Below are 137,174 nucleotides of genomic sequence, written 5' to 3' on the forward strand. Positions count from 1 at the left end.
CTGTCGGGTAGCAGTGCCCTGAGCCCGGAGCCTGGGTCCTGGCTGAGCCGCTGGGCCAGGTGGAGGAGCTGGAGGAGACGCGCCGAGAGCCAGGACCGAGCTGAGGAGCCAGTCCCTCTACACACGGAGCTGCAGGGCAGGCATCTGGAGGGCACCGCCCCCTACACGCCTCCTGTCAGTCACTCAGCTGTCCTGTGCTAGGAGTTGGAAGTGGGGCCCTAGCCGGTATGACACAGTGGATAGAGCATCGGCCTGAGGACTGAAAGGCCCCAGGTTCGATTCCGGTCAAAGGCATGTACCTTGGTTGCAGGCACATCCCCAGCAGGGGGTGTGCAGGAGGCAGCTGATAGATGTTTCTCTCTCATCGATGTTACTAGCTCTCTACCCCTTCTAGCTTCAGTGTGTCATGGGTATTACATCCTTCCCTAATAGAATGTGAGCTTCTCAAGGGCAGGAACCAACTTTTCACTCAATCGTTCATTCATTCAATGGCTCATTCATTCATTCAGCCATCATCACGGAGCTACCGTGGAGGAGCTAGCCCTGAGTCAGAAGCCGGTTCCATAGCAGGCCCAGGAGCCCCTCACCTCCCGGCTGCTCTTCCTCGCCCGTGCACCTCCGCACCTGCCCCAGGCAGGGGAGCCACGGCCGGTCTGCAAAGTTCAAGTGCAAGTTGCCTGACCCCAGAACTCCTGGTCCGAGAGCAGAGAGCAGAGCCACATCCTACCCCCCACCCCTCCCCCCTCCCCCCTCCTGCCGACTCTTTTTCTGATGGGAAAGACACATGGACCGCCGGTCTTAGAATTCCCTGTCTGGTGGGGACACACGTGGCCCAGCCTGCCGCTGAGACTGTCCCTGTCAGGGGAGGGCACCTCCTCTGGCGGGCGAGGCAGTCTGTGCCTGCAGATAGCTCCAGAGTCAGATAGAACAGCGCGGACGGAAACAGAGATCAGTCCCGAGTCCCTTTGAAAGCCTCGCTGACTGCGCAGTGTCTCCGTCTGCAGACGCCGAAGCGATATCCCTGGCTCTGCAGGTCACCGCGGGGCTGGACACCAACGACACAGCCTCCTCGCCTGGCCGGCCTCCAGCCCAGCCCCCTCCCCAAAGGACCCCAGCCAGCGCTGGCCCGAGGCCCCGTCCCTGGCGGCTCCTGCCAGCCTTGCCAGGGGAGGCTTTCTCACGATCGGGGACATCTGGGCTGGCGGGGATCCCGGAGGCCACCGGCATGGGACGCGAGGGGCCGGGCGGAAGCACCATCTGCACGGCAGAGAGCGGCGGGGCGGGCCCCGGGGCGGCCTGCAGCTGGGGCCCGGCTGCCGGGGACACCAGGGGGCCGGGATGGGGCCGGAGGGAAGGCGGCCGCCAGGGGAGAGCCAGGCTGGAGTGGTTCCCACTGACACTCCCGTCGCAGGTGCCTGGGTGGCGTGAGCAGTCTACAGTCGTGCTGATGGGCTCTGATTCGAGAGAGGCGCTGCCCGGGTTCAAGTCCCGGGGCCCCTCCTTCGCCGAGTGGGTGGGCTTCGCTGAGCCTGTGGTCAGAGCTGCGCGTTGGAGACGGGAAGAAACATCCCGTACCATGGGGTGGCTGTGAGAAGTAAAGGAAGAAGTGATACCCATTAATACACTTAACATTTTGGGCCCTGGCCGGTTTGGCTCAGTGGATAGAGCATTGGCCTTCGGACTGAAGATCCCAGATTCAATTCCAGTCAAGGGCATGTACCTTGGTTGAGGGCACATCCCCAGTAGGAGGAGAGCAAGAAGCAGCTGATCGATGTTTCTAACTCTCTCTCTCTGCCTCTCAGTAAAATATCAATAAAAGATTTTTTAAAAGATTTTTGCACTTGCTCCATACTTTGATGCAATTTCATTATAAAAGGGGCGTGAGCATCCCTCTCCTGATTTAAAGAGGCCCGGGCACTGTTGGCTCTAATCTTCATTGGTATCTCCGCTCCTAGGCACTCTCCAGTGGGCAGAGCTATTGGGGATGTGTCATTGGCCATCCTCTGCTAGGCCCCGCCCCCAGCACCAAGGCCACTGGTGCTGATTGGACAAGGCGTAGGCCATGGCCAAAGCAAGCTCAGGTATTGGCGGTTGAGCAGACTATGGATTGTGGATTGATTGATGATCACATGGAGCCATGTATTAATAGAAGCAAAGAAAGGGGGAGAAGGAAAAAGAGACAGGCAGAGAGGAAAAAGACACAGGGTTCCCAAAACAGACAGAGAGAGAGAGAGAGAGAGAGAGAGAGAGACCTCCGATCCCAGGTTTTCTCTTTCCCAGTAGACGAGCCTGAACGGTATCTCCTGACCTTGGAGCCATGAGGTGAGTCCTGCCGAGAAGCAGGACACGCATGTACATGTGCACACGTTCCACACATGTACATCACACGCACCCCACCAACATCCACGCACTCGTCCCTTTTTACTTTCTCTTTACAATTCCTCTCCCACATCGGCACCCCCTCCAGAGTGGGGGATCCCCGGGGAGACTCATCTTCTTGAGCGGGGGCAGCAACAAGAGGAACAGAACCGAATAGGACACGGGGCTGTTAAGAGAGAAGAAGGGGACACTGGCAGTGGGAGGCAGGTGCACAGAGCTCTCACGGGGAGGCCATGGGGTCTGAGCTGTGGCGTGTGGTCCTCCATGCACTGCATCAACATCGCGTCACCTGCCATCTCTCACCCGGCTCCTCATGTTGGCCACCTCCTTGGGGAGTTTGCCCCAGGCGGCTGCCAAGACAGCTGGCTGCGCATCCATCCAGGAACCAAGATTTTTACGGTTGGAATCCCTCAGTTACCAGTGGGTTTTGCTGGATCTGGCAGCCAGTACAGGGCTCCATAAATACTGTACAATGAAGACAGAGGAAAGGGAAAGAGAAGTAGGAGGGAAGGAGGAAGGTGATGAAAAGAAAAGGCAAAGGAAGAAAGAGGGGAGGGAGGGAGGAAAGAGAAAGGGGGAGAAAAGGGAGAGAGGAAAGAGAAAAGAGAAAGGAGGTGAGAGAGAAGGGAGGGAAAATATGCAGCGAGGAAAAGAAACAGAAACAGATGTGGAGGGAGGAGAGAAACAGACAAGAGGGGGACCTAGAACCTGGAGAGGTGGAGAGACACAGGGAGGGGAGGAAGAGGGCGGAGCCAAAGAGAGAGGCGGGAGAGTGACAGAAGAAAAAGACCATTCAGAGCAGTGGCCCCGCCCAGGCCCCGCCCCCAGCTCGGACTCCTCCCCCGGGGGCCCGCAGGCTGCAGCGCCCCCTCCCGCCGCCAGGGGCCGCCACGCGCCGCCGCCGGCTCCCCGCGCGCGCCGCGGGCCCTCTCTCCCGCCTCCGCGCCCGCCGCTCGCCGACCCGCCGCTGCCGCTCTCGCGCCGCCGCGGCCGCGTCTCGTCTCGTTCGCCGCGTCCCCGCGAGGGCCTCGCGCCGCGCCCGCCGCCCGCCGCCCCCCTGCCTCGCGGCGCCGCGCCTCGCGGGCCCCGCTCCCGCCCTCCGCCCGCCCGGCCCGGACCGGAAGCGGCGGCGCACGGCCTGGGCCTGGCGCGGGGGGCGGGCTCCGGGGCCCGGGCGGAGATGGGCAAGAAGCACAAGAAGCACAAGGCGGACAAACACCTCTACGAGGGTGAGGAGGGCCGCGGGCCGGGCGGGCGCTCCGGGCTTCTCGAGCTTTCCACACCCTCACCCCCAACCCCCCTCGAGCGCCCGCGGCGGCCGGGCCGGACCCCGGGGCGCGGCAGAGCCGGGGCGGGCGGGACCCGAGACCCCCGGCCCCGCGGGAGACGGTCCCGAGGGGCCGGGCGGCGTTCGGGGCGCCCCCTCGGCGGGTGCCCGTCACTCAGCAGGTGCTCCGGGGGCCCCCGCCTCCCGCCCCGGGGACCGGCCCGCCGGGCCCCCCGTCCCCCGCCCCGGGGTCCGGCCCGCCGGGCCCCCTGTACCGGCCGCTCTGCACCGGCCCCGGCCCGGCCCGGCGGGGCCCCCACAAACCGGCCCCTCTTCCCCCAGACTATGTGGAGAAGCCGCTGAAGCTGGTCCTCAAGGTGGGCGGCAGCGAGGTGACCGAGCTCTCCACCGGCAGCTCCGGCCACGACTCCAGCCTCTTCGAGGACAAGAGCGAGCACGACAAGCACCGCGACCGCAAGCGCAAGAAGCGCAAGAAGGGCGAGAGGCAGGCGCCCGGCGAGGAGAAGGGCCGCAAGCGCCGGCGCCTAAAGGTGAGGGCCCGCCCAGGGCCGCCTCCGCCCGCGCCGCCCGCCTCCCTGGCCCGGCGCCTCCGGGCCTGCGAGCCCAGCCCGCAGCCCGGCCCCGCCGCCTTTTAAAGGCGCCTGTGCGAGAGGAGCCGGCTGAGTGGGAACACCGGCCCGGAGCCTCTCCGAGCCATTCCCCTCCGGGTGTGCGCACCTCGGGGAGGGAGCCCGGCCCACGTGGGCTCGATCCGGGACCCAGCAGGTGCACTAAGTACTCCGGATGCCACTTACTGAACGGGCAGCTTCCACCCTTTACTTTTTTAAAAAATACATTTCTTTATTTTCATAGAGAAAGGGAGGAGGAGAGAGAGAGAGATGAGAATCATTGATCTGCTGCCTCCTGCATGCCCCCCAAAGGGTATCAAGCCTGCAACCTAGGCATGTGCCCTTGACTGGAATTGAACCCTGGACCCCTCAGTCCTCAGGCTGTCGCTCTATCCACTGAGCCAAGCCGGCCAGGGCAAGCTTCGATTCCGGTCAAGGGCATGTACCTTGGTTGCGGGCACATCCCCGGTGGGGGTTGTGCAGGAGGCAGCTGATCGATGTTTCTCTCTCATCGATGTTTCTAAATCTCTCCCTCTCCCTTCTGCTCTGTAAAAAAAATCAATTAAATATATGTATATTTTTTAAATATATATTTTATTGATATTTTACAGAGAAGAAGAGAGATGGATAGAGAGTCAGAAACATCGATGGGAGAGAATCATCGATCAGCTGCCTCCTGCACACCCCCTACCGGGGATGTGCCCGCAACCAATGTACATGTCCTTGACCGGAATCAAACTCGGGACCTTTCAGTCCACAGGCCGACACACTATCCACTGAGCCAAACCGTTTTTGGCAATAAAATATATTTTTGAAAAATGAAACCGCGTCTTCGTCTGTCGAAGAGAAAATTGGATCGGGATCTTCACGGGATAGGACATGAGTAAAAACAAGCGTTTTCTTGACCATTGGTAGCGAATAGATGAAAAATAGGTCACAGCCACCTTGAAGCAAGCTGAGCAAAACCGTAGTAACTTCGCTCCCGTGGCCGCTCACCTCCGAGTCCCTGCAGCCTGTTCACGCCACCTGCTCTGTCCTCGGAAATAAGCCACACGCAGGATCCATCTCCCCAGAATAGGCATGGGGCTGTTTCTGATTTTTTTAAGTGTTTCGGCCAGGGCTGCAGTAAACACTTTTGTAGACAGCTGGCCCTTGAACAACACGCCCCTCCTGCAGTCAAAAACCTGCCTGCAACTTGGCTTCCCAGAAACTTAAGTTGTCCCCTGGTATCCGGGGGGACTGGTTCCAGGACCCCCCCCAGGATACCAACTTCCAGAGGTGCTCAGATCCCCTGGTAAAGACTCAGGTCATTGCCTACCTGCAGCCCGCCCCGTTCCGGACTCTCAACAGGAGGTGGAAAAGAGTAAGGCGTTTACTGGAGGAAATCTGATAGAAGTGCACCCACTTCCGTGCTGCCAGGGTGGAGGGTATGTTGTGAAAAGACGTTTCCCCGGGGATGTGCCAGGAGGAGGAGGGCTGCGGTGTCCGGGGAAGTTCTTAGCCTTCCTAGGTGCTGTTCCTTGTTCTGCCGATGGCTGTGTCCTGTACTCCCATCTGCAAGGCATTTCTCTCCATTGTCATCAGAACGTGCCTTTACAGACATCTTAGTTTTTGCTAATCAGAGACGTGAAATGCATTCTAGTTTTTACATTTATAGTTCCTGGAGGTCTAGGCAGCTTGAGCTAATTTCCTGCCATTTCAGGGGTTTTCTGGGGATTACCTGTGATACTCCCGTTTTCCATCAGGTTATTTGCCTTTTGGAGATGTTCCTTATGAAAGCTAGAACTTCTAGTTGTTTGTGTTGCAAATACTTTGTCGATAGCTAGCCTTTAGCTTTGTTTATGGGGAAGAAAAATTTTTTCTACTCTTGAGTCATGAAGTTTCTTTTATCGGAAGTTGTAAAGATTTGCTTTGTACATTTCGGTCTACTGTACCTGGGATTGGCTTTTGTGTACGGTGTGAGATAGAACCTGTATTCATTTTTCCTTTTCCTGCAGACAGCTAGTTGTCCCCGCACTGACTCCCCTGTGTCTTTAGTCACACGATGCCACCTCTGTGCTATGCCCAAACTTGCTGTATGTGTGCGTCTGTTTCTGGGCTCCACAGTCTGTACTCTTGGACTGTTGTCCCTATGTCAGACAGACATTGTCTTAATTACTGTTACTTTATACAGATGTGTGTACCTGATATGACTCTCTCATTGTCACTTTTTTCAAAACTGTCCTGACTGTTCTTGATTTTGACCTACAAGATAAGCTTGTCAAATTCCATGAAAAATTCCATCCTACAATTTTGATTGGCATTGCATCTTATTTACAGAAAACTGGAGAGAACTGGCTGTCTTTCAGGTCATGAACATGGTATATTTCCTGTATTCGGGGCTTCCACAGTGTGCTTTCAGTAACATTTCATAATTTTTCCCAAAATGTTTTAGGCATTTTTATTAGGTTTATTCCTAGGTATGTTATCTTGCTTTTAGGAATAGTGTTATCTTCCAAGTGGTTATTTCCTGCCTATACTGTCAAATCACTTTTCCTTCCCTTTGTGAACATGTGATTTTTCTCCTTTTCCAGTAGATGGCAGTAAAATACATGAAGATTTTTTAAAAGAATTTTCAGTGGCTCCTTATTTTTTTCCACTGAGATTAAGATGATTTAGTTTAAAGGTATTCTGAAGTTTTTCTAAATGACCTCCCTTTGTTCCATTTAGGAGGATAGGAAGAAGCGCGATCGGGACCGTGGGGACAATGAGGCAGGAAAGGACCTCCAGTGCCCGGCGCCTGTGCGATTGGACTTGCCTCCTGAGAAGCCGCTCTCCAGCGCTGTAGCCAAGCAGGAAGGTCAGCATAGCGGGGAGCTGTCCTGCATGGGCGGCTGGCACAGCCAGGGGCAGGCATGGGTTTCCAGCTTTCAAGTTAAGTTCAAGTTTAAACGCTTTTTAATGGAATTTTCAAGTTTTCTTATTTCTCTGTTGCAAAAGAGCTTTAAACCAGCTTCAGTTTTGAAGTCATACTTATTTATAAGGCAAATGGAATTTCTGTGTGAGGTGTTGAATGATGGATGTGAATAAGTCGTATAGAAAGGAAAGAAGCTAAGCAGGACTTTAAACCTTCCTTTTTAAAGTGCTCTTTTCCTTCTCTGCTTTAGAAGTAGAACAGACGCCCCTTCAAGAAGCTTTGAACCAACTGATGAGACAACTGCAGAGGTAAATGGGTTTTCCAGTCCTTTTGTAACATGGAAATTGAAAGGAGAAAGATAGTCTCCAAAACACTTTGCTGTTTTGATTACTTAAAGCCACATTTTGTGGCTCATGTCCAAACGTACTTGATTTTAAAGTGGATGATAAATATTTTGCCTGGCAATAGAAGCCCTCCGAGAGGCTGGCTCTTAGATGTTCTCATTTGGTTTGTTTTGACTGGCAACTTGGAGAGTGTTACGTAATATTCTTAATGGCAGATTTCTTTTCATCTGAAGTCACTTCTGATGTTCCAGCCTTAAACCGGGAATAAACAATACAGATATTTCCACTTGGTTAGTAGATAAAAATGCCTTCTGTGTGTTTGTGCAGCGCTTATCATACTGTGAAAGTTCAGCAATTACTAAGTCTGGGGCAGGAGGCAGAATACTATAAATAGGATTTGGACACTTTTAAATGCAGGAATTTGTTCTAAAAAATTCAGTATCTAGCTCAAACCAGTGTTAAGTTTGTAAAAGGGAAAAGAATAGTCAGTCTTTACTAAAATATCTGATACCTGCCTTTACTCAGAATTCCAGCTGTTAGCTGGAAGACATGTCGCTGGCAGAGGGTTCCCAGGAACAGGGCGGGCATCTTAAGAATGCAGGTGATCAGTTTAGGAATGCCACCTGGGTCATTAGGAATGCCACCACGGGGGCACTCCATTAAATAATGACTGATCTTCGGAGGCATAGATGCTTTCCTCTGAAGAGGCCCTCCCACACGGCTGTGCCGCTGTTGACAGTAACTGCTGTGGGCAGCCCCGTCGGCACATGTGAGGCCCGGGCAGATGTTAATCTCGTGTTTCAGTCTCTGCTTGGGCATCGTGCTCGGAAGAATAAAGGCAGATTCTCACAGGCCTGCTTCCGATTTTAACTCTCCTGTCAGACTGTGACCTAGAACAAATGATCCAAGCCCCGGGTCTCAGTGAGCTCATCTCCAAGAGGGTGCCACCTCCTGGGTGGCTTTGTGAGGATTCGGTATGAAATACATCAAGTCCCGGGCCTGGTACGTGGTGAATACATTTTGATAGTCACTGCCATTGTTGGTTTCTAAGCCATTTTTTATTGTTACGATGATTTAGAATCAGAAAATTTTAGTATGCCAAATTTCCAGACGAAAAAAAGTCACTCTGGTGAGCTAATTATATAAAACAATGGTTCTCAGCCCGGTCAGTCCTGGAAATACCAGTGCCAAACACTCCAGTGCCAGCACCAGTACTCACCCCAGAAATACCAGTGCCTGGACCCACCCTCCTTCCTCAGGCGATTCTGATGCCGCGGGTCTGGGGTCAGCCTTCCCTGGCCCACTGGCATTTTTATAAAGTTCCTCCAGTAAGAACTGAGAGCCGTGATAGAAAACACTGTCTCAAGTTTAGAGTATTATGAGGGCTTTTTAATGTCATTTTTTTACACACCTCTACCTACCCACACCCACACACACACACTCACACTCACACGATAGCAGTCAAAATACACACGTTCACAGGAATGTGATAATTGTGTGGCCCACCGTGCGTCCAAGCCAATAGTTGGAAACCATATGGAAGAGTGCACAGGTGTGCATTCACAGTTACTGTTTTGGCCTTTTCCCTGTGGTTGATAAAAATACATAGTACTAATCTTCCAAAGACCACGGCACTGCTCAGTTAAGCTGGCTCTTTATTTTGTTTCGTTTTTCCCTGTGTGTGATGTGCTGCTAATTAACTTAACCTGCATATTTTAAAAGACTCTGAACAAGAGTTCAGTTATTACGCAAAACATCTTCACCTTGTTATTAAATAGCTATTAGTCTTTACAGTTATCTCTGTAGTTTTCAGCAGGAAACATGTTAGCATATTACAGACTCTTTCTAAGTCTGAATGGTTTCCCCTGGCTTCTGCTCTTAGACCAGTAGATGTGTTTGTAGAGAAAGTAAAATTGCCTTTTTTATATCTTCCCAGAAAAGACCCGAGTGCTTTCTTTTCGTTTCCTGTGACTGATTTCATTGCTCCTGGCTACTCCATGATCATTAAGCACCCAATGGATTTCAGCACCATGAAAGAGAAGATCAAGAACAATGACTACCAGTCCATAGAGGAACTGAAGGTGACTAGAGCTGTTTGTGTTGTGATTGGACAAATAACAGCAATGCCACAGAGTAACTTCTCTTTATTTGCTTGGGAGTCGAGCTCTTGGGTCCTGTATATATATAAAATATTGGCAGAAACCTTCATGTCTGGTATTTAGAGTCTTTCTAATTGAACTTTTGTTTTGCAAAGAATTAAGTTTATTTTAAAATCCAAAAATCTTTGTATATTTTTGACTTTGAAAACGTTTTTGAGCTTGGAGGTTCAAACCCAGATGAAATAAGCCATCTGCTATCTTTTATCGTTTGGGGGATTTTCACAAAATTTTTGAATTTCATATATTCTCCAGTGTATTTTCTCAACCGTTAACATGAAGAGATACTTGATTTTCAATTTCAGATCGATGCAGGCAACATTGATATTTTAATGGACATCTCAGGTGTGCCTGTCTTCTCAGAGAGAGAGTACATGGGCTGGCTCAGAAATGCTACTCCAGTGAAGTCACTTGCTCTCTGAGACACTCTGGCACTATTTGTTGAGCATATTTCCTTCAACTGTAGAAGGAAGGAAATTAATAACTTGCAGGTAAAGGACCCACAAGCCACCCACGTGACGTCTGTGCCTGGTGTCACAGTTGAAGTCTTCCCTGTCTTTACAGTCTTGGGATCTGTGGGCTGAGAGGGGATACTTCTCTTTTTCATCTTCCTCGGAAAAGGAACCACGTGTTTTAAATTCGCTTTGTGCCAAACCACCACGGACCAAACCAGTTTGGATGTCTGTTTTGCCTGTATTTTTTCTGCATAAGCATCGCAGTGTGCTTCTAACCTAATCAGCTGTAAAAGGGAAATCCGACAATAAACTGTATCTTTACTTGCTCTTTTTTTCATCCACATGACAGTCAGCTGAGTTGTGAGTAACACCCGCATTGCATTCTATCTTCCTGTCCGTTTTGAACGCGTAGATCATATCCCACCACTCTGAAAACCTGGGGTTGCATTCTTGTGTCTTTAGGGAAATGGAAACTTTTCATCTGGTGAAAATTAGGCTGGAACAGTTTATTTCAGCATATTTCCAACTTGATTGTTGCTCAATGGAAAAAATCTCAACAGTTTTGTTTTTTCTCTTAGTGAACAGTTTTCCTCTCATCTTTGTCTTGTGATGACAGGAGAGAAGACGAGTGCCCCTGAGTGTTTTTGAGCAAAAGCCTTAGGCTTATCGTAATTAAAATGCACAAGTATTTTTAACTCTTTAGAGTTTTCTCTATTCCTACGTGTTTGTTTTTTCAGCAACCCAAAGTAATACTTATTAGCTTATCCGCCTCATTAGGCTGTTCAGGTTTTTTAATTACATGAAAAGTGCGAGGGAGGGCCGTTCCGCTTTTCAGACCACCCAGTGCCATTGCATGGAAGCCCAGGAAAGCCCACCGCACATGACCGTCCTGAAGGCCCTGGCGCCACAGGGCGCTGTGCTCGGGATTCCCGGGCTCATTTAGCATGAATAACGGCCATGCATTTCTCCCCTCCCGCCCCTTCTTCCCCCAGTAAATATTTAATCGTTCTTAATGGGATGGAAGCTTCCCAGAATATCTGTGCCAAGGGTGCTTGGCTTGGGGTCCTCTGGGTAGCCTTGGGGGTCCGGGAACCCGCTAACATTACATGGGAAGGTCCGCTCCAGCGTGTGCATGCACACGTGCGCACAGGCTGGAAGGACAAGTGGGCGGTGGCTGTCATCACATTCTCGGAGGCGCAAGTCCAGTAAATGCCTCGTGGTAAGCGACTGGGCCAGGGGCCGTGGCCCACAGGAGCTTCGTCCACTTTGAATTTAATGCCAATTTATTAGGACCCTTCACTCAGTCTTCTCATATGGTAAAAAGTGCTCAGTACCTCTCTTCATTTCATGTGACTGTTCTTGGCTGTCACCACTTTATTAAATAGTGGGGTTCGAGCGTTTTGATTTGGAGGAATTTGTCAGGAGCAGCAGATCCTTTTTTGTTTGATTTTGATCACTTTAGTAAGGGCTGGACATAATCGCTCACATTTATGTAATGTAAAAATTACCCATGAGCCAAAACCAGTTTGGCTCAGTGGTAGCCGGTCTGCGGACTGAAAGATCCCGGGTTCGATTCCGGTCAAGGGCATGGACCTTGGTTGCGGGCACATCCTCGGTAGGGTTTGTGCAAGAGGCAACTGGTTGATGTTTCTCATCGATGTTTCTAGCTCTCTATCTCTCTCCTTTCCTCTCTGTAAAAAAACAAAAATATATTTTTTTAAAAAATTACCCATGAAAAAGTGCTATGGAATTGCTTCTCCAGCATATCTGTGTACTTTGAAATTTAAACGAGAAGTGTAATTTGGGGTCATTTGGCTCCTCCATTTACATGTTTCAGCTTTTTGAGGTTGTATGGTTTATTTCACATTGGCATGATTTTGCAACATTCTAGGAATTATGTTTAGCTTGTAATAGCATTCAAATAAGTAAGCGAAAATGTGTGAGCATTGTAACATCTTTGCTCAGTTGATTTGGATTTAGTAGGAAATAATGTGATAATTCAGCCCTGTTCCCTGTTCTCAGTCAAGATCTGAAATAAAATATAATTCATAAATCTATAGTAATTTCAGATTACTATAAAAAACCCCACTACTTAACGAAAATTTAAGATTTTTTTAAACTAAGAATAGCATTTCTAATTAAATTAACTACTTAAAATTATTCTAGTAAATATATATTAGAAGTATTTTCTGTTTCTTTTTTGTTCAGTAAGATTAAAATTTTCATCTTGATGCATAAAATTTATATAGTTATGAAATGTTTCAAGTATCTGGAAAAGAATGTAGGATATTTAAATTAATTTAGCAGTATTTGTGAGTTTTAAAACTTTAATAAATTGCTATTAATGTTCTTCAGTGAACATAAAAGGAGAGGGCAGGATGTTTATTTTAATTTTTCAAAGGCCTGTATGACTTCAAATCAAGAAAGAAGGGTACTTCGTTTTGTTTAAATGCATTTTCCCCCTTAATATTCTCTCTGCAGGATAACTTCAAGCTTATGTGTACTAATGCTATGATTTACAACAAACCAGAGACCATTTATTATAAAGCTGCAAAGAAGCTATTACATTCAGGAATGAAAATCCTTAGCCAGGTAAGGAAAATTCTTTGTCACAAATACTAATTATTGTGAAAGTGGTATTTCTTTGTTTTTTGTCATTATAATACCAGTCCAATTCAGTATTGGTTTTATTGTTTAGGCAGATCGTGTTTAAGTTGAAATATTCAATGAAAAAGTCTGACTAATGGAGAAGAAAATGAGAGCAGGAAGGCTCTCGCTGGGATGGATACGGATAAACATCGGTGCTCACTAGGGTTTACTTGCACGAGGCTCTTGGATGGGTGCTCACCAGGGAGCCTGCACTGCTGTTTAAGAACCCCCGGCCTGCAGTCCAGGAGGAGGCGGTGTGAGTGGGAGGCGGCAGGAGGAAGTGCTCCTCCCTGTAGGGCTGGGAGCTGACGTGGGCAGCACAGGACCCTGGGAGGAGAAAGACAAAGGAGCGCTGACTGGGAGCTGCCCCTCCCGCGAGGGACAGGCTCCGAGGGGGGGAAATACTCCCGAGAGGTGCTGCCCACCGCGGCAGGAAATGGTGTGGTGTCATCTGGGACGAGGGCTGAGGACAGCTGGAGGGTAAACCTAGGTGATGGCTGTGGGAGAGACAGGAGCTCCCATCTCAGAGGATACGTCCCATCTCGGAGGCTTGGCTCCCAGCTCTGAGTGGGATGGGAAGTCGCCCACAGCAGGAGTGGAGATGGGGCCTGTGTGAGCTCTGCCCACTAACTCCTGGGCCTCGGGCAGGACATGAGCCGGGTCCTCATCCTCAGAGCAGGTGTGACCTGTGCCCTCCAAGGTCATCGCCGCCAGGAGTGCCGCCGCGAGGGGAGGCCTGGCGAGGTGGGGAGACTGACGAGGAGAGCAGGAGAGGAGGGGTTTGTGCAAAGAAGAAACATGCGGGTATAAGGCAGCAGGAGGAGGATAGCCGGAGCTTAGAGCTGAGCTCGGACCAGAGGATCGGACGGCAGGAGGGAGGCATGGCCACACGTGTCTCTCAGCTGTGAGGGCGCGTCTGTGGGTTCCATGTAGCAGACCGCTGTGTGTGCACATGTCTGTGTCTGCTGGGCTCTGAAAGGCTCTTGGATCCACTTCACAGGGAGAGAAACATTTGGGTTGACAATTAATTCTCGCACTCCTAATATTTAGACAGCAGTTCCCGTCCTCGCCTAAAGACTTAGGAAACTGTGATGGAAGCCAGTTGCCCATCTTGGGCAACATTTGCCGAGGAAAGAGAATGTAAAGTGTTTATCCCGGTCTTGGCAGAAGGACTCGGAGGACAGAAACGAGCCGTGTCCCCGGTTTGCAAACCCACGATGCTCGTCGTCAGCCATTGGGAGGAGAGTGCTGCTGTCGGTGGGCCTCTCCCCGCACTGGGCCCGTGAACCTCGGGAGACAGTGTGCCGCACAGGCTGGCACAGCCACAGCTCATCGGTGTGGTTCGCCCATCGCCGTCACCGTCTGTCTGTCTGTCTGTGAGCACGCAGTTACTGTGACGGGCGAAGCTTCCAGCACCCCTGGCGCTTACGGGCGAGGTGGATGGAGGCCCAGAAAGTAGTTTCTTCTCCCTTTCCCTTTTCTCTGTTATCTTCCTTCCTCTCAGACCCCTTCCTGTTGAGCCCTACCCATCCTGTGTGATAGCTTCCTGTTGCCGTCTCTCCACCCCAGATGGGAGGGATCCTTACCACAGTGATTTACGTGATTCAGTTTAGACCGGAGCGCACTCCTCCCAGGCGGTGCTCCCGGGAGAGCCAGCACGCCTTCCGGAGGGGCCTTTTAAGACAGTGGCTTCGGCGTTCGTGTAGAGCAGCCTTTCGTTGTTTTTCAGTTACAGACACTGAGGGTGAGGAGATGTCATTTTTATAAAGAATGGGCATATGTAGAATAACTTGATCACCTAAATAAATTTGAGAGGCTGCCTCCGGTACAAACAGTACTACTGGCAGCACAGTAGATCAGACTAATGAGGATCCGTCCTGACTCCGTCACTGCAGGGCTACGTGGCCTGTTCCTCTCGATCAGTGGTTGGCAAACTCCTCAGTCCACAGAGCCAAACATCAACAGGACGACAATTGAAATTTCTTTGGAGAGCCAAATTTTTTAAACTTAAACTGCTAACGCCACTTCTTCAAAATAGACTCGCCCAGGCCGTGGTATTTTGTGGAAGAGCCACACTCAAGGAGCCAAAGATCTGCTTGTGGCTCATGAGCTGCAGTTTGCCGACCATGGCTCTAGATTAGGGGTGTCGAACTCAATCAGAGAAGGGGCCAAAATCTAAAATCCAGCCTAAATCGCGGGCCGAATAGTTTACTGAACAGTCATAAACTGTCATTGTGATGGAAACGCAGCGGAGTGCAGTGATGACATCGCGGTGCGGGCCACATTGCAAGGCCTGGCGGGACGGATTTGGCCCGCGGGCCTTGTGTTTGACACATGTGCTCTAGATAATACATTAATGAGGCTTTTATTTTCTCCTCTATGCGTATCTGTGTCTGCAGTACAGTACATTAGGTGAGGAGTTTAGGATAACTTTAAAATAAGTAAATACAGCGGGTCCGCTTCCCTGAGGCTTCCAGGCTGCACCTCTGGTACAGGCATGGCATCAGGAGGCCCAGCCCGGTTTCTCACCGGCTCTGTGACCCTCGATGAGTCACTCATGTTACTGGACTTCATTGTTCTTATTTGCATGACCTCTGGTCCTTCCTAGTTCCTATTATTCTGTGAAGCCTTCCCTGCCGTTGCCATGCGTCCCCACGGAGACCGCCCTCCATATTTCACCCGGTGACAAGGCTCAGAGTTCACAGCAAAGGCAGCATGAGGAGGAGATCTTCCAGAACCTCCGGCCCCTAACCGCAGCAGAAACTTCCAGCTTCTCAGTGCGGGGGAGGTTAGGCATGGTGGACGCAGCAGAAGCGAGGTTTCCGTGGTGGGCGGGACGCTCTGCGCTCCCGGAAGCAGCTGCGTGGTCCCTCGTTCCCAGGAGGCTGTTTGCCAGGGTCCCAGGGACTGTCCCGAGGGCCAGTCCTCAGAGCCGGCCTGTGTTTGCGGGCTGGAGGTCTTAGTACTGCTCATTCTTAAGCTTCAGTGCTAAGCCATTCTGTTCAGTATAGACCGTGAAACCCAGTCCTGCTTTTTAAATTCGGTGCTGCAGAGAAGTTTTTCTCCATATGTCCTCCGTGAGCTATTCGATGGCGGGAAAGTTACAAGCGTTCTCTTAGGTTGGAAGTGAAGTCGGCTGAATGGAAGGCTAGGCTGTTGTCCGGATCCTGAGTCTCATACTCTGGGTGCGGTCACATTGAGTGCGCTTCTCCCGGGTTAATGACCAGATAAATGCCAGCTCTGTGAGGAACAGAGTGCCTTCCGATCAAAGTCACTGACAGACATGCCTAAGCGTGCTCTGGCCGTCCTCAGGAGCGGATCCAGAGCCTGAAGCAGAGCATCGACTTCATGGCCGACTTGCAGAAGAGCCGGAAGCAGAAGGACAGGGCAGACGCCTCGCAGAGCGGGGAGGACAGCGGCCGCTGGCCAGCAGAGAGTGAGGACGCAGGCGAGACCGACGCACAAGCCTTCAAGAGTCCCCACAAGGAGAACAGGAAGTAAGGAGCCTTTGCAGGGTCAGGGTCACAGTTCAGTGGTCTGTCCAAGCTGGTGTGGGGGGGAGCCAGCCCCCTCTGCCTGGGGCGGCGGGCTTGGGCATGAGAGTCCATTGGAGGTGGATGCCTTTGTCCCTGCCAGGCGCATGTGCAATCCCCTCACAGTCAGAACACAGCCCTGAGGGCGCCTTCTTAGAGCCTGGCTTTAAGGCAGCATGTCCTCCTGAGGGACCTGCTGTCAGTGTGTTTATCGAAGTCGGGCTGTTTATATTCAGTGCTGTGTTCCGTAAAGGAGCGGAGACAATGGGTAAGCCTCAGCACAGCTTAGCTGAAGCTGCTTCTGGAAGGGGCGGCTGTCGCGTGGACGTGAACATGTTCACCAGACGTCAGCCAAGGAGCAGGGACTCCCCGCCCCCCCTTCCTGCAGCGGCAGCAGCCTGCCCCCCCAGCCCCTCCCTGTCCGCCCGGAAGAGGGTATTAGCAGTTTGGGGTTTCTGCTGTCACAATGCAAAGAAAGTAAACTGACAAGTTTTCGTTCTGTTTCTGATTTATAACTTTAAATGTTATGAAAAGTGAAACTAAAAAAAAAAATCTCTCCCTTCAAAATACACTTTTGGTAGATTGTTTTTTTTGTGAGTGTGCTGGGAAACGCGTTTAAGGCAAATGACACTGGGCCCCCGGGGAGGAGCTGGCCCAGGTCTGGGGCTACTCGCACAGGCCTCCGGGCGCTCACTGGGAACAGCACGTCTTCCCGTCCCCATGTTTCCACCTTACCTTCCTCCTCACCTACCGCCGTGTGCTTCCAGGAAGGACAAGGATGCGCTGGACGAGAAGGTGAAGAGCCACCTCCTGGAGAGGGAGCAGGAGCAGATCGACCGCCTGGTGCGCGAGTCCGGGGGCAAGCTGACCCGGCGGCTGGTGAACAGTCAGGTGACCGCTGACCCGGGGTCTGAGCGTGTGTTTAAGGCCCTTTACTTCCAGTCACTCTGCCTCAGGCCCCAGCACACACTCAGTTACCTGGTTACCCTTACCCTCTCCTGCTGGGTTTCACCGTGTCTGAAATCAGAAATGAGCCAGTGCTCTCATGTTTACGAAAACATACTGTGGTCTTTGGGAATCGTATTGTGAGGGCATTGGTTTCACACCGGCTGGATTCATACATGACTTAGGGAGGTCACCCCCGCTTCCTAGTCTTCAGTTCCTCCCGTTTAAGCAGAGGAGGCAGGACCAGGTGGCCTTGCCCAGCCTGCCACTTCTGGAACCATCCTTAGTTTAGCCGCCAGCACCTGTGCACAGGAGGCGGGTGTGAGGCGGGGTCTGCGTGTCCTGTGCTGGCTACCGGTAACGGGGCCACAGGAAGGCTGCCTGTCATGTGGGATGCGGATGTGACACACACACACACACATACACAGCTGCTTATGCGTGTGCATCTCTGGTCGTTACAGTGTGAATTTGAAAGGAGAAAGCCGGACGGGACGACGACGCTGGGACTGCTGCACCCAGTGGACCCCGTAGTCGGAGGTGGGTTCACAGGCTCAGACCGGAGCTGCTGTGGGCAGAGCGGGACCTGTGAAATTCCGCACCAGCCTGAGTGGTGACCCGTCTCCTGTGTCGTTGTCTGATGAACCGGCTAGACAGCGTGTGTCTCCTGTGGACAGCTGGCCGCCCCCTTTCTCCTCCTAACATGGTACAGAGGTCACGTTTCTCCACCCCGCAAGGCGGAGGCCATCAGAACACCTTTAGCAGTCAGAACACGAGGCTGTCACTTCTAGCCCTGCTTTGTAGCGAGGCCTGGAGCGCAGTGATTTCCCCTGGCTTCTCAGAACCCTCCGATTCCGACATCATAGCTCCTCGTTTCCGTGAAGGAGGGGTGCGGGCCGCGCTGCTGCTGCTGCCCTGTGGGCACTAGCGCAGGCCGCCGGCGGCTGTGCCAGGGCCCGGGAGAGGTTTGTAAAGGCCGAGAGCCCGTTTTATAACTTCGGTCTTATCTTCTTTTTTTCTTTTATTTATATATATATATATATATATATATATATATATATATATATATATAAATCTGATTTTTTTACAGAGAGGAAGGTAGAGGGAAAGTCAGAAACATCGATTGGAGAGAAACGTCAATCAGCTGCCTCGCGCGCACACCCCACTGGGGATGTGCCTGCAACCAGGGCACATACCCTTGACCGGAATCGAACCTGGGACCCCTCAGTCCGCAGGCAGATGCTCTATCCACTGAGCCAAACCAGTTTCGGCAGTCTTATTTTCTTAGATGATATTTTACTGGAAATCTTATAGGAAATTTGATATAAAAATATTGATCTTGTCATTGATCTGAGGGGAAATAGGTACTCTAATAAGCAATTGTGAGAATGTTGGTTTATTTTGTAAATACCAATTTTCTTTCTTCTTTTTTTTTTTTTAAGATAAATTGTTCTCTTTTTTTTTCTTAGTATAGTTTATTGATTTTTTACAGAGAGGAAAGGAGAGGGATAGAGTGTTAGAAACATCGATGAGAGAGAAACATCAATCAGCTGCTTCCTGCACACCCCCTACTGGGGATGTCCCGCAACCAAGGTACATGCCCTTGACCAAAATCGAACCAGGGACCCTTGAGTCTGCAGGCCGACGCTCTATCCACTGAGCCAAACCGGTTAGGGCTGTAAATGCCCATTTTCATACTGCCATTATGAGAGAGGTCATTGGGGATCCTAAAATGAAGACAGCAGAATTCCTGTATTTCAGGAGATGTCGCTATTGCTTGTTTCCCACTGTGGGCAGCTGGGGTGGCCGGTGAGGAGTGGGGAACAGGAGAGACCAGGCTCTTCCCTCTGCCTGTGAGGCGGCAGGCAGGCGCCCACAGTTCACACGTGGAGGTGGCGCTCGTCCCTCCGCTGTGCGGCTCTGCCTCCGGCCTCGGGGCGTGTGTAGGCTGGTCCCGGGAAGGGGAGGGAGGGAGCACGGGGGAGACCCGGAGCAGGGAGGAGCGGAGGGTCGCATGCTTTCTGCCTGGAGGCCTCCAGGCCCCACCCCTCGGGAGAGGCTGGTGCTGCGTGCTGGAAGCAGAACCCTCTCCTTCCGGCCCGCCCTTTGTGGTCGGAGTGTATCGATACGTGGTCTTGGTCCAAAGCCGCTGCTCCCGGTGGAGACCGTTGCTCTGAGTCCAGCTGTGGTGAAGCTGCCCGAGGAGATGAGTTAACGATGTGGCCACAGTGAGATCTGCCCTTCTTTCTCTGTAGCCGGGGGTCTGGGCTCCCCGTCCGGTCCGGGCCCCCGGGTTCCAGCCCCTGTGGTCAGCCGCAAAGTGGCCAGAGCTGGCGGCTCCTCGAGCTCACTCCCGGGTGTGGATAGAAGATGCCCCTTTGCTTCTCTCCCCTCTTCCTGTGGGGACGCCGGTACCCAGCAGGGTGCCAGCGCAGCTGCCTCCTGAGAAGAGGTGTGCTGTGGATGGGGTTTCTCAGCGTCTTACCTGTCACTGGTGGCTGCGCAGGACCGGCTGCTGCAGGGCCGTCCGGTACAAAATCCAGGCGAGGCTCTGGTCCAGGAGGGAGCACCGGTCCCTGGGTGTGGCCTTCCCAGCACCGCCTGCTCAGCCCTCTGCGCAGTTCAGTCCAGTGCCCTGGGCTTTGCTGCTGGCTCACAGCAGGCTGGTCCCCGCTGCTGTTCCTTCTGGCTGTCTTGCTTCCATCATAACCTAACAGGCCCAACTCCTCCGTCTTTCTTTAAAGCAACACGCCGGTATTGAACTCCAGGAAGCTGCCGGGCGTGCTGAGGACCAGGTCTGGGTCCTGGCCACTCCAGCCTTTCTGAGCTCAGGTTCATGTTACAATCGGAGATTGTGGGGCTCCCCCATCTCTCTCGGTCATGGAGATGGCATGAAGCTGTGCCCGTGCCGCAGAGTGCCACTCGGCTCGCCGCCTCAGCACCCGCCTCCCTGTGCCATCTTCCGTTTCAGAGCCCGGCTACTGCCCCGTGCGGCTGGGCATGACCACGGGGCGGCTGCAGTCCGGCGTGAACACGCTGCAGGGCTTCAAGGAGGACAAAAGGAACCGAGTGGCCCCGGGTGAGCGCCCGCCCAGTCAGTCACCAGTTATGGCTCTGTTCACGCCTTGGCTGGTATTCTGCAACTTCAATTCGTTCCTGGCTTCAGAGAGACTGAAGCATTGTGTATTGTATTCAAAAGTTTTATTTACTTGCTCTCCCCTTGGTGGGGAGAGTTCACTGGAGTTGCTACTTCACAAGCATCTGTGTGAGGGTGTCTGCCAGGGTCTGTGCACCAGCCGGGGAGGCAGTGAGGGCGGAGGGAGGGTGCTCACTAACGCAGGCCCGGCCGCCGGCCTGTCCCCGGCGCTGACGGCTCCTCTCCCGCAGTGCTCTACCTCAACTACGGGCCCTACAGCTCCTACGCACCGCACTACGACTCCACATTCGCCAACATCAGCAAGGACGACTCCGACTTGATCTACTCCACCTACGGGGAGGACAGCTGTGACACCGCCAGCGACTTCAGGCGAGTCCCGGCTCCGTGTCCTGAGCGCCACGGTTTTCCAAGCACTGGTCTCAGCGGCGAGGGTCTGAGGGCGGGGTCCGGGCTTGAGGTTGACGGGGGCTCATAGTGTGGCAGTCATGAGGGAGGCGTTCACCCCGGAGATTAGGGGAGGGCCCCGGAGCGCGCCACCGAGCCGTGGCTTCCATCACCGAGCGGGGTTCCTGCCAGTCTCCCCGGCGTTTCATTTCACTGTGTTAGCGGAGTTTCCTCCTGTCACCACGGCAGGTGATCGCTGGTGAGCATGTAGACAGCGTGGACTGGGGTGAGTTGGCACCGCGGTGTGAGTGAAGGGCACTGGAAGCAGCTGGCTGTGGCAGGAAGACCGAGCCAGCGGGGACGGTTCTATGGCAGTGACTGTCCCCGCTGCTCTCTTTCAGCATCCACGAGTTCCTGGCCACGTGCCAAGATTACCCGTACGTCATGGCGGACAGCTTACTGGACGTCCTGACCAAAGGCGGCCACTCCAGAACCCTGCAGGAGTCGGAGACGGTAAGAAGCATCCGGAGAAGCAGGTGGTGTGTCATTGGTCCGCATTAGTCACGCGGTTATGAAACCGTGGGCTTAGCCAGTGACAGTGAGCTCCATTCCCTGAGAAGGCGGCCGGCCGGGTGGGACCATGAGCGGAAGCGGTAATGCAGACACCCAGCCCAAGGACAGGCCTGTCGCCTGGCCCTGCACCTGCAGGGTGAGCAATGGGCTCACAGCCGAGCGGGCGCCAGTGCCGAGCACCTGACAGGGAAACCTGCTCGCTGGCTGGGAACCGAGGGCTGAAATGAGAGACAGAGAGAGAGAGAGCCCTCCTCCTCCTCAGTGAGCGAGTGGTGAGCCTCCAGCAGCACAGGAGGCCGCCCTGGTTTCCATCTCCTTTCAGCACTGGAAACCGTCTCCAGGGCCGCGGACAGGGTCATGAGCTGGGGCAGCTCAGCACCCGCTCAGACCAGAGCCAGCAGCGCTCCTGGGGCCGAGCTGAGCGGTCTCCGGGCCCTTCCTGGCGGGGATCAGCCTGAGCTAACATCACATGGCCTCCCCTGGCCGATGTGGCAGAGTTTCTGTTTGCAGTTTCTCAGCTCTTCGATGCAACAGTTACTATTCTCAGGATTGATTCTGGAAAATAAGGAAGAAGCTTTCTATAAGGACGCATTGTCCATAATTTTTTTTAAACACTGGGGATTGGTTAAGTCACCACCTTTCAGGAAGTGCCCTCGTTCCTGGCTGGAGCCTGATGCGCCGTCTGTCTGCGTCTCTCCGAGGCCGGCTGTGTTCACGGCGGCTTCTGTCTGAGACGCGCCTGCCCCATGGCACAGCCCTGGCGCCTGGTTCCCACTACGGACTGGCTGCGGGGAACTCCACTTAGACGCCTGTGCTGCTCCCCACACGCCCTGGGCTCACGCGTAGCTTTTGGGTCCGGCACAGAATCGCCCGTCGCTAAGTCACTAGGGGTGCTCTTGACTCACAAGATATTCCAAACACCAGAAATTCTCTCATTCATTTTACTTCCCGAGCCCAGCCCCTCCGTTTCTGTGTGACTTGCCTTTGCCTGTGCTGGGAATAGACGTGTCTGTCTCTCCTGCAGTCGTCCCCTGAAGAGGAAGGCCAGAGCAGGACCCTCGGCGCAGCCAAGGACACAGAGGTGATTCTGTTCTTATAAAAACGTTCAATGGAGATGAGCTGGAGGGCCTCCGTGATCGAGCCCTTCAGCTGCGGACGGGAGGGCGAGCAGGCCGGATGCCGGTGCGGGTGGTGTGTCTGTGTCCCCCCCACGGCGGAGCCCAGCAGAGCCGCATGTGAGAGAGAAGTGTCCGGACTGGGAGAGCAGTGGAGACGGGGCTGTGAGGGCCACACTGGAGCTGACCGCTCTCCCCGCACCCTTCGCCTGGGGGGGGGTGGGATCAGGTGCTGGGGGTTTGAGCTCGGAGTGCAACGCCACAGTCTAACTAAACCATCCGCCTTGGCCACGTGTTCCTCAATGGCAGCATTGAGGTTGTAGACACTGAGGCTCGCGATTCCAGAATTAAACGCCACCCTGTTTTGGGTGTGTTTCTCCATGCATTGCTGGCCCCGCTGTGGGCCTGGGGGAGCCCGGAAGTGCCTTATGTACGAGAGCTCCTGGGGGCGCAGGGCCAGACGGGCTGGCGTGGCTCTTCATCTTCACCACGTGGCAGTCCCGGGCAGTTGGCACTCATACTCTGAGTGGCTGGCACTCGAGACAGTGGTGCAGACTGTGCCAGACACTCCGCACCTCATCGCGCAGCGTGGTGCGGGCACTTCTGTGGGCGTCAGACCACAGCTGCCACGTGAGCAGGTGGAGTAACGGGCTGCACACGGCCATCTTCCTGGTTTCTGTCAGCCAGCTCGAACGCTTCCCCTCTCTCCGCAGCAGGTCACCGAGGAGCCCGCGGGGCGGGGCGGCTCCGGCAGCCAGGACAGGCTCGCCGCCCTGGAGGCGGTGGCAAACTTGGGCGCTCCGGTCGAAGTGTTCGACTCTGAAGGTGAGTGTCTCGGGTTGGTGGGAGCGCTCCTGGTGCAGCAGTGAGGTGCTCGGGTTGTTTGAGATCAGTCAGTACCCCCATACCGCTCAGCGTGGCGCCCAGGGCGGCCTCTGCATTGTGCTGTCCCCACAGAGGCCGAGGTGTTCCAGAGGAAGCTGGACGAGACCACGCGGCTGCTGCGGGAGCTGCAGGAAGCCCAGAACGAGCGTCTGAGCGCCAGGCCCCCGCCCAACACCATCTGCCTCCTGGGCCCCTCGTTCCGGGAGCTGCACCTCGGTAGGTCCCGGGGAGGGGCTCGGACACGTGGTCTGTGTGTGTGTACTTGTTCCTCACGGAAGCCCCATGTCACTGCCTCCAACTGCTCTGTTTGTTCCATTTTTCCCAGCTGAACAGGTGACCACTAACCTTAAAGAACTGGCACAGCAAGTAACGCCCGGCGACGTCGTCAGCACGTACGGGGTTCGGAAAGCCATGGGCATCTCCATGTCCCGCCCCGGCGCCGGGAGCGGCCCGGTGGACCTGACAGGTGCGTGCCCGGCAGGAGGGCGGGGCTCCCCAGCTGCTCCCTCGGCGAGGTGCCCGTGTGCGAGGTCCTCCCACTTCTCTCCACTCGGCGAGCTGAAGGCTCCACACCTGCAGGAGGAGCTAGTGATGGCCTGACGCAGGCTCCCCGGTGCCCGGGAGGGGGGGTGCCAGCACCGCGGGCACTACTTCCCACCCCGTTCCTCTTTGCACCAGAAAGGGGAAATACGGCAGTTGGTTTTTTCTTCCAGATTCTGAAGAAGCTAAGAAGGCGGATGTTGCCGAGTGTGGCCCCAGTGCGAGTGGAAGCTGACCGGGACTTGATTATATATTATGTACATATTTTTTGATTCTTAATTTGGAAATGCTTTTCAGAGATATTAAATATTTGTAAATTGTGTTTTTAATTAAACTTTGGGACAATTAATTTAATGTTCCAGAGACTGGCCTCTGTTGGGTAACAGCTGACCCTGGGACTCTGAACTGGACGGTGCATGTCAGCTCAGTGACCCCTGACCTTTCTGATAACGTGACGGAGAAAACAGCTTTTCCTGGCCGGGCAGTGTTTCCCACACTTTTGACGTATGTGTACCCCTTCTATCATTTCCGTAACGCTGAGTACCCCTCGTGCTCATGAGAACGTAGAATTAGGCGCAGCTAAGCACAGTGCAGTGCAAATCCCCACCAAACTCCGGTGCAACGCGCACCCCCACCAGACTCTTCCCGCACCCCTGGGGGGACGCGGACCACACTTTGGGAAACACTGCAAGTTCGAGGAAACGTGTCCTCCAAACACTCCGCCCCTCAGCCCCACCGTCCGTTAGAGAGACTAGAACCAGACCGCTCCTCCCTCAGGCTGCACCTGAGGCGTGAGGCCGGTGAGGAAGCGTGCGGCGCTGGCTGCTGCACCGGAGCTGTGGGGACGGTGGAGCCGGCGGGCAGAGTCCTCGGGACGGAGCCCTGCCTTAGCGAGGATCCTCCTGAGGCCAAGAAAGCGTCTGCGCCAGGGCAGGCAGCTTCCGAGAGCGCTGCCCGCCTGACACGCGGAAGGCTGGGCACACAGTAACGCCGTCCTCATAAACAGCACATAACGTCCTGGCGCGAACACTGAGCTCTGTAAACGCTCCGCGCTCGGCACGCCCCTTGGTGCCGTTCCTGCACGCGGACCGTCACACCGCGCGGTGGGGGAGGTCTTCCTCCCACGGGGAGCCTCGGGGCGGGCTCCCTCGTCAGTGTTAGGAAAGAGACTTGTCCTGTCAAACAACGTGACACGTGAAGGAGTGACGTAATTAGAAAACATTTATAAAACAACGGTCAGTTACACACTCCGATCCGAACATGGAAGCTCACCTCACCCTGGCACCGTGCTTTAGTTGTAAACACACGTACATTCGTGGTAACCGGGATTTTTTTAAGCTCCTGTGGTCTAATGTTGGTGCTAAGAGGAGCGGCTACAGCACAGGACTTACCTCAGAACCACTGTGTGAAAGGCCCTCCCAGCATCGCTGCCACACGATTCCTGTCCTTTCCTCAGGCCATCCCCCTACATGGCACTCATCCGGCGCCCACCATCAGCACCCTGTGCGAGGCCCTGCCTGCACCCTTTATCCTCTTCCGAAAGTCTCAGTGCAGTTCTCTAGTCCCAGGGGCTCCGGGGGTGACCGAGAGCCCTGTGGTGAATCTCCTCCATTAGATCCGGGGTCCCTGCGCCAGTGACGTCACCGCATTGGATCCGGGGTCCCTGCGCCAGTGACGTCACCGCATTAGATCCGTGGTCCCTGCGCCAGTGACGTCACCGCATTAGATCCGGGGTCCCTGCGCCAGTGACGTCACCGCATTAGATCCGGGGTCCCTGCGCCAGTGACGTCATCTGCATGTGGCAGTGCAGGACGGGGAGCGGCAGGCTGGCTCTCGCCTGTGGAGCCTGGCTCGACTCGGGGTTCTGCGAGTAGAAGCTCACAGATGCTTTTGCACTTGCCCTGGTTCACTCGGTCAGAACATCTCCACAACCAGGCAGGGGCCCCTCCACCTGCCCTGGCTGGATAGAAGCGCCTTAGTCAGTGGGGACAGGACAGGAGCGGGTCCCAGAGGTGCTGGGGTCCCCGGCACCACCTCTTCCTGCCGAAGCTCACAGAGGCTGGGCCTAGGGGCACCAGCAGGTGGGCTGAGGTGGCTGGGCCCAGCTTTCCAGGCTTCTTGCTGACAACCTCACCTCAAAAGGCTGGAGTCAGAGTAGGGCCGCCATCTTCAGAGCTGTCCCCACAGCCGGGCAGCTCCAGAGCTGACCTGGACAGTGGTCCTGCCTGCATGCTTCCAGGCAGAGAATGCACTGGAGGGAAGAGGCTTGTCTAGGCCGGAGAAGTCATTAAAAGATAAAACCTTCACTGATAATGCATCCACTTAAAGAAGCACGTGCCACAGGCGGCCAGCAGCCCGGGTCCACGGGTTTTCTCCCCCGTTTGAAACCTTCCGGATGTTTGAAACGCCCTTCCACAGAGAAGGCAAAGGCATCCAGCCCATCCCCGCCACGTGTCTCCGTCCTCCTGCCCGGAAAAGTGGCCGTGCCGCTCCCTGCCACAGGGCCTTCGGTCCTGCCACAGGCCAGCAGCAGCCGGGCCTGAGCGCGGAGCTGGAAGGCGGGATCCTTTTCCTGGGCTGGGGCCACGTTCCCCCCAGCACACGGGGTTCCAGCTGCCCTGGAAGTCCTCTCCCGCAGGCTCGGAGACCCTGCAGCATCTGTGGGGAGGCGATGGCAGCCAGCCCTCCGACGGCCATGGCGACTGGCGGCTGCATCTTCCACGGGTTTGGCTTGTTCAGGGGCGGAGGGGCGGCCCCCCCAGCAGCCCTCAGTTCAGCCCGGGCCCCTGGCACTTGGCAGCGTCTGTGCACACAAAGTAGGTCCTCAGCTCCCCTTTGCCCTTGACGTTGATCAGGCCGCGGCACTCGCAGGAGTAGCCGAGGTCCTGGAGGATGCTGCACGTCTCCTCGGTCACCTGGGGAGGAAAGGAGCGAGTCTGCGGGAGCGGGAGGGACCCGGGGGGCGGGCAGACGGCCAGCAGCAATGTGCCCGGGGCCCCTCTGGGCACGAGAACCAGGCACGCAGTGTGCGGTGGCCCCTCGCCCAGAGCGCCCCTCCTCGGTCCCGGAGTCTGACCTGGATCTTGCCCAGCTCTCCGGTGCTCTCCATCCTGCTGGCCACGTTGACCGTGTTCCCCCAGATGTCGTACTGGGGCTTCCGCGCCCCGATCACGCCGGCGATCACCGGCCCATGGTTGATGCCTGGCGGACGTGCGCAGCTGCAGGTCACTGAGGCTGCAGAGCCCCCACAACCACAGAGCCCCCGGGACAGTGGACGAGGCCCGAACCCGAGGCCCGGACGGTGCTTCCCAGGCACCCGCAGCACCGAGTGGGCGCTCCTCCTGGCACTGCCAACCTCTCCGCCGGCCGCGGCTCTGGCACCGCCTGCGGCTCAGTGACCGGCCGGCCAGGAACTGGTTCGCAGCGGACATTACAGCTGTTTACAGCTGCTGACTCTCCACTGCCCATAGGGATGTCTCATGTCCGTGGTGTGCAAGGAAAGCAACGGCCCAGCTGCCGGGCTGGGGAAGGCAGGGCCCTGGACCCTTCCCGGGAGGCGGGCGAGGCGGGCGGGGCTCACCGACACGCAGGCGGAAGGCGTTGAAGGAGTGCCTGTTGATGCCGTCCAGCTTGCTCATCAGCGCCATGCTGAACTCCACCATGATGCCGATGTGGGCGTGCTGGCGCTCCAGGTCCTGGGGACAGCGCCGTCAGGCCTGGCCGCACCCCGTGTTCCCGCACCAGCCCCCTGATCTGCATCGTGTGGGCACGGGGCCCACGGGGGGGGGGGGGGGGGGTGTCGTCGCGCAGAGGCCCGGACTGGCCCCTCACCACCCTCCCTCCGGGTCGGTGTGGACAGGCCCGTTAGGTGGCAGGTCTGGGACGGAATTCCACCTCAGTGACCGGCCGGAGGTCGCCGCGCTGCATACCTGGTTCTCGTGCCCAGAGGGCGCGCTGAGCCCCGCGGCCGCCATGTAGGTGCTGCCGATGGTCTTGATCTTCTCCACGCTGCTGAACTTGGGCTTCAGCAGCAGCTGGAGGGCAGAGGCAGGGCCGGGCAGCTGAGCGGCCTGCCCCAGGCCTCGGGCGGCTCCTGCCAGCCCCGGCCCTCCTGACAAAGCCGTTTCTCCCCCTGGGCTCGCCCGCCCGCCCGCCCGCCCGCCCGCCCGCTCCTATGGACAAGTGTGTGCTTTCCCCGCTCCTGTCTGTCTGCCCTGACGCCGCCTGTCCCGTCCCTCCAGGGCCTGCCTGGCCTCTGGTCTGGCTCAGGAGCACGCGGCCCGCTCTGTAACGGCCCCCCGGGGAGGCCGGGTCTGTCTCCGGCTCCCGGGCGGGCCCCCCGACCCAGGCCAACACGGGGGCAGGCGGGGATCCCCCGCAGGAATCGCGGCCAGAGGACCCGACACTGAGTGCGGGGAGGAGGGCTGTGACGGAGGGTGCCCTCCCGCTGAGCGGGCTCGCTGTCCCCTGCCGACTGCCCACCGCCCGGCGCCCACCTCGTCGAAGTCGGCGATGATCTCGTTGAGCAGCCGCAGGCACTCCAGCCCCTCCTTGTTGACGTCGCACTCGGTGTAGAAGACCTTGAACTCGGGCACCGAGGCGAACATGACGCAGACGCAGTCGTAGGACTGATGGTACCAGTCCTGCGGGAGAGCGGCCTGTAGCACCCGGCCCGTAGCCGGGAGCGGGGTTCCCTGTTCCCCTCCCCCTCTCCCTTCCCCTCCCCCTCTCCCTCTCCCCCCCCCTAAAACCAGTGAACGCGTTTTAAAATAAAAACAAAAGCGGGAGTTCCCGTCAGGAGGTCGGGAAGAGCCGGGCTCCGGCTGATTTCTGTTCTTAAACGCGCTGGGTCTGCGGAGCTGGTCAGAGCCCCGAGGAGAGGTCGGACACGGCGACACGGAGCTGGTGACCCCGGTTCACCACTGCCGGGTACACCCCACACCCTGCCTGGCAGGCTCCGGGGGCACCGCCGGGAGGGAGGCGCCCAGCCCGCACCCACGCCCGTGTCCCTGCGCCAGCAGCTCACCCGTCCTGGGCCCCTCAGTGCGGCCAGGACCCCAGGAAACACTGGGCGGCCGTCAGCCCTCCCCCAAGGCGGGGAGCAGGCCCGGGGCCCCTCCCGCAGCGCCGGCCGCACGCCCGGCCTCGGCCCGCCCACCCGCCCGCACCTCGTTCAGCTTGTCCCCGATGAAGTGGGCGGCCACATGGGCGGGCAGCACGTTCTCCAGCAGCAGGCGGTTCACGCTCTCCATGGTCTCGAACTCCTCCTGCTCCTTCTGGAACTTCTTCTTCCACAGGCAGTCCAGGCGGCAGTAGTAGTCGATCTGCAGCGGGCGGGGTCCTCCCGTGAGCGGGCACTGCTCCCCGCAGCACGGCCCGCCCGGGAGCCTGACACCCCCCTCCTGGGAGCCAGGGGGGCACTCGAGTCCCCGACCAGGGCTTCCCCCAGGACCAGCTGCCCCAGGACCAGCTGCCCCAGGTCGGAGGCGGCCCAGCCCCCGGCCCTCCCCGTGGAGGGCAGGTGGGCGCTGAACTCACCTGCCGGGAGAGCGCGACGAGGGTGGCGTAGAACAGAACCAGGTAGAAGCTGACCATGATCTTCAGGTCGGACCAGGAGCAGGCGGGGGAGCTGCGGGAGGGAAGGGAGAAGCAGGCCCTTTCAGCTCTCACCCCCAAACACGGGTGTGGGGCCCAGACTCCTCCAGTGCCCCCCGGGAAGAGCCACCCAGACCGGCGTCTGGTGCAGTGACCGAGACAAAGGAGAAAAGGGGTGTGGGTCAGAGGTCGGCCTCCCTGAAGTGACGTCTGAGCTGAGGCCCCGATGACAAGGAACAGCCACACCCGGTCTGGACGGGAAGCCCAGCCTGCGAGGGGGCAGGAGGCGCTGGCTCTGATGGTCGGACGTGTGCCCTGGCAGGTGTGCGGGTTCCAACCAACCCGCAGGGCAGCCTGTCCTGCTCCCTGGCCCAGCCTCTAGTCCCTCTTCTCAACCCAATTAGGCCCAGAGCCCCAGGACCACGCGCACACGTGCCCCTGGCAATGTCAGACCTGTCAGGACACGCACACACCTGCCCCCTGGGCCACAGTCATCACCTGCCTGTCTGGCTAAAGCCTCGTCCCCACCCCAAACTGGCCTCCAGACCGGACCTCCCAGGGGCCGTGAGACCAGGGACGCTCCCCGAGAACCGGCAGCCATCCCTCCCCGGAGCACAGACCTGGCGCCATCCCTGCCCTCCTGTGCCCCCCGCCGCCCCCGCAGCGCCCCCCGCCGGGCTCGGTCTGAAACGCCGGGGAACGGACACAGGCCCCACCCCCACGCGGCTGCCCACCTGAGCGTGGCGTTGGTGCCGGTGCTGTTGGCCGGGCCGGGGCCGCAGCAGGCCCCCTGCGCGCACAGGGACAGGTGGAAGAGCGCCAGGTAGGCCACCAGGGCTGCCGTCAGCAGCGCCACCTTCAGCTCCAGGCTCATCCTCAGGAAGACGGAGCAGGCGACGAAGGCCAGGATGCAGCTGCAGGTGTGATACTGGGGGGCGGGGGGCAGTCACCCACCGGCTCCCGGCTCCGAGAAACCCCTGGACCAGCCGTCACCCAAAGGCCTCAGGGGGCGCACTCACCGGGAGGAGCTCGCAAGGGGTCCGCTCCCAGCTGCTCCCGGCCCGCAGGCCGGTCTGGTTCCCAGCGGGCAGCGCCAGGGCTGGGGCGGGCAGCAAGGGCTGCAGGAGAGAGACGACGACCCATGACGTGTGGTTGGGGCACGTCCCGCCGGGCCCAGCTCTGTGTCAGTCCACAGGGCCAGGCCACGGAGGTGGGGCCAGGGCCACGGAGGTGGGGCCAGGGGACAGTGGGGAAGACCCTGGCTAGGGGTGGGGCCTGGAACGATGTAGGACATAGACATGGACATGGACCCGGAGCATTGCCCCAGAGGCAGGGCCCCGGACAGGGAACTGGTGGGAGGGCTCTCACTGCCACGGAACCACCAGCCCGGCCACACGGCTGTGCAGAGGCTCTGCCACGGGCAGCCTTTAGGCCACGGGACTCCAGGAGCCCAACCTGGGAGGGCCCAGGCTCAGGCCTGTCCTGCCAGCAGGAGGCGGGCACAGGGTCCTCCAGGGCCCCTCCCGGCAGGGGGACCCACCATGTTGACGATGGCGATGGTGAGCAGGCTGCCCACGGCGAGCACGGCCAGGGCCACGCGCAGCAGCGGGTGCGTCTCCACCCTCTCGGCGACGGCCCGGAGCGCCGTCCAGGCCGGGCAGCACCGCTGGGGACACAGGCCCAGGTCACCGCCGCCCCCGGACCGCGGGGACCCGGCCTGAGGCTCTGGGGGGCGGGGGCTCTGGGGGAGGAGGGCAGACCAAGGGCCCCCCTCAGACGTGAGATCCCGAGATCTCGCTCAGCGGGGGAGCGTCGGCGGGTGCTGTGCCCAGAGGGACGTGCCCACCTCCGGGTGTGGACAGCTACAGCTGCGCGGGGACCTCAGGGGGAAAGCATGGCGGGGGGGGGGCTCGGTGACCGCCCTTGAGGCAGGAGGGCCAGGGGGGCAGAGGTTCGGACACCCATGAGCCCCCACAGGGCTGGGCCCGGGGCTCCCCACTCACCAGCAGCTCGTCAGCGAAGCACAGGCCCAGCACCAGCCCCAGCACGCAGGCCACCAGCCCAAAGGACACCCCCAGAGCCACTGTCCTGCAGAGGGGGACACGCCTAAGTCCTGGGGGAGTGTCTGCTCAGGGCCAAGCCTCCGACACGCTCCCCCATCCACCAGCACCTGGTCCTCAGGCGCACGGCCGCCTCCTGCCTGCCCCCACCCCCAAGCTGCTCTTCCAAACTCAGCCCCGTGCCCTCTGACCCCGGTGCCCTCTGACCCCGGTGCCCTCTGACCCCGTGTCCAGCTGCCACGCTAACAGCACCAGGGCCTGGCCAGACCGGAGCCCGACATAAACCTCAGGTCCCCATCTGCACCAGGTACACAGAGAGAGAAGGGGGAGAGGGAGAGAGGGAGGGAGGGAGGGAGGAGGGAGGGGGGAGAGAAGGAGGGAGGAGGGAGGGAAGAAGGAGGGGGAGAGGGAGAGAAGGAGGGAGGGAGGGGGGGGGGGGAGGGAGGGAGGGAGGGGAGGGAGGGAGGGAAGGAGGAGGGAGGGGGGAGAAAGGAGGGAGGGGGAAGGAGGGGGAGAGGGAGAGAAGGAGGGAGGGAGGGAGGGGGGAGAGGGAGGGAGGGAGGGAGGGAGGGAGGGAGCTCAGGTGTGACTCCGTGGCTGAGAATCGGCCTGTGGGCCAGGAGGACACAGCTGGATTCCCAGTCAGGGCCCAGGCCCGGGGTGTGGGTTTGATCCCCAATGTGGGGCATGCAGGAGGCAGCTGATCGATTATTTGCTCTCTCACCATTGATGTTTCTCTCTCTCTCCCTCTCCCATCCTCTCTGAGATCATCAATATATTTTTTATCTTTATCAATATATTTTAAAAACCAGTGACTTCACAGCAGGAGCCCGGGCCTGGTGCGGAAGCTCCACGCAGACGCGCTTCCTGTGTGTCAGCGAGCGCGCCCTGGACCCGATGCCCTGCACCGCGGCCTGACCCCTCCCACCCTGTGACCTCACCCCACCCTAACCGCCCCCTGCCCAGAGGGCCGGGAGGCAGAGGCCTCCTCTCGGTGCTGTGCACCTGGCTGAAGCGTGGCCCGGGCCTCTGAGCTCCGTGTCCCGCAGCCACGAGGGGGCGGCGGCCGGCACCGGCAGGAGGCCCGCGGAGATGCCCGGCCGTGTGGGCAGCGGGCTGCGGGGGGAGAGGTGGCTGCGGGGGGAGAGGCGGCTGCGGGGGGAGAGGCGGCTGCGGGGGGAGAGGCGGCTGCGGGGGGAGAGGCGGCTGCGGGGGGAGAGGCGGCTGCGGGGGGAGAGGCGGCTGCGGGGGGAGAGGTGGCTGTGGGGGAGAGGTGGCTGCGGCGGGAGAGGCGCCTGGGGGCTGGGGGGCTGGGGCTCAGGCCCCGGGGAGCAGCCGCTCAGTGAAAGCAAAAACCAGGGGCTGGAGCTCCGGGTGCGGGGACGCCAGGGAGGCCACCTGGGCTCCTAACAGCCGCCTCTGACCCCCAACCGGGGGCCACGCCCCTGCCGGCCGCCGACCCCGCCTGACCCCGCCTGACCCCGGCCTGCGGCTGACCGTGTGCCCACCCGGCTGACCTGGGCATGAGCAGGACGTGGACCAGCAGGATGCAGAGGAAGACGAGGCTGGCGCAGGCGAAGTAGTGGCGGACGTGGGGGATGGGCGCCAGGCGGTACTGCGGGCACAGAGCGGCTGGGGGCGGCCGGCAGCGAGGCCCGCGGCTCTGCCGGCCCCTCGGCCGCCTCCACTCCCCCTCCCTGACGGCCGCTCTCATCAGTCTCCATGGGGGGGACCCTCCCCACCCCCCGCTCCCCAGTCCGCCCCCACGCCCCTGACCAGCCAGGGCCCGAGGCCTCCGGGCGGCCCCGCTCACCTCTCGCTCGAAGCCCTTCTCCAGGAAGAGGGACCCGAAGGCAGAGAAGTCGTCCGACTTGGAGCAGCAGGGCCTGGCGGGGGAGGGCAGGGAGATGGGGGAGGGTGCCCCGGGGAGGGGGTGGCAGGGGCAGGGCCACCCTCAGGGGCAGTACCAGGAGGGGGGCCTGGGCACGGGGGGCCTGGGCACGGGGGGGGGGCTTGGGCACAGGGGGTCTGGGCACAGGGGGCCTGGGCACGGGGGGGTCTGGGCACGGGGGGGGCTTGGGCATGGGGGGGTCCTGGGCACAGGGGGCTTGGGCACAGGGGGGGGGCCTGGGCACAGGGGCCTGGGCACGGGGGGGGCTTGGGCACAGGGGGGTCCTGGGCACAGGGGGCTTGGGCACAGGGGGGGGGGCCTGGGCACAGGGGGCCTGGGCACAGGGGGGGCCTGGGCACAGGGGGCCTGGGCACGGGGGGCCTGGGCACGGGGGGCCTGGGCACAGGGGGGGCCTGGGCACAGGGGGCCTGGGCACGGGGGGGCCTGGGCACGGGGGGCCTGGGCACGGGGGGGGCCTGGGCATGGGGGGGCCCATTCGAGGGGGGCCTGGGCACGGGGGGGGCCTGGTCACAGGGGGCCTGGTCACAGGGGGGGCCTGGGCACGGGGGGGCCTGGGCACAGGGGGGGGCCTGGGCATGGGGGGGCCCATTCGAGGGGGGCCTGGGCACGGGGGGGGCCTGGTCACAGGGGGCCTGGTCACAGGGGGGGCCTGGGCACGGGGGGGGGGCCTGGGCACGGGGGGCCCATTCGCGGGGCAGGGCACACAGAGATCCAGGCCCCTCACCTGGTGGAGCTGAGCCCCTCGATGGCTGACAGCATCTCGTCATCGTAGGAGTCGTCCTCCGACCGCCCCTTGGGGGACGCACTTCTGGAATCAGACACCCCGGGCGTCACCGGGCCGAGGAGGCTGGCGGCCTGCCTGGCGGGGGTGCCGGGCGGGGGTGCCGGGCGGGGGTGCCGGGCAGGGGTGCCGGGCGGGGGTGCCGGGCGGGGGTGCCGGGCGGGGGTGCCTGGAGGGGGTGCCTGGAGGGGGTGCCTGGAGGGGGTGCCGGGCGGGGGTGCCGGGCGGGGGTGCCGGGCGGGGGTGCCTGGAGGGGGTGCGTGGGGGGGGTGCCTGGAGGGGGTGCCGGGCGGGGTGCCGGGCGGGGTGCCGAGCGGGGTGCCGGGCGGGGAGGACGGCACACCTACCTGTCCGGGGTGCGGTGACGCCGCAGAGGGATGGCCTGGAAGGGGGGTTGGGGGAGGGGACACGGTCAGTCTCCATGCCGGGCCTCCATCCCTGGGCCAATCCGGGAGGGAGCCGGCGGCCTCCGCGCCCATTTCACAGGTGGAGAGAGTGAGGCCCTGCCGCCTGCGAGGGGCACGGGGTCCGGCTGGGAGGACGGTCCCACCTTGGGCCGCCGGCCGCTGGGCACGGGGGTCTCGCCGCTGCTCACACTCTCCCGCTGGTTGAGGTGGGCGAAGGGCCGCTGGGCGCCCCAGGACTCCAGGTAGCGGGTCATGCGCAGGGAGGCCCGCATCTTCAGCGCCGCGTCCCCCTTGGGCTTGGGGAGGTGCTGGCTGGGCGGGGGCGGCTGCTGGCTCTGCGGGCACAGAGCTGCTGTCCGCCCTCGCTCCGGCCCGCGGCTCTCGCCGAGCACTGGGCCCCGCACACAGCCGCTGCGCCCGGGGGCGGGGGGGGGGGGGGGCAGGGCCAGAGCGGCTCTGGGCAGGCGGGCGGGCCAGCCTGAGGACGGCCGAGGCCAGTGAGGGAGCCGGAAGCCTGCGTGGCGGACATTCTTGAGCGCGCCCCAAGGATGATTCACCAGCAGCCAGGGGCTCAGCGGCCTCTTGGGGCGCAGGAACGGCGTGGGGCAGGCTGGGAGCAGCCCGGGGACCCTCCACGGGGTCCATGGGAAAGCGGGGTCATCTCAGCCCCTGACCCTGCAGACCCCAGCCCCCCGGCCCCCCGCCATCCCCTGCTTTCCCGAGTCTCATCCAAAGCGCGGCTTTCAAATGTGTCCTTTGGAAATCCCGGGCTAGTGCCGGCCGCATGGAAAACCAACTCCCAGTGACTATTCACCCGTCTGTCCGGGGGGGGGGGGGGGGGGGGAGGCTTGGGGCTTGTTATCCCACTTCATGGAGAAGAATGCTGAGGCCCAGGGCGGCGATCCTTGGGGCCCAGCCCCCACCCAGTGACGGGAGCTCACTCCCACCCGCAGGCGCCCCCTTCCAGGGCACCTTCCCGGGGCGCCCCCTTCCCCCCGCCTCAGCGCGTACCCGGGGGTCGATGACCAGGTAGGTCTGGATGTTCATCTCCTTCAGGTAGGGGTCCCGCAGCTGCCCGTGCCCCTCCTCCACCTCGTACGCCTGGTCCAGGTGGCTCAGCGTGGCCTCGGTGATGTGCACCCGGCTGGGGGGACCGAGTCAGGGGCGCGGCCGGGCCCAGAGAGGGCGCCCCCGCTCCTCTCCTCCGCACTAAGGATGCACACAGCCAGAGCCAGCACCCTCCCCCCGGCTCCCCGTCCCTCTCCGCCGCCGACAGCCCCAGGCCCCGTGCGGGGATCAGAGCCGCGGGCCTCACCCGGGCACGCCGGCCGCCTCCATCCGGTTGGCGAGGGACACGTCGTGGGACCACACGTCGTACTGCCACTTGCGCAGCCCGATGACCCCGCACAGCACGTTCCCCGAGTGGATGCCCACCCGCATGCTGATGTCCACGCCCGTGGCCTCCCGCACCTGCCTGGGCAGACGGGGGTCCCTCACTCACCGAGGCCCGGCTGGGGTCCCCTGGGGGGCGTGGCCTGGGGGGGCGGGCTGGGGAGGCGCAGTCCCCGGAGAAGGTCCTGGGCCTGACGGGGCTGTGAGCGCCTCCCGCTGCCCGGCCGCCCACCCTCAGCCCCAGCTCCGAGCTCCTGGCGCTCAGGCCCAGCGAGGGGACCCCAGCCGGCGGCTGCGTGACCCAGGCTCGCTGCTACGCCGAGCCTCAGCTTCCCCATCTGAAGAACGAGGACAATGCCTTCTCCCCCCCCCCACCGCCCCCGCCGTGCCCTGGGGGGCAGGAGGAGGCCCGGGGCCCGGACCCACCCGGCACCTACTTGATGGCCTCGCAGATGTCCAGCCCCATCTGGACGCAGTTGCGGGCGTGGGTGGGCAGGGACACGGGCAGCCCGGACACGCAGTAGTAGCAGTCCCCCAGGATCTTGATGCGCATGCACTCGTTGGCCTGCGGGGAGGGGCGAGGGGGCGGGTCAGCGGGGCCGGGACGCACAGGCTGTCACCCCCCCTCACACACACCCTGACCCCGGGCTGACCTTGGCGATCTGGTCAAACTTCCCAAACAGCTCATTCAGCATCACCACCAGCTCTTTGGGGGAGCAGTCGCTGGCCAGCCGTGTGAAGCCCACGATGTCGGCGTAGAGGATGCTGGGGGGCAGGCGGGGGGTTAGGGGCAGCCGTGCGGACAGGCTGCAGGGACCCGGGTCCCGCCACCCCTGTGCCTGCCCATAGCCCAAACCCCACAGTGCGGGGCCTCCCGACCCCCCGCCCAGCCCCGCCTCGCTGCTGAGTGCCCGGTGAGGCTGAGTGCCCGGTGAGGGTGAGGGACCTGCTCACAGCCAGTCCTGCCCTGCCCCTGGCTTCCCACCTCCGCAGACCTCAGAGCCAAGGCCTGTCAGCTCCGCCCCCGCCCCCCACGCCGCCCCCTACCCGCCGGAAGGGCTCCCATTCTCCGGATGAGCAACCGAGGCTCAGGGAGACGAGACAGCCTGGCAGCCAAAGCCGCAGTGTGCACCCCTCCCAGCTGCCCAGTCCGAGGCCCAGGCGGGAGGGGGCAGGGGGGAGGCGGAGGCCGGAGGGGGGAGGAGGGAGGCAGGAAGTGGGGAAGGGGCCTCCCACCTGCCCCTTCCCACCTGACGTTCTGGTGCCGCTTCACGTAGAGGCTGTGGAAGTTGTTGTCGGGCAGGTAGCGCCGGTCCCCGCACTCCTTGAGCCGCTCGATGATGGTCAGCTTCATGCCCATGGAGATGTGGGCCGGGAGCACCGACAGCAGCAGGTTCTCCTGGGCACAGGAGGGGGGCGGGGGGGAGCAGGGGGGCGGAGGGGGATGGAGGGGGACAGGTGGGGTGATGTCAGGCCCAGGCTTCCCTGCACGTCTCCCCTTTCTGCTCCGCCATCCCCCTCCCCCTCTGCTGGCCTGCCAGCCCAATGGGCACACACACATCCTCCCGTGTCCCAGCAGCCCCCGGGGTCAGCCTGCAGGCTGTCCGGCCGCGTGGCCCCCGCCCAGCGGCTCTAGGGGCCCCGCTGCCCGCAGGGGAGGGGGGCGCCCACCTGCTGGCGCTTCTCGACGCGCAGCTTGCGGCGGATCTGGATGCACTTGACCGTGTAGGTGAAGAGCTCGCGGGCAGCGCCCTGCATCTGCCGCTTGTGGAAGGCGCCCGCCAGGTTCCCGCCCAGGAACACCACCGCGTTGGCCAGCAGCTGCGGGGACACGGTCAGGGCGGCCCGGCCCCGGCCCGGCCCGGCTGCCCAGAGTGCCCGCCTCTGCCCCCGGAGCAGGCACCAGACCCGCCAGGAGGAAACCACACTGAGACAGGCCGCTCACTCGGCACGGACACAGGACAGGACGCCCAGCCTGCAGGTGGCACCCCAGGACCAGGCCTCGCCCCAGGACAGTGCCTGCACCCAGAATGGGGCTTCCAGAGCCCACCCTGAGGCCATTGGGCTGCAAACAGGGCTTCCGGCTCTGGACCAACTCATCTCACAGGCCTGGCTGCTCTCAGCCCAAACCATAGCCCCTACCGACTCCCGAGCCTCGCCTGCACCCACCCTGACCCCTGACCCCGGAGCCTCACCTGCACCCACCCTGACCCCTGACCCCTGACCCTCACCTGCACCCACCCTGACCCCTGACCCCTGACCCGGGAGCCTCATCTGCACCCACCCTGACCCCTGACCCCTGACCCCGGAGCCTCACCTGCAGCCACAGCCGGACGCCGGGCGGCGGGGAGACGCCCATCAGCGTGCTGAGCACCAGCAGGTGGGACGCGCTGGAGACGACGCCGGCCGCCAGGGCGCCCCGCATGGTGAAGGGCAGCAGCGTGTACGCCACGAACACGACGAACAGGAAGAAGGGCACCTGCACGGGCACCCACGATGCGGCCGGCCGCGCCACCAGCACCCACCCGGCCCTCTCTGCCCGGCCTGGGCACGGCTGTCCGGCCTGGGCATGGCTGCCCGGGTGAGGGCACGGAGGAAGCCGAGCCCAGAGGAGTGGGCGTGGCCCTGAGGGGGCCTCGGGACAACCCCTCAGCCTTCCCTGGCACACGAGCCGTCAGCGCCTTCTGCTTCTCTGAGCTGGACACGTGCGGGCCCACCCAGAGGCCCAGACAGACCGACGGCCCACCCGGCAGAGCCCCCACCTGCAGCCACCCCGTCGGGCAGAGGACTGGCACAGCCACAGCCCGGGGAGCGGCAGGGCTGGCCCATCGGCCTCCGGGGGACCCGATGCCCACGACGGTGCCGCGGTGAGCAGCACCCCGCCCGGGGCCGCCGGTACCTGCTCCCAGGCGCAGGCCGCCCTCCTCCGCGCGTCGAACACCAGCACGTAGCCCAGCGCCAGCAGGCAGCCCCAGATGAGCAGCGCCGAGGCCCGCAGCCAGCGCCGCGCCAGGCGCTCCACGAACACCAGCACGTACAGCCCCGCGAACACGGCGAGCGCCAGGAACGCCGTCGCCAGCACGGCCTGCTGCCCGGAGGGCTCCTGGCGGCACACAGGCGGGGACGTGTCACGGCGGCCCCGGGCGCCCCGCCTCCGGGAAGCCCGCCCGCCCGCCCGCCCGCCCGCCGGCCTGCTCACCCCGCGGCCGAAGGCGATGCCCACGAGGGCGGCGCAGGCCGCGATGGCCACCAGCAGCAGCGTCAGCAGCAGGGGCCCGTGCTGGCTGGTGAGGCGGTACTTCTCGTACAGGGCGTCCCGGTCCGGGCCCTCCTCGCCCTCGTTGAGGAAGTAGCGCCCCTTGGCCGGCATGCTCCGGCCGGGGCGCCGCCGCCCGGGAAGCCCGCTCAGGAGGGCCCACGGCCGGGAGGGCATCTGTGCCGGCACCCTCCCCGGGGCCTAGGCCTCAGGCCTCCGCGGGCCCGGCGGGCGGGGCGGGGGCGGGGGCCCCGCGGCCTGCGAGCCCATGGGCACCGCGGCGCCCGCCTCTCCTCACCAGGCCTCGGTCACGGTGCGTCTGGCATCTTCCTGGGCATCGGGGTCAGGCTGACCGGACTCGGGGCGCCTCGGCTCTGCAGACACACAAAGTGGCCGGGGTGACCCAGGAGGCCACGCCAGGAAGGGCGGGCAGCAGGGGCCACGGGCCAGGCCTCGGCCCGGGTCTGGTTTACCAGCTTAGCCTGGACCTGACTCCAGGTCCTGCTTAAGCCCTGCCCACTGAGGCGGTAAAGCGTGTCCCCTGGCCTCCCTACAGCCGCCTGTGGGGGCAGCGGTCACCGGCCACACGCGGCTCTGCCCTGTGGGGGCCCAGGCCGAGGCCAGGCGGCCTCCTCAGCCAGCTCGACCCAAGGCGGCCTCCCCCTCCAGGAAGCCCTCCGAGCTACGCCACACACCGCGGCCTCCCGTCCCACAGAGACAGGCCGCTGGGCTCTCCTGGCCAGGTGCTGCCCAGAGGGGTCCGGGTTCCACAGCTGCTGAAATTTGGGGGCCCGGACCTCCAATGACCCCCCGGGATTGGGCCTTCAGGGACTCGGGAAATCCGGCAGCCACCAGCCTACCACGCCCTGGGGACTCGGAGCCCACCCCCCGCTTTCAGACGCGAGGGCCCCCCACTTCCTCCCCTGGCCGCGCTGGCAGGAACCCCGGCCTCAGGGCTGGCTGGCGGCTCAGAAAGAGGAAGTGGGGGCGGCAGCCTGAGGAGAGGAGGCCGCTCGGTCCCCTCGCCCGAACCCCAAAACCCACAGTGCAGGCTCGGCCCCCCGGCCGGTGGAGAGCTCGAGGGCTGGGCCCCAGTGGAGGTGGGGGACCCCAGGCCCTGAGGGGGCTGTGGGGAGGCCAGTGGCTGCTCTGCCCAGCACAGGCCTGGCACGTAGGGGAACCTCACGGAACCGAGGGATGCCAGCTGCTCTGGCACACAGCGCACCCACACCCCGGCCTCTGCTCATCGGCAAACCCCCAAGTCGGACGGGGAAGTGGGGCGCCGGCCACGATGGCCGACAGGCAGGCTCCAGGACAACAGGCCCCTGGGCCCGAGAGAAGGCCCAGTCCCGGAGCCGGGGGCCCATCCGGGGCAGAGGCACAGAGACGGGGTGCCCAGGCCCGCCCTCCGGGGGACAGGCCGCAGAGCCAGCAGGCAGGGGGAAAGCGGGAGCCCCCCAGGGACATGGCAGCCCCCCAAACTCCTCAGCTGACGGCCCCGGCCCCGGGGACCACAGGCTGCCATTCCGCTTGGGGACCAGAGGCCGCGCTCCACCTCCAGCCCGCTCCCCGGCCCCGGGCAGGTCTGTGCCCGACCTGGTCCGGGTGGGGGCGGCCCCGCTGCAAAGACGTGACGTCACACCTCAGGCCCAGCTGCGGCTGCGGGGGGAGGACTGAGCAGCGGCAGGAGCGCGCAGGAGGCTGGCTCTGGAGGGGGCGGGCGCACAGGGGAGTGTTCTTTGTACCCCAAACCCTCACGTCTGCTTTTCCTCTGTCCTCTCTAAAATGCAAGCACCCCACATATCCCTCACCCCCCCCCCGCCTGCCAGGCACCTGCTGCCAGGGACCGTCCCTCCGGCCCGCACCCTCCTGTGCCAGTTCCAATGACAGTTCATCCATTCATTCCCCTTGAGAAGAAGCAACCATTCATTCACTCATTCATTCATTCATACACAGATACTGGGGCCCTAGAACCTTCCGCGCGCCAGGCCCCAGGGCAGGTGCCAGGAGGCGGGCGCTCCGGGCACACACTCCCAGAAGGCAGACACCTCATGCCCAGCCCCCCGGGTGTCTGCAAGGGCGCTGCACACAGTAGGTGCACAGGCAGCCACGCCTATGGGAAGGCCAGTGCCCACACACACCTCCTGCCTGAAATGTCACCGTCAGTGACTCATCCTTTAAGCACGGCCTCGCTCGGCCCGCCTTTTAGGGGGGACACTCCCATCCCTCCCCCTCGAGAAGGGAAAAGGCAGAAAGGGGAGCCCAGCTGGCCTTGGGGAGCCTCACGCTGTGCTAGTCCCGCCCGGGGCCACCGGACAGCAAGGCGCAGGGGGGCGGGAGGTGGGAGAGAAGACGCATCCAGACCCCCAGAGGGACGGACCAGGGGATCCCTGAACTGGGGGAGGTGTGGGGGGGCGGGGACGGAGACGGGAAGGGTGTGAGTTTGAGTCTGAACCCGGCACTGCCCGCCCTGGCAGGTGTGGGGCGGTGCTGACCAAAAGGCAGGTCAGCCCTCTCTACCGCAGTCGCTGGGCACAGACCTTTGACCCGCACATGTGCCTCAAGGAGCTCTCCTGCTCACGCCTCCGGGTGTGTGAAGTGACGTGTGCGGCAGCCAAAGACGGGACACGGCGTGCCCACGGCCACGGGCTGGTGAGGCACAGCGGGGCCAGCCTGACCACGGAACGCCGTGCGGCTGTCAGAGGGGGGCAGCGGCCGAAACAGCGCCGTCCCCGGCATCTGCAGCGAACCCACGGCGACAGCGGGGCCGGAGCGGGTGGGACCGGGACCGGGAAACGGCACCGCCGGCCGGAGCGGTCAGCCATCCCTGCCGGCTCTCAGCTCCTGTTTCTCCTGTTGTCATGTAGCTCCTGCCATTTTTAAAAGGGTTTTCACCGGAAAACCAGGACCTACTGTGTGCGCCCTGTCCCCCAGTTAACGGCACCGCACTGCGGACGCTTCCGCGCTTTTCTCAGAGGGCGGACTGTGTTGCCGGGAAAATAACCACAGCTGGAGGAAAAGGAACTTTGGAGGTGATGATGGATGATGGCCTAAACGTTGGTGATAGTTTCAGAGGTGTACGTATACTTATCTCCCAACTTATGAAGCCGTCTACCTTAAAAATGGGCAGCCCAGCCAGGGTGGATGAGTGGCTGGTTGATCGTCAACCCATGCACCAAGAGGTCAGGGGACCGATACCCCGTCAGGGCAATGTAAAGAAAAAGTACAGCTTTGGGTATGTCAATCGTATCTCAATAAAGTGGGTTTTTTAAATAAATAAAGTGAGTAACGACACCAGTAGCAAAATTCAAAGGACAATATAAGGCGGTTGGTGACTAACGTGGCTGTATGGTTAGCATGCTGACATGGGAAGATGTGTGCCTAGCATGTTCGTTGATGCAAGGGGGGCACATGTATGCATCTATGTGTGGAAATATAAAAATGCATTAAATTGTTTGAGAAAGAAAACAAGTCTTAGGCGCCCAGTATCTAAGCTGCACGACCTCCGTGCCTCAGTTTCCCATCCTGACCACGCAGGGCTTTGAGCGGGCCCGATGGGGTGGTGTGGGCAGAGCGCCGGGGCTGCACGGACACCCGGGACCCTGGTCAGAGGACAGGATCATCAGGCTGGCAGTGTGCCCGGGACCTGCGCCTCCTGCCCCGCCTGAGCCCAGGCCCCGCTCTGCCTGAGACCGATCTGGCCTCTGGGCGGAGACACGTGGTCAGCACCTCGGGGTGCTGCCCAGGGCCACGGGGAGCAGCACGGCTGACAGCCCACGTGGTGCCCGGTTAGGCCTCCAGGGAGCGCTACCCACTGGGGTCAGGGGTGTGTGGGGGTGTCGGTCCGAGGCAGCGAGAACTCCCGGGGGCGCTGGCCCCCACCCTAAGCCCCCAGGTCTGCTGACAGGAGAGAGAGCGTAACCCCCAGCCCCCCAGACAACAGGGCAGCCTCTGGGCCCAACCGGAGGCAAAGGCAGACATCCAGGCAGGCTGGGGACCCGCCAGCCCTGCAGCACCCCCAGCCGAGAGGGCAGGGCTGGGACCGGCCTGCACGTGGGGCTGCCACCCTGACCCCCGCCCGGGGAGCCCTCTGGGACCCTAACCCGCTCGGCCAGAGTCCCCGCCGGGCACAGGCTGGGCTGAGCCTCCAACCCAGGCTGCCCACCCCCGGCCAGGCTCCCCCGCCCTGCGCTCCCCGAGGGTGCTCTGCCGGGCCGGCACCGCGAGCCGGCACACGTGGCCACCTCGCCCGTGTCCGCCACGGGCAGGCCACGTTAACCCTCTCCTCCTCCATCAAGGTCCCCTGAGCACGTCGCAAGGCAAAGCTCTGACCAGTCCTCTGGGAATGGCCAGGGCCAGGGGAAGCACGTGGGGAGGAGCAGCCGCCCTCCCGGGCCTCCGCTCGAGGGCTCCGTCTGCAGGGAGTCCCCGGAGCCGGGAAGAGCTGACTCCGGAGCCGGAGGGCAGCTCCGAGCTGCTCCCTCGGACTTCCTGGGCCACCGCGGCCAGACAGGCCGAGGTCCTCCCGCCCCTTCCCTGGGCCGGAGCCCCGCTCCCCACCCCCGCCAGGCGCTGGCCGGGCAGGACGGCACACAGTGCGGGACCGGCTCTGAGCTCGGCCTCGGCGGGGAGGGGGGTGGGGGGAGGAGAAGACAGGGAGATGCTGGGAGAGGCCCTGCCCTCCGGGAGTTTGCAGTCGGGGAGACAGCCTGTCCCTTCCTGCCTCTCCCCCAGGGCAGCGAGGTGGCCCGGCCTCCTCTCCCCACCCCACCGGCCACGGCAGAGCAGAGCCCCAGGCCGGCCGCCAGGAGCCCGCCCAGCTCTGCCCCTCTCGCCCCGGCCTGATCCCCTCCCCCCCCCACCCGTGCGTCTCCTCAGACCACAGAGAGGGCAGGGGGCAGGGCACCCCACCCGGAATCCGAAGGCCCTGGCCATTCCCAGAGTCCCGCGGGCATCCCGGCGCCTGCAGCCACTGCCCGGCACCCAGGGTCCAGTCCGGCCCCCCATCGCCAGCCCCCATCCCGGGGGGACCCCATTTCCCCGGCTTCCCCAGCACCGGGCCCGGCCAGCACAACCCGGAAGTGCCCTTCTGCAGGGAAGCAGCCCAGCCGACCACCCCCAAACCACAGCCCGGCTTCCGGGGCGGCACCCACACAGGGGGCACCCACACGGGGCTCCAGAGCACCCCCATAGCCGGCCCTGGAGCCAGCCCCCCACCCACGCGGGGCCACAGTCCTCCCTCAGACCCCTGCTCTGCTGGCAGGGCCGGCGGGCAGGCATGGGGCCTCCACCCCACCCCAATCCCGAGCCTCCCCGGGACAGTCCCCCAGCCCCCGCACCTGCCAGGACCCCAAGAACGCCCGGCCGTCTGCTCACCCCCGGCAGGCTCCTCCGCCGGACGCCCCAGGCCGGTCCCCCGAGGCCGGTCCCCCGAGGCCTGCCTCGGCTGCGTGATTTGATGGATTTCGGTTCCCCAAACAGGCCCCGCCCACGGCAGCCCGAGAGCACTGCCTCCTCCCCATCGAGCGCCCTCTGCCTGGCAGGCTCCTCCGCCAGCTGCCACCTCCTCCGGGGGGGCCGCCCAGACCACCCGGTTTGGATGCAGAGCCTGCCCTCCCCCCCTCACACACACCCTCCCGGCACAGGGACCTGGCCCGCCACTGCCCGGGAGGGACCCCCAGAGAGGCCTGGCCATGCACTGCCAGCTCCCAGGACACAGGCCGAGCACACAGGCGACTCTCGGCCCAAACCCCGTGGCCGGGCCCGGGGACAGTCACACGCAGCCCACGGGCCCACGCCGCCCGGACCGGCTTCTCCCTGAGCCACGAGGATGAAGCTGCCGCCGCCCCCAGCCTGTCCTGGCAGCGAAATGACCTCAGAGCTACGGAAGCCTCGGAGAGCCACTCCGTCCACTGAGATGGCGCGTGGGGACGGGGCAGGCCTGGCAGCCGCTCCGCACTCGGTGTCGCCAGGGCTGGGCAAGGCCACGCCGGGACGCGGGCCCTGAGATGCCCGTGGGCAGCGGCAGGCGGAGCTGGTGCCGATGGCTATGGGTGGGCACGCTGCCACCTCCTTGGGGCCCGGGGCGGGCGGGAGGGGACAGAGGGCCCCAGGCCTGTGGGTCTCAGGTGCCCAGGACGTGCTTCCCACGCCTGCCACTCTCCCTGAAACCTGCCCGGGCACTGCCCTCTCCAGGGGAGGAAACAGGAATGAGGAGCAGCCAGGGCGCAGGCTGTGGGGCTGGACGGACAGGCAGGCAGAGCCGCACCCCAGCAGGACAGCCGTCAGCCACCTCCCTGCTCAGCGGCTCCCATCCAGGCACCTCCTCCCAGCACGGACCTGGGGGCCAAGGCACGGACCCGGGGGCCACGGCACGGACCCAGGACCACGGCACGAACCCGGGGTCACAGCACGGACTCGGGGGCCACAGCACGGACTCGGGGGCCACAGCACGGACCCGGGGCCACGGCACGGACCCGGGGTCACAGCACGGACTCGGGGGCCACAGCACGGACTCGGGGGCCACAGCACGGACCCGGGGCCACGGCACGGACCTGGGGCCACGGCACAGACCGAGGGGCCACGGCACGGACCCGGGGGCCACGGCACGGACCCGGGGCCACGGCACGGACCCGGGGGCCACGGCACGGACCCGCCGGCCACGGCACGGACCCGGGGGCCACGGCACAGACCGAGGGGCCACGGCACGGACCCGGGGGCCACGGCACGGACCCGGGGGCCACGGCACGGACCCGGGGCCACGGCACGGACCCGGGGACCACGGCACGGACCCAGGACCACGGCACGAACCCGGGGCCACGGCACGGACCCGGGACCACGGCACGGACCCAGGACCACGGCACAGACCCGGGGCCACGGCACGGACCCGGGGCCACGGCACGGACCCGGGGGCCACGGCACAGACCCACCGGGGCCACGGCACGGACCCGGGCCACGGCACGGACCCACAGGGGCCACGGCACGGACCCGGGGCCACGGCACGGACCCGGGGCCACGGCACGGACCCGGGGCCACGGCACGGACCCACAGGGGCCACGGCACGGACCCGGGACCACGGCACGAACCCGGGACCACGGCACGAACCCGGGGCCACGGCACGGACCCACCGGGGCCACGGCACGGACCCACAGGGGCCACGGCACGGACCCGGGGACCACGGCACGGACTCGGGGGCCACAGCACGGACTCGGGGGCCACAGCACGGACTCAGGGGCCACGGCACGGACCCGGGGCCACAGCGCCCATCGCACAGACGCAGAGACGGGGAGGGCCGGCTCTCTCACGCTGCAGCGGCCGGGAGGGAGCCGAGGGGCCGGCGCCCCGGCTGCCAGCGTCACCGGCTCTGGCTGGAGGGGGCGGGACCGGGACCTCCACACGACCTCTGGGTGCTCAGACGCGGCATCTCGTTCGCTCCCGTGACCCACGCCCCAGCAACTCCCAGCGCTCAGCTCCGTACGTCTCACTCTTAACTTAAAAACACCTTTTAATTGATGTCAGAGAGGAAGGGAGAGGGAGAGAGAGAGAAACATCAAGGATGAGAGCGAACCATGGACGGGCTGCCTCCTGCGCGCCCCCGACTGGGCATCAAGCCTGCAACCGGGGCCAGTGCCCTGACCGGGAATCGAACTGAACCATGACCTCCAGGTTCTGAGCCAACACTCCACCTCCCAGCCACACCGGCCAGGCCACGGAGTAAACGCTCCCACAGTCCACCATCAGCACCTCCTCCCCCCTCCCCGAGACCCACCCCTCCAAAGCCCGCCTGGGCCTGCTCCCCGAGGCCCAGCTTCCCAGAAGGGTGAGCCTTATCGTCCGACTGGCCGTCAGCTCAGTGAGAGAGCACCCGCCCGCTCTCCCTCCCGGACGGGAGGAGGGAGGAGAAAGGAGGGAGGAGGGAGGAGGGAGGAGAGAGAAGGGAGGAGGGAGGCAGGGGCGGCCACCAGCCACCCCATCCTGACCCTGGGGTGGGGGGTGAAAAGCCATGGAAAATGCTGCCTGGCCGGCAGACTCAGGGGTTAAGCATCAGCCTAGGAACCAGGAGGTCAGGGTTCGATTCCCGGTCAGGGCGCAGGCCAGGGCTGCGGGCTCCATCCCCAGTGGGGGGCGTGCAGGAGCCAGCCGACCCATGATTCTCTCTCATCGTGGATGCTTCTGTCTCTCTCCCTCTCCCTTCCTCAGTAAAAATCAATAAAACCATATTTTAAAAAACAGAAGTTATGGAAAATCCAAAGGGCCGGTCACTTCCCCGCAGCTGAGGCCCTGACAGCCCCAGCCCCGGCCCAGGGGGTGCAGACCGAGGCCAGGGACTCCCTCCGGGAGCCTGAGGCCCCACTCTGCCCGAGAGGCCCCCACGCTCCTTCCCCCACCGGCCTCACCCCGACAGGCACAGGGTCCTGCGTGCGGCAAACGGACAGCTGCCGGGGCGGGGGGGGGGGGGGGGGCGGACACCCTGAGGCCATTCACTCGGTGACCAGGACAGGACAGAGCCCCTGGGCTCGGTCTCCCCGCTGCCAGGTGGGGCCAGAGTCACCGACCACCCCTACAGGGCGTTAAAGCGACAGTCCCAGTCTGTCAAGAGGGGTCCGCGCCCCCAAAGCGACATCAAGCCAGGCCTTTGTCTCCTCTTAAAAGCCCCCCCCAAAGCCTGGGTGGAGGCCCCACTCCAGCCCCACCCCACGGCTCGCTGCACCGAGGCCCTCCGAGACCACCCCGCACCAGCACCCCGAAATCCCACTCCTTTCCCAGAGAACCACGGCAGACGCCCCCACACCCACACCTTCCCTCTCGGGCCGAGTATCCGGAACCAGTGCCAGCCTCCCTCCTCCACACCCACACCACACCCGGGCCACAGGAAAACCCCAGGAAGCCCGGGCCCCGCGGGAGGCGGGCAGACCTGCAGCCGCCCCCCGCCCGACAGCACCCCCAGACCCGCACTTCCTGCCGGCCGCCAGGCCCTCCACACTTCCTCTCCAGCCTCCTGGAGCTGCAGCTCAGTCTCTCCCTTAGCCTCCTCCCGGCAAAGGCGCATCATGAAGTCAAGTTCAAGGTCATCAGGGAGGGCTTCTTCTGAAACGTGTTCCTAGCTGACAACTGAGCACGCCCGTTCACGGAGGCCAGCACCCCGAGGCCACGCTGCAGGGGCCCCCGAGAGAGAGACCACGCTCATCGCCCAGCTGTGCTCCGCGGCCCAGAGCCAGTGACAGCCCACGGGCCACGCCATCCCCAGCCGAGAGGCCCAGACACCGGCCTCCCGTCCAGGCCGGGGGCCAGGGGCCTGCGGCTCCGAGGAGGAAGCCCCGGTGCCCACTGTCCCCACTCCCGGGGGCGACGGGGAAGGGCGCTTCTCCCCATGTGTGTGTCCATGTGGACTTGTCGGAGCGTGTGGGCGGAGAGGCCCGGAAGGACCCATCGCCATGGGCTGGGCGGCCGGAGCTGGCCACGGGCTGGGCGGCCGGAGCTGCCACGGGCTGGGCGGCCGGCGGCCGGAGCTGGCCACGGGCTGGGCGGCCGGAGCTGGCCACGGGCTGGGCGGCCGGAGCGGCCATGGGCTGGGAGGCCGGAGGCCGGAGCTGGCCACGGGCTGGGAGGCCGGAGCTGGCCATGGGCTGGGCGGCCGGCGGCCGGAGCTGGCCATGGGCTGGGCGGCCGGCGGCCGGAGCTGCCACGGGCTGGGCGGCCGGCGGCCGGAGCTGGCCACGGGCTGGGCGGTTGGGCGGCCGGCGCTGGCCGCGGGACAAGCATCCGCTCCGTCTCGGCATGCTCCCTTCGGAGCTGCTGTTTGTTTATTTTCTCAGCCTCGTAAAATCTCTCCAGCGCCTTCCTCGCTGTGGGCAGCCACTGGGAAGAGCGGAGCGGACCTGTCGGTGTCTGGGACAGCCCTGAACTCCCAAACATCCAGGGGCGACGGACCAGACGAACGACATCCCGGGGACCAGCGAGGTGAGGCGCCGGGGACAGGCTGTCTCTGGTCCTCTGTCCAGGGGCCAGGCCCCCCGCTGTCTGCCCAGGAGGCCCCCGAGCCTCTTCCATTCCCACCCCCTGTCCATCCCCTGCCGGCTGGTGCGGTGTCTGGTGGTCCCCGAGGGCCCAGCCGTGGGCAGAGGGCGCCCCCACCCCGCACCCCGCGTTACCTGGCTCTCCTGCGGGGCTGGGGGCCGGGCCGGCTCGCGGGTGGCCGCCGGCTCCCACGTGTGCGGCTGCTCCCGGCTATAACGCGGTGAGTCACGCCGGGACCCACACTTCCTGCTCCGCGGCGGCCGTTGCGGGGGCAGCGCCTCAGCTCGGCGCCCGGGGGTGCGGGGCCCCCTCCCTGCCGGGCGAGCGGCGTTGGGGGGGCCGTCAGGCCCGGCTCCCGGCTCCCGTAACTTCATGGAAATTGGAAGCTTTAAGCTGGAGCCGTTTACAAAAAGTGAAAATAAACCGCACACCAGAGGCCTCCATTAGGAGCCCCGGGGCGGGGGGGGGGCAGCAAATGGATCCTTAATGCGCCGTTAGCGGCGAGAGCGGCCTGGCATGCCGCTCACACGCCGGCCCCGGGCCTCAGTTTCCCCTCCCACGTCGTGGGGGGCCCATCCGCCTCTGAGAGCCCGCGGTCTCCAGCCCAGCGCTGCCTCTCCAATCCCAGCCGAGTGGGGCCAGGCCCGGGCCCACGCCCGGAGCCCGCACTCCACACGGCCAGAGCCCCAGAGAACTCCCGAGGCCAGGAATCAAATCTCACCCCCTTCTGCGGGCCTCAGTTTCCCCTGGGGTCCTGGGGGCTCGGCGGCGAGGCAGCAGGGGAGGGGGCTGGGAAGCAGCCAGCAGAGGCCTCCGTCAGACTCTTTGCTGCCTATTGCCCGCCCCCCCCCCGGCCCCGCCCGTCTGCACCCCCAGCCCAGGCAGCGCCCAGGGGTGCGTGGGGCCCCTCCCTGCTGCATGATGAGATTATCACCCATCACTGCCCCCTCCCTATCGCCCCAGGCAACTGAGGCTCTCCCCCCCCCCCCCAAGGCCACGGTGCCAGGGCACAGGCGTCCCCTCAGCCCCATCCCTCGTCCCTGCCTGTGCCCCCTGCTTCCCCTGGGCAAGGACCCTCCATGGCCCGGCGGCTGTGGCTTGTGATTGAGACTCAACCTACGAACCAGGAGGTCACAGTTCACCCTGGTCAGGGCACAGGACCGGGTTATGGGCTCCATCCCCAGTGGGGGGGTGCGCAGGAGGCAGCCGATCTGCGAGTCTCTCTCATCACGGATGTTTCTCTCTCTCTCTCCCTTCCTTCTTCTCTGAAACCAATAAAATATTTTTTTTAAAAGGCCCTCCCAGTTTCGCTGTGCCTCCTGGGCCAAAGCCTGGCTCCTCCCCCTGACCCCGCACGCCAGGTCCCTGGCCCTGCCCCCCGGCTGCCTCCCCTCCCCGGCCTCTGCCACGCCAGCAGCCGAGAATGCCATTCGCCCTCCTGAGCAAGTGGGGGTGCCACCTCTTCCAGGAAGCCCTCCGAGTGCCCGTCGCCCCCTCCTCTGGGCCCCGGGCCTGTCCAGGAAGAGCATTACCGGGACCCTCGTTCCGCTGGGTGCCCACTCCCTGCTCCTGGGGGACCCGCCGCCCGGTGTCCACCGAGAAACGGGGTGTGACCCGGCCGTGCAGGGAGACGCAGCCCTGAACTCCTGTCAGCTCCGCGGGGAGCGCGCTCAGTCTGAGGCAGGGGACGGGGCTGGGGGCGGGCACAGGGGCGGCCTCCGGTGACCGGCCTCCTGCTGCTCACGCCCCTGCACCAACACACCATCACACACACACACACACACACACACACACCATCACACACACACACACACACACCATCACACACACACACCATCACACACACACACACACCATCACACACACACCATCACACACACACACACACACACCATCACACACACACACCATCACACACACACCATCACACACACACCATCACACACACACCATCACACACACACCATCACACACAACAAAACAGCGCAGAGCATCCTGCCGCCCCTCGCTACCTCCTGGTCAGCCCGTGGGGGACGCCCCCACCACGCAGCCCCCTGATCAAACCCTGCCGCCCACGGGAGCAGGTCCCCCGGCCCCCGTGCAGACCAGGCCGCCTCACCGCTGCCAGCTCGGGAGGGACTGGGGGTCACCTCTCCCCCAGACACGCCCCCATGACATGGCCGCCAAACTGGTCCGCACCCAGCTTCTCCCAGTGGGAACCCGGCAGGAGCCCAGCCCATTCCGGGCGGCCAATGCCTGCGTTCCCTGCACCCGCCCGGGGGGTGGGGGTTTGGGGGGTGACCTCGCTGGGGCGGGCTCAGCCTTGGGGTCCCGGACCGATCTCCCACCCATCGCGTCCCCTCAGCTTCAGGGCCCCGGGGTGCGCGGGGGCCCCTGGGAGGAGCTCAGGGCCACCCATCTCGTCACAGCAGGGAGCGGGATGTCCAGAGCAGAGCAGCCCGGGGTCAGGTACACGTTACAGGCTAGATCAGGGGCCCCCACTCCTCTTCGAGGTGCTAAGGGGTGGAGGGGTGAGCCGCAGAGCCACCCCACAAACGTGTGAGAGGTAACGGCGCCGGGGCCTACCGCCGGGGTCCCCCCAGGTCCCGCGTCGGTGCCAGAGGAGAGAGGGGAGACCTTCGGCGTGCTGGCAGGGCCCCCGTGACCCCCAAACCAGGGCACCAGGGCCGGGCCAGGGAAGGGCAGCCGGGGTCAGGCTGTTGAGTAACCGCGGAGGATGCTGAAGGAACAGATGTGAAAGCAGCTGCTCTGCCAGCCCCGGGCCTCGTTTCCTTTGAAAAACTTGGCCGCTGGGCGACACCACCCCATCCGGCCATTCCGATAGGCGCGGGGAGGAGCGGATGGGGAGGAAGGCCAGTGTGGCTCAGTGGTTGAGTGTCGACCCATGAACCACGGTCGCGGGTTTGATTCCCGGTCAGAGCACGTGCCCGGGTTGTGGGCTGGACCCCCAGGAGGGGCGGCCTGTCGGTGATTCTCTCATCATGGGCGTTCCCACCTTTCTCTCCCTCTCCCTTCCTCGCTCTGGAACCAATAAACCGCGTTTTTTAAAAGCACACGGGGGAGATGTTGGCCACTGAAGGGACAATGTTGGGAGGCTGGGGTGGGGGGGAGCGGCGGCGTGGCCAGGGCAGCTGAGCGAGGGGGCGGGCGCTCTCTCTGTCTCCCCGGGTGTCACCTTCCCCTGGCCGCACCGACTGGCTGTTCCCGGTTCTCACCGGGAGAAGTGGGTGCGGCTCAGTTTGGCAGCCACGTCATGGGAGCCTCCTGGGGAGAGGTGACCCCCACTCACTTCGGAGCTGGCAACGGTGAGAACGAAACTTCGTCCTCCTCCTCCTCCCTCCCCCCTCTTCCCCCTCTCCACCTCCTCCCCCCTCCTCCCCCCCCTCCTCCCCCTCCTCCTCCCCCTCCTTCTCCCCCTCTCCCTCCTCCCCCCTCCTCCTCTTCCTCCTCTCCCTCCCTCCTCCCCCTCTCCCTCCTCCCCCCTCCTGCTCCCCCTCCTCCTCCCCCTCTCCCTCCTCCTCCTCCTCCTTCCCCCCTCCACAGCCTCCTCCCCCCTCCTCCTCCCCCTCCTCCTCTCCCTCCCTCCTCCCCCTCCTCCCCTTCTCCCTCCTCCCCCCTCCCCCTCCTCCTCCCCCTCTCCCTCCTCCTCCTTCCCCCTCCACAGCTTTCTCCCCCCTCCTACCCCCCTCCTCCCCTCCCTCCCTCCTCCCCCTCCTCCCCTTCTCCCTCCTCCTCCCTCCTCCCCCCTCCTCCTCCCCCTCTCCCTCCTCCCCCCCTCCTCCTCCCCCTTTCCCTCCCCCTCTCCCTCCTCCCTCTCCTCCTCCTCCTCCCAGCCGGCAGACCGGCTTCTAACCCTCTCCTGGAGTCTCTGTCTCATCTCATCCTCTGACCGCAAAGCAGTTCACCCAAGGGGGCGGGGGTGGGGCGCGCTTGGCGCCTGGGACCTCCACGCCCCCAGACGCAGCCTGACCACACCCCCGTCCAGCCTGTGAGCCCAGGAAGCGGAGAGGGGCCGTCCTCACGGACCCCTGGGAAGGACCCCCACGGAGGCACAGTGCTCCGCCCGCACGACCAGCACAGGGGGCACGGCCCAGCCAGGCTCCGGGTACCACCTCCCCCTCACCCCCCGGCTCCACTCACACAGCACAGCCGCTTCCTTCGACGGCAGCCGGAGCGCGGACACTCAGGCTCCTCCGGCCGCGGGGTTAAACCGCCCGCTGGGGGCGTGCCCGCTGGGGGCTGTGCAGCCGCGGTGCCGGCGGCTTCGAGAAGAGAGGAGCTGGGTCCCCCGGCGGACCACCCGGGCTTTCTGGCTGCGAGGCAGCACTGGCAGGAAGAAGCACAAGGTCAGGGAGGAGGCCTGGCAGCCTGCCCCCCCCCCCCCCGCCTGCTGTGCCCATTGGCTCGGTCTTTGTCCCCCTGGGCACCTGCTGACCCTGCACCCCGGCTGGTGCGGAACTAGAGGCCCAGCACCCTACCCCCCTCCAGCCAGATGCAAAGCAGCGGCTCCAGGCTGCCAGGCGCGCCCTCCAGCATGAGGTGTGTCCCCACTTTACAGAGGAGGGACCGGAGGCTGGGAGCGGGGCGAGAGGGGTGCTTACCCTCACACACCCAGCCAAGACGAGACTGCGGCCTGGGCCCCTCCTCCCGAGCCATCAGCACCCACCCCACACCCCTTCCAGAGGGCCAGGTCCCCCGCTGGGGCTGCAGGCGGGGTGGAGGGAGGACTGGCTGCACCCTTCCTGAGAAAAGGCCCCATAGAAACAGTCACCACGCCAACCAAACCCGGCCCGACCGTCCCACCCAGTCCTCCCACCGCCCGGTCCCATGCTGCCACGGAGGGGGGGGGGGGGGGGATGGGGGAGTCCCTTTGGCCTCTCTGGATCGGATCCGGACCTGCTCCGCGGCCTCTGACAGGGCATCCTCCGTGTCTCCTTTCGCACGGGAGAGACGGGTGCTCAGAGAGGCGGGCGCACCGGCCCGAAGTCACCCAGTGGGGAGCACCCCGGGTTCCCTCCGGAGCCCCAGCTCCGTCCTCCAGACAGAGGCCTCGCGAGTGATCGCCCGTTCATGCACACGCCAGCTGGGCGGCCAGCCCCTGCACAGCCCCACGCCCGCCCCAGCCCCCCACAGCTGGCTACAGGAGAGGGCCTGCAGGCCTGGGGACAGCGTCTCCGGCCTTTCTCGGTCCCCCTCTTAAAGTGACCCTCCACCCCAGTGCCATGTCCAAAGGCAGAGACGGGCCCCTGCCGCAGAGCCACATCCCGCCCACAGACCCCTGTGCTGCAGGGGCCCCCAAGGGCAGCCGCCCCGGGGGGCTGAGCATCCTGAGGCCCACTGCACCCCCCCACCAGCAGAAGGACGGGCTTACAGAGGGGAGGCGCCGTAAGGGCTGGAGGGGGCGGGAGGGAGCGCTCCCCCTGGGGGCACAGCGGACTGGGGCTCTGGGGGTCACACAGCACTCCTGAGAGAGGAGAAGCCTGCCAGCTGACCCCAAACTCCGCAGCGAGGGGGTCATCCTCGCCTCTCGGGACCCGGGCCAGACAGCTTGGGAAACCACTCTCTGCAGTTCCCAAACGGGGTGCGCCAGAGCCTGTAGGCTCCCACCATCACCCCAGCCTGGTCCCCTCTGCAGGGGCCACCGTCACCCTGGCCGTCCGCTGGCTCTCCAGCGGCCAGCGGCCAGCGGGCGCACAGGGACACAGGGAGCCGAGGTCCAGGCCTGCTGGGGTTTGGGGTAATTGGTGCCGAAAGCCTCAGAACCCGCCCCTTCCCCCTGCCCCCGCAGGCCACCCTATTAAAACGAGAAGTCTGCACAGCCTCCGGCCCCAAACCCAGTGCAAAGTCTGCAGCCAGCAGAGCTGCTGCGGAGGCCTCTCCAGAACCAGCAAAAGGGGAATCAAGCTCTGCGCTGCTCCCCCATCGCAGGCGATTCTGAAAGCACAGAAAGCGTAAACAACGGAGAGATCCAGCAACAAACTCTGCGAAGGTATTTCCCTCAAGGCTCCTGCACCGGCTGGCCTGCCAGGAAGGGGAGGGGGGGGCTCTTGCTACAGGTGTCTGGGGTCAAAGTGCAGCCGCTTCATCGCTCCCATTGGCCACTGGGCTCAGTCCCGCCTCCGACCAGGCCCTGGCCAGACCTGCCACTCAGGCTCCTTGCTGGCGTCCGCATCAGCCACTGTCCCCCACCAGCCGCCCTCTGTGCCCAGCCACATGGGACGGGGCCTGAGAGGGGGGGCTCGGCTGGGGCAGGACGGGAGGGGGGACGTGAGCAGGGCGGTGGCAGGGAGGTGGGCAGACTGCTTTGCTCTGGCAGGATTTAACGGACCCACGTGAGACTCTGCCTGCCAGGTGGGGTCAGCTGCCAGTGGATACTCAAACGGACACCCCCCCAGAACCCCAGGAGGCTGGGCCCGGGTTCCAGCTCCAGGATCGGCCTTTGACGACCTCGGCTCTCCCGCCTGTACGTGGGGCTCATCACTCCGGCCCTGACTCAGGACCCCACCGTTCAAGGGGCGTCATGCCTCCTGCACTGGAGGCTCCCCCTGCCCCTCCCGTCAGAGGCCAGGAGCACCCCCTCCAGCACCGGAGAGGACCCAGGTCCCGGCCACGTCTCCGCCCTGCCCAGCTCCTTCTGCAGAGGTGAGATTGGGGGTTCCCCCAGTGAGACGGCCCCATCTCCTGTCCCATCTGCGCCCCCGGCCCGCCCACCGCTGGCTCCGGGCGGACTGTTCCAGCCCCCAGCCCGGGCTTGTCTCCGGAGCCTCCTCCAGGGCTGTTTCCCCTCAAACAGACCGCAGTGGCCACTCAAACAAGGGGGTGTGAGGGCACCCCACACCGAGAAAACCCCGGGACCTCTGACTCCCCCAGAACTCAGCTACCGTTCTCTCTGGCATCCGTGGGAGGCTGGTTCCACCCCCCACACCCCGCACCCCCTACCCCCCAACCCCACACCCCCCACCCGACACCCCACACCCCCACACCAAATCCCAGGATCTCAGGCCGCCCACAGCGTGGCCTCGGCGGCCGTGGGCCGTCAGAACAAAGCCATCGCTCCGCACCACACCGGGGGTTCCCAGCCACGGGGGCCAGTGCAGAACCCGGGGACCTGGTCTGGACCTAAGTGGGCCCTGCTGTCCCAGGGCCGGCCGCGTGCGGACACTGACCACGCCGCCCCCTAAGCCCAGCTTCCCACAGGAGGGCGGTGCGGCCTGGGCAGCGCTGTGCCGCCGCCGGGCCTGTCCTGGGTGGGGACGGGGCACGGGGCCCCTCACCCGCCAGCCGGGCCCCATGGGGGCACATTCTCCCTCCCCCCCCCCTTCCCCGCAGGAGCCCTGGGCCGGGCCCAGGGCGGAGGGAGGGGCACGGGGAGCCGGTGCCCAGACCCCAGCCAGACAGAGGAGGGGAGCGGAGGGGGGCTGCGGTCCCAGTGGCCGGCACCTCCCCAGCTGCCCCCCAACTCAGCCGGGAAGACAGCGAGGGAGGGGCCGGCTCAGCCTCCCCCGGAGGAGCCGCGGGCCCCGCGGCGCAGGCCGAGGCGGCGGCGCATCCCGGCTTCGCCCTCCCTCCGCGCTCCGCCCCGGCCGCCCCCGGCCCCGCGCTCACCTGCCCGCTCGGCCCCGGCGCCCGTCCCGCCGAGCGGAGCGGCGTCAGCGCCCGGGCCGCGGCGGGCGGGTCCGGCGGGGACTGGGCGGCGCGGCCACAGGCGCCCCCCGCTGGCGGCCGGGGTCCTGCCGGCCCGGCCCATCCCGCCCGGATCCTCCCAGAAAAGAAGGGGGGCCCCGGGCACCCGGCGCCCCGCACCCGCACCCCGCGCCCCGGAACCCGGGCCCCGCGCCCCGCGCCCCGCACCTCGGAACCTGCACCCCGCGCCCCGCGCCCCATAACCCGCGCCCCGCACCCCGGAACCTGCACCCCGCGCCCCGCACCCCGCGCCCCGCACCCCGGAACCTGCACCCCGGAACCTGCACCCCGCGCCCCGCGCCCCGCGCCCCGGAACCCGCAGGAAGCGGCCTCCCCACCTGCTCTCGCGCGCACGTGTCCGGGCGCCGGCGCCGCCCACAGGGACTCACTTCCAGCAGCTCCTCCCGCCCCGCCCGCCCGGACCCGGACCCGGACCCCGGCCCGGCCGCCCCGCCCGCTTCTGGAAGGATCCGCCCTGGGCGGACAGTGCCTCCTGATGGGCGGGAAGCCCCGGTGGAAACCTGGGGCCTCGCTCCGGCCTTGAACTCCCAGGGGGCCCAGGGGTGGGACCTGAGCCCCGCCCCGCCCCCGGCACCCAGTAGGCCCACCTTTTCCACCTGCCCGTGCCCGCCCGCGCCCCGCCCGTGTCGCTCAGTGGGTAGAGCCTCAGCCTGCGGACTGAAGGGTCCCGAGTTCCATTCCGTCAGGGCAGGTGCCTGGGTGGCTGGCTCCATCCCCAGTAGGGGGCGTGCAGGAGGCAGCAGAACAATGATTCTCTTATTATGGATGTTTATCTCCCTCTCTCTTCTTTCCTCTCTGAAATAAATAAAATTTAAAAAAAAAATTTTTTAAAGAAAGTAGGTTGTCAAGGCATGTGCGCAGGTCAACTGATGGGTTTTTCTCTGTTTCTGTCCAAGGATTTAAAACAACAATAAATAAATGGGGGGAAAAAAAAAGGTGTTACAGCCTCGTCATGACCCCACTCCGGGTGGGCCCAGAGTTGGCAGCAAAAAAAAATCTGTCCTGCCCTAACCGGTCTGGCTCAGTGGACAGAGCATCAGCCCATGGACTCAAGGGTCCCGGGTTCGATTCCAGCCAAGGGCACATACCTTGGTTGCAGGCACATCCCCAGTAGGAGGTGTGCAGGAGGCAGCTGGTCGATGTTTCTCTCTCATCAGTGTTTCTAACTCTCTCTTTCTCTCCCTTCCTTTCTGAAAAAAAAAATCAATAAAATATATATTTTTTTAAAAGTCTGTCCTGTTTCCACGGCACCAGGATGGGAGCAGGAGCCGCGCCTCTGAGGAGGGACCGGGACGAGGCCGGAGGGGTCTGCAGGACGGGGGGCGGGAGCTCACAGCCTGCGGAGCGTCCCCCTCCCGCGGTCCAGAGCGCCTGATGCCGGGGAGACCGGGTGCCCGCTCTGGGAGAGGGACCGGGTGCCGCTGTGAAGCCCATTCCTCAGGCCCGACCTCCGAGGCCGCGGGAGATTCTGGGGACTCGACGGTGTAACAGGCGCCAGCTGGCCCTGCGGCCGCAGGTGGACAAGGCCTGTTCCGCTGGGAGCCGTGGCGGAATCCGGGGCCGGTACCCCGCTTACCTTGGGGGGCAACCCCGCAGGGACCCCTGAGGTCCGGGCGGGATGCCGGCCGGTGAGGATCCGCTTTCCCCTCCAGACGGCGGAGACGGGACCATGGCCTCTGGCGGACTCGGTGCCCTCTGGGCTGCAGCCGGGCCACTCTCCCCACCGGGAGGTGTGAGCAGCCAGGACGCCCCGTCCCAGAACGGGCGTGACGGCCGGCCGGCACACCTGATGCTCATCACAGCCACGGCCCACGCTGCACGAGGCCCCGCCCTCCGCCCCTCAGAGCCCACCTGAGGCCCGTGTCCTGAGCCAAGGTGGACCCTGGAGAGGGAGGGGCCCCGGGCGGTAGGGCCCCCCGGCTCCCCGGTCCCTCCAGGCTGAGTCAGGAGCTGGCCGCCCCTCCTGCAGGGAGCGATGCTATGGCTGCAGCCGCCTGTCACCGTGACCCAGAGCCCGACCGGCTCTCCCAGCAGCAGACGGGAAACGGCAGGAGGGAGCCCACGCCTCCGCTCACCCCAGCTGCCGGAGCCCCACCTGTGGGGGCACCTCCGGGCGCGGCCCCGCGGCAGGCAGCGTCCGCATCGCCCAGAGGCCTCGTGAAAAAAAATGCACTACACACACGCGCACCACAGCCCCACCCTGATCCGGTTGAGCAGGTCTGGCATGGCTCCCAAGAGCTGTACCTCGTCCGTCCGGAGCCGCAGCCAGCACCAACGCCGCGGGCCTCGGCAGCTGGGCTGAGGTCCTGCTTTCCACAGAGGGACGGACGCTCCTCCTGACCCCCGCAGGCCTGGGGTGCTTGGGTGCGCGTTACCCAGCGCCCAGGTGAGCCCGGGGCGGGGCTCCGCGACTGAGCGTGGACCTGGGACCCAGGAGGTCAGGGTTCCAGTCCCAGCCAGGGCACAGGCCCCGGATGTGGGCTCCATCCCCAGGAGGGGGCGTGCAGAAGGCAGCCAATGGGAGACTCTCTGGCATGGATGTTTCTATCTCTCTCTCCCTGAAATCAATTTTAAAAATCCCAGGTGAGCCGAAGCCGGTTTGGCTCAGTGGTAGAGCGTCGGTCTGCGGACTGAAAGGTCCCAAGTTTGATTCAGGTCAAGGGCATGGGCCTTGGTTGCGGGCACATCCCCGGTAGGGGGTGTGCAAGAGGCAGCTGGTCGATGTTTCTCTCTCATCGACGTTTCTAGCTCTCTCTCTCTCTCTCTCTTCCTCTCTGTAAAAAAAAATCAATAAAATATATTTTTTAAAAATCCCAGGTGAGCTCTTTAGCGCCCAGATAGGCCTTCGGGGAGGAAGGGGCGGCTGCCCCGGGTGGTGCTGGGTGACCAGCCGCCATGGGAGGAAGAGATCTCAGATACCAGCTCCCATCAGACCCGTGGTCGGCAAACTGCGGCTCACCAGCCACATGCGGCTCTCTGGCCCCTTGAGTGTTGAGCAAAGGCCGGGCTTAGGAGGACCCTCATTAAGTTAATAACAATGCACCTAGCTATAGAGTTTAAGTTTAAAAAATCTGGCTCTCCAAAGGAATTTCAATCGTGGTCCTGTCAGTATCTGGCTCTGCTGACTAATGAGTCTGCCGGCCACTGCACCACACACACACAGCCCGCACCAGCCAGCCACGGAAGACATGGTGTCTGAAGAGGAGGCTCCCACAGGAAGATGTAGTCATTCTGCTGCGAGAAGGCAGCAGAGGAGATCCGACGCTCTATCCACTGAGCCACTGGGGCCGACGCCTTGCCTGCTGGGTGACAGCCGTTTTCCTGAGCCAGGTTTTAGGAAGATGGGGGATGTAACCACTTCCCGCTAGTTTGCGTGCTTGCGCCAGAAAGCCACGTCGGTGACGCCGCCTGCCGGCGATGGAGGAGAAAAGCTCGGTTGCAGCCCAAGGCGGGCGGGGGCACTTCTGAACGGACACCGAGTCCACGGGCCCCTGGGTGCTTCTCACAGCCCCTCCTCCCGGCCACTTGGGTGCTGGCACTCAGCACCGGCGTTTTAAAACCTCTAATGGAGCCCTCGTCAGCACCGTTTGAATCCCGTTTGCAAACAGGGGCTGGTTACTGGCTTTAGAAACATACGCATGTATTCACAGACCGATGCTCTTTCCAGATGGATCATGTGAGATCTGTTTGCGGTTTAAATGGCGTGTGTGTGTGTGTGTGTGTGTGTGTGTTGGCAAGCAAAAAGTAGAAAGCAGCCCAAGCCAGCTTGGCTCAGTGGGTGGAGCGTCGGCCTGCAGACTGAAGGGTCCTGGGTTCGATTCTGGTCAAGGGCTCCATCCCCAGTAGGAGGTGCGTAGGAGGCAGCTGATACATGACTCTCTCTCATCATGGATGTTTCTCTCTCTGTTTCTCTCCCTCTCCCTTCCTCTCTGAAATCAATAAAAAAAATATATATTTTTTTTAAAGTAGAAAGCATTTTACTTACAAGGGGATAAATGGCCTCAATTTATTTTTATTTTTTAAATATATTTTATTGATTGTTTACAGAGAGGAAGAAAGATAGAGTTAGAAATATCGATCAGCTGCCTCCTGCACACCTCCTGCTAATGTTTCTCATCGATGTTTCTAACTCTCTATCCCTCTCCCTTCCTCTCTGTAAAAACCAATAAAATATATATTTTTTATTTTTCTTATTTTTTATATTTTATTGATTTTGTACAGAGAGGAAGGGAGAGAGATAGAGAGCTAGAATCATCGATGAGAGAGAGTCATCGATCAGCTGCCTCTTGCACCCCCCCCACTGGGGATGTGCCCTCAACCAAGGTACATGCCCTTGACCGGAATCGAACCCGGGTCCTTCAGTCCCCAAGCCGATGCTCTATCCATTGAGCCAAACCGGCTTTGGCAAAATATATATATTTTTTTTAAATAACGTGGAAGAAGCGAGCGGGTGGAGCAGGCGGCTGTCTAGACTCCTGTTCACACCAAACCAGCCCGGGGCTCCGTGCACGTCCCACTCGGGCGGTCCAGGGAGCACCGTGGGTCCAGGCGGCACCACGGGGCCAGCCATGGCCGCCAACGCCACTCTGAGGAATGGTTTGGTGTATGCGGCCTCGGACCCTGCGTCCCCCGCTCTCGGGAGAAGCAAAAACCTGCAGACCCCAGCGGGCCGCGCCGTGAAGCGCCCGTCTCCCGGGGCCCTCGCAGGAAAGCAGAGGATCATGCGGGTGGGCGAGGGTGGATGGGAGCCGCTGCCAGCCTGGCGGGGGCTGGGGGGTGCCAATGCCTGCCTCTGCCCAGCACCCGGCCGGGAGGAGGGAAAACAGCTCCTGAAGGCCCCCTCCCGTCCCCCCGTCCCTGCGACTCCAGGATGAACCCCAACAAGTGCCCTCGCTGTGGGGAAAAGGTCTCATTGTCGACGGGGCTGTCTTTGGAGCGACAAGGTAAACTGAGGGAAAGCAGCCGCCCGGCGTCACAGAGAGGCCCAGACCAGCGGTTCGAAGAGGAAGGAGCCTTTATTGAGGTGGGTGACGGGGTGAGCCCGGGTGGGCACGGGGGATGGCGGAGTAGAAACGTGGTTTATAAAATCCTCACGGAAAACAACGGGCGTCTTCGAAGACATCCAAGGCGGCAGCTTAAAAAAAAAAACTAAAAAAAAACCGCTTCCGGACGGGACCCCTCCTGGCGAGGACAGCGGGGCCGAGCGGGGCCTCAGGAGGCGTCGGCATGTCACCGTCGTTCGTACCGAGTCTCTCTGTCTTTCTGGAAGCGCCCGGCGCCTCGGCAGCGGCCACGGGACAGACCGGGAGCTCGGGGGCGAGTCAGACCTCCAGCACCTCCCAGGACTCCGTGCTTCTCAGCACAGACGGCAGCGCTGGTCGGAGGAAACAGACAAGACGGTTATTACACACTAACACGCACACACACGGGCTATCACACACCGACACGCGTGGCTCGCCACCCCGCTGACGGCACACGTCTGCGTGCACGGCCCGCTGAGATGCCCGGCTCCCGGGTCCCGGCGGGCGCTGCCCGGCCGCCCCCGCCCCCCTCGTGCTGGCAGGCGCGTGCGCTGAGCCGGTGCACTTGGCCGTGAGGACAGACACCTGTGAGGAGCCTCTGGGTTCTTTGGGGGCCACGGGGCTCGCAATAGTCTGATGTGAAAAGGAGCCCCTGGACATGGAGAGAGGGGGTCTGACATTTTGGAGAGCCAGTGGAGGGAGGAAGAGGCGCAGCAGGCCGTGCCCAGGGGCATAACGACGAGACGGGAAAGCGTGCCTTGCATGGAAGCCAGCCTGGACGAGGAAGGCAGTTTACACTCAGAGAACTCCGCCAGCCACTGAGATCTCTCATCTCAGAGGTGCCGCTGCCTCGTCCACCAAACAGCCTGCCCCAGGCCTCCCCCTAACAGCCAGTTTTACTTCACAGCCGCTCTTTACGAGATAAACCAAGACTCCGGCCCGGCCGGCGGGGCGCAGCGTTTGAGCGTCGACCGATGCACCAGGAGGTCAGGGTTCGATTCCCGGTCAGGGCACAGGCCCGGGTTGTGAGCTCCATCCCCAGTGGGGGGCGTGCAGGAGGCAGCCGAGCCACAACTCTCTCTCATTGCTGATGTATCTCTCTCTCCCTCTCCTTTCTTCTCTGACATCAATAAAAATATATATTGGAAAAAAAAAAAAAGATGAGCCAACACTCGTAATGAATTCGCCGGACTGCCTGCCCGGCGGAGACCTCGCTGGCAGCCGGCTGCTGCGGGAGGAGCCACAGCCACAGGGAGTCCACAGACTTTGCGTTAAAGGGAGGAGGCGCAAACACCCAGCCACACGTGACTCCCTGGCTGCCCAGCCTCTGCTCCTACGACATCCAGCGTTTCTCCCCGTCAACCCCGGAGGCACCTCCAGTCCGGGACCCCCCAGGGGGCGCACTATCCCCCTCCCTCCCTCTGGCTCCCTCTCAGAAGGGCCGTGTCCCTCCGCGGGCGATGGATCAGGCCCAGGCTTAAGGGGAAAAGGCAGCGGCGGAGGCCTGAGAGGAAAAGGGCCAGGAGAGGGCGATCCGCACACGAGCGGCTTATCTCCTCAGAGCCGCCCGAGTCAACACTAGAGGCCGGATGGCGAGCAGGTGTGTTCCTGGGCAATTCCTCTGGTTAATCATTCTGTCCACACCCCATTCATGGAGCTCGTTATCGCTGTTGGAAAGACGGGGCCTCAGGTGCAAAGTCAACACGCCTCACCAGGACACGGCCCACGAGGACACGCCTCAGCAGGACTCGGCCACATTTCCCCACCACATGAGTGACGTCTGCGCTGGGACCTGGCTTGTCGTGCTGCATACCAAGCAGCATGTTGACATGTGTTCATAAACATGAACACGGATTCTGGCCACGATGTCCTGACAGAATGGCAGTGCCTTCGCCTTGAGATGCCGAGGCTGGGAAGGCCACCCCCCCACCCCCACCCCCCGCTCCCTTGGCAAGCTCCGTCCTCTAAGCATCTCACCACACACCATCCCGAGGGCGATCTGGAGGAGTAACTATGACACGGGGCTGTCCTCCCTTCAAGTGTGAGAGAGCCGGTCAGCGGGCGCTGTGCTCACAACGGCTTCCTGGGAAGGCCGCTGCCGGCCCAGCGGACAGTTCAGAGGGCGCGGGAGGAGCGAGCTGGCGGGAAGATAAACTCATCCCGCCCGTCACCGCAGCCCATCGGTCCCGGCGAAATCGGCGACGCCGGTTTTACACTTCAACATGTACTTTCTGAAAAGTTAACTGAGAGACACGTCCCCCACCAACATTCCTGATGCGTGACTAACACACTGAGACATCCGTGTTAGGATGGAAGAAACAGATAAAACTCTAGATGACTATCAAATCGAGATGATGTCGTCATCAGTGATAAAAACATTAGCAGAGCTCTGGGATTTTTACAGAGTGACCTTGATAGCCACACCCTGTCACAGGTGAGGTCATGGCCGTGAGCACATCACAGCCATACGGGGTCCAGCCTGGCCAGGGTGGCTCAGCAGCTGAGCGTCAACCAGTGAAGCAGGTCACCGGTTTGATTGCCGGTCAGGGCATGTGCCTAGGTTGTGGGCTCCATCCCAGTGGGGCGTGCAGGAGGCAGCCCATCAATGACTCATCATTGATGGTTCCATCTCGCTCTCCCTCTCCCTTCCTCTGAGATAAAAACTGTATTTTAATATCGGGTCCTGCGCTCACAGCAGTCATCCTCTCCTGACCGCCCACAGTATGGAAAGCCCAAACCCTAGTCCACCAGGCATGGCCAACAGCTCACACGGGGCATTTTATGAGGGAGGGACGGGAAGAACATACAGGGGGACTGAGGCACTGAAGGGGTGACTGTTACTGCCCACGCTTACCCAACCCAAGAATGCTGAGCCCAAGCACAGAAGGCTCACGGAGGACCTAGATGCAAGGAACGGTAAGACACACTCACGACGGGACGGATGGACAGACAGGGGGACCCTTAATCCTGAGGACCAGACGGCGGAAACGTGTGAAGCCAGCCGGTCCCTGGTCCAAGCGAGAGCTGGAAGCCAGGGGAACCTCTCCGAGCGAGACGCACGCTGAAACCAGCACCTTCCCGGACACCTCCAGCCTGGAGGGAAAGCTCCCCACTTCCTCCCAACACAGAACCCCCGCCTCTCTGATCCACCGGCACCTCCAACCGCCAGTTCTTAAACGTTTCCGATGACGTTTTAAGGAGCATTAACACGGACTGGGTGCACGCGCGCGCACACACACACACACACACACACACACACACACACACACGGCCGCCAACGGAACGTCCCCCATGGGGGGAGGGCATTGGTAACCCGTGTCCCAGTGCTGGCAAAGGAAGGTCATGGTTCATGTGGGCAGGCGGGCAGGCGGGCTGCCTCCTCCGGGGACACACATCTGATGGGTCTGCCGAGACTTTAGATCAGGCGACCCACAGGTTGAGAACCGCTGTCAGGGCCGCCTAAGACCATCGGAAAACACAGATATTCACATTACGATTCATTAACAGTAGCAAAATCACAGTTATGAAGTAGCGATGAAGATAATCTATGGTTGGGGGTCACCACAGCATGAGGAGCTGTACTGGCAGGTCGCGGCATCAGGGAGGTGGAGAGCCAGGGCCCGGAGGACCAGGATCGGAGGAGGGAGAGGCAGGAGTCGGGGGCACGGAGGGAGGGAAGGCGACAGAACACACACACACAGGCACAGTGCGAGTTCTGCCAAGTTCTTTACTTCGGGTCGGAAAGGAACAGCCCCACGCTGTCCGCTGCAGATACACAGATTCAGAGTACAGTGCTGGTCGCCGGAGGACACGCACACGCCTCACGTTCTCCGTCATGCTTTTTTTTTTTTCTTTTTCTTTTAGAAAGATACTGTTTACCAAAAAGAAACTTCGCAGTACAGGAAAAACGAATTTCCCAATAAGTGTACGAAAACCTAAGATTCCCAATGGAATCAGATTATCTTCCCGCTGTCCACCTGGAGCACCGCCACACGCTGGTGGGCGCGGCCGCCCGCACCCTAGGACGCTCGCTTCCGACGAGGGCGACGCTCCGAGGAGCGGGGCGGCCGGCGGCGCGGGCTCCGCAGGTACCGGGGGTCCGCGGTGGGCAGCTGACGCCGGATCCCTTTTCGCTGTATAAATAATTGTTCCCTTAGCAGCAAACATATGTCTACACGTTCGCAATAGTCCTAGGAAATAAATACTGTGATTATGCGCACAACACGTTAGGACAAGACTAGCTCCCAAGAACAAAAAGCAGCTCGACACTTGATACAGAAAACCCTGATCAGAATCACATGGGCACCTCCAGGTTTAACAGGCCGGCCTGTCAGAGGAACAGCACGCTGGAAACTGTCCACGTTCACACAGGGAGGGGGGTGGACGGGGGAGAGGGTGGCTCTCCAGTTCCAGAACATGTCTTCCGGTGGTGAATGAATGAAAATAACCAACATGTTGGAAATGGTTGGTTTCAGGGATGACGTCGGTTTTGGTCTCACTTTCGCGTTATTTTCTTTATAGAAAGTTGCACTACGTGTCCATTCGTGGTCTGATTGGTCTTCAGTATTTCATACGTGAATACAGAAAAGAAATTCCTAAAAACCGACAGTTATTCACATGCGTGTACATACGTATACAGAAAAGGATCTCATCTCGGAAATGGCCGTCACGGACAGAGCCACACACGGATGCTAGACAGGAGTGCTCCCACCTGCAGACAGTGATTTCAGAAACCCACGTACATTCATGGGGTCACAGTAAATATTCCACATGTGATGAGCGACAGAACATACATCTTGTTTGCACTCAAAGCTGATCACAACTGAGATTGACACGTGATTGAAACAGGCCGATGTTTGAACACAGTGACAATTCTGTGGGGGGAGGAGGAGGAAGACTGGGATGACAGAAGGATTTGGTCTTCGTAAGGCCCGTCACCAAAGACCGTTTCGCTGGGAGAGATGGACAAACCGAGAGCGTGAAGTGGATGTAAGAAAATAGCTTCTGTGATTGGGATTTGATTAAAGCTGCTTCCAGGTAGGTGTTCTCTCCCACGGGAGCGCGGATTTTAAAAGAGATGACAGACGGGCAGGCGAAGCGCCCGGGTGAGCAGAGTCCGCACCCAGGGCTCGCGCGGCGGGAACGGGACAGACGTGTGGCCTCACAAAAAAAAAAAAAAAAAAAAAAAAAAAAACCCGCAGAGGAAACAAACATGGGATCTCGTACCTGCCCACGCCCCAAAGACAGCACGCCAGCAGCGGGGCGGCTGGTGTCGGAGCGGTCAGCTCAGTGTGCAGGCGGGAGTACAGAGCACGGATACAAAATAAAATCAGCGTCGTTTGCCACCGTACACTTTTGCTCGAGGGAGGGGGCGTGCCTGCAGCGGCTGGTCCCTGGGGGGTCCCCACAGGGCAGAGAGAATCGAACCCAAGAGCAGTCACGTCCCTACTCGTGGATGTTCGGGTGACAATTCAGATTATTTTGCAAACTAATCCTGAGAAAAACCTGTTTACAATTTAAACAGTCATGTTCTGTAAAAAGTATTAACAAATCCACTATTACAAATAGCCATTTCCTATGTGGTCATCTATATATACACACAATAAAATGGTAAATATATGCAAAAATACTTTAAAAACACATGCACAGACCCCTTCCCCCGGGAATCTGGGCTTCCCGTGAGACCTGTCCTCCGACAGCCCCTCCCGCGCTGCCCTGTCCCCTCACTCTGCACAACGGGGCGAGGAAGATTCACGTTCCATCCAGACTCGGAACGACCCTGTGGTGGCCTAGGCCTTATCAGGCGGGCAGCTGCCCCTTTGGGTGCTGCTTGCTTTGCCGCCGTCAGTCTTGGTGGTCTGTTCCGTGGCGAGCGGGAATCAGCACGTGGACGGCACCAGGCTCCGGACCGGGCCCCGGAGGCTCCCGACGGCCCCCGGAAGCCCCGGGAGGCCACTGCAGGCAGCAGACGTCCGTGGCCACGCCGACTACCTACAGAGGTCGGCGAGGGGGGCGTCCCTCCTGTGCTTCCTCCGCTTGCCGTGGAAACACGGGTTAGTGGGTTTGCTGGCCGCCAGGCCGCCGTGGCTGCCGGGAGCGGTACCTTGGAAGCCTTTGCTGGACGAGCGGAAGAGCCGGGCGGGTCCGTGCTGCGGGAGGAAGCGGGGAGAGGTCAGTACGGGAGGCGCCGCCGGCTCGCCCACCCGAGTGCTCACAGCCAGGCGTGCGGCTCGGCTGGCGCTGTCCCTGGGAATGCCGAGGGCAGACCCCCTGGCCCCCAGAGGTGGGGCACACTCCTCCCCAGGGGCCTCCAGACAAGATGCCACAGGAAGTGGCCCCGCAACCACCCGCCTGCCGGCACCTGCCACGCTCACTGCCCCTCGGGGTGAGGGGGCCGGGCCTGAGGCTGTGCCGGGAAGGACCTGCAGGTCAGGAAGGACTGGAGGCAGCGTGATGGACACGCCCTGCGTGGGAGGTGGGATGGCCTCAGGCCGGGCCAGGAGCAAATGGCTCCTTCCCCGGTGCAGGGCCCGGGGTGACACAACTCCAGGCAGCACACAGCACACACACACGCCAACACAGGAGCCTGAGCCTTTGCAAGCGGAAGTGGACGCCAAGCCACTGAGCTGGCCAGCTGCTGCCTGACCGTTCACCCGGCCCTGCCTCGGCCACAGCCACGGCCCGGCCCCACTATTCCCGGTGCGCACGTGGCCACGGCCACCGAGAGCCGCACCTGCAGCCGCTCTGCCAGGTCGGCATGAGGGCGGCGGCCGGCATCGCACCACGACCGGACGGACGCCCAGAGGCCTGTGTCCAGGGGCAGGCCCTGTCACTAGACACCCACCAAACACGTGTCTCTTTAACCTGAGTCTCTGCAAGCCCACACCGAACACGTGTAACCGACAGGGAAGAAGCTGGACATACCCCGCACTGACTGCTCACAATGACGCACACATGTGACTGACATTTAAGGAACAATGACATGCATGTATAACTGACATGTGAGGAATGACATGCCCGCACTGGCTGCTCGCAGAGACGCGCTCACGCACCTGGGACTTGCTGGCGCTGCCGGGCGTGGCGGGGGCCGGGGCGCTCTGTGCCTTCCCTCCCGCCGGCGCGGACTCCGCGGCCACGTCCTGCGCCCCCGCGCGGCTCCCGGCGGGCGGGCGGCACAGCAGCTGCTTCGGGGTCTTGCACGGCGTTGCGTCCGAGTCCTGACAGGCGGAAGGGTGACAATGGGGCACGCTAACCCTCAGTCCCGTCACATGGGACCGTTTTGGCTGAGCCCCGGACCGATGGAAGTGAGGACTGAGGACGCACACGAGGGAACGGTTACGTTCCTCCGGCTCCTCCTCCCGAGGGTTTCAGTCGTCCTCCCTCCCGCACATCTGCCTCCTCCCGCCGCCGCTTCTGAGTCACCTCGCTCCCGACAGTTCTAAGGCGACGGTGACGCCACTACTTCCCAGCACCAGGCAGGGAGTGAGCCCTCCGCCCCCGGCCCCCGCCCGAACTCACCACGTCGCTGGAGCTGGACTGCGTGGCGGACGAGGAGGACACGGGGCCGGACGAGGAGTTGGACGAGTGCTTGCTGAGTGGCTCGGCGGCCTTGCCCCTGCTCTTGCCCAGGCCGTCGTGCTCGCCAGGCAGGCCCCGGGCGCACTTCTCCAGCGGCGGGGGCCCCACCACCAGGGTGACCCCGTGTCCTGGGGGGGCGGAGAGCAGAGCGCGTTTCTTCCCGAGGCCCGAGGCGCCCTGGGGACAGCGCGCGGCTCCGGCGGGGGACTCACCGTTGCACGCGGGCTCCGGCCTGCTCTGCCGGCCCCACTGCTTCGAGATCCAGTCCCGGTACGTGGCGACCTCGTCCGTCACCCTGATGATCCTGCCCAGGATGCTGCGGGGAGAGGAGCGGGTGAGCTGAGGCGGACCCACACGCCCGCCCGCCCGCCCGCCCGCCCGGGACGGGGCGCCACCTCTCGGTCTCGCTGTTGGGGTAGTGCTTGGCGATGGGCGACACGGCGTGGCTCAGCACCACGTAGGCGTAGTCGAAGGCCTGCTTCACCTGCATGGCCCCGTACGAGCTGCGCCCGACGTCGTTGCCTGCAGAGAGGGGCGGTCAGAGGGCGGTCGGGGCCCGGAGCTGCCCGGGCCCGGAGCGACCCAACTCCAGGCGCGTGGACATCCCGGCTGAGCCGTCAGATCGGTGCTCAGCCAACACGGCTTGGCCCTTCGGGCACCCCCAGGCCGTCCTGCCAACAAGGACGCCCGCTTCCGGAGCGCCCTGGCCAAACGCTCCTTCTCTCCGCGTGTGCGCGGCACCCACGGTCAGCAGCGCCGGGAGCCGGGCCGCGGGTCGCTAACCACCCTCGATGAGGACCCACACACAGGCCGAGGCCACGCTGCCCTCTGGCTCCCCCTCGTCACACGGCACAGCCAGAGGCCGGCGGTGCGGACCGTGCTTCCCTCCTGCCAGGAGGCACCGCCTCCAGGAGCCTCGGGGACGGAGGGCGGGCGGGAGAGGAGGAGGCCGGAGCGGGTAAAGGACAGATGCTGCCGGAAGGAGACTGCCCGGGGAGCAGTGCCAGGACCGTGACGGGCGGCACAGCTCACCCCCGAGGCCCTACGGCTCCTCGCCCGTCACCCCGCCAGCCAAACTGGAGACAAAGCCGGCGGGCAGCAGGCGAACGGGTGAGGCGGAGAACGGAGACACAGACCACAACCCACTCGTCAAGGGTCCGCGGCAGGTTCTTTGGTGTGTGTGTGTGTGTGTCTGTGTGTGTTCGTGTGTGTCTGTGTATGTGTGTGTCCCTGTGTGTGTGTTTCTGTCTGTGTCCGTGTGTTTGTGTGTGTCTCTGTGTGTGTGTTTCTCTGTATCTGTGTGTGTGTGTGTCCGTGTGGGTGTGTTTCTGTGTGTCTGTGTGTGTCTGTGTGTTTGTGAGTGTCTCTGTGTGTCCGTGTGTGTGTTTCTCTGTGTGTGTGTGTGTGTGTGTGTGTTCTCGCATGTTCTCCCTGGTGTGTGCGGACTTCCACATATTTGCTCGTGAACCATGCTGATGAGGAGAGAGTGACCACCTTAGCAGCTGATCCTGGACGTCTGGTGGAAACGTGCCGGCCCCGCCCGCCCCTCCGCCGCCCCGCCCGGCCGCAGTACCTGGCTGCAGCGGGTCCTCGATGTAGAGCATCGAGGGCCTGTAGCCATCCAGCATGTTCTTCTGAACTTCGTCTTTGGCCACATATGAGCCACCATCCTTTATCCGGATGCCGGTCTTTAAATAATTGAAGTGCCGTCCATATAATTCAAAAAACTCTATTAAGAGAACACCATAGTTTGTATTGGGGATGCAAGCATCTTCCCTGGGATGCAACTACAACCAGAAGGAGAAGAAGAGAAGTTACGTTGCACGTCCTCCGACTGCCCGGGGACACACGCGACATCGGACGCCCCCCGCCCCCCGCCCCCCGCTTCCGGCCCGCCTCCCGGCCGCGCTGGCCCCGGGCGGCCGGCTGACCGCAGCCCCGGGAGGGGAGCCTCCCTGCGTCAATGCGCCCGTGTACCCGCTCAGGGCCCCCTCGCCCCTCGCAGGCCCGTCCACGGACGCACAGATGAGTGGCTCAGAGGACATGGCTGTGCTAGTTCCACGGCTGGTCACCGCTACGGAGCCACGCCCCTCCGTACACCGGCGTGAAAAACCACCACCAGAGCACGGGGACTAAGAGCCAAACCACCTTTCCGGGGATGAGGAACTCTGGCTCTCCCGGCGCCCTCACCTGCAGGAAGCTGACGGCCATGAGGAAGAGGCTGTAGGAGCCGATGCCCCCGGTGAAGACCTCGTTGAGGTCGCGCTGCAGGAGGAACTGCTTGAGCACCAGGACGAGGTACGGCAGCACCGGGTACTTCTGGAAGGAGGGCCGGACTCCGCGTGAGGACGCCGAGCGGGAGCCGGCCCTCAGCACCAGCGGGGGAGCCCTCCGCGGCACACGCCCTCCTCTCGCCCGGCCCCGGAGAGTGAGCTGACCTTGGTGAAGTCCTTGATGAGGTCGGCCGCCCGCACGCCGTTCTGCACGTTGAAGCTGATGTCCACCTTCACCTCCGTGAAGGAGTCGGTGAGCTTGATGATGGGCACCTGGGGGAGAGGGCGCAGTGAACGCTCTGCCGGACCACCCCCTCCGGACATGTGAGCAGGAGGCCCTGAGGACACACACACACACACACACACACCCCTCCGCCAGCCCGCCTTCCGTAACGCCCTCGGCGCAGCCTGTCACTCCTCGGGGCGAGGTCTGACACCGGAGGCAGAAACCCGACACCACGCTGCGCAAGCAGCTTCCTCCTCGCTGACGGTCGAGCCGTCAGGGGGGACCCGGGGCCAAGGCACACTCGCGACCCCTGCGGCCGTCAGCGCTGCCAGGAGCCCAAACACATTGGCCGGTGTGGCTCAGTGGATAGAGCGCTGGCCTGCGGACTGAAGAGTCCCAGGTTCGATTCCGGTAAAGGGCATGTATCTTGGTTGCGGGCACATCCCCAGGAGGGGGCGTGCAGGAGGCAGCTGATGGATGTTTCTCTCTCATCAATGTTTCTGACTCTCTATCCCCCTCTCTTCCTCTCTGTAAAAAATCAATAAAATGCATATTTTAAAAAAGAAGCCCAAACAAAACCCAGCAAGAGGAGACAAAATGCAAGAATCATCCCAAATAAAAAGTGACAATGATTTCGAGAAGACGTTTGGGATTCTAGAAGAACAAAGAACCCTGGGGGCACCACACGTGAGAAAACGTGGGCGGCACACCAGGCCCCCGCTGCCCACCGCCAGGCTCCCGGCCGCCAGGCCGCCGTGCCCTGGAGCACATGCGTGCAGACCCCACGTCTGGAAACTCAGCTCGGGGCTCCCACCCGAGCGCCCCGGCGGCCAGGCCAGGCCAGCGAGCGCGTGGCCGGGCTCACGGAACGCCAGACGTGGCCTGTGCCACGGGCAGACTCGCCTGGGGCGGAGCGGCCTGGCAGGGCCCCGAGGAGGGCCTGGCTAACACCAGGGCAGCCTGTGCTCCATGGACAGAGCCCGCAGGCCATCCCTCATGACCAGGAGCCCATCCGTGTCCCACAGGGTGCCCGTGATGGAGAGAAGGCGCGGGCGGCGGGGGCGGGGGCAGGCAGCGGGGGGCGCCGCAGAGGGACTCACGGTGGCTTTGTCCAGGACCTTCACCGAGTCCTCGTCGGCGACCTTGTGCTTGCGGAGCGCCTCCTCCAGCGTCCAGAGCGGCAGGTTCTCCCACTTGCCGAACACCACCAGGTCGATGTCGCTGCACACAGAGCAGAGGCTGAGCGGCCCAGCGGAGCCCCCGGCCGCCCCTCCCCCGGCCGCCCCTCCCCGGGCCGCCCCCTCCCCCGGCCGCCCCTCCCCGGGCCGCCCCCTCCCCCGGCCGCCCCTCCCCCGGCCGCCCCCTCCCCCGGCCGCCCCTCCCCCGGCCGCCCCTCCCCCGGCCGCCCCTCCCCCGGCCGCCCCTCCCCGGGCCGCCCCCTCCCCCGGCCGCCCCTCCCCCGGCCGCCCCCTCCCCCGGCCCTGCATGGCGGCCACGCTCCAGGCCCCTCCGTGCCTTCCAGACTGAGCGATGTGACTGCTACTCCTGAGCTCACTGCAGGGCCCCAGCTCCCACAGGGACATGGTCAGGAGGGGGGCCTCGGGGGGGAAGGGGAGTGGTCAGGACCCACCGTCAGCGGCTGTGGGTGGGGCGTGTGCAGCTGAGCCCCTGGGTCAGGGTGCGGAGCTCCCAGTAACACGGCCCCCGTACACGCAGGTGCGTCACCCAGAGGCCCCGGGCGTGCGAGTGGTTAGGGGCGGGCGGTCTGGGGGGCCAGCGACAGCCCGCTGCTGTGCTGTGGGCAGGCGACCGGACCCTGCCCCGCGGTCCGGATGCAGCTGCTGACGGCTGGCAGGAGTGACAACGACCCCAGGGACCCAGGAGCCCGGGCATGTGGGTATCTGTTCCATCACCCGCTTTCTTTCTGCGCTTCCCGTTCACAGGCAGGACAGACACAGCCCAGGACGGGCCGTCCCGGAGCGCCGTGTGCTCACCTGGTGGGTAAATACAGGCCGGTTTTGAAACTCCCAAATATCTGCACCTGAAACAGAAACCACTGCATCACCCAGAGCCCCCAGCCAGGAGGAAGGCCGGTGTCTGCTGCCCTCTCCTGGCGCCTCTGAGCACTGCAGCGCGCTCTTCCCAGATAGGCACCTACACTCAGTTCAAGGACCAACGCAGGCTCAGGGGGAAGGGAAACTTTCAGCAGGGACATGTCCGTCACATGTGCTCCCTATAGCCACCGACCCTGAACACTGGTCCCTGCCCCCCAACGCTGGTCCCTGCCCCCAACGCTGGTCCCTGCCCCCAACCCTGGCCCCTGCCCCCCAACGCTGGTCCCTGCTCCCCAACCCTGGCCCCTGCCCCCCAACGCTGGCCCCTGCCCCCCAACCCTGGCCCCTGCCCCCACGCTGGCCCCTGCCCCCAACGCTGGTCCCCGCCCCCCAACGCTGGCCCTTGCCCCCCAACCCTGGCCCCTGCCCCCCAACCCTGGCCCCTGCCCCCACGCTGGCCCCTGCCCCCAACGCTGGCCCCCGCCCCCCAACGCTGGTCCCTGCCCCCAACGCTGGCCCCTGCCCCCCAAAGCTGGCCCCTGCCCCCCAACCCTGGCCCCTGCCCCCCAACGCTGGCCCCTACCCCCCAACCCTGGCCCCTGCCCCCACGCTGGCCCCTGCCCCCAACGCTGGTCCCCGCCCCCCAACCCTGGCCCCTGCCCCCAACCCTGGCTCCGCCCCCCACGCTGGCCCCGGCCTCGTAACACTGGAGGAAGCGTCGCCGCAGGAGGAGGACAGGAGCTCAGGTCAGGGCCGTGACCTCAGCGTCCTGACACGTGGAGGTCACTCTCGGTTGTGGGGGGCTGCCCTGTGCGCTGTGGGGTGTTGAGCAGCACTCTGGCCTGTGCCCACTGTCTGCCAGGAGCACTCACCAGTCATGAGCATGAAAACTGTCTCCACCCATAATGCCAAATGCCTCCTGGGGGGCATATCCCTCCCCCCAGCTGAGTGCCACTGACGCGGGCCGACAGGAGAGGCCCGGGCAGGAGCGGCTCAGTAACGTACGCGTGTCCTCTCCCCCCACCCACAGCCCCTCGTTTGGTGCTGGTGTGTAACCAATGGGAAAAGAAAACCAGACAAGGCCCCGTGGCCCCGGGCCCGAGCCTAAGGAAGGTCAGCACAGAGACAGTGACGGATCCTAGTGTGGGCCCTCGGGACGCACAAGGTCATACCACAGACCCTAACGTGCCTGACCCCGTGCAGGAACCGCCAGGCAGGCAGTCTGGCCGCTGTGCGCACCGGGGAGGCCGTGCGGGGAGCCGGGGGACGGCGTGGGGGGGAGGGGGGGAGAGGGGGCAGACGCCAGCATCGGCCTGAGAACGTGACCTCCCGGTGACAGGAGCTGTGCCCTCCCTCCTCCAAACGCACTGCTCACGGCGGCTGGAGCCGTGGCGGACACGGAGCCGCATGGCGGACACGGAGCCGCATGGTGGACACGGAGCCCGGGTCGCACACCGTGTGGGCGGCCCCCTCACACCCCTCCTGCGCTCTGCCAGGCCCACACCGAGCCCGGCCCGGAGCGGCCGACTGCGTGCTAACGATCGGGGCCCATCCCAAAGGCCGAGGGAACCCCTGGCCTGACGAACGCGCAGACAGCTGCCCGGAGGCCGCGGCCCCGCTCCCCGCCGCCCGCTGCTCACGTCGGCGCTGGGCCAGAGCTCCTTGATGACGCTCTCGATCCGGTTCACCACCTCCATCCGCATCTTCTCCTCCTCCGGCCGCGGCGACATGTACTCGTAGAAGTCACTGATCTCCTCGTGCAGCCTGCAAGGAGGGCCACGGTCACGGGCGGGCGGGCGGCTCCACAAGCCGGCCTCCCACAGCCCCTCTAACTGCCTGAGCCTGCTGCTACCTTCACCCTAACGCTGCCACTCGGATGCGAACGAATGGAACTGAATCAAACCACAAAGTGATTCCACAGACACGGGGCCGGGGAGTCCGACGGCACGCTTACAGCCCTGCGGAGCCCGAGGCGGCCGCGCAGCCCGGACCCGGGAACGGAGGGCCCGCGCCCGCAGGACGCCCGGGCAGTCACTGCAGCCCGGCTCTCATGGGTGCTGCTCGCCTCCGGCCCTCCCCGGGGACGCGCAGACGGCGTGGGGAGGTGCCAGGAGTTTCTGGAGAGCACACTCCCTCTGCTGGCACCTCGTCCGGCGGGCCTGAGGTCGGGGTGCGGCCTGGCCGCTCGCTCAGACACAGCCAGCCCCACCGTGCGGACAGCACCGGCCCCGAGCGAGCGCCGTGCGTCTGAGTGACACCTTCAGAGGCCTCCGCTGGGTGTGCACCAGGAAACTGGCACGCACGTACACACGAGCACACACACACACACGCGCACACACACAAAGATGTGCGTACATACACATGCGCACGTGTGCACACACATTGTGTTTTCATTTCAGTATCACCCCGAAAACACGCAGAGACCCGCCCGGGACCCCCAGCGCCCCCCTGGGGTTCCCGGCCGCGTGCCTGCTCCTGCCACGCCACCCCAAACAGGACCGGGACGGGTGGGCACTAATGGTCAAGAGCGGGGTCAGCCCTGCAGATACACAGCGCACACATGCCCAGAGGAGGCCCTGTGGTTCCCCGAATCCCCGAGTGGGGAGAACGGGGGGCACGCGCAGGGCAAGAGGGGCACTGGGCATGCACTAGAGTGCCACCCTGGCCGCTCACGGCTCACGGCTCACGCGCGTCGCTGTGGCTGGAGGGGCCGCCCGGCCCGTGACGGCCATCTCATCGCAGCGGCTTTGCCGTTTTGTGTGTTGAACGTGTCCGTCCGTCCGCTTTTTGTGTCTTTGAAGATAAGGATGCTGTACCTGATGCCGTCATTTGCACGGTCAATAAGAACCGCCTACGCGAGGTGCCAAGCGCAGCCGGGGACGGCCGTCTGGGGCCAGTGGGGCCGGGGAGCTGGACATCCACACGCGGGCAATGACCGGGGACCCCTACCTCACACCACAGAGCTCCAGTGGGGGGACCGGTCACCTGACCTGGCCGGCTGAAACCAGAAACTTCCGGAAAGAACCTGGCATTTGGCGGCGCTGGATGGAATGCCAAAGCACAGGAGACAGCAACCGAGAGGACAGCTGGGACTTTGCCAGAACTGGAAACCCCGTGTGCCAAAGGCGCCGCCGATAACAGAGAGGAAGCAGCCGAGCGGGAGGATATGTGTGCGGGCCGCGTGTCTGACAGAGGACTGCTGTCCAAGGTACCTGGGGAACTCCTGCGATTCCACAGCGAGAACACTCAAACGTGGGCGAGAGACTCGAATGGGCGTTTGTCCAAAGAAGACACAGACACTCAATCTGCACAAGAAGACACTCAACCTCATCAGTCATCAGAGAAACACAAATCAAAACCAGGAGATGCCATTTCAACCCATTAGCATGGCTACTATCAAAAAAAAGGAAAAAAAGTGCCCTAACCCGTTTGGCTCAGTGGCGGGAGCCCCGGAGTGTCCGCGGCTGCCTCTGCAGGCGCCCAGGGATTGACAACCATTCTGCGGAACACAGCCTTCAAGCTCCTCCCATCCCCTCCCCATCCACGGACCGACTGCCGCGGAGCCCAGCAGACAGACCCCGTGATCACCTGTGCAGCTGGCGCTGAGGAACAGTCAGCACCTTGGACTGTGTGTGACGGAGGGCATGGAGCCCGGAAAGACACCGCCCCCTGCACAGCCCCCAAATCCCCACTCCCTGCTGGACAGCTCCACCTCAACATCACCCTCTTTAGCTCCACACCTACAGGAATCATACGGCCCTAAGCGGTTTGGCTCCGCGGATAGGAAGGTCCCGGGCTCGATTCCGGTCAAGGGCATGTACCTTGGTTGCAGGAACATCCTCAGTTGGGGTGTGCAGGAGGCAGCTGATGGATGTTTCTAACTCTCTCTCTCTCCATTCCTCTCTGTAAAAAATCAATAAAATTTATTTTTGAAAATTAAAAGAATAATACCAACATTTCCCCAGTCACTCAAGGTCAAGACTGTAGCTGATCATTAAGTCCGCGGTGGGTCCAATCCTCTCCATCCTCCCCTTTTACCGCTCACATTTGGTCTTCCTCCCATTCCCACCCCATTCCCGCTGGAGAGATTATGCCTTAAACCGAGGTTTCCCGCGGGATCTTCCTGCTGCACTCCAAAACCCGATGCTCTAGACATCCAGCCCTTGGAAAAAATCTCTCTGGTCCTGGCAGTGTGGCCAGCTCAAACTTTTTCTTTTTATTGTTTATTTTATTTTTATTGATGATCTTAGAGAGGAAGGGAGAGGGAGAAACTGAAACACCAATGAGAGGGAATCATGGACCGGCTGCCTCCCGCACAGACCCTTCCGGAAATAGAGTCCACAGCCCGGGCTGTGCCCTGGCAGGGAACTGAGCCCGGACCTCCTGGTTCACAGGTGGACGCTCGGCCCCCGAGCCAGGCCTTTTCCGGTCAATGGGCCTGGACGAGCATCAGACGCCTGACCAGGGCGTTCTGGACCCGAGGGCTCGGCCCAAGGACTCTGACTCCGTACGTCTCCTGTATTTGCTACTTCTGTCCTCCCTTCCCTCTCTGGTGACCGACAACTAAGTCTCTGAAAAGGAAGGGGCTCGAGGCTCGCTGTCACGGACAAGCGGACGGAGCAGGTGGACGGACCACAGCGAACCTGGGCAGGACACGAATCCCACAGGAGGAAACAAGCGAAAGCAACTTCGTGATGAAGACAAGGCGCCAGGCTGTGGCTCCGCTGGTGGTGGGTCATCCCCTATAGATCAGGGGTCGGCAAACTCATCCGTCCACAGAGCCAAGTATCAACAGGACAACGATGGACATTCCTTCGGAGAGCCACATTTTTAAAACTTTAACTTCTTCTAACGCCACTTCTTCAACACAGACTCGCCCAGGCCGTGGTGTTTTGTGGAAGAGCCACCCTCAAGGGGCCAAAGAGCCGCATGTGGCTCGAGAGCCGCAGTTTGTTGACCACCACCCTAGACGGAAAGTTTGTGGGTGTGATCCGAAGTTGGGGCACCTAAGGGGGTCCATCGGTCAATGTCCCCACAGACCGATCCTCAGGTGAGGATTGAAAAAAAAAATTTTTTTTTAACTTTTAAAGAAAAAGGAAGCAAACCCATCCCTGGGCCTGTTGGCACACACACAAAGAAGGCTGTGAGGGTGAGCCAGGCAAACGCAACTGAAACAGGACCATGAGGACTGCAGGATGAAACCTAAGTATCTTACTTTCCATTTAAGAAATCCCCATCTTTGCCCTAGCTGGTGTGGTTCAGTGGATAGAGCGTTGGCCTGTGGACTGAAAGGTCTCAGGTTCAATTCCGGTCAAGGGCATGGACCTTAGTTCCGGGCACATCCCCAGAAGGGGGTGAGCAGGAGGCAGCTGGTCCATGTTTCTGCCTCTCTATCTCTCTCCCTTCCTCTCTGTAAAAAATCAATAAAATATATATTTTTTTAAAAGGAAAGAATCCCCGTCTTAGCTAGTGGCCTAGCGGGTGAGAAGAAACATGCGCATCAAAGGAAAGGCAGACAGGCAAGCCACACCCACAGCGAGAAGCAAGAGCTTCAAGAGCTCCAGAAGGAACCACACGCCCAGAGCCGGGTGGCCAGCGGGAGGAGCCCGGTCCGGCCCGTGGCGGAGGCCGAGGCCGGCGAGATGGAGATGTGCGAGCAGCATGCAGCTTCCCCCCCACACCCCATCCTGGCCCGGCCCGGCCCCGCGCTCTGCTCCCCCACCACACACACCCCATCCTGGCTCACCCCGGGCCCCGCGCTCTGCTCCCCCACCACACACACCCCATCCTGGCCCAGCCCCGGCCCCGCGCTCTGCTCCCCACACACACCCCATCCTGGCCCAGCCCCGGCCCCGCGCTCTGCTCCCCACACACACCCCATCCTGGCCCAGCCCCGGCCCCGCGCTCTGCTCCCCACACACACCCCATCCTGGCCCAGCCCCGGCCCCGCGCTCTGCTCCCCACACACACCCCATCCTGGCCCAGCCCCGGCCCCGTGCTCTGCTCCCCACACACACCCCATCCTGGCCCAGCCCCGGCCCCGTGCTCTGCTCCCCCACCACACACACCCCATCCTGGCCCAGCCCCGGCCCCGCGCTCTGCTCCCCCACCACACACACCCCATCCTGGCCCAGCCCCGGCCCCGCGCTCTGCTCCCCACACACACCCCATCCTGGCTCACCCCCGGCCCCACGCTCTGCTCCCCACACACACCCCATCCTGGCTCACCCCCGGCCCCTCGCTCTGCTCCCCCACCACACACACCCCATCCTGGCCCAGCTCTGGCCCCGCGCTCTGCTCCCCACACACCCCATCCTGGCCCAGCTCCGGCCCCGCGCTCTGCTCCCCACACACCCCATCCTGGCCCGGCCCCGGCCCCGCGCTCTGCTCCCCACACACACCCCATCCTGGCCCAGCCCCGGCCCGCGCTCTGCTCCCCACACACCCCATCCTGGCCCAGCCCCGGCCCCGCGCTCAGCTCTCCTCTCCCTCCGGATGGAGGCCGAGCTGCCACAGCCCATTAGCTCCATGTCAGCCGCAGGCCGAGGGCTCAGGAGGTTGGGAACGGTTCTACTACATTCCATCTCAGAACAGCCTACCAGTGCATCGGAACTCAGATGTTCAATGTCTGCATTAAAAGCAGCAAAACTTCCACAACAGTCAAGAAACTAGGATCCGTGAATCCAAAGAAGAATCTTTAAGCATCCAGATGCTCTTATATAAACACTCTTCAATAAAAAAAAATTAAAAAAATTAAAAAAGTAAAAAAAAACCCACGTTAAACTGCTGACCTCCTCTCAGAGACAGAACAAAAAGGAAAGTCTGATAAGTGGTGAGAGGTGTTAAAACAGGTTATAATCAGTCTGAACAGTAATCCCAAGTAAATAAACCAACCTTCCTTCCTTTATTTATTTATTTACTTACTTATTTATGGAGAGGAAGGGAGAGAGATAGAGAGAAACATCAATGGGAGAGAAACATCAACCAGCTGCCTCCTGCACACCTCCTACCAGGGATGTGCCCACAACCAATTACACATGCCCCTGACCAGAATCGAACCTGGGACCCTTCAGTCCGCAGGCAGACGCTCTATCCACTGAGCCAAAGCTGTCTGGGCTCACCTTCCTCCCTTTAACCCCTTAGACTCTAAGGCTTAGAGGGCAGCACCATCCGAACAAGACCAGACCGCTTCCGAGTTCAAACGTGACCTGTAATTGGACCTTCACCTCCAACACCAGGAGGGGGCACTCCTGACCAGAGGCCGCAGCCCTGGGGATTCTAAGGGACCTTTGTGGACGTGCACGAAGAAGCTTCAGGAACCGGAATCAGGGAACTTGGCGATTTTAGTTGACGGATCACTTCACGGGAGCTTACTCCTGACCCGGCACCGAGAGAGGGACCGGAACCCAGTCCACGTGCCCCCACGGCCCCCTCCCCCAGCCACAGGTCCACGCTCCGCCCGCCCGGCCGGCCGGCCGCACTCCCGGGATGGAGCCCGGAGCCTCAGAAGGGATGGCCATGGGGCGCCTGGAGCTCAGCAAGAGGCTCAAGCCTGGAAGGGTGCCCCTGGGGAGGGGCAGTGAGGACGGACTCCACACGTTCCCGGCGCAGCCCGAACCACTCGACCCGACCGACCGACCGACCAACCGACCGACCGTCTGATCTCATCTTCCCTAAAAGGTGTGAGCTGTAACAGCAGCGTCTGGCAGACCCCGGCCCTCCAGAAGCCGACGGAACCCACCAACCGGTTTCCCCCAGACCTTCCATACCGCTCCGCCTGTCCGGGCAGAACCGGGAGCCTAAGAGAAGGCGCCAGCGGGGACGGCTGACAGCTTCCACTGCCCCAGCCGGCAGGGCAGCATGAGCAGTGAAGAGCAATCTGAAGGCTCCTTCTCCGAGTGCCAGGCAAATGCATGCACACGCTCTCTCACACACACTCTCTTTCTCTCATACACACAATCTCACACACACACACACAATCTCACACACATACACAATCACACACACACACTCTCTCACACACACTCACACAATCTCACACACATACACAATCACACACACACACTCCCTCTTTCTCTCACACACACACTCACACAATCTCACACACACACACAATCACACACACACACTCTTTCTCTCACACACACACTCACACACATACACAATCACACACACACTCTCACACACACAGTGTCTCTCTCTCTCTCTCTCTCTCTCTCTCTCTCTCTCTCACTCCCTGTCCCTCTCTCTCTCTCTCTCTCAGTAGCAGGCCCTACCCCGGCAGAGGGCTCTCGCAGTCCAGCCGGCACCCGGGCTGTACTTCCCCGCTGGGCACCCACTTCCCCGGGGGAGCTGCCTTGTGTAACATGAACTTTACCCACTGTCACCGCTGGTGCAACTCTCCCCGCAGCACGCAGCTACCCCCAACGGGGAGCCCTGGCCGCCCTGCCAGGCCGCCAGGCGCTGGGGCCAGGGCCATGAACTCCTAGAAAGTTCCATGGCCGCGCAAGAGCTCCCAGCTCCACCGGCCTGCACCGAGCCCTCCCCCTCCTCCCTCCCCTGGGCATCCGGCACCGCCGCCGAGGTGGCACATTTTGAAAAGAAAAGGGAAAGAAAAGGAGCCGATGGAGGAGCAGAGGGCCGGCAGCAGGCAAAGCCGTGCTGGGCTGGGATTCCCGTTTGGGGTGAGGGCGGGCGGGGGAGGAGCTTTCTGGATGGTTCTATTCCTGGCCAGGAAATGAGCGCCGGTCCGGTTCCATCAGAAGGCCCGGCCGCAGGGCTGTTCTGGGGGGATGAGCACTCGCCCCGGGCCAAGCGGCCTCATCAGGGGGTGCGGGTGGCAGCAGGTGGGGGGGCTGCAGGGGGAGACGGGGGGGGGGGCCTGCCGGGGGAGGGGGGGGCTGCAGGGGGGGTAGGGGAAGGGGTGTTTCCGGTGGGGGGGCCGCCCGGGGAGGGGCGCGGTAAGACCGAATGAATGGAGGAGGTCGGGAGGACAGGGACAGTTAGGAGGGAGCGTGCGGATGACTAAGGAGGCGAAGGCGGGCGTGGATGGCCGGAGGGGAGAGGGGAGGCCCCCTAGGGGAAGGGGTGGGGGTGGACGGGCGAAGGGATGTCCATCTGCCCCTGGAGGCAGCGGTGAAGGAGGCCCGGGAAGAGGGGTGGCCTCGCCCGGCTCTCCCCACCCCGCCGGGGGCGTGCGCCCCGCGCTGGGCCCGGCCGGCCGCACTCACCCCACGACGCCCTGGTTGTAGTTCCGCCGCTTCCAGGGGGTCCCGCTGTGGGCGCCGCCGGCCGGCCGGCCGCCCGCGCCGGGCCGCGCCGCGCCGGGCTGCAGCAGGCTGTAGTTGAGTCCGTAGGTGCTGGCCTTGTTGTCGCGCTTCCGCTTGTTGCTGCCGCCGCCGGAGGCCGGGTCCCCGGCGGGCTCCGCGGCGGGGCCGGCGGCCGAGGCCGGCGCCGGGGACGCGGACGCCGGGGCCGGGGCCGCCGCCGCCGAGGGCCCCGCGGCTGCCCGGCGGGCCCAGGCCGCGGGCTGGTGGTGGTTGTTGTTGTTGTTGGTCGTCTCCAGGGGCAGGAAGTCCCGCTGCTCCGCGGGGCCGGCGCGGTACATGCCGGCCGGGGCCGGGGCCGGGGCCGGGGCCGCGCCGCCGGGGCTGCCGCTGCCGCCGCCGCCGCCGGGGCCGCCGGTGGCCGCGCCGCTCGCGCCGCCGCTGCTGTGACAGTGGTGGTTGAAGTAGAGGTTCCGCAGCCCCTGGGTCGTCTCCCAGATCTGCATCCACAGACTGTTGGACGGTCCGAGCTGCTCTGGCTGGAACCAGGCGATCCTCGGATCCATCAAACGGCGGCGGCCCCGGCCCCCGCCCCTCCCGGCCGCCCGCACGGCCGCCCGCCGCCGCCGCGCCTCAGGCGCACGCCCGGCCTCTGCCGCCGCCGCCGCCGCTGCTCCCGCTGCTGCCGCTGCTGCCGCTGCTGCCGCTGCTGCCGCTGCTGCCCGCGCTGCCCGCGCTGCCGGCGGCGCCGCTCCCGCCCCGGGGGCTCCGCGCGCCCTCCCCGCTCCCTCCGCCCCTCCGCCGAGCCTGTCACCGAGGTCCCCGTGCAAATGGCGGCCGCGGCGGCGGCTCCGGAGAAGGACGAGCGGCGGCGGCGGCGGCGGCAGCAGTGGCGGCGGCAGGGGCGGCGGGGTGCGCCTGCTCCGTAGCGTCCGCGCTGCTCCGGCCCGAGGGCGGGGCTCCGGCCGGCCCCGCCCTCCCGCGCCGCCCCGCCCCCGCGCAGGCCCCGCCCCCGCGCCGCGCCGGCCGTCAGCGCGGAGGCCGCGCCGTGCGTCACAGAGGCCGCGGCGCGGTGCCCGCAACCGCCCGGCCCAACCGCCCCGGCGCCGGCCGGGCACCGAGCCCGCACGTACCTGGGCGTCCGGGTGCCCCTCGCGCGCGCACGCCGCCGCCGCCTCCGGTCCCGGTCTCCGCGCCCCGGAGCCTGGGGGAGGCCGACGGAAGTCCGCGTCCGCTCCGCCGGGAAGGAGCGGTGGGAGGCGCCGCCCCGCCCCCGGGCCCGCCCCCGCCCGCCTCCCGGACGTCCTTGGGGCCGACCCCGCCCGAGGGCTCCGCTCCCAGCACACCTGCCGCCCGGGAGGAAGTGGCCCGGCCCGCGCACGTGCGCCGTCCCGGCCGGACGCGGCTGCGCTGGTGCCCCCGCCGGCCCTCCGCCCCGCGCGCCCCACGCCCTCCCCGCGCGCCCCGCGCCCGCCGCCCCGCGCCGGCCGCCACGCCCCGGCCCCGGCGGAGGCGCCCCGCCGCCTGCGCGGCCGCACGCGCGCGATCGTTGCGTGTGTTAGTCTTGAGCCCAAGCCCACGCCGCGCCGCCACGCACACGCCAGCGCGCGGATGCACCGGGCGGACACGGACCCGCGCCGCTGGGGGTGAGGGCGCCGCGCCCGCCCCGGGGTGCACCGCCCTCCTGGACCCGGGCCTCCCAGACTCACGTGGGGACCAGACCCTGTCGGCGGTAGACTTCCCACGCGGTGGCTGTTTGCCTGCCTTCCCCATCCCTGTGGGTAAGACGCGGAGAAGGGAATGTTAAGTGATCCAAGTCACCAGGAGGGAAAGAAGGAATGGGCGCATGTCCCCTGTGCCTCTAACGGGGTCCCGAGGCCGCACTCCCAGCCCCAGATTCCGGCCTTCTGTTTGGGGAGTTTAGTATCCTGGAAAGTTTGTTTTTGTTTTTGTTTTTTGGCAAATGATGAAAAACTATCAAATAAGGAAGTGTTGCTCCCCCTTTTTTCTTGCTGAGAGAATAATATGGCTGTAAATACCGAAAACCTACAACAAGCCCTATGGAATGCTGGTCTTTTGTGTGTGTGCTGAGACTCAGCCTGGAAAGTGGGGAGCAGTGTTTTCATGCTCGGCACCCTGACAAATGAAACAAAAATAAAGCGTTGCACAGAGATTGGCTTCTTTTGAGGACTTCAAGTTTGTTTTGAAAAACTCAAAAGGGAAAAAGAGAAAGCCGAACCAAGTAAACACGATCAAGGTCCCACCATCTAGGAATCACCGCTGTGAAGACCGTGACACAGCCTTCCAAAAACCTCTCCAGACACATGTGTGTGTATGTCCAACCTGCTGTCGGCTCTTTCAGTCTTCACTTACCTGATTTGAAACGTGATTCCGCCTTTTACAATATTCTTCCAAATGTCCAAGAGCACTTTAAACGCCACTTCAATCTAAGACCCGCCCCCAAAAAAGTATGTGTGTGGCAGTACGTGCCAGACATGAGTATGGCATGTTCATTTCTAAAGGCAAACCTTATAACTACTGCAGTACTGGCAAAACGGTCAAATGAGCTAATAGACGTCAAATACTTTGCACAGCCCTGTCCTTGTTCGCCTGCAGGGAATGCTGACTGGTTAGCCCAGTGGTCGGCAAACTGTAGCTCGAGATTCACGTGCGGCTCACAAGCTGCAGTTTGCCCACCACTGACCTAGACTCTCGATTCCAATAATTACAGGCTGCTGTTGTTCCTTGCGATTAAGCCCCTACCCCAGTGGTCCGCAAACTCAGTCAACAGAGCCACAGTTTGCCCACCACTGGTACCGTTAGCCGGGTCACACGCCTCTGTGTCAGCGCCTTTCCTCAGTACGTCTGGGTTGAATGTCTAGCATCCATACACAATGGAGCTAATTGCTCCAGAGAAGATAAGCAAGCCGCCACCGGGGCCTTTGGCTGCCTGCCATGAGTTTACTGTCTGGTTAGGGGAGGCAAATGGGTAAATATTTAAAGTCACGTGGCAATTTATTGGGTTAATTCAACAATTACGTCTCCTGCAGATATTACGTGCCAGCATATGGTGTGATACAGCGATGGCCTACACTGACGGAGTCCCCGCCTTCATGGGCCTTCCATTCCAGCGGTGAGGCAGGCTCGTAAGGTCAGACGGTGGTTATGTGCTACAAGGAAAAGGAAAGTAGGCTACAGGGACAGTGTCCGTGCTATTTTTATTTTTATTTATTTTTTTAATATATTTTATTGATTTTTTACAGAGGAAGGGAGAGAGATAGTAGCTAGAAACGCCGATGAGAGAGAAACATCGACCAGCTGCCTCCTGCACACCTCCCACTGGGGACGTGCCCACAACCACTGTACATGCCTCTGACCGGAATCGAACCCGGGACCCTTCAGTCTGCAAGACCAACGCTCTACCACTGAGCCAAACCAGTTTCGGCTCTGTGCTATTTTTAGATGGACTGGTCAGGGAGGGCTGCTCTGAGGAAGGGACGTTTGAGCAGGGACTTCAGTGAGGCCGTGGGCCGTGTCCATCTAGGGAATGACCCGTCGGGCCCAGGAACTAGCCGGTGCAAAGGCCCTGTGGCAGGAACAGCCTTTGTGGACCAGGCGCTACAGCCGTGTCATTGAGTGGTGACTGGGGTGCCGTGATTTAGAAACAGAAAGTCTCTCTGGAGGACGTTTCCATCGTGTCTCACGTAAAACAGTAGGGAATTTTACAAACACAAAGATGTGTCCCCTTTCCCCGACAAATCCGCTGTAACCTGCTGCATCCGAAGAGACAGACTCACTTCACTCATAAATTTTGGTGACTCAACCTTTTCCTTTTGCTTTTTAGAACAAGATAGACATGGTCTTCAAAACTCTCTGCATTGTATTGATGAACAACAACAACACAAGACAGCTATCATACACCCAGACATTTTCATGTACTCGGGGGGTCGGGGGGCGGGCCTCAGCCTGGCATGTGCGTCGTGCCCTCTTGCAGTCTGGGGAGACCCCCAGGGGGGATGTCTGACTGATGGCTTAGGCCCATTCCCTGCTTGGCATCCTTAGGGCAGCTGCAGAGGCAGGAAAGGCTCCCAGCACTGCTGTTGCGCTTCCCAGCCATGAGCCCTGCTTCCGGTTGAGCTCCTGCGTTGAGTGTCTGCCCCCTGGTTGTCAGTGTGGGTCATAGCAACCGGTTGTTCTGCCGTTGGGTCAATTTGCATACTAGCCTTTCATTATCTAGGATGTCCTGTCCATTCTCAGGATTCTTGGTCTTAGGGAAGAACATGATGAGCTGTTGGTCTCAACTTGAAAGATTTACGGCCCCACCAAGGTTCTGCAGGTCAGAAACAGAGTCGAGAAATGAGAAGGAAGCAAATTACCAAAGAATCCGGCAGATTGAAATAGGATTTTTATTGGCATATTCACTTGCAAGAAACAGAAGGGGCACGGCACACTAATTACGGGGTGTAATTAGTAACTGGTCTTGGAATTGGCCTTGGGATGAAGGGACGGGTGGTGTATGATTGCATTCCCGCCCTCCGGAGCGCAACCAGCCAGGGGCTGACAGTCACACAGTAGGGCTGTTAATACCTCCGGGGCTCAGCTTATGAAGCAGTCATTCTAGGCATTAGCCACCTAGGGCCTAGCCCCCATCTACAATTTTCCCTCTTGCACACGGTACACACATTATATCGCGGGTTTTCTCTCCTCCTCCGGGAAGGGAAAGCAAAGTAGACTGAGGAGGGAGATCTTTCTTAATGAGACGTCAGAATGACAGGCAGCGGGAAGGACAGTCCCAGTTTCTCCCGGTGCTGTTTTTAGAAACACGTTGCTCAATGGTGTGCCATTCTGGGATCTCTGGAGTGAGTGCGTGGGTGTGTTAACAACTTTATAGTATAAGGCGTACTCTATGAAATGTGTTCGTTTTCAGTGTGAGTTTTTTTTTTAGAAAAGTTAAGAGTTGTGCCACCACCATCATCATCATCATCCAATTTTGGAATATTTTCTATCAACGCCCCCTCCCCCCCAAATCTCTAGGGCTGCTCATTGGCAGCCAATCCCTTTTCCCAATCCCCGCCCTGGGCAACTACTACCCTTCTTTCTGCCTCTGGAGACTTGCCTTCTCTGGGTAACCTCTGACTCGAGTGGCATTTCCGTCGACGTTGACCTTGGTGGCTGTAAAGCCCCCACAGAGAGTTGCTCGCCTCGCCTAATGACGGGGGAAAAACACAACTGTCCAAGTTTTGCTAGCTATTCAGGCAGCTCTTTCTCTTTTTCTTTTCAATATTTAATAAAACATTTATTTATTTGCCTATTTGAGAGAGAGAAACATCAGTGACGAGAGAGAATCCTCCGTCGACTGCCTCCTGCACACCCCCAACTGGAGATCAAGCCCACAACCCGGGCCTGTGCCCTGAAAAGGTGGAAATATGACCTCTTGGTTCATAGGTCGGTGCTCAACTATGGAGCCACGCCGGCCGGGCCCCTTTGGGCATCCTGATAGGACAGCTTTGGCTCTCCCATGCAGCACCCGTGTTTCTCCGTCTGCCCCCCTGTAATGAAGCTCCGAGACGGCAGGGGCCTGGTGGGGGGCAGACGGACTCCGAGATGATTGCTCCATGGTCCCGTTTCTGGGATTCCCCTTTCTGTATAACCCACACCCCTTCTCTGAGGGTGTAACTTAGGATCTGTCTCTAACCAGCAGAAGGTGGTGAAGGGTTGGGTGCCATTGCCCTGAGGATGTGACCTCATAGCAGACTCTGGCCTCTGGGTCACACAGGGTAGCGGGCATCTGTGGGAGCTGACCTCTGACCATCATGTTAACCCTAGCCTAGCCCTAACCTTGTGCCCTGGCCCTAACCTTAGTCCTATCCCTAACCCTAGCCCTAACCCTAACCATAGCCATAACCCTAGCCCTAACTATACACCCATGTTCATAGCAGCATTATTCACAATAGCCCATAGCTAGGTGGAAGCAACCCCAGTGCCCATCAACAGATGAATGGATACACGGTATGTGGATGGAGTAGCATTCAACCTTGAATGGAATACTATCCGGCCCTAAAAAGGAAACCCATACATTCTACGACATGGATGAACCTTGAAGACATGATGTTAAGTGAAATAAGCCCATCACAAGTCAACAATATATTAAGATTCCACCTACATGCGATGCCCAGAGCAAATTCAGAGACCGAAAGCGGAATGACTAAAGGGTCCTAGCTTGGGTAAAGGGCATGTACCTTGGTTGCAGGTTCAATCCCTGAACTTAGTTGGGGCGCAACCAATCAGTCTCTCTCACAGGTCAATGATCCTGTCTCTCCCCCTCCCTTCCACTTTCTCTAAAAAAAAATCAATAGAAAAATATCCTCAGGTGAGATGACCTCCACCAGAAAGGAAATGTAACTTTAGCCACGAGAACAATGGGAAATGTAGTCTTCTGGATTTTGCAGAACTTCTATCACCGTGTAATGCCATAGACATAGAGTGAAGACCAAAGGCGAACACATCCTTATTTCGTTTGTGGGTTTTTTTTGGTAGTTGATCATGTCATTTTATCAAACAATGAACTGCACGAATTCCTGTAAATTTTAATGGAGTTTGTTCATGAGCATGTGCAATGTTTTCAAGACTGTGATGATTTTACTTTTTAAAATATATAATTTTATTCATTTCAAAGAGGAAGAGAAAGGAAGAGAGAGAGAGAGGGAGGGAGGGAGGGAGATAGAGAGAGAGAAACACACACAGACATCAATAATGAGAGAAAACCACTGATTGGTGATCCTGCAACCTGGGCACGTGTCCCTGACCGGAATCGAACCCGGGACCCTTCAGTCTGCAGGCCAATGCTCTATCCACTGAGCCAAACCAGCGAGGGCAAGACTGTGATGATTTTAAGCATTTCCTGGCTCTGTACACTAATCTGTGATAGAAGAGAAGAAAAGGCAGGTAACGACTGAAGCTACCTTGGTGAAATCACTCCAGCGCACGCTAATTCCAGTCTTCATTAGAAAAGACAGACTTCATTTCTTCCTATTGTACTTGAATAAACTTAAGTGTCTTTATGTTACACAAACCCAGGAAACGGTTTCCTACAAATGACAGCAGGAAGGTGTTTTCCTGGCTTCACTCAGACCAAATGTGAAGTCAGCAGTTCCTTCACTCCGGAAGGGTTTGTCCTTCTCACAGCCAGGCACACATTGCTGAAAGCATTACAATTGTAGGGCAGCTGTGTTCTCCTGGTTAGGATTCCCCACGAAATCAGAGGCTAAAAATACAGCGAAGCAGATCCTGGAAACCACTTGCTTGTAATTTCTCACTCGGCACGGAAAAAAACGACTCAAGCTAATTCCGTTCATTAAAATGAGGAATTGTTCAATTAAGTGGACCCAAATAGTTTCAGATGAAGACATAAATTTCTCTAATAGGGCAAAACTTGAGAATCTTTTACGCGACACCACATTTCCTTTTGGTTAAATAGTAAAATGAAGGTGTACTTTTAACTCAGAAGAAGGGACAAGAGTAAAAGACATGTTGGACCTTGACATCTTCAGTGGCTGGTCCCAAGGAAGCAGGAAGCAGGCCCCGGGGTGAAAGTGGAAAGAGGGACCCCTTAACGCCCAGGCATGGCTCAGTGGTTGAGTGCTGACCTAGGAACCAGGAGGTCACGGTTCTTCTTCCTTTTAAACGTTGTATTGGAAACTTCAAGTCCTCTCCCCTTCACCTAGTTTTACAGCCAGCTTGTCAGTCTCTACAGAAAACCCCGCTAGGATTTTTATCGGGATTGCCTCGGACCTGCAGATGGATTTGGGAAGAAATACCATCTTTCAATCCATGAACATGGTAGATTTCTCCCCTCATTCAGGTTTACTTTCTCTCAATGTTTTATAGTTGGCGATGTTTCAAGGATACTGAGTCATGCTGAAGGTTCCTGCTTAAGTCTCGGTTCTAATACCTCACACGTATTCACAACAATGTCCACTAGCAAGCAAATGCCCAGAAACAGGACTACCTTGTATTTTTAAAAAGATTTTGTAAGACACAAAGCTTTTTATTAAAAATTTACTTATTTAAAAATATTTCCCTCCAGTTCTGATGACATATCAAATTAAAGAGTTACAAAGCAATACGCAGAGCTGACCTGTTTACACAGAGGGTGATAATGACCTCGTTAGCCCTTCTGTACATCCTACAGAATAGTGGAATACAAATTCAATTCATTCACTTAACAAAAGGCAGACATAATTGATATACTTCATACCAAAAATCTTTTATAAAGCTTGTCTTTAAGTTAAAAATGCAGCCAATATAAAATGATAGACTTAAAAGAGCATCCAGGCAATGCTTGTTTTCCTGTATTTTTTCAAAATTGAGTCAAGTTTCTACTCTGCTCACCGAGCACCACCTGAGTCCTCGGTGCTCCCCGCCTCCGTGTCCGTGCCTGAGGCGGAGAGCGTGAGACGCTGATCCCAGAGCTCCGGGAAGGACGCGCCCCTGACAGGCCCCGAGGTCCTGAGAACCTCACGGTCACACATGGAACACAGACACTGACAGCGGCTTTTGGAAACAGGCCCCACCAGGGAGACCTGGACACGTGGGGACAAGGACTGCTCTCTCTCAGCGGGTCAAGCAGCCAGTCTCTTCTCAACCGTCTCCTGGTAAGCGACAAACCTCCTCAAGTTCGTCTTCACGTTGTCGAGGACGCACAGCTGGTCTGGGCTGTACCTGCCTTTCCCTTCTTTTCGGATCTGCCAAAGGAAACCACAAATGAGGTGGTGTCAATTACTAATACCTGTACATACAGGGGAAGATGGCGTGGCGAGGCTGGGCGCAGAGAGGCTGGTGCTGCGGTGAGGCGTGGGCTGCGCCGGGGGCCGCCCGCAGCTGCTCGGAGCTCCCCGCGGCGCTGGCCCGGCCGCGGCTGCTCGGACGCAGGTAAAGGCCGCCGCTCGGCGCCTCCCTCCGGGCCGGTAGCTCCGGCCGCGCATCCTCGGGGGCCGAGGCCGTGCCGTCCCTCTTGCTGCTCCGGCGCATCCCTCCCTCCGTCCCGCTCCCTTGGTCTCTCCATCTCCTCCTCTCGCCTCCGCCCAGTTCTCGCTTCTCGCCGACACCCGGCCCCGCATCCGCGTCCGCGAGCCGTGCCGCCCCATTCCCGCCAGGAGGGCGGGAGGGCGGGAGGGGAAGTAATCTCAGGGCTGCGGGCGCCACGGCCTCATAATCCCGCGAGGAAGACATTGGACACCACCCCGTCTCCCCTTGCCCCCCCCCCTTTTTTTTTTTTTTAGATTTTGGTCTTTCTAATCGTCAAGCATTTTTTTTTTAAGTATAGTTGACATATATAATAAAAAAAAAAAAAAAAAAAAAAAAAATACCTGTACATACAGAAAGCGTTTCGTTTTGCGTGTATTTATTTTCAGGATCAGATAGCTGCTGGAATTGGGTGAAACATTTTCACTTTTTTAGTTTATTTTTTATTGTTGAGATTATTACAGATGTCTCTCTTCTTTCCCCATTGGCCCCTCCATCCACCCATTCTCACCCTGCCTCAGGCCTTCAATCCTATTGTCTGTGTCCATAGGTCATGCATATATGCATAGATGATCTTTGTATAATCTCTTCCCACCCCCACCCCCTTCCCTCTGAGGATTGTCAGTCTTCCATTTTCATGCCTCTGATTCTATTTTATTCACCAGTTTATTCTGATCATTAGATTTCTTATTTAGTTATTTTGATTTTTAGATGTAGTTAATAGATATGCATTTGTTGCCTATCTTTTTTATCTTTTTCTTCTTCCTCTTTATAAAAATACCTTTCAGCATTTCATATACTACTGGTTTGGTGATGATGGATTTTAACGTTTTCTTGTCTGTGAAGCTCTTTATCTGACCTTCAGTTCTAAATGATAGCTTTGCTGGGTAATCTTGGTTGTAGGTTCTTACTATTCATCACTTTGAATATTTCTTGCCATTTCCGTCTGGCCTGCATAAATTCTGCTAAGAAATCAACTGACAGTCGTATGGGCATTCCTGTGTAGGTAACTGCTTTTCTCTTGCTGCTTTTAATATTCTCTTTGTCTTTTGCTCTTGGCATTTTAATTATGATGTGTCTTGGTGTGGTCCTCTTTGGATTCCTTTTGTTTAGGATTCTCTGTGTTTCCTGGACTTGTAAGTCTATTTCTTTCACCAGGTGGGGGAAGTTTTCGGTCATTATTTTTTTAAATAGGTTTTCAGTATCTTGCTCTCTCTCTTCTTCTGGCACCCCCATAATGCGAATGTTGGTACGCTTGAAGTTGTCCCAAAGGCTCCTTACACTATCTTCATATTTTCGGATTATTTTTCTTTTGCTCTTTTGGTTGGGTGTTTCTTGCTTCTTCATATTTCAAATCATTGATTTGACATTCAGAATCCTCTACTCTACTTTTGAATCCCTGTACATTATTCTTTATTTCAGTCAATGTATGCTTAATTTCTGACCTGTCCTTTTCCAATTTTTTTTGGAGATTTCTAGAAGATTTCTGAATAACTTATAACTATGGTTTTGAACTCTATATAGAGTAGTTTGCTTCCTCCCATTTCTTTCGTTTGTCTCCACATTTTGGCTGCTTCCCTGTACACTGGGGAGAGCTGCTATGTCTCCTTGTGGAGTGGCCTTGTGTGCTGGGTGTCCTACAGGGCCCAGTGGCTCAGCCCCCAACTCACCTGAGCTGGGAGCTCTAGGCGCACCCCTCTGTGGGTTGAGTACTGTTGTTGTCGTTGAGCCTTGATCGCTGTTGGTGTCACTGGGAGGAATTGACCTCCAGGCCACTTGGCTGTGAGGACCAGCTATGACCACAGTGGGAGCTGCTGGGCAGGAGACACCTCTATGGAGCAGGACTTGCTTCAGTGGGGCTTTGGTGCTAATGAATGTGCAGAGCTGTAATCTGGTATGGTCCGACACTGGCCACTGACTGAGCTCGGGGAGCCTGAGCGGGGATGCAGCCCGCAGCACTCAGCCTGGGCCCCGGGGCTCCAGGCTAACAGGCTGGCAGGGACCACCCGCCCCTTCCCCAGGACGCTGAGGCGGAGGCATTCTGACCCCGCCGGCCTCTTACCTTCATCTTGAAGACCGGCTGGAACTCCTTCAGGGCAGACAACAAACGGATCTGCACCGAGGCCCTCTCAGCTTCGCTGCCGTCGGCGAACACGTCGAAGAGGGCGTCCAGGGCCTCTCCCACCACCACCAGCGAGGGGTCCTTGGTGGCCACCTCCAGCAGGAAGCACCCGATGGTCTGCGGCCGACAGAACACACTGTCACCAGCGCTCAGGGCCGTTCCCGAGCACCGCCTCACGGGGCAGCGATTGGTGCACGTTTCACATCGAACGCCGGGTGAAGGAGAGCTTTTACAACACTTAGAACACGTTTATAAATATAGGAGTAAAACGTCAGCAAGACAAATGAAACGTGTTAGAATTTATATTCATAAATAAAACGAGTTAAGGTCTATATGAAAGATTGATTTAGAAAATTATTAAGTTTTCCTGGCTCCCTCAAAAGGCTTTCCCTGTGGTGTAAAAATGCACAGAAATGTTACCTGTAACAAAACCCTACTTTTTAAAGCATAAGAAACACTCACAGCAAAGACAGAAACTGAACACAACAGTCTCAGGTGGCTCTGCTGTGCTGGCCTCAGACACCTACCTCGCCGCTGCCCGCCAACGGCAGCCCTCCCCCCGCAGATGCCGGAGCGCACGGCGTGCGGTCAGCGTCCAAGGGCAGATCTAGTAACCAGGCGGGAGAGGACATGCTAACAGCTCCAAACTGGCTCCACTGTGACCGCGGGACAGTCTGCTCAGTGCTCGGGCCTCGGTTTCCATCTGAACGTGCGTCCTTGCTAACCCTCAGGCAGTATTTTCACTCACCCCTACTCAGCAGCGTGCGCTTCACTAACGCCCTCCAGGGAGCAGCTTCCCTATATGAGCTCGTCTCATGCTGCCCACCGACGTTTCTGACGCCCCCCCCCACTCCACTTCAGCATTTCTGGTTGGAAGCCATGTTACCTTGAGCGTCTCAAGTGCACCATCTTCTTTGGCGAGGACGCTGCCCGTGATCCCCAAAATGCTGACCACGTTCACCCTCACGCCAACGCTGCCGCTCTGGATGCCGGCTCTGCACAGCGTCATCAGCTGGTCGGGCGTCATGCACTGTCAGAGGAGACAAACAATGAAGGCAAAGCTCACCAGCGCCACAGCACGTGCAGCCTGGCTGAGCATCCCCCAGGCTGCCTGTCCCGAGAACAGCAGCTCCTGGTGAAGAAGAACCACACATCCCACCTGAGCGATGTTCTTGGCGGCCATGGTCTGCAGGAGGGCCCTCAGGGCGCCGCTGATGGCCTCCAGGAAGTCCGAGTGCTCGGCGAGGTCTGAAACAGAGGGGTGTGAGGGCTTCTCCAAGGCCCCGGCCCTGAGCAGAGGGGCGATCCAGACCGAGCGCAGGAAGGGGGACAGGCCATTGCCATGAGCACGCTGTGACATGGGAGCCGAGCTCCTGGGAAAGCCCGCGAGACGGCACACTTGATTCTGAAACGACCGTGACAGGGTGTGTTCCCCGTCCCGCCCTCAGAGTCTGGTGACTTACCTGGCTGGGAGAAGAGCAGGGTGGACAGGTGCTGCGCCAGGGCCTGCAGGGCCGGCGCCCCGCCCAGGTGCTCCACCTCCAGCAGGGACACGAGGCTCTGCAGACACACGAGGGCCCGCCACTGCACCGTGTTCATCCTGCAGGAAGCGGTAGGGGGAGAAGGCCGTTTGCTGCTCTATCGGCGCCCCCCGGAGCCCGGCCCATTGCTCCCTGCGCTCCGGTGCCGGCTCAGGCTCAGGGGCAGGGCTGGCAGCCAGCAGACCCCAAGCACACTGCCGAGCCTCCAGGCCCGGAGGGCAGCCCCTTTCCGGGGCACAGGCACTGGCTTTAGGAAACTGCACCCGCAGCGTCTTTCTGTCCAGCTGTGACTGGGACCTCCCTACGGGCGGCACATCAATCGCATCCTGTGAGACAATGTTTACAGCCAGCGATTGTGCAGCCGGTGAGACAAGCACCCTCCCAGCTGGTGACTGCCCTGCCCTGCCACGCCCCCCTCTCACTGAAGGCCAGTCACCAGGCCTGACTTTACAGGAAACAGTTCCTTTTCTCACAGGTTTACCACCTATGTATGCATCCCAACAAAACAGCCTGGCGGCACCTGCTTCTGAACTTGGTAAAAACGGAATCAGCCCGGCTCAGTGGCTGACCTGTGAACCAGGAGTTTATGGTTTGGTTCCTGGTCAGGGTTCAGGCCCAGGTTGCAGCTCAATCCTCCATGGGGGCGTGCAGGAGGCAGCCGGCCAAGAATTCTCTCTCCACTGATGCCTCCCTTTCTGGCAGGCTGCTAGGGACAAGATCTAGCTTGGATCCCATACTGCTGCCTGCATTCCACTGAGTGACAATGCCAAATGCACGGGCCCATCCTGCCGCTGATGGTCCCTGCTGTGCACACGCCTCTCCAGGGCACACACTCGGGAACCGGGGGCACCTCCCCCCGAGTGGTCCACCTTTCGCAGCACAGCGGCGACGAATGGTTTTGAAAACGGACAAGGTCTTACTTTCTAACCAGAGGCTTCCACGTGGGGCTCCTGGAACACACGTCCACCGCAGCGCTGCTGGGAAAGGCAGTTTTCTCAAACACCTGGACTTAGAAAGGCGGAGGGCAGATGTTAAAGAGAAGACTCTTCCCACAGCGCCCCCTACAGAGCCAGCGCGGCAGGCAGCTAAGGGAGACGGCCCTCAGCTGGGGCTGCGTCAGCCCTTTCCAGGCCTGCATTCTGCCCAGGGTGAGCTCACTGCCCTGCACACAGCGCAGCCCCAGGCCTTCTCCGCTGCACGGTGAGCCCGGCCGGAGCCAGTACCTTCCCGGGGATGTGGAGGTTGGTGAGGGCGGCGTGCGTCTCGTGGGAGAGGCAGAGGGGAGACAGGAGCTGCCCCCCACCATCGCCGAGGGAACTCTCCATGAACGCCTCGCTCTCGTCGCTGCTGGAAAGCTCTTCCTCCCACTCGTCGTCGGAGGGATCTGTGGAGAGAGAGCAGGGCTGGGTCGGAGCAGGGCCGGCGGGGCTGCGGGGCCGGGGAGCGGGGCGGGGACGAACCTTCGCTGCAGCACACGTTGACGATGATCTCCAGCGCCGTCTGCTGCGCCGTCAGCAGCGCCGTGGCCTCTCTCAGCTCCTCGTTAGTGGGCTAGGGAACCAACAGCGGCTCTCAGGGCGGGAAAGCGTTTTTTCACATAAATGTTTTCATTGATGTCAGAGAGGAAGGGAGGGGGCAGAGAGAGGAACATCCATGATGAGAGAGAACCATTCATCGGCTGCCTCCTGCACGCCCTCTACTGGAGATCAAGCCCACAACCCGGGCCTGTGCCCTGACCGAGAATGGAACTGTGACCTCCTGGTTCACAGGCTGACACTCAATCAGCTAGCCTGAGAGACGGAGAGATCCTCAGGCCCGTGAACTGAATTCACCTGAACCTTAGCCGGGTATGTTCAGAAGCAGTGAGCACACTGAGATGAAACAGCGGTCACATCAGACCGGCGCTGACACAGGACAGGGACAACCCGCTGTCAGACCCGATGTCTCCTCCGGAAGCCGGCACTCCCAGACCTCCCGCAGCCCTTCCACCCGGAGTCACTGAGGAGTGGGGTGGTGCTTCCCGCCCCTGAGGAGGCAGGAGGCCTTCCTTTCCCGAGAGAGGGGCTTCCCTGGCCCCAGGAGAGAGTTACCAACCTTGTCAATCACCATTCTGAGGAGCGGGATAGACTACACGACCTCAATTCACACAGACCCATGGAAAGTGAACGGCTACACGTACATCCCAAAACCGTGCGTAAGCCGAAATTCACGTAAGTTTTATTGTCTGAATGGCAGACGCACTATAATTTATTAAGCATTTCACTAGTGTGGAATATTTCAGATTACTTGGGACATCTTATTTGTCAGGTTTATGGGTCAGAGCTTAAAAACTAGAGACCTGCCCGGCTGGTGTGGCTCAGTGGTTGAGTGTTGACCTATGAACCATGAGGTTGCTGGTTTGATTCCCAGTCAGGGCACATGCCCAAATTGTGGGCTGGATGCCCAGGAGGGGGCGTGCAGGAGGCAGCCAATGGATAGTTCTCTCTCACCAATGTGTCTATCTCTCCATCCCTCTCCCTTCTCTCTAAAAATCAAGCAAACAAAATAACTAGAGTCGGTGACAGCCCTGGAACATATATCCTCCCTTGCTATCCTCCAGCCTCTTCCTGTGCGACGTGACTGTGATCTCGAGCCACGCTCTGGAAAAGTAAAGGCCAGTGGCCAGCTGGAGAGATGCAGCTTAGCTGACATTTGTATTGCTTTTCTCGCCGGCAAGAACGAGTGTAAAAACCATTCCTCTTCGCTGTGAGTACGCTATTCCACCAAACAAAGTGTGTAAATGAGACAGGCTGTGCGGGCTCTCACCCACCGAAAAAGGCAGATCTGCCTAGAAGCATCCGAGGGAACTTCTGCCTTTCCCTGCAGCTCTCCTCTCAGAACAGTTCCCTGCTTCTCACTGTCACCAGTGACAGAGGACCACTCCAGAGCAACGTTATGACAGCAGAGACCTGCTCCAGAACGTGGGGGTGGGGGAGTGGGAGCATCGATGAGAACGGACAGTGGTGATAGCTGGCCGCGGTGGGCGGGGCAGCGAGGCCTGCTTCGCCCGTGTTAAAACCAAAGGCTGCGCTGCTGCTTTACACCCTGTGCCGGCAGCTTCTCACGATAAAGGCTGCGGCTGCAGGCTCTGGTTCTAAAGGCCTCGGGCGGTGGGGAAGAGCGGAGCGGACGGACTATGCATCTGTATTCCGGGCACGCACTAGCACGATAGCTGGCAGCCGCCGGGCACCTGCACACTGGCTGGCCAGCTGGCATGTTAATCACCCAGTCGACTCAGTTATGTCAACAGACTTCAAAACGCACGTTTCTGTTATAAGGAAACACTGCACTTGATAAGCAGCAAAGTTCTATTTGAAAAGAATACTTAGGGGAGTGAATCTCTAACTACCAGGTAAGTATCCACACTTTCCATTGCTTTTCAGAGAGGAGGGGGGATGAAGAGGGAAAGAGACATCGAACGGCTGCCTCCGGCACGCACCCTGGACTGAACCCGCCGCCAGGCACGTGTCCTTGAATGGAACTGACCCTGAGTCACCTCAGTCCGCGGGCAGACGCCCTCACCACAGCGGCAAATGGCCAGGGCGGCACTCTATGACGTGCAAGAAACTCAAAGGCAACGTCCACCCCACACCTGACCAGCTTTGCACCTGACAGCTACTCAGGGGCTAGAACAGGAGCCTAACTACAGTTTTCTGCTGACCACCGCTGACTCATGCTTTGGAGACTGTGAACACAACCAAGCGCTACGCTGACAGGCTTCTTTCCAGGCTCGTTTCCACGGGGACTCTCACTGGGCACGGCATCACCAAAGCCCAAAGGCAGGCGCAGCCTCACGGTCCGTCGTCTGACACGGAGGAGGACAGCTGGTCTGAAGCTGGACAGTGTGGGGCGTCCGTGCCTCTGCCAGCTCAGGCCTCCGCCCCTCCGCAAGGCTCCAGCTCAGGCTCCTGTGCCTCCGGCCTCCAGGCCCACAGCCCACCGGCTGTCACCATGCTGGCACAGCCCAGCCTCTAGGCGCCCAGGTGCCTGTCCAGAGTGCTGACAGCCCCTCCCGTCCTCTGCTCTACACCACAGCTCCCGGGGGGCCGGGGCCCAGCCTACGGTCCCAACACCGGCACGCCAGCAAGCCACTACCGTGTGCCTCTGAGGCTGGCTCTTGAAAGAAAACCTCTGTGACCCACGTGGGAAGCACCGACCCAACTCACCGGAAGCAAATCCGAGATCATGGTTTTCCTCCGGACCCTCCTCCTGGGAGGAGTCTCCTCCATCTCGTCGTCCTCGGTCAGCCCCACGCCGTTCGCGTTCTCCGACCTTTCCTCGGTCTCCGCGGCGGCTCTCAGCCTCTGTGTCTCGGCCTCCTTCATCTGAATGACCACCGCGCCGGCGTCCATGTCCAGAACCTCCGATAAGATCCTGAGGATGGCGCTTATGATCTCTGCTTGACTCTTGGACGGAATAACGTCCTTCAGGTTCCAAACGGTGCCTGGGAAACACGAGCGCAAGGACAAGGGAATCGCCTGTGAACTCTTTGGTTAATTTTGGTTTCCACAAGACGGGTTCTCTGAGCTCAGCTGTAATTTCAAAAAATCTTGATCCCTCTGCCTTCGTCTGATTTCTGGTAAATGGCAGGAACTGAGCAGAGGCAGCTCCTGTTACTAAGGCCCTTGCCACCTCTCCCTCCTTGGCTCTCAGCCCCTCCTCTGATAGGCCGCCTCCCAACAGCCCAGGAGCACGATCGAGTTTCTCTGAAAATGATAAATTCATTTGCCTCTTTCTTTCATCTTAACCTGAGCTGCTCTCTGAGGCAGCTGCTTATATTCCAAGGGTGGAATGGAATGTACTAAAAATTCCAAGGTCTCACGCACAGACCAATCATGCAGCACGTTATCAAAATAGAACAGGAGCTACCATTAAGTACTTAGGCCAACTGTTTAAAACGTGACGGTTGCCAGGACCGGTTTGGCTCAGTGGATAGAGCGTCAGCCTGCAGACTCAAGGGTCCCAGGTTCGATTTCAGTCAAGGGCATGTACCTTGGTTGCGGGCACATCCCCAGTAGGGGGTGTGCAGGAGGCAGCTGATTTGATGATTCTCTCCCATCGATGTTTCTGACTCTTTATCCCTCTCTCTTCCTGTGAAAAATCAATAAAATAAAGGAAGAAAAAAAAAAAAGAATAAAACGTGACTGTAAAAATGCTTCCTGGGTACACACCCAAAAGCATGGAAAGCAGGGGTTCAAACAGGTATTTGTATCCAAATACTCATGGCAGCATTACTCAACAGCCAGAAGCTGGAAGCAGCCCAAGTGTCCATCCACAGGTGAATGGATAAACCAAATGTGGTACATACAGTATGGCCAGTGTGACTCAGTGGTTGAGCACTGACCTATGAACCAGGAGGTCATGGTTTGATTCCCGGTCAGAAGCACATGATTGGGTTGCAGGCTGGATCCCCAGTGAGGGCCGTGCAGGGGACAGCCGATCAATGATTCTCTCTCATCATTGATGTTTCTATCTTTCCCTCTCCCTTCCTCTCTGAAATCAGTAAAAAATGTATTTAAACGTCTTGATGCCCACAGCTCATTTCTGATCTTCCCGGTTCATAAGGGGACCCTGAGAGCAGTATTTCTCATCAAACAACAGTCTCTGTCACACTGAAAACAAGTTGACTCTAGGAGGCTTCCCGGCTATGCATACCGCTTGAATTCAGGGTCTCTACTTCAATATTAAAAATTTCAAAACAGCCCTAACTGGTTTGGCTCAGTGGATAGAGCGTTAACCTGTGCACTAAAAGGTCCCAGGTTCGATTCCAGACAAGGGCATGTACCTTGGTTGCAGGCACATCCCCAGTAGGGAGTGTGCAGGAGGCAGCTGATCGATGTTTCTTTCTCATTGATTTTTCTAACTTTCTTTCTCCCTCCCTCTCTGTAAAAAAATCAATACATTAAAAAAAAAAATTTCAGAACAGCCATAACAAGCACAGATTGGATTCGTGAAATCAAGGAATGTCAGCCTCCTATTGCTACCACAAGTTATGAAAAGCGCCCTGTCACAGCCAGCTGAAGTTTACCTGCCACCAGTGTCTTCAACAGGATGTACGCCATGGAACTGGCAGGAGCCCGCATGGCGGCTTCCAGCACCTGCAGTGCGGGGGCACCGAAGGCCCTCAGCAGCTCTGGGTTATCCTCAGTTACCGTCTGCAAACAGTACGCTAGGAAGACAGGAACGGAATGCTCACCAACATGAATTCTGCGGGGTAACTTACACCCAAATAACCATTTAACCCCTCCCCTGAATTCAAATCTCGGACAAGACTGAAGACACGAAAATAGAAGTGACGTTTTTCTTTTAAAAGCTAAGAGCTAACTTTCTTGAAACTCTCATTGTGATAAAAACCGTCCTCAGAGGTTAACCTGCCAATTTCCTCGTTCCACTGTTTATAAAACTGCGTTTGCTCAGTCTCCCACTTGCCAGAATCCATTTTAAGAAAAAGATTTTAAAAATTTCCCAGTATTTGTCCCCACCTCCCTTTTTTCTTTTCTGTGCTCTTAAAAGTCCCCTTTGAGCCCAGAGAAACATCCTTCGGGGGAATGTGCTCTGTCCCGGTCAAGAGAAGGCAGAGTTAAATAAAGGATGCATGCCAGTGTTATGGGCAGAAAAGGCATGCTTTCATCAATTATAATATTTCTCCATTCAAGGTCTCCAGTTCCCTTCTCCTACCTCACCAATGGCTCTCTAACCCCATGGCAGGAGGCGGGAGGCGGGGCAGCCTTGCCATCCCAGGGAAGGGAAGCAGGCCTGCGAGAAATTTAAATCATTTGCTTTCCTCTCAAAAAAAAAAAAAAAGCCTGACTTACAGTTTTATGCTAAAAGTAGGAGACAGCAGCCTGGCTGGTGTTGCTCAGTGACTGAGCACCAAGAGCACCATGAACCAAGAGGCCACCGGTTTGATCTTGGTCAGGCGCAAGCCTGGGTTGTGGGCTCGATCCCCAGGAGGAGTGTGCAGGAGGCAGCTGATCGGTGATGCTTCTCTCTCAGCAATGTTTCTATCCTATCCCTCTCCCCTCCTCTCTGCCTAAAAATCAAAAAAGCATGTTTTTAAAAAAGCAGGAGATAGTGATCCAGGTGTTTAAATAGGTGCAGATTCTGATGACCTTTGGCTGGAGGCTTGGCAGTGGAGGGCCACTGCTTCTCCGGGAATGGCAGACGGGAGCTCAGGAGGCGAGGCGCCTGCGAGTGGGAACAGCAGACGCCACACCAGCTCAATGAACTGCCCTCCGCCCTCTCAGCGTGCAGAGCAGGACAACTGGCTGTGTAAGTACTGACCACAGAACAGAGCTCAGCTAGGCACTGCACACGAGAAAATATGCTCTGTCTGAATAAGCAGCTTCACTGAGGCCACACATACGTAGGTCAGCCCGTCCTCCCCTTACCTGCTGAGACGGCCAGGTCCACGTTGGTGGGGAACCTGCTTAAGCACTTCAGGACGCTCTCCAGACAGCCTTCTCTGGTGAATATAGACACCGCTCTGCTGCTGCACTCACTGGGTTGGAGGGCGAAGAAGTTCTACTGTTCACATTTCCACATTAAGCAATCAACCACAGAAACTCATGGAAAGTCAGCCAGGTTTATAACAGAACCGCCATTTTTATGGACGAAGAAACCACTGCCACAGTGCTCTCTGGACAGGAACACAGCCGGGGTCTGCGTCTACTTCTGTCCCCGTGGGCTCTTTCTGGCCCCCCTCCCTGCACCCCGGCTTCTCACCGGAAACCCCTTCTTCCAGATGAGAGACCCAGCCCCAGAGGTGAGGGACCCGTCCCAGGACCACAGTGTGTTAGAGGTGGCTCCTGGGTCGGCCGGTGCTTCCCGCCGGGCCGCAGTGAATCAGTGAAAGGCCCCTGAGCTTATCCCCAAAGGCACGCGTTTTAAGGAAGCAGAATTAATTTCAGCCATTCTTTCTAGACTATTATAATCATAACAAGCAGAATCTGCAGTCTGCAATGGAGATCCTGCTATACTATTTTTAAAAATCGTTCTGTTAATAAAAGAACCAGAATTAGGGTTATCACTGCTATTAACATACGTACTATATACAGGGTAAACAGAGCTAACTGTAACAATGACAGCCATGTTTCCAGAGAAAGTATTGCCCCATACATATCACATGCACATGACAAACTAATAGCTAAGCTGGCTACGTCACTAAATCCTACGAACTGAAACATAGCCTGTCTGTCTTCCTCTCTCTCTCTCTGGTTACTGCACACTCTGTGAGCCTGCCCTCAGGAAGCTGCAGTCAGGTCAGCACAGTCAGGAAGGTAAGCACACATGCGCTGAGACAGTAAACATACGCATACATGTAAATATATTTACAACACAAACTACAAAGCAAACGTGGAAGTGGCAATGACACAGAGGCATCAGGAAAGAGATGACACAGGCATTAGGAAAGAGATCACCGAGGAGACCACACTTTCAGGCTCTTCCCGGAGAAATTTCTAGAGAATCTCCAAGTTCAATAATTCCTGTAAGTTAAAGGTTCGTGGCCCAGGTGGCTCAATGGTTGACCTATGAACCAGGTCAGGGTTCGATTCCCATTCAGTCAGGGCACATGTCTGGGTTGCAGGCAGGAGCCCCAGTATGGGGCGTGCAGGAGGCAGCTGATCCATGGTTCTCTCTCATCACTGATGTTTCTCTCTCTCCCTCTCCTTTTGTCTCTGAAGCTAATAAAAACATCTAATAAATAAAGTTACGTGGTGTACCACTGCTGGCTCCGCTGCCGTCTCCTCACATCGGCTCTCCCGTGCTGCTGGGGAGTGCGTGCACGGTTTCCCATGAGCCAAAGGCAAGCTCGGGCTGCTGTGTTGGAGCCTTTCAGATCTAACTGAACCTTGTCTTCTAAGAAATACCTGAGCTTTTAGGCCAGAAGTTACAATTGCTGCCAACTGAGCAGAAGGAACTCCGGCAGAATCTTGCTAAAAATGGAGAAGATAAAGTGGGTAGAGAAAAGGAGATCCAGGTTGTGTTTCTAGCCATTTTCACTCCTCAGAGCACGTGCACCCAGGCCCCAGCTGCTGGTCTGGAATGGAGCTCCTCCCAGACCCTGCTTCCCTGTCGCATGGCAACATCGGGTGTGTGTGTGTGTGTGTGTGTATGTGTGTGTGTGTGTGTCAAGCACCACCAAGCTGGGTGGTCCCATCCCGTTCCAGATGCCAGACCAAAGCAGCGACTGCGCTGGGACAACTGCCACTGAAGGGATCCGGGCGGTGGGGGGAGGGTGTGCGGTCAGTGCCAGTGGCCAAGACTCCCTGTATTTTGGTCAGTAGTTACGACCGGAGAGAAGAGAGCAGGAAAGCAGGAAGAGATGCCGTGATGAGGGAAGGGACTAAGTGGGAAGGAGGCCTCAGCACCTGACTTGACCGCCTACCCAGGGTCAGCATCCGGGCTGACAGGTGCCCCAGGGAGAGCAGAGCATCCTCGGGGCGGAGAGCACCTTACCAGATGTTCCACAGCACGTTCACCGCCTCGTTGGCTATGTTCTCAACAGAACTTCTGCTCTGCTCCTTCTCTTCCCGGGGAGGCGCCTCGTTTGAATCCAGTCCAGCGCTACACTGTAACCAAACATCAAAATTAGCACCTGGTTCAAAAGGACAATTAAACCAAACAGCGAATGATAGCCAAGAGTCCAATAACTAAATATCCGAAATTATAGTGCTTAACAAGCCTGCTCCCTTTTGGCAAGAGATACAGACAGGAAAGGGCCACAGTCATTGGACAAACTAGTGATAAGGCACTGCACACGGACATGAAAATGCAACCCTGGCCGGGTGCTCAGTGGTTAGAATGTTGGCCTGAGGACCAAGGAGTCTCCGGTTCGATTCTCAGTCCAGGGCATGTACTTGGGTTGCAGGATCCCTGCCCCTATCGGGGTGCATGTGAGAAGCATCCGGTTGACGTCTTTCTCACATCGATGTTTCTCTCTCTCCCTGCCTCCCTTCCACTCCTCCACTCTCTGTGGAAATCAATGGAAAAAATATCCTCACGTGAGGATTAGCAAAACAAAACAATGAAAATGTAAAATCAATATAAAGTATTTTATCTCATGTGATAAAGACAGTAAATAAGGCAAGGAAAACCAACACATGGCGAGATCGAACACCTACACAGCATCTTCTAAACCAGGCATCCTCAAACTTTTTAAAGTGGGGGCCAGATCACGGTCCCTCAGAGAGCTGGAGGGCCGGACTATATGAACTACTAATTCCTACTGTAACACCTCGGCTGCGCTCACTGCCCAAAAAACCTGGCGGGCCGGATCAAACTCCTCTGCGGGCCGCATGTGGCCCGAGGGCCGTAGTTTGAAGACCCCTGTAACGCAAAGCACGGGTCGAAGCACTTCCCACGCATTAAGTCACTAACCCTCACCACAACCCACGGAAGAGGAGAGGAACCACGATCCCGGTCTTCCACTGCCGGTAGGAAACTGAGGCACAGAGAGCTGCTGAGGGGTGCATGGTACGGGGTGCAGCTGGGACTCAGACCGGGCGCGCTGGCTCCAAAGCGGGTGCTGGGAACACCCTGGGAGCTGCGCCTCCAGCATAACCCACAGCGTCCCCTAAGCAGGGACTCTCATCCCGGCCCGGGAGGGGCTGTAGACCGACGAGTCTTACTGTGGGGCTGATGTGCGCTGTAGGAGGGCTAGCAGTGACCTTGGTTACTTCCTGCCAGGAGCAGCCCAGCCCAAGCTGTGACCATCAAAAATGGCTCCAGACTCTGCCAATGTCTCCTGGGGGGCAAACCCTCCTAGCGAACCCCTGCTTTACAAAGGAACAAGACGGTGCCTCCTCAGAACTGGATGACCTTGAGACAGCCCTGAGTGAAAATTACCATCAGGACAGCACGTGGATCGGAGGCACGCCAGGGAGAAAGGTCCTTGACCCCAGAATTCATATCATGCAAAAAAAGTGGGCATGATATTAAATCTGGGAACTTAGTCATCTTTCAGCAAAAAAACCCCAAAACAAATAGACCTTTTACAGATGCTAAGTGGACTGCTGTGAGGGTCTAACTGTGTGACAGAGCACCTGGTGCATAAAGAAGTAATGCTGCCCTGGCTGGCTTGGCTCAGTGGATAGAGCGTCGGTCTGCAGACTGACGGGCCCCAGGTTCGATTCCAGCCAAGGGCACAGGCCTGGGTTGCGGGCTCGATCTCCAGTAGGGGGTGTGCAGGAGACAGCCTATCAATGATTCTCTCTCATCATTGATGTTTCTATCTCTCTCTCCTTCTCCCTTCCTCTCTGAAATAAAGAAATTTAAAAAAAAAGAAGTAATGCTAATTATTTTATTGTATGAAGTTTAAAGTCTAAAGGAGTGTGTCTGTCTATTTCCAACCAGCACATACATGAAGGTAGTGGGGACCAACTAGAGACCCATGTTCCCAGGAAAAGAAACGAACTTCCCAGAGGATGTTCTGGGGGAGACACAATAACACCCAAGCGCTGACACAAACACACGCACACAGAACACTAAGTCTGTACCAAACGCTCCGTCTCACAGCTGTCCCCGGACGGCATACCTCCCGGAGCAGCGGGACCAGGGGCGTCATGATGTCCTTCGCCACCATGTCATCGCAGACCTCGAACCCTCCGCAGGCACTGAGGTTCCTGCAGAGAAGTGTAAGACACGGTTATTCTCAGAGCACATCACCACACACCAGGGAGCGCTCCAAAGAACTTCTGTTTCTAACCAGGATTAAGGTTTCCCAGGCGAAATTGCCTATTATTTGGTAAGATGTGGCAGAACCAACCCCTGGATTCCCACCTGTTCTGATCCCTGTCCTACACGTGGGTGTGCGCCCATAGGGATGGGGGGGGGGGGGAGACTTTCCCTATTTAATGCGCATAAATCCTAATCTGATGTGAGGGCACCCTGTCCTGGAACCCGCTGAGGACACCCCTGAAGCACCCCGGCCTGCTAAGTCAAAGAGTGGAGCACCATCCACAGAGGCGGGGCTAGGCCTACAAGCACTAACAGCTCCTCTGGCCCCCTCTGCAGTCCGCCGGCTGCACCACCAGAGGGCCCTTCTGGAAAGGAAGCCGGGATCAGGCCACTCCTGCTTAGAATGAACTGGTCCTTTCGCCCTGCACGCCAAGCCCTGTCCACCTCCCCAGCCTCCCCTCCCAGAAAACCCCGCTACCCGACTCACCCGCAGCAGCCTTCCACCCTGTAACCATGCCAAGGCCTCTGTGCCTCCCTTCTTTGCTGTTCCTCCCGCCTCCACCCCCCTTTCTGGCTCTCTCCTCCGTCAGCTGTCAACTAGAAGGCATCCACTTTAAAGTGCCGTTTCACCCCCAACTCGTCGTCCTCCTGGTTTTCTCCGGAGCACGGCTCGCTCTCCGCTGCCTGCACCCAGAGGCCCTGGCACAGGTAACCTGGGAGCGTTTCCCGCATCTCAGGACTCCGGAGGGTTCCCGGAGAGGGGACAGTGCGCGCTAGGCTCCGAGGGGAGGCCGCTGGGCAGGTGGAGGAGAGGCCGCTGGAAAGGGTAGGAGACTCAGGGGTCCGAGTTCAAGTCCCTCTTCTGCAAATGGGGGGAGGGGGGGTAGAGGAGGGGGAAAGACGCCTGGACGGCTCGGGGCGATCGCGCGCAGCCTAGGACGGGTGCGCGGGGGATGCAATGGGAGCGCCCAGGACCCCGGGCCCCGCCCGGCCGCCCGCCCTGCCCGCTCACCTGAGCGCGCCGGCCGCCGTCTCCCTCACCGCCAGGCTGGGGTCGAGCAGCAGCGGCCCGAGGCGGCGCACGGCGCCCCCGCGCGCCAGGCCCCGCAGCGCCGGCCGCTGCTGCACCAGCCGCGCCAGCCCCGCGCACGCGCACTCGCGGACCTCGGCGCTCGGGTGCTGGAGCTGCGGAGGGAGCGGGTCAGCGCGGGGGGCCGCCGCCCGCCGCCCCCGGCCCGCCCCGCCCCGCCCCGCCCGCGGACCCCGGGCCCGCGCCCCACCTTTTCCAGCAGCTCCGCCGCCGGCCCGTCGTCCTCCTCCAGCTCGGTCCCGTTCGCCGCCGCCGCCAACTCGGCCTGACAGTCGCCGGCGGGGGAGAACTGCGGTCTCTTGAAGCGCTTCGTCCTGCTCTTGCCCATGGCAACGGGGAGCCCGCGAGGGGCGGCAGCGGCAGCGGCGCGGCGGCGGCAGCGGCGCGGCGGCGGCCCCGCGGGCGGCAGGGCCTGGCGGAGCGGCGGTTCGCGCGGGGCTCACCTGGGCCGGCTGACGGCGGGAGCCCACATGGACCGCAGTGCGCAGGCGCGCGCCGCGTCGCGCGAGAGGAGGGGCTGGCGCCCGGAGCGCGCAGGCGCAGAGCGGGTGGGCGGGGCCAGACCTGGCTGAGGGGCGGAGTCCCGAGGAATTTCCCGGGAAGGCGGCGGGGTTTGAATGGTACTAAGGAACGCACCTCCCACCAGCTGGTGCTGTTGATGGCCACTGAACCTCGCCCAGTAATCAAATTTAATTTCCATAATGATCAAGTGGGGTTAAGGGTACCCAACTAGCAAGGCCACTGTGAGGCTTAAATGATGGAAAGCACCTAACACCAAGCCCTAGGTACAGTAGGCGCTCAAAAAATATTTACCGCGATGTTGTGGCCCTGGTGCCTACCACAACTCCTGACATAGACAAATCCGTTAATATTTTAGAATGGACTCGTTAAACAGTTCCTTAGCATTTCTGCCTCAGTTTCCTCATCCGTGATATGGAGATGTCAATAAAATATACCTAATGCAGTTATAGGATTGTTAGTGTTAAAGATTCCAAGAACACAGACTGACTGGCACATAATAAGCACCACTTTTGAGGCCAAATATCCTTTCTCTTGGCATGTAATCTACTCAGAAGTTTGCTTAGTTCAGATACAGACTGAATTCCCTCATGGCTATTTCAAGTGAAATGTTGACATTGGGTAAGGTTGTAACAGTGGGATCCTTTTATTTTTTTTTTAACTTTTAGGATGTAACAGATTTACTAAGCAGTGACTTTGTAGCCGAGTGCTTTGCATGAACTAACATGTTTAATGCCAGGGGTATGAACCCGGAAGATTGACCAGCCTTATACAGGGTTGGGCAAAAGCAGGTTTAGTCATTTGTATGGGCAATAATACAATAATAATAATACAAGAATAAATGTTTTGCATGCTCACAACTATATAAACCTACTTTTGCCCCAGCATGTATTTTATCTACCCAGGATAAATGAGGAAAGGAAAGCTGCAAGTAGCAGATCTGAGCTTTGAATCCAGCCTGGCATAGTCTGTTCCTAACCATAACATTGTAACTGCTCATGAATTAGGTCCAGCCACACGTGAACACTTACACATCCTTTTGATCTGACTTGGGCTCTGGTGCTGCCTGTCTTTACTAAGCCATTGGGATCTAAAGTCTCTTTGAAAACCTGAGACTGCCTGCCCCGCCTATAGAATCAGAGCAGCCGCCCCAGTGAATTCCTTCCTGGTAGCGGGGAAGCAGGGATGACAGTCAGGGCAGTGGTGAGGAGAAACTAACTTGGCCACAACCCTTGGGCCTATTTCAACCAGCGCGAAGGGTTGCTTGGAAAATGAATTGTTCTGCTAGGAGTAAAGGTATAAAAAACCTTTACAAAAGTTCCTTTCTTGGAGCCAATGGACTCCAAGGAGGCTGGCACCAGGAAATCCTCTCCAAATCATGCCAAGTATGTGCATGTACTCAACATATCTTCCTAGGGGAGAAGTTGCATGGCTTTAAGTAAAATACACAAAGTAGCTGATACCTCCAGAAAGATCTAAGGACCTAACCAGTTCATCTTTTTAATCGTTATTGTTGAAATTACTATAGATATCCCTCCCCCCCCCTGACTTCCACCTTCCCCCCCCACTGACCCCCACCTTCCTACTCCCACTCCCTCCCAGGCCTTTACCACACTACTATCTAAGCCCAGGTTGTCCTCTTGGAGGAAGCTGGAAATGCAAGGTGGAGAAGACCTGCATTTCCTGATTCAGAGCTAATGTTATTAGACAGTGAGGGGACATAGAGGCACAGCCCAATAAACAGGCATGTGCAAGTGCTCCTGGAAATGGCTCTACTGACGAAATTAAATAAAACATCTCCTTTGGAACTAGCCTGCATTGAGTTACAATAAACCAAGGAAAAGCCCAATCACCAATTATATATAAAGTATTTATTTTATGCACATATTTACCTACAAAATTTACAGAAAATACAACAACGCAGAACACAGAATACCCTCTTAAGACTTCTCAGGAGCACGTTTTATTGCTACAGTCCAAAGAATAAAACCTGACGCAGGTGACAGGCCGGAGGAACATGTTTCCATGAAACGGTCGCCTGGTTAAAAAGTTCTTGTCCTGTTACTGAATTCTCAGCTTTATGTTAAATGAAATTTAAAAGATTGCTCTTGAAATAATTTAAACCTTCTCAAAATCTTCTAATAAACAGATAAAAGACACCTCCAGTTCTTTAAAATATTTATAGCAATCCCAATACTTTAATTCTAGGTCACAGAGTCCATGTGGCTGAGATGCACACTCAGCATGTCAGTCACACTAACGGTGATGACTGTTCTCGTGTGGCACCGCCCGGCTCTCCTGGTGACGAGCCGACGATCAAGGACACTGCAATCCTAGTGCCATGGCACGCTGACCACAGCGTAAAACCCAATTATCTAAAACAATAACCATCCATTCCCAGACAATACATAATTGATAACTAAACCGGCATTTTCAGAAGCCTCTGGAGTGTTCTTAAAATTATTTTTAAAACATAAAGTAAATTTAGCATTAAATGAAAACAATGACTAGTAAAATATCTCCCCCGTAGTGGCTGAAGTTCACTCTCTGGTTTAACGAAAACTGTTTCTCAAAACATTTAGGATTTCTTATAACTAATGGAGAGGAGTTTCTCCCGGCCAAGCCCACGCCGCGGCCCTGCATCTGATGGAGAGGAGCTGGCAGAGGAAGGCACTGCACGGAGCGGGAGGCGGTGAAGGCCGTGGCGATGGCGCGCCGCCCTTCCGGCAGCTGGTGCAGGAGGACAAGTCCACAGAGCGCTTCCTCTTTGACACTGGCATCGATCTGCTATTTACAGTAGTTTGAAAAAATACATTATAAAAACTGATGAGGTTCTGTTTCTAAGTTTTACTTAGTAACATACACACACACTTCCCCTGCAACCACCGCTGCAGGCTCCGAAGTACTAAAGTGACGCTAATACTGAACGCGAACGGCCCGTGGGGCCGGCTGATCCCGGGTGGGGCGCTGATCCGGGGGCGCTGATCCTGGGGTCCCCGCCGCCGAGCCTCCGGGTGAGTATTGCACAGGCTGTCGGCGGTCTCGCTGCCGTCCACCTCCCCCGCCCCGGGAAGGCTGTGGCTGCTGCGGGGCCAGGTCTGAGGAAAGGCTGCTTCCGGGCCCGCCGCGGGCTGCACACTGTCACTGGACGTGGGGCCTCGGTTTCAGAATCAGCTTTCCTGTCTGTAAGAACAAAAGGTGAAGTTTTTAAACACAAAGTTCTATTAAAAACACCGCCATTTATCTGTAAACCTGAGGGCACTTGAAGGGTATTGGGACACCTCCCTATATAGTCAAGATTAAACAATGGAATTATTTTTCAAAGTTTTCTCTACGTGGAGCTTTCTTCCAGTCTTTATTATTTTAAAACACACACGTACAATATTTGATATATTCTCTGTCCCCTGGTTACTTAAAACTAATCCAATCAACCGGGTAAAATAAAATTAGTGTAATTGAATTAATTTTTATGCTTTACATTGTATAAAATACTACGAATAACATGATGTATGTGACAAAAGCATTTCTTTTTCCAGCAGTAAATTTTACTTGTTATTAAGTTTTTTCAAAGTTGAACTGAACTTTTATTTTCTCAACAATGAACTTTAATTTCCTCAAACTAAAATGTTAACCAACAGCTGGAATAAGAGGAGAGCTGCACCATTAAGAAAAATTAAACTGTCAACTCTACCAATGTAACTGTAAGACACCCTGACTTATTAAATCCACCCCAATTTCAGAGATGTTAGAATACTTAAAAAGTCTTAGGATCAATGCATTAAGGAATACCCCGACTATTAATTCCATGGAGATAATTATTGTTAATAAAATGCGTGCTTCACTTAAGCAAAAATATAGTCCTTTCACAGGTCTGTAATTTTCAAATGAAGAAAATACTCACGTCATCACAAGACATGTTGTACTCTGCTAATATAGTCCGACACCGCGCAGCTATGCTGAGGAGCGGTTAAAGGAAACGCGGCATTGGAAGAGGCTGGACCGCCCTCCCTCGCCAGGAAGGGTTCCCAGTGAGCTCGCTGAGAAAGGATACATGGAGGGGGCCACCACGCGCTTGTGGATGCCGGCGAAGAAAAGGCCGATGAGGGTGATGCAGCTGAGGGTGAAGAACGGGTGGTTCCACAGCGACGTGAGGAACGACACCTGGAGAGCGCGTTTGCGAGAGAAAATGTGAAAAGTCTCAGACAACACAGACTCCCTCCCACCTCTCCACTCAGGCATGCATATATGTAACATTTAATCATCTAAATACGGGCGTTTGAAGACTGCCAAGACTGCCAGTTCTCTGTATTGCTATGCTATAAAAATGAAAACATATATCGTTTACATATTCAAGGTAGCAATATAGTAATATTCCCTCCATTCATTCCAGATACCTGAACCACTACAAATTCATTCCTGTAATAAACCCCGAACATGCACTGAGCCCTCCCAGGGAGAGGCCTACGAAAAGCACCCTCTTCGGTCCCTGAGAGGGACACGGCCTGTGCCTCTGGAGCAGCACGCTACCCGAGTCTTGCGAAGAGGGTTCGATCTCAATGAAAACAAGTCAGACCCTGTGGTCTAGCACCTTCCCCGCTGAAACGCTCCTCAGGGCCTGGGCACACTGTGCCAGGCGTGGCTGGTCCCGTGGCAGCGCTTCCTGCCACACGCACAGGTGCTGCCCGTTCCCCCTCCTCTCTACCGGCCACCCCTGCGCATCCTCAGGACTCCCCCAGCACCCCCCTCCCTCTGCAGCAGCGGAGGGTTTGGCTTAGAAGCCCGAGACTCAGTGGCCATGGAACCTCGAGCAGGGAAAACCTGGGAGCTATCCACAGAGACCAGAGTTCGGGGAAAAGGGGTTCAGATCTGGACCCTCAGTGGGTAGCAGAACACAGGACCCCACACGACACTAGAACCAGGGGGACGGGCGTCCAGGAGCCACGTTCGGAAACAAGCAGGCACGGAAAGCAGACCCCTGGGGTCGGGGAAGCAGGTGAGCGGAGAGAAGACAAATGTCTGGTCTGGCCAAGAAACAAGTGGACTGGGAAGCGAGGGGAGCGAGGAGTCAAGCTAAGGCTCTGCACCCCCCGCACACCACGAGGCGCGAACCTGTCTCAGGACAAAGACGACTTAGGAAAAGTGCCTGGCGGACGGCCTAGCTCGGTCCTGGGTAAATAAACTTGTCAAATGGAGAAACGGGGGGCGGGAGACATAGGAGGAAGAGGCCCCCAGAAGGATGCGTCCTGAAGGAAGATTCTGTTCCAGCGACCGGTCTCCTTGAAACCCGAGGCCATGCTATGCCTCGGGCCAGCGGTGTGCTGTGTGCCTGCGCCGGGGCAGCAGGGCAGTTCATGCTTTAATTTTAATGCCATAGCCGGTGCCACCTTCTCTCCTGTGGCCTCAGCCACTGCAGCCACGCAGAGTGTCCCTATAGATCGGGGGTGGGGGCCCCCCACACATGCCAGGTCCCTCTCCTGTGTCCCTCCAGCTAGCCACTGGCTTGGAGTCTGCATCTCCGGCTACAGACACAATTGCTATTGAAAAGGCCTGTCAGGTTGAAGCTTATTAAATACTAAAATATACAGAGCCAACCCTTAGGCTAATCCTCACATTCGCACCTAATTTAGAAAATCATATTAACTACAGAGTTTTGGGCCTATTTCAAATTACATTTAATTCTGTGTTTTATTAAGATCTCAACTAGCTGGAAATCAGCTTGTATTTTTCCCAATTAGAAGTCAGCTTCATTTCCCCAGACAGACCTTTTCAATCTTCTTGCAGCTTCCTTCCCTCTTCCCCCAAAGATGAGTACCAAGCGCAGCCTCACCACCGGGTTTTATAAATGAACACTCAGGAGAGTTTCTCTCTGCCACAGAACCCTCTATTAACAGAAAATTCCATCGCAACCTCCCCTGCTCATTACCTCCCACCCCAGTGGGCCAGGCGGGAGACGGCACGCTAAGAACCCTGGCTGCCGGCGCGGCCATGCAGCTGCCGACAAGCCTCCGATCTGGCTTTTCTCCCGAATAAAATAAAAGGTCATCCGTACAGCTGCTGCCACAGTTACCTCATCCCAGTTCATAAGGGGGGAGTGGGATTAAGGTTTGTGAAAATTACACAATTTTACACAAATAACATTTTTACATACATTTTAAATAAATTTACATGATTACATAAATAAAGCTGCAGGGGAGGAACCACCTCACTGATAAATCGGAGACTGCTGCTTCTCTGACAAAAAGGACGAGCGTGGTGTGAAGAGCGGTGAGCAGACAGGCAGTCTGAGAGGCACGCTCCCCGCTCTCCTCAGAGGGCGCCTGGAGGATCCCGTTATGACCGTTATTGCAGTGGTCGGGATGCGCCGGATGCCCAATGGGAGCGCTCTCGGTGTTTCCTATATTAAACTCCAGGCAGGAAATTTTTTTTTGGAGATAAAACGCTAAGGAAATAAAAGCTTTGCTAGCTAAGAAACTTATACGTATACCTCTTCACAGACAATGAAACCCGGGGAACTGGCGGGGACTTGATCGATGAGGGGCCTCGGAGGCTAATCTGTAATGCAATTCACATGGCCACCCCGTCAGTGACCTGGGGTCGTGCCTGGTTCTGTCCTCCAAGTCCAATGAGTTTCTGTCTTGACTGTTTGTAACATTTATAGTGTGCTATTTCGTCACGTGCTTCCTACAGAGCCGGCTCCATCCTTTGAGGGGTGAGGAAAGTATTAACAAAGGGAGCCGATAGGAGAAAATGTTATAATTCTCGAAAGCTGGCCCTGCGGACACTAGTGAAGCCGAACAGTAAAAATAGGGACAAATAAGACAGAAAGCTGCACACAGTTCAGAAACGAGCGAGGAGCAATCCAAGTGGAGCTGTATTTCTTAGCCCTTTCCCTGTAAACATACTTAATTCCCAATGGCCAGCCAAAGGTTTTCTGAAGCACATTCATGTAAGGCATGCTTTTAATATGATGATTAATGCCACTGTTAGCAGTAACGGCAGCAGTGTCTAACACTCCCCAATGAACAAAGCACTGTTACAGTCAGTACCGTGTTTAATGTATTAAAGATCGTAAATCAAACGTCTACCTTTTGTGTCTCCGGATCTATTAACCAGTTCCAGGCACCAGTAGCTGTACACACAGATACCACTATGAGAAGCACTGGTGAGAGATAAACACAAAATTAGTACGGAATGAGCTCCAGCAGAAGATGCCCACCAGCCACGGAGTGCCCAGGCAGCGCACTCAGGAACGGAAAATGCACCTGATGCCCAACAGGGGACTCGCCACGAACCGTGAGGAGTTCCAACCCTGGTGACCTGAGCTACTGAGGACAATACTGTCCCCCTCGTTACTTCGGTCAGACGTATGGAAGTCAATGAAATTAAAGCAATAAAACCAAGATGGCAAAACTTTAGGATTCTACATCATATAACTTTCTATGTGTTTTGTACTGATTTTGCAAATTCAAATAAAAAGCAAAACAAAAACCCTCTCATTTCCAATGTGACCAACCAGACAAAGCTCCTTTCTGAATGCCTGTGAGTTCTGACTGCAGGGTCTGCCTGGCAGCCTGCGCTTTAATTGCAAAGGGCCGTGTGCTGTGTATGGAGCATGCAGTCAGCATCGGGTTTTCTTTAAGGGATTCACCGGAAGGTCGGGTAGAGATTACTGACAGTAAATCTGAGCTAAGGTTTCTCTCTCCCCACTTAGCTAGAATTATTTTTAAAAGTTCTAAATAAAACATAAGTAAAAGTTAGTAACTGGCATTACTAAATCACGAAAAGGCAACAAGGCCTGGTTAATATTCTGATCAATGCAGCTACTGTCTTCCAGCGGGAAAGTCTTAAAATGTACAGCTCCAGCGTCAGAGAGTAACAGAAATACATTAAATCCCTAATTGGCTAGAAGTCCTGGCAATGTATTTTAAGACGAGGCAAATCACAGAAAAATAATCTCATCTTAAGTATTTAATAACCATCAAATTTTGAAATTAGTTCTCATCTCAAAACAGATTAAAATCAATTTCCTATAATTCTTATGACCAGTAAGAAATATATTCCAGTGGTTTTATTGTCAATAAGCAAAGCAAACCCACATAGGGGTGATCATACACCTGCTGTTACACACACATCAACCACGCTGCCACTTACAGGAGCGCAGGGACCACACCAGAGAAGGTAAAACGGTAAATGTGGTCATCATGGTGCATTTTATAAGCTCGGGCAGCATCATACGTACTTTAGAAGATTCTCCAGGACAGTGGAACACGGTTTTGGAGGGAATTCTAGGTAAACCAGAGAACCTGAAGAAATCACTACTTGTGAATTCTGACCAATGAGAATTCTCACGGCACAGGAGTAAAACCTCGCACACAGAATAAATAAATGTAATAAAAACTACATGGAAATCTTGACCTGACAGACCCGTACCTTCACTAGTGCTCTGCTGGCCCCACTACCGAGGGCCACTCTACGTGCAGCATGTCTGACATGTGCTGTGCTTCTTTCTTGGCAGGAATTAGTTTCAACAATAAACCCCCAAGAACGTAAAGTAAGACTGGTCCCAACGTAAGTCAGCAAAGCATTCTGTTTGCCGATGTCATCATTTGTTCATTTGCCTATATGTGCTTGCTTCTACTGGGCAGTAACCTCAATTCATTTTATTTGTGAGTAGACAATGTGAAATTTTTTTCTCGGTTAGGGTCTAAAGCAGCATAATCACTGTTAAAATCAACAAATTTCATAACCTTTGCAGATACAGAGGGGCAAAAGTAGGTTTACAGTTGTTCATATGGAAAATAATCATATATAATAAAAGCCTAATTTGCAATTGTCCTCTCGACTGGGAGTTCAACCAGGGGGCAGGTTGGCGGCAGTGGTGGCGGGAGGAAGGGAGGCGCCCCAGATGGTAGCCAGTAGCCACTCGGGGCCCTCCCCACGCACAAACTTCGTGCACTGGGCCTCTAGGCTATATAATAAAAGCCTAAGCAAGCATTATGGCCAAACGACCCGAACAACCAGAATGGCTGGTCGCTATGATACGCACTGACCACCAGGGGGCAGATGCTCAATGCAGGAGCGCGACACTCAGCCAGAAGCCGGGCTCACAGCTGGCGAGCACAGCGGCAGAGGGGGCGTCTCTTCAGCCTCCATGGCAGCACTGAGGAGCTTCAGGGAGCCGAACGGTAAGGAGAAGCAGGCCGGTAGGCAGTAAGGAGCCAGGGGTCCCGGACTGTGAGGAGGAAGAAAATTAATCCCTGGGTGCATTAGAGGGAAACTACAAAAAGACAAAGGCAGAGAGCATCTTAAAAGTAGTCAGAAGAAAACCGGACTGTGAGAGGGCGCAGGCCGGGCTGAGGGACCCCTCCCCCGCAGGGCATGAATTTTGTGCACCAGGCATCTGGTAAAATAATAATATAAAAATACTAAACTGTTTTGCACTCACAACTGTAAACCTACTTTTGCCCCACTCTATATATGATAAATATTATTTTCCTTAACAAAACTTTATCATTTGCAGGCAAATTGTAAAACTGCTAAATAAGCTACTGAAAATTTTATATGTATTGTCTATCAAATCTGTAATATTTGTTTAATAAAAAAAATAAATGTCTATTTTAATGGTTAAATGAAAATTCAACTACAAGGATTGTTCTTCAGCGTGCGTGGTGTGGCTTAGTTGTTGAGTGTTGACCTATGAACCAAGAGGTCACCGTTCAATTCTGGGTCAGACACATGCCCAGTTTCAGGCTCAATCCCCAATAGGGGGCATGCAGGAGGCAGCCAACCAATGATTCTCTCTCATCCTTCTCTCCCTCTGCTCTCTTTTCTCAAATCAATAACACATATATATACACACACACACACACACACACACACATATATATATATTTAAATGTTAAAATAAAAAAGATTGCTCTGCAAAGTGGCCAGGTACCTTTCTTAAAAGTTCTTTACAATGCATTGTTTACAATGCTAAATACATTTAGAAACTGTGGAAACAAAAGGAAACATCATCTATGGTTCAGTAGAGCCAGAGTTTGTCATTCAAGTTTTACACTAAAGTCAGTCATTGCTAAACTGGGAGAAAAGTACCAACTGTTCAGTTTATGTCCCCTTTCACTCACACACACACACATCCGGGCACTTACTTCTCCAGCGCCCCGTGGCGGGCTGCAGACAGTGAATGTATTCGGTGAGCCTCCTCTCGAAAGCCTTGAGATCTAGGCAGAGAGATGCCAGCCTCCCCGTTAGTTAGCTACTCCCGCTGGGCTGAGTCCGGCGCTCCAGCTGCGTCACCGCTCACAGGTATGGCTGCCCTGCCTGCTTCCTTTGCCACCACAGCTCTACGCCCTCGACAGACACATTACGTTCCTTTGGTTCCAATTTCACGCGCAAGGACAGTGGCTGGTTCACTTTGAGAGTATGTGCTATGTGGGAAGGCGCAGCAGCAGCAGCCTCAAGCGGAGCCTGAAGCTAGAAATACGGGGTGTGTGGGGGGGAGGTGTGTGCAAATAAGAGGATCAAGGCCAGGTGGGGTCCTAACTCTGCTGGACCCAAGAACTTCCCATCAGACCGAAGGGCCTCCTCCCCTCACACCAGGTCCTCCACGTCTACCGGGGTGCAGGCACCCGCTCCCCACGGCTCGCCCTTGGGTCTAGCCAATGGCTACGCTTTGCGCCTCGGAGCCTGCTAACGGGGCTCGGGCTCCACGGGGCGCCCGTCAGACATCCCCGAGCGCAGCCAGCCCCCGGCCCTCCCTCCGAAGGCGGGGGAGGTGTGACCCCGGCTCCGCCGCCCCGGCGCCTCCTCCCGTCGGGGGCGGCCAAGGTGCCCCGCGGAGGAGCGCGGCGGGAGGTGGGGGCGGAGTGTCACTTCCACGATGGCGCTTTTTAAACTTTAAAAAGGAAACCGAGAGGCAGCCTCTCACCCCGCCGTTACCTGAAACCCCGGCAGTTAATTGGGGATCCAACTCCCGGAGTTTGCGGAGGAAAAGGCAGAAGATAAAGGAACGAGGGGTACAACCCACGGAGTTCCCGAAACCCAGGGCGAGGGGTGCGCTCCCGGGGTTCTCGGGACAGAGCGCGCGGGCTTGCAAACGGAAGTGCAGACTCCCCGAATGAATTAAAAACGGCCCCGACGAGGAGCCGGGGCCCCCGCCGGGCACCGGGGCAGCGGCCGCGACGCCCCCCAGCGGCCGCGCGTGCGCGACCCGGTCCGGCCGGGTCCGGCCGGGCCCCGCGGGCCCCCAGGCCCGGCCCTCGCGCCCCCGCCCCGAGCTCCCGGCCGCGTCCGCCCCCCAGCGCGGCCTCCTCTCCCGCGGCGGGGCCCCCGCGGCCGCAGCCCCTCCGGAGCCCGCCGGCGGCCGTACCTTCCGCCTGCTCCAGCGAGTTCATGTCGGCCGGCAGCTCCGGTCACGGACGCGCTCCCGCCCGCATCGCGGCCCCGCCCGGCCCGCAGCGCCGACTCCCACCTCCAACCGCTCTCCTCGGCCCCGCCTCGCCGCCCCGCCCCTCGCCTACACCCGCTGCGCTCATTGGGCAGCTCTCTCCCACCTCACAACTAAGGCGGCTTCCTATTGGCTAGCTCCCGCCCCGGCCGCGGGGCCCTGCGACGGACGGTCAGCCGGAGGGGCCAAGCACGGCCGGCGGCCGGGCGGGTGTGACGCCAGCGCCGCCTCTTGCCCCGGGGAGGAACTGCAGCCTGACCCAGCCGGTTCAATGGGCTCTTCCTTTCTAAGTCGTTTCCAGCTTGCTTCTGGAATTCCTGAAATATTTATGGAGCGCCCACCACCTCCCAGGCAGGGTTCCGGTCGTTGACGAGGGCCTCAGACATTCTCGGGCGCATGGGGAAATAGGTACAGAACTAGCTAGAACCCCAAATACTGGGAATAGCACCTCGTCCCTAGATATCCAACTATGTAAGCAAACATTTCTCCCTTGATTACTTCTTTCTCACAACCACTTTCATAAATCATAAAGGAGGCAAACAAAGCACCCCAATACCTAAAACTCTAAAAAAAATAAATAAATCTGTATGACATCGACTACATTTATGTTTGATTCAAATGCTCTCCTGCTGGCGGGTGTGGCCCAATGGGGTGTGGCTCCAAGTTTGAGTGGTGACCTATGAATCAGGAGTTCCCTGTTCATCACCAGCCAGGGGATGCCCAGGTTGTGGGGCGTGCAGGAGGCCATCGATCAATGATTCTCTGTCATCATTGATATTTCTATCTCTCTCCCTCTCCTTTCCCCTCTGAAATAAATAATATATATATTAAAATGCTCTCCTGTTCATTTCCTCGTGGACACTCATTCATTTTAGAACTACTGACTGCATGATGCTGCCAAGCACTGGATCTGGGATATGAGGGAGGCAGACAAGATCCCTGTCCTCGAAGTGAGGGGATTACACCAGGCCATAAATACGGCAACCAAGTAATTAGTTTCAGATAAGGGTAGTAGTTATACAAGGGAGGTGAGGGTAATAGGATACAATGAGATAAAGGAGCGTAGCCAGCCAAAATTGGTTTGGCTCAGTGGATAGAGCATCCGCCTGCGCACTGAAAGGTCCCGGGTTTGATTCTGGTCAAGGGCATGTACCTTGGTTGCGGGCACATCCCCAGTGGGGGGTGTGCAGGAGGCAGCTGGTTGATGATTCTCTCTCATCGATGTTTCTAACTCTCTATCCCTATCCTTTCCTCTCTCTTAAAAAAACAAAGTATACTTTTTTAAATCAATAAAATATATTTTTAGCTAAAACCGGTTTGGCTCAATGGATAGAGTGTCGGCTTGGGGACTGAGAGGTCCCGGGTTCGATTCTGGTCAAGGGCATGTACCTTGGTTGCAGGCATATCCCCGGTGGGGGGTGTGCAGGAGGCAGCTGATCGATGACTCTCTCTCATCGATGTTTCTAGCTCTCTATCTCTCTCCCTTTCTCTCTGTACAAAATCAATAAAAATATATTTTAAAAATAAATAAATAAAATAAAATATATTTTTTAAAAGAATGAATGAAAGAATGAGTGTCTGATTGAAAACATGGAGAGAAGGGACGGGAGAGGAGTGACGGGGAAGCGCAGGGAAAGGTAAAAGGAACAAGAAGAGGAACTCAATGGTGAGCGGAGAGGTGCGCGGGCCTGCTCCTGCCCGCCCACAGGGGGCGCTGCGGGCCGCCGGTGGTGCGGGGCGTCGGGTGGGCGGGCCTATGGGGGCGTGGCCTCCGGGCGAGCCCTCTGGGGCGGTGCGTCAGGTGGGAGGGGCGTCTGGTGGGCGGGTCCCGGGGCGGGGAGTCAGGTGGGAGGGGCTAATATGGGCGGGGCTTCTGGGGCTGGGTGTCGGGTGGGCGGGGCCTCGGGCGGGGCCGCCGGCGCGGGCCAGGTGAGAGCGGAGGGCGGGAGGGAAGGGGCGGTGCAGCTGGGACGCCCCGCGCGGCCCGGTGAGGTCCTCCCTCCGACGCGGGCCGGGCCTGGCCTCCCTGAGTCCCTGAGTCCCCATCCCTCCCGGTGGGAGCTCAGGGAGCCGGAGGCGGGCCCAGCACCGCAGACTCGGCCTCCAGTTTCCCCAGCCGGTCAGGGGGCAGATGGGCTGCACGGGCTGCCCGGAATGAGCTTGGGGGGCTCCGGCCACACTCAGGGCGCCCCTCACCCCAGGTGTCCTCACGCGGCGCAGGTGGGTGTTCTCGGGGGCCTGCAGCCCGGACCTTGGAAACAGTCGTGCTTCTCCATTCGGCGCTCCCGCCAGTGGTGATGGAGGCCCCGTTGGCCGTTACTCGGGCTTCCCACGTTCCATGCACGCGGGAAGGGCCGGACTCTGTGAAACCTCGCGGTGAAAAGGATTAGAAAAAGCATTTAGCAAATTCACTCATTCTGCAGCTGTTCACTGAACACCTGTGACGTGGCCAGCACCTCCAGTTGCTGGGTAAAGGGGGCGGGGCTCGGAGGGGCAAAGGCCGTCTCCTGGGAGCCCGCCTTCCGCCCTGGGATGAGGGAATGCCCTGATGGCAGGTAGCATCGCTCCTCCGCGGCGACTCCGTGACGTGTGTGCTGGGCCAGGAACAGGGCGTTAGGTAACAGCGGAGGTGATCCAACAAAGTCATTAGTAGTGAATCAATACACGTCAATGTAAAGCGTTGTGATAGGGACACTGGCTATATGGGAACTCTCACACGGGTGCCATCTTTATGGTTTTTCTGAAAATTTAAAACTGCTCTAAAAAGGAAGGTTTATTTTTTAAATGTGTGTGTGCATGCCTGTGTGTGTGCATGCCTGTGAGTATGCATGCCTCTGTGTGTGTCTGTTTATGTGTATGCGTGTGCATGCATGTGTGTGCATGCCTCTGTGTGTGTGTGTGTGCATGCCTGTTTGTATTCATGCCTTTGGGGTGTGTGCATGCCTCTGTGTGTGTGCATGTCTGGGTATGTGCATGCCTCTTTGTGTGCATGCTTATGTGCATATATGTGTATGCCTGTGTGTGTGTGTGCATGCCTCTGTGTGTGTGTGCATGCCTCCGTGTGTGTGCATGCGTGTGTGTGCCCGGGTGTGGTGTACCAGATGGCGATGAGTGCCGTGGAGAAAAGGAAAGCCGGGTCAGAGGGCAGGGAGCACTGGTGGGAAACGGGCCTGCTAAGGACCTGACACTGAGCAGAGTGCTGGCTGGAAGGGAGGGAGCTGCCGTGTGGAGATGGAGGGGCCACGTGTGTTCAGGACACGGGGAGCAGCAGGGGTGAGGCGCTGGGGGTGCGAACCACTCGGGGGCTTGCTGGTTCCCATGGAGGGAGGGGCTTGGAGAACACTGGGACCCCCGTTTATCGTGCCCGCACCCCGGCTCTGTGGGGCGTCGGGGCGGGAGCGCAGGCCCGGCTCGGCATGTGTCCGGGGCCAGGACCACGTCACGCTCTCTCCCTCTTTCCGGAGGCTCCCTGGAAATCTCTCCAGAGGAGTGTTAACATTCAAATTGTTTTTCAGCGAAATTTGAAATGATGATGGAACTTCGAAGAGCGGACTCTTAAAAATCTTTTTAATTTTAAAATTGATCCCCACTGGGTCCTATCCTGAGAACTTAATAGATCGGCTGTCTCCTAAGTGGAGGTAATTGAGATACAACAGTAAAAAGTTAAAAATAATCGTCCCCGCGTTCCTGGAGGCTTCGGGAGCGACAGGCACATTTAATTTGAAATCCTGGGGAGAGCGCAAGGCGCTCTGTGCGCGGAGAGGGCGGAACCTGGCGGTTTCTGAGCGGCACCAGGACGGGAAGCGCTCCTGACGGTTAAGGAGGAACACGGGGCAGGGACGAGGCTGGGGTGCTTTCCCCTCAGATGACAGATGTGTGATCCTGGTGTAAGATGGGCTGCTGCATATATGCATTCATCTGTAAAATACTATGTTTTTATCGATTCCAGAGAGAGAGAAACATGGATGAGAGAGAAACATCATGGCTCAGCTGCCTCTTGCACGCCCCCTGCTGGGCACAGGGAGGGAGCCCACAACCTGGGCCTGCGCCCTGACTGGGAACCAAACCGGAGACCTCCTGGTTCATGGGGTGACACTCAGCCACACTGGCTGGGCTGCAGGGGCTGTTTGTAAAGAAGGGACCAGGAGCCGAAACCGGTGTGGCTCAGTGGATAGAGCATCGACCTTCGGACTGAAAGGTCCCGGGTTCGATTCCGGTCAAGGGCATGTACATTGGTTGCAGGCACATCCCCAGGAGGGGGCGTGTGAGAGGCAGATGATCAATGATTCTCTCTATTCCTCTCTCTTCCTCTCTGTAAAAAATCAATAAAATATATTAAAAAAAAAAAAAAAAAAAAGGAAGGGACCAGGAGCCTCCAGGGCTCAGGGAGGGCGTGTCTTGGGCCTCGGGGACCCTAGCCGGGCTGTGCCCCGCCTCTCTCAGCTTGGGCTGCTGCCTGGCTGGCCCAGGTGCATGGGGGGGAGAGGGGGTGTGCCCGGAGCTTTCGCTGCTATGGAGAAGCAGGAACGTACCCCGTACCCCGAGAAGGCTGGGCCAGAATGCTGTCGGAGGCCCTGGCGTTGGCAAGGTGGTCTTGAAAGGCGTCCCGAGCGGCCAGGTGGCTGGGGCTGGCGCTGCAGGGAAGACGGAGGTCCGGGGAGGCCGGCCGGCCGGCAGTGTGGGGTCCGGAGGCCTGCCCGCTCTGCCACGGGGTGTCCGGAGGCCTCCCCTCCCCCGCCGGCCGCTGGGCTCCAGGTCCCCCGCGGCGTCTCTCCTCGGCGCGGCTGGCTTTCTTGGCACGGCCGGCCCAGTTGCTAGGAAGCCGAGCAGGGCATGGGCAACTTCCTCTGGCCTCGCCTGCCTCCCGCCATCTGCCCGCTCCTTCCCGCGCCCGCCGACGGGCCGGGAGCCGGGCAGAGGCCGGCGTGGCATCTGTGCTCTCTCCTGGGAAGGGGCGCCCGCTGACGCTCTTTAACCCCCTCGGCCCAGGTGCAGAGCGGCGAGGGGCCGGGCCTTCCTCCTCCCTCCTCCCGCCAAACGCGGTGCCTTTGTTTGTTTGGCACCCAGGAGGGCACAGCCCTCCGGTGGGAGGGTGGTCCGGCCAAGGTGACGGCGTCACGGGCATTGATGGTGATGTCCGTGTGGCCTCCAGCAAAGAGACGTTAAAAAAAAAACAGGCTTTGGGGTGAGTCTGGGGCGATTCCGGCCTCCAGCTGTGTCACCGCTCGCACACCGCTCACAGGTGTGGCTGCCCTGCCTGCTTCCTTTGCCACCACAGCTCTACGCCCTCGACAGACACATTACGTTCCTTCGGTTCCAATTTCACGCGTAAGGACAGTGGCTGGTTCACTCTGAGAGTATGTGCTATGTGGGAAGGCACAGGAGCAGCAGCCTCAGGCTCGAGCCAGAAGCTAGAAATGGTGTGTGTGTGTGTGTGTGTGTGTGTGTGTGTGTGAAACCGGTGTGGCTCAGTGGCTAGAGCATCGGCCTGCGGACTGAAAGGTCCCAGGTTCGATTCCGGTCAAGGGCATGTACCTTGGTTGTGGGCACATCCCCAGAAGGGGGTGTGCAGGAGGCAGCTGATTGATGTTTCTCTCTCATCGATGTTTCTAACTCTCTATCCCTCTCCTTCCTCTCTGTAAAAAATCAATAAAATATATTTTTTAAGAAAGCATCAAACACCACCCATGGCCCGTGTGGCCCAGTGGGTAGGGAGCCATCCTGTGTACCGAAAGGTTGCAGGCTCACTTCCTGGTGGGGAGCATGTAAGAGGCAGCTGATTGATGTTTCACTCTCACATCGATGCTTCTCTCTCTCTCTCTCTCTCCAAAAAAAATCAATAAAATAAAATAAAACACTTAAAACAAGAACATTACCCAGCACCATCTGCCTCCCCTGCTTTCAGGGCTGGTTCCATGGGGCCAGCCAGGTTCCCGAGACCGAAGCTGCTCTCTGGCGTGAGCCCATGGAACTGTCCCCTGAGTCAGGGGCCGAGCCGTGGGCAGCCCGCTCTGCACACACAGGGGAGCCGGGCAGCCAGACACAGAAGCAGGCCTCACCAAACCGGGCCCCGGGAAGGGCGGGGAGAGCCATTGTTCGCTCTCTCAGGATGCATCGGGCTGGGGAACCGGCGTGTAATTTTGTCTGCGGCCGGCAGCACGCCTCCCGCCCTCTCCCTCCGCCGTCTATTCTCCCCGAGAGGCCCGCTTAGACGGGGGCGAAGACAAAGTGCCATTGTCGCAGCTCACCGGCTAAAAGCTTCCGGAGCCGCTCAGGTGTGTGTGCTCGCTGTGCGGCCTCTGTGTGCTGCTAAAATTGGCGTTATTAATATTTGCTTTCCGGAAGGCCCCCAGGTCAGCGCGGGCGCATTAAGCCACTCTGCTCTAACTGGTATTTCCAGAGTCATTTGGGCTCCGGGAGCTAATGCGGGTCTGGGGACCGCAGGGGCCGCCCCGAGCCCGGACTCTGCGTTTTGCAGTCAGCTCCACCGGGAGCCCACTCACTGGGCTGCCCCCTCTCCCGCACCCCACCCTTCGGTGCTGGCATCTAGCCAGGGGTGTATGCACCCAAAATGCAAACAGTGTGCTCTGAGACAAAGCCCACTCCAGAGGCTAGCACCAATATGTCACTTTAAAAAAGGTCTTTCTTTGCCTTAGTTGGTTTGGCTCAGGGGATAGAGCATCGACCTGCAGACGGAAGGGTCCAGGGTTTGATTCCGGTCAAGGGCACATGCCTGGGTTTCGGGCTCCATCCCCAGTAGGGGGCGTGCAGGAGGCAGCCAATCCATGATTCTCTCTCCTCATTGATGTTTCTAGCTCTCTCTCATCCTCTCCCTTCCTCTTTGAAGTCAATAATATATATATATATATACATATATATATATATATATTTTTTTTTTTTTTTTTAAGTGAAATCACGTTTCAGAACTCTGCTATTCTCCCCTTCCCTCCCTTGTTTTTGTTTTGTTTTGTTTTTTGGTTCATCCTTACCTGAGGATATTTTTTTCCATTGGCTTTTAGAGAGAGTGGGAGAGAAGGAGGGTGGGAGGGAGAGAGAGAGACAGCCGAAACTGGTTTGGCTCAGTGGATAGAGCCTGTTCCGGCTTCTCGGTTAGTGAGAGCCGGGAGTAAAACCTGGCAGTTGTGCCCAGCTGGCGTGGCTGTTATCAGGGCACACGTCCGGGTGGCAGACTCGGTTACCAGCAGGGGGCAGGCAGGAGGCAGCCAACCAATGAGTCTCTCTCATCATCGACATTTCTATCGCTATTCCCCTCTCTCTGAAATCAATAAAGCAAAACAAAACATATTAATAACAACAACAAAAAACACCCTTCCAGACTGCTTTAAAAAATAAACTTAAAACCTTTTCCAGGAGTTTGCGATGGCTGGAGGAGACCTTATCTTTTTCTTAGTGTTTTTAGGTTTATTTAGCCATAGACGTTCCCAGCTACATCCCTGTCCCCCATTCCTCTTTCCTCCCTTTCTCCTCCCGCCTCCCCTCCTCTCCCTCCCCTCTCTGTCCTCAGTCTCACAGGGAGCTGGCGATGGCGGGGCGAAGGCGTGTGGGTCTGCATGGAGATGCCACACACTATGATGTGGAAACAGAATGGAATGTCTGCTTTCGGAACCTGACAGGCCCGGCTGCTGAGGGTCCGGCTCCTGCATCAGCAGACGGCACACCTGTGCGGACCGGGGCCGTGTGAGCGGCAGGCGGTCAGGGCGGCTGTGCTATTTTCTGACCGTTTCCCCTCTTTTTGTAACTGTGTCTCCAAGCGCCATCGAGGTTCCCCCTGCTTGTGAAGCAGCCTATTTCTCGTCCCGTCATTTGCTCCTGGAGGATGTCATGGTGTGGGTGACTAACGGACACACACACACACACACACACACACACACATATATATATATATATATATATATATATATATATATATATATATATATATTTTTTACAGAGAGTTAGGGAGAGAGATAGAGAGAAACATCAATGGGAGAGAAACATCCATCAGCTGCCTCCTGCACACCTCCCACTGGGGATGTGCCTGCAACTAAGGTCCATGTCCTTGACCGGAATCAAACCAGGGCCTCTTGAGTCTGCAGGCCAATGCTCTGTCCACTGAGCCAAACCGGTCAGGGTGAGACTTTAAAAAAAAAGTTTTTATTGATTTCAAGAGGAAGCAGGAGGGAGAGAGAGATAGAAACATCAGTGATGAGGGAGAATCATGGATCGGCTGCCTCCTGCTCGCCCCGCACTGGGGATCAAGCCTGGGCATGTGCCCTGACCGGGAATCGAACCAGTGATCTCTTGGTGCATGGGCTAACCACTAAGCAACGCTGTCTGGGCATATGCGTTGGCCAGGTTGCTTGTGACCATTGTGGACACGTTGGAATTCTCCTGGAATTTTTCCCCCAGGCAGGCTCTGCTCATGTTCACTTGGCATCTTAACTGCTTTATGTGGTGGCTCTGGTTATTCTTTCTCACAGCCCCCTCCCCCCGAAATCCCCAAGTCTGCCCCCCCCACACACCCACAGAGTCTGCCCCCCTAGCCACGCCCAGAGCCTGGGTGCTGCCCTCCCTGCATGACGCCCGCCCTCCCCAGGGCCGCTGGGCAAACGTTGGTTTGAACTTGAAGCCCCCTCTGCTCTCCTGCGCTTGTTTGTGGATGAGACACTTTTCGAGGACGTTTGGAAAGTCAATGTTTGACTTGCATAACCTTATTGAACGGCCTCTGCACCCCCCTTGCCGGCTGGAGGGGCCGCCTGGCGGCCAGAGAGACGCCGGAGGGACGCCGAGAGGCACCCCTCCCGCCAGGGCCCCGGGGGCTGCTGTGGGGGTGGGCACAGATGAACTTGGTGGCGGAGGCCTGCCCTCTCCGGAGCGTCACGGCGAAGGGCACAGGGACCCGGGGACGCTGTCGCCTCAGATCCCGCTCGCCGGCGGGGAGACGGTGACAGCCATTTTATAAAAATAACATTTCTGACTATTAGAGGAGTGAGCGCGCTCCAGGCGGAACACGTGGAAGATTCTGGAATGTCACAGACGAGAAGACAATCTCAACCCCCGGGGGGCTGCGGGAGCGGCTCTGATGTTTCCTTCCACCAGTTCCTTCGCATTTACAGCTTCATTTCCCGACAAGGTGCCTGCTTCTCTCCCTCCTCGCCGCGCGCTTACCACCCTGCGGTCTCCCTTCCCTTCTCCTTAACGCCCCCTGGGGGGGGGGGGCATTTCTTTGGGTTCTAACTCCCGTTATTCCCATTTCCGGTGACAAACATCTCCAAGTGGCCTCGCTGGCTTCTCTTATTATTATGAGGGCAAATGACGAGAAATGAAATTCTTGACTCAAAAGGAGTATACATGGAGCGGCCAGGTGATAATGATCTCTGAACGCATACTAATCTGGCCACTCAGTGTCTATCCTCTATAACACATGTGTCAAACACAAGGCCCGCGGGCCAAATCCGTCCCGCCAGGCCTTGCAATGTGGCCCACACCGCGCTGTCATCACTGCACTCCGCTGCGTTTCCATCACAATGACAGTTTATGACTGTTCAGTAAACCATTCGGCCCGCGATTTAGGCTGGATTTTAGATTTTGGCCCCTTCTCTGATTGAGTTCGACACCCCTACTCTATAACAAAAAGCTAATATGCGAATTATCCAGGAGTTTGGCCAGCAGGCAGGTCAGCCAACCACCCATGTCCCCTCCCCCTACACACACACACACACACACACACACACACACTGCTTATTATGCATCCAGAGATCATCATCATCTGGCCACTCCGTGTACGTTTAACACGGAAATAAGAGTCCATCGGTTTATAGATGTCACCCGTGCAGAAAATGAAAGTTTAAATTGCAATCCCGCATTGCTGTTGGTAGCTGGCGGCGCTCCTGTGAAAGCTGCAGTGGTGGGGCCGCGGGCTGGGGGGCCTCGCTGCCTGGGCGCTGCTCCCGAGGCTAAAGTACAGGCACCCGTCTGTTCCTGGCGTGAGTGTTTCCTGGGGGTGCTGGAGGGGCTGGGGGGGGGGGATTTGGGGTGTGTTTGCAGCCTCCCAAGCCACCCCTAGGCCTGGTGACGGCTAAGAGAGCGCCCAGGCCTCAGAAACCCCCAAGGGACAGAGGCCAGTTCACCTGTGCAGCGTGGCTCCGGGTGGCGTGGCCCCGGGCGCTGGCCTGGGAGTGCCACGTCTGCAGGGCGCCGAGGGCAGCAGTGTCCCGGGTTCCGGGAGGGCCGGCCTTCCAGCAGCTGCCGCCCCCCAGATCTCGGCCCCTGCCCAAGCCCAGGCCCGCGGACACCGAGCCCAGCAGCTCTCAGCGGCCGCACAAAGAGAATTCTAAAGTGACACACGCCGGACACGCAGCCAGGAGAGGGGATCACGGCGGGCTGCAGCTGGGCCTCTGAAGGGCACTGGGCTTCCTGCGGCAAAGGTGGGGTTTCACAACAGAATTAAGAAGCTCCCCCGCCCCCCCAACCCAGGCCCATCCGCAGGGCCAGGCCCCATCTGTCAGCAGGCTGTGGGGGAGGGGCAGGCGCTGATTTTTTATTGATTTATTTTTGGTTAATCCTCGCCCGAGGATATTTTTCTATGATTTTTTTTAGGAAGAGTGGAAGAGAGAGGGAAAGTCAGAGAGAAACATCGACGTGAGAGAGAGAGACACATCGATGGGCTGCCTCCTGCACCAGCCCTGACTAGGCCGGGGAGGAGCCTGCAACCGAGGTACAGGCCCTTGACCGGGATGGAACCCGGGACCCTTTGGTGCGTGGGCCGACCGACGCTCTATCCACTGAGCCACACCGGCCAGGGCAGGCACTGACATTGTCATTGCAGGGCCCACGTCCCATCTCTTGGTTCATGGCTTGCCTTTGGACCGTCATGCATTGTGCTCCTCTGCCTGGACCCTCCGCCGCTGTGTGCGGCCACCTCCTCTGCACCCTTCCAGGCTCAGCTCCAGCGTGCCTTCTGCCAGGAAGCCTCCCTGACCACCAGCCCGCCCCCACCCCACCCCTCGGCTCTGTGCTGTCATAAACCTCATCACCAGCTTCTGTCCTGACTGGCCACGGCTCACTTATGAGCGTCACAGCCCAGCTCAGTGCTGGGCACATAGTAGGTGGTCGATCAATACATTACTTGGCAGCAGGCAGGGGGCGCCCCTAGGGGCTCTCAGGTGTGGCTCCTGCAGGGGGGGGCCCTCGGGGGGATGGGCTTGACTCTAAGCCAGGGGCCCGAGGCCTCCCCCTCTGCCCACGCCCGCGCCTCGTCCTCCATGGCCATGCGCCTTCCCCACCTCCCCCGGGTCTGGGGCCTCCTGGTGCGTGTCACCCCAAAAACAAATCGGGGTGAGACGTCAGGTCCAACAGCACAGGCGTCTTAGGAGCGTGTTTGACCAGCAATGTGTGCGGCCCGGGCGGGGGGTAGGGGGGGGCAGAGAGCTCACCTCACTGCTGAGTCCCTCAGTGAGCCTGGCATGGCCTCCCCCGGGGCCTCCCGGCTCCACATCTCCACTCAGCGTCCACCCCCCGTCCAGATTGCGGGGCGCCTGCAGGACAGGCTGCTGGCCGCGGGGGAGGCAGCGGGAGAGGGCCCGCGCTGGAGGGACCGGCCTCCGGACACTGGAAACCACCCCATGGGACTGAGCGCGGAGCCTGGGGCTGGCCGGGCTGGAGGGGAGGGTCCCTCCAGGGGAGGCGGCCCCTCGGCTCCTGGGGCCCAGCCTCTTCCCTTCGACACGGGAAACACCTCACCTGCCCACAGGTGGTCAGAGAAACATCCATCAGCTGCATCTTGCACACCCCCTGCTGGGGATATGTCCACAACCACGGTACATGCCCTTGACTGGAATCGAACCTGGGACCCTTCAGTCCACAGGCCGACGCTCTATCCACTGAGCCAAACCGGTTAGGGTCGGAATCTATTTATTTTAAACAGGGTGGACCCTCCCAGGACAGAAATGGTCACACAACGCAAAGGGCCACCCTCCCTCCCATTGCAGGTCATGTCCTTCCCGCCCGGGACCCCCGTTCCAGGGCCAGCCCTGGTGGAGGGGGCGGTGGGGGGGGGCGGGGCCTGGAGCCTGTGGTGCGGACAGAGAGGCACAGGCCAGCTCCTCCCAGCAGGCCCACAGCCTGGGCCCCTCGTGTGTGCCAGGCCAGGGCTGCTCTGAGGCCTTCAGGAGAGAGGGAAGACAGATGGTGAGAGACTCAGGGAGCCAGCTGTCTCCAGTGGATGGCGGACCACGGCTGAAATGGCGTTCGCAGGTAAGGGTTGTTGCAGCAACAGTGTTTGAGAAGAAAAAGCTGCCGAAACCAGTTTGGCTCAGTGGGTAGAGCGTCGGCCTGCAGACTCAGGGTCCCAGGTTTGATTCCGGTCAAGGGCATGTGCCTTGGTTGCGGGCACATCCCCGGTGGGGAGTGTGCAGGAGGCAGCTGATGGATGTTTCTCTCTCATCGATGTTTCTATCTCTCTCTCTTCCTCTCTGTAAAAAATCAATAAAATATATTTTTTTTTAAAAAGAAAAAGAAAGAAAAGAAAAAGCTGCCCCACGGCCTGGCTCCGTGGTTGAGCGCCGACCTAGGAACCAGGAGGTCACGGCTCAATTCCCGGTCAGGGCACGGGCCCGGGTTGCGGGCTCCATCCCCAGTGTGGGGCGTGCAGGGGCAGCCGATCCGTGATTCTCTCTCCTCAATGATGTTTCTCCCTCTCCCTTCCCCCTGAAATCAAACCAGGCCCACACGCCTTTCAGAAACCCCGTGCTCTTCTCTCGGGGAGAGGCTGAGGACGGAGCACCATCCTCTTGCAGCCTCTCCCGTCTGGGGAAGGCGGCTCCAGCCCGGGACACAGGGCAGCAGGGAGGGCTGACCGGCGGGCACTCTCTCCCCTGAGGGCCGTGTCACCCGGAGGAGGCCCTGCCAGCACCGGCCCCCGCCCCCACCGGGCTCACCTGGCACAGGCTCCTCGCTGCTCACAGCCTTCTTTTCGGGCTGCCCCCCGGAACCTTCCCGGGCGCCCCGGGCTGGCGGATCTTGCTGGAACCGTCTTCCCTCCGGCCCCAGCGCAGTGGGAGCGGCCGCGTTCTGGGTGGCCTCCCGCCCCGGCCGCCCAGCCCAAGGGCGTCTCGCAGCCATAAACGGACCAAATTGGAACTGTTACTGAGGGCCGGAGATAAAAGAGAGAGCTGGGCGTCCCCATGAATAAAACATGACTGGGAGTCCGGCTCTCGGAAAATTAGAGGGAATACATTGCGGCGGATCAATTCTATCTAATTTCTTGGCCGAGCTTCTGACATGCAAATGAGTGCGTGCTCACCATTTATGAGCGAGCCGCGGAGACTGCGGAGGGAGGAGGGCTGCAGAGCGGCCGGGCGGGGCTAAGGCCTTAGCACAAGTCCACCAGCCTCTCCTCCTGGAGACCCAGAGGCTGAGAAACTCTCCCGGGGCCCGGCGGACCACACGGCTCAGGGGCTGAGCATCGGCCTAGGAGCCAGGAGGTCACGGTTTGATTCCCGGTCAGGGCACAGGCCCGGGCTGCGGGCTAGATGCCCAGCAGGAAGCAGCCAATCCATGAGTCCCTCTCACCATGATGCTTCCACCTCTCTCTCCCTCTCCCTTCCTATCTGACATCGATAATATATATATATATTTAAAAAGAAAGAAAAAGAGCAAAAGGAAGGAAGAAACCCTCCCAGGGAAGGCCAAGAAAGCCAGACCGAGTCCCGGGGTCAGAGCCTGACTCGGTGGCCAGTTCCTCTGGCCACTCGCTCATCCCAGCCACCCCAGTGGCCCGCTGGCCAGGCCTGGCCACAAGGACACGGTGAGCCTCCCCCAGCCCCACCCTTCTTTGCTCAGCTGGTTCCCATCCCCAACACCCCATCTCCCCAGACAGGCCTCCCTCTGGCTTGGTTTCCAGCCCAAATGTCCCCCCGCCGGCCGCAGGAACCCCCCTCCGGCTGTGCTCAGTGCCGCCCGCTGGCCCGCTCCTGCCGCAGACGTGTTGACTTTGGCCCGAGCGTGGCTGTACTGTGTGTAGGTTGGGGGCCAGCATGAAGGAATGGGGAGGCTGGCCCTGAACTAGGGTGTCTGGCTTCCCCAGAACCGTCGGAGAGTCTGGTTGTGCGGGCTTGCGTTTTCGCTGGCTGGAATCAAGGAGGGACCCTGGCCCTTTAAGACCGGCTGCACCCCCCCATTTGCCGCGGACCCCCCTGTGCTGAACTGCCTCTCTCAGGTGCCATGTACCGTTGCGTTTGCTCTGTTGCTTTGCTGACAGTCATGGGCCCCCCAATGACCGTTCGAGGCCGGGGACCAAACCTGCAACCCAGGCACATGCCCTTACCCGGTAATCCAACCTGTGACCTTTCAGTGTGAGGGCTGATGCTCTAACCACTGAGCAATCCTGCTGAATTGTCTCTTTTCCTCTTTTAAAAATATATTTTATTGATTTTTTACAGAGAGGAAGAGAGAGGGATAGAAAGTTAGAAACATCGATGAGGGAGAAACATTTATCAGCTGCCTCCTACTGGGGATGTGCCCGCAACCCAGGTACATGCATGCCCTTGACCGGAATCGAACCAGGGATCCTTCAGTCTGCAGGACGACGCTCTATCTGCTGAGCCAAACAGGTTAGGGCTGAATGTTCTCTTTTGACACTCTCTTTCTGTCCCTGCTCGCTCCGAGGCTGCCAAAATGCCTGCTGGTTAGAGCAAAATATCAACAGGCTGCCTCCTGCACGCCCCCTAGCGGGCATCAAGCCACAAGACCGGCACATGCCCTTAGCAGGAATCCAACTGGCAACATTTCGGTGCCCTGGGCGATGCCCAAGCAACTGAGCCACACAGGCCAGGCGAGTCTGTGCTGAAGACGTGGCGCTAGAAGAAGTTGAAGTTTGAACAATGTGGCTCTCCGAGAGATGTCAGTCGTTGTGCTGTTGGTATTTGGCTCTGCTGACTAATGAGTTTGCCGACCGCGGGCCTGGGAGACGGGAGGCCTCCTGGGCCCGGAGTCTGACTCTCCCTCAGCTCCTGGCTCCTGGGGCGCCGCTCGGAAAGAGTGAGGCCAGCCGGGCCTCGGGCCTCCTGGGACCCTGTCCCCTGCTCCCCGCCTGGCAGGGGCCCCGGAGGCGCAGGGCACCCCGGGGGGACAGGGCTTAACAAGCTTTTCCCGGCAGCTTCTCCTGGGCTGAGGACACGGCCTGCGGCTTCTCTGGGCTCCATCCCCCATGGGCGCAGGGCCCTGGGGAGGGGCCGTGGGTGAGGGGGCCTGGCCACTCCCAAGCACCCCTCATGCCCCTCAGGAGACCCCTGACCCAACCCTCTCTTTCCAGTCCTTTCCCGCGGGGACTGGTCCCTCCCAGACGGGCCCGGGTTGCTGGGCAGAAGCCACCGGAGACCCTGGGGACCACGAGGCCCCTGGCGAGGGCCCGGAGGACTGGGGCTCCCAGCACCCGGTTGCCAGGCCCCCCAACTCCCTGGTGGGAGCCAAACTCCCTGAGCTCCTGGAGAGCAGGGCCCGGGGGTGGGGGGGTGGGGGACTGGGTGGAGAAAGAAAAATCTGTCGTTAAAGGCCGGGAGAGGGGATGGGCACCTCCTACACCATCTGGTGACTGGGTTTCCCTCAGAGGGAGCCGGCTCCTGGGGCCGCTGGTGGGAGCCGGCGGCTCCTTCCCCACTCAGCACCTCCTCTTGGTGGCCGCCCGCCTGGTCCTTCTTCAGCCCGGGTGTCCGAGCGCTGGACACAGCTGCTGGGGGGACTGTCCCTGACTTCCAGGAGCCAGCGCGGGAGCAGGTGGGTGACAGACCGGTGAAATGTCTTCCCCAGCGATGGGGGCCGCGGTGGCCCTGATCCAGGAGGGGCAGAAAGCGATGGGGGGAGGGGGGAAGGGGAGAGGGGGAGGGCAATCAGGGAGGCCTCCCTGAGGAGGGACATTTCCTGAGGCCTGACGGATCCACTGAGGCCAGCGCAGGGCAGAGGCCCCAAGCGGGAAGTGACCGAGGTCCAGGGACAGGAAGGCGGCTGCAGGGCCCATGCATGGTGCCAGGGGGCATCTGAGAGGTGAGGTCAGTGGGCACAATGTTGTGCTGGGCCAGGCTGGTTGGGGTGCAGGCTGACTCCTATTCTGATTGTCATAGAAACCACTGGAACGTTCTAGCAGAGGGTTGATGTGATCAACTCTGCACGTGGAGAACCTTGTCCGACGGGAACCTTGTCTGACGGGAACCTTGTCTGAGGGAACCTTGTCTGAGGGGAACCTTGTC

General features: G+C 59.5%; 5 protein-coding genes and 1 long non-coding RNA gene across 11 annotated transcripts; 2 read left to right on the forward strand and 4 right to left on the reverse strand.

The window, feature by feature from the left end:
* The first annotated feature begins 3,335 nt into the window (after window positions 1-3,335).
* On the forward strand, window positions 3,336-24,253 carry BRD7 (bromodomain containing 7). 3 transcript variants are annotated; one of them, XM_036440738.2, is made up of 17 exons: window positions 3,336-3,608; window positions 3,989-4,197; window positions 6,985-7,114; window positions 7,422-7,479; window positions 9,452-9,596; window positions 12,608-12,718; window positions 16,088-16,272; window positions 17,076-17,199; window positions 17,715-17,790; window positions 20,222-20,329; window positions 20,638-20,776; window positions 21,193-21,304; window positions 22,389-22,445; window positions 23,193-23,304; window positions 23,437-23,580; window positions 23,690-23,830; window positions 24,075-24,253. In XM_036440738.2, the coding sequence occupies exons 1-17, from the start codon at window positions 3,560-3,562 to the stop codon at window positions 24,137-24,139; spliced, it is 1,965 nt and encodes a 654-aa protein (XP_036296631.1). In that variant the 5' UTR covers window positions 3,336-3,559; the 3' UTR covers window positions 24,140-24,253. The 3 variants fall into 3 exon arrangements, with proteins under 3 accessions (XP_036296631.1, XP_045438840.1, XP_045438841.1); XM_045582884.1 differs by having other exon boundaries at window positions 24,078-24,253; XM_045582885.1 differs by having other exon boundaries at window positions 23,196-23,304; window positions 24,078-24,253.
* Window positions 24,254-26,531: 2,278 nt separating this feature from the next.
* ADCY7 (adenylate cyclase 7) lies at window positions 26,532-53,671 on the reverse strand. Of its 3 annotated transcripts, none has more exons than XM_036440766.2 (26): window positions 53,486-53,671; window positions 39,251-39,681; window positions 38,951-39,154; window positions 38,369-38,530; window positions 37,723-37,872; window positions 37,302-37,450; window positions 36,705-36,816; window positions 36,489-36,616; window positions 35,975-36,133; window positions 35,671-35,803; window positions 34,803-34,994; window positions 34,600-34,634; window positions 34,196-34,279; window positions 33,373-33,445; window positions 33,077-33,174; window positions 31,503-31,587; window positions 31,040-31,165; window positions 30,519-30,617; window positions 30,234-30,427; window positions 29,443-29,533; window positions 29,073-29,228; window positions 28,401-28,547; window positions 27,834-27,938; window positions 27,485-27,599; window positions 26,981-27,105; window positions 26,532-26,819 (listed from the first exon to the last, which is right to left on the reverse strand). In XM_036440766.2, the coding sequence occupies exons 2-26, from the start codon at window positions 39,482-39,484 to the stop codon at window positions 26,673-26,675; spliced, it is 3,303 nt and encodes a 1,100-aa protein (XP_036296659.1). In that variant the 5' UTR covers window positions 39,485-39,681; window positions 53,486-53,671; the 3' UTR covers window positions 26,532-26,672. The 3 variants fall into 3 exon arrangements, with proteins under 3 accessions (XP_036296659.1, XP_045438839.1, XP_045438838.1); XM_045582883.1 differs by lacking the exon at window positions 53,486-53,671 and adding an exon at window positions 49,459-49,572; XM_045582882.1 differs by lacking the exon at window positions 53,486-53,671 and adding an exon at window positions 44,684-44,807.
* Window positions 53,672-56,999: 3,328 nt separating this feature from the next.
* LOC123652505 lies at window positions 57,000-68,140 on the forward strand. The gene is made up of 3 exons (XR_006741889.1): window positions 57,000-57,019; window positions 62,043-62,044; window positions 68,022-68,140. It is a non-coding gene; the product is annotated as an uncharacterized LOC123652505 (long non-coding RNA).
* Window positions 68,058-84,173, reverse strand: TENT4B (terminal nucleotidyltransferase 4B). Its single transcript, XM_036440662.2, has 12 exons — window positions 83,432-84,173; window positions 75,842-75,965; window positions 74,142-74,188; window positions 73,248-73,368; window positions 72,087-72,194; window positions 71,839-71,967; window positions 71,222-71,435; window positions 70,044-70,170; window positions 69,861-69,964; window positions 69,589-69,776; window positions 69,123-69,287; window positions 68,058-68,219 (listed from the first exon to the last, which is right to left on the reverse strand). Exons 1-12 carry the CDS (start codon window positions 84,031-84,033, stop codon window positions 68,058-68,060), a joined length of 2,091 nt encoding a protein of 696 aa, XP_036296555.1. The 5' UTR covers window positions 84,034-84,173.
* A 7,341-nt stretch (window positions 84,174-91,514) lies between these two features.
* On the reverse strand, window positions 91,515-109,445 carry HEATR3 (HEAT repeat containing 3). The gene is made up of 15 exons (XM_036440665.2): window positions 109,153-109,445; window positions 108,885-109,057; window positions 107,730-107,817; window positions 105,653-105,765; window positions 103,585-103,694; window positions 102,222-102,362; window positions 100,360-100,637; window positions 97,615-97,705; window positions 97,378-97,538; window positions 97,075-97,157; window positions 96,077-96,213; window positions 95,773-95,861; window positions 95,500-95,643; window positions 94,554-94,730; window positions 91,515-92,211 (listed from the first exon to the last, which is right to left on the reverse strand). The coding sequence occupies exons 1-15, from the start codon at window positions 109,288-109,290 to the stop codon at window positions 92,089-92,091; spliced, it is 2,046 nt and encodes a 681-aa protein (XP_036296558.1). The 5' UTR covers window positions 109,291-109,445; the 3' UTR covers window positions 91,515-92,088.
* Window positions 109,446-111,337: 1,892 nt separating this feature from the next.
* On the reverse strand, window positions 111,338-120,987 carry CNEP1R1 (CTD nuclear envelope phosphatase 1 regulatory subunit 1). Of its 2 annotated transcripts, XM_036440984.2 has the most exons (6): window positions 120,853-120,987; window positions 119,633-119,704; window positions 116,567-116,640; window positions 113,533-113,642; window positions 113,383-113,437; window positions 111,338-112,664 (listed from the first exon to the last, which is right to left on the reverse strand). In XM_036440984.2, exons 1-6 carry the CDS (start codon window positions 120,875-120,877, stop codon window positions 112,623-112,625), a joined length of 378 nt encoding a protein of 125 aa, XP_036296877.1. In that variant the 5' UTR covers window positions 120,878-120,987; the 3' UTR covers window positions 111,338-112,622. The 2 variants fall into 2 exon arrangements, with proteins under 2 accessions (XP_036296877.1, XP_036296878.1); XM_036440985.2 differs by lacking the exon at window positions 119,633-119,704.
* Between the last annotated feature and the right edge of the window lie 16,187 nt (window positions 120,988-137,174).

This window comes from Pipistrellus kuhlii, unplaced genomic scaffold (assembly GCF_014108245.1).
Source record: "Pipistrellus kuhlii isolate mPipKuh1 unplaced genomic scaffold, mPipKuh1.p scaffold_m20_p_17, whole genome shotgun sequence".
Taxonomy (NCBI): Eukaryota; Metazoa; Chordata; class Mammalia; order Chiroptera; family Vespertilionidae; genus Pipistrellus; species Pipistrellus kuhlii.

Bases quoted from the DNA above. Each gene is read 5' to 3' on its own strand.
- ADCY7 (XM_036440766.2), bottom strand. From the start codon at position 39,484: ATGCCCTCCCGGCCGTGGGCCCTCCTGAGCGGGCTTCCCGGGCGGCGG. The intron at 38,531-38,950 runs GTACCGGCGGCC...GTGCCCGTGCAG, and splicing joins CGGCCTGCGCCTGGGAGCAG to GTGCCCTTCTTCCTGTTCGT. The intron at 31,588-33,076 runs GTCAGCCGGGTG...CCCCCTCTGCAG, and splicing joins CACGTCCTGCTCATGCCCAG to GACAGTGGCTCTGGGGGTGT.
- HEATR3 (XM_036440665.2), bottom strand. From the start codon at position 109,290: ATGGGCAAGAGCAGGACGAAGCGCTTCAAGAGACCGCAGTTCTCCCCC. The intron at 103,695-105,652 runs GTAAGGTGCTCT...CCTCCAACCCAG, and splicing joins AACGTGCTGTGGAACATCTG to TGAGTGCAGCAGCAGAGCGG. The intron at 102,363-103,584 runs GTAAGGGGAGGA...CTGTCTTCCTAG, and splicing joins GGACCTGGCCGTCTCAGCAG to CGTACTGTTTGCAGACGGTA.
- CNEP1R1 (XM_036440984.2), bottom strand. From the start codon at position 120,877: ATGAACTCGCTGGAGCAGGCGGAAG. The intron at 113,438-113,532 runs GTATCCTTTCTC...ACCGCTCCTCAG, and splicing joins CGCGTGGTGGCCCCCTCCAT to CATAGCTGCGCGGTGTCGGA. The intron at 112,665-113,382 runs GTGAGTATTTTC...TTGTTCTTACAG, and splicing joins ACAACATGTCTTGTGATGAC to ACAGGAAAGCTGATTCTGAA.
- BRD7 (XM_036440738.2), top strand. From the start codon at position 3,560: ATGGGCAAGAAGCACAAGAAGCACAAGGCGGACAAACACCTCTACGAG. The intron at 16,273-17,075 runs GTAAGGAGCCTT...GTGTGCTTCCAG, and splicing joins CCCCACAAGGAGAACAGGAA to GAAGGACAAGGATGCGCTGG. The intron at 20,777-21,192 runs GCGAGTCCCGGC...GCTCTCTTTCAG, and splicing joins GACACCGCCAGCGACTTCAG to CATCCACGAGTTCCTGGCCA.
- TENT4B (XM_036440662.2), bottom strand. From the start codon at position 84,033: ATGGATCCGAGGATCGCCTGGTTCCAGCCAGAGCAGCTCGGACCGTCC. The intron at 74,189-75,841 runs GTGAGCAGCGGG...TTTCTGTTTCAG, and splicing joins AGCTCTGGCCCAGCGCCGAC to GTGCAGATATTTGGGAGTTT. The intron at 71,968-72,086 runs GTCAGCTCACTC...CCCTCCTTCCAG, and splicing joins TCATCAAGGACTTCACCAAG to AAGTACCCGGTGCTGCCGTA.